Source organism: Oncorhynchus mykiss, chromosome 16, assembly GCF_057628025.1.
Source record: "Oncorhynchus mykiss isolate SJ-2025 chromosome 16, ASM5762802v1, whole genome shotgun sequence".
Classification (NCBI taxonomy): domain Eukaryota; kingdom Metazoa; phylum Chordata; class Actinopteri; order Salmoniformes; family Salmonidae; genus Oncorhynchus; species Oncorhynchus mykiss.
In genome coordinates, this window is record NC_143037.1 from 44623369 (window position 1) to 44748143 (window position 124775).

The 124775-nt window shown below is 42.8% G+C and overlaps 5 protein-coding genes and 1 non-coding gene across 11 annotated transcripts; 3 read left to right on the top strand and 3 right to left on the bottom strand.

The window, feature by feature from the left end:
• The first annotated feature begins 8964 nt into the window (after positions 1-8964).
• LOC110492017 (natural resistance-associated macrophage protein 2) lies at positions 8965-19726 on the top strand. Of its 2 annotated transcripts, none has more exons than XM_090202855.1 (15): positions 8965-9106; positions 11428-11511; positions 13527-13672; positions 13891-14013; positions 14591-14710; positions 14912-15018; positions 15111-15249; positions 15445-15600; positions 15839-15997; positions 16132-16218; positions 17178-17297; positions 17591-17740; positions 18103-18176; positions 18344-18497; positions 19220-19726. In XM_090202855.1, the coding sequence occupies exons 1-15, from the start codon at positions 8971-8973 to the stop codon at positions 19325-19327; spliced, it is 1863 nt and encodes a 620-aa protein (XP_090058981.1). In that variant the 5' UTR covers positions 8965-8970; the 3' UTR covers positions 19328-19726. The 2 variants fall into 2 exon arrangements, with proteins under 2 accessions (XP_090058981.1, XP_021421646.1); XM_021565971.3 differs by lacking the exon at positions 8965-9106 and adding an exon at positions 10643-10929.
• A 3127-nt stretch (positions 19727-22853) lies between these two features.
• LOC110492020 (carboxy-terminal domain RNA polymerase II polypeptide A small phosphatase 2) lies at positions 22854-39765 on the top strand. The gene is made up of 7 exons (XM_021565974.3): positions 22854-23543; positions 27621-27775; positions 29377-29481; positions 31273-31329; positions 32116-32208; positions 33095-33280; positions 37698-39765. The coding sequence occupies exons 1-7, from the start codon at positions 23483-23485 to the stop codon at positions 37821-37823; spliced, it is 783 nt and encodes a 260-aa protein (XP_021421649.1). The 5' UTR covers positions 22854-23482; the 3' UTR covers positions 37824-39765.
• Positions 39766-39874: 109 nt separating this feature from the next.
• On the top strand, positions 39875-48685 carry LOC110492021 (putative Bax inhibitor 1). Of its 3 annotated transcripts, none has more exons than XM_021565975.3 (10): positions 39875-41596; positions 44484-44571; positions 44662-44770; positions 44904-45024; positions 45169-45217; positions 45314-45411; positions 47189-47268; positions 47410-47510; positions 47640-47715; positions 47833-48685. In XM_021565975.3, the coding sequence occupies exons 2-10, from the start codon at positions 44516-44518 to the stop codon at positions 47854-47856; spliced, it is 714 nt and encodes a 237-aa protein (XP_021421650.1). In that variant the 5' UTR covers positions 39875-41596; positions 44484-44515; the 3' UTR covers positions 47857-48685. The 3 variants fall into 3 exon arrangements, with proteins under 3 accessions (XP_021421650.1, XP_090058984.1, XP_090058983.1); XM_090202858.1 differs by having other exon boundaries at positions 39956-40237; XM_090202857.1 differs by having other exon boundaries at positions 40704-41918.
• A 64-nt stretch (positions 48686-48749) lies between these two features.
• On the bottom strand, positions 48750-98522 carry LOC110492019 (nck-associated protein 5-like). 3 transcript variants are annotated; one of them, XM_021565973.3, is made up of 13 exons: positions 98323-98522; positions 80797-80888; positions 69190-69315; positions 68541-68648; positions 68300-68419; positions 67394-67492; positions 64330-67014; positions 63729-64141; positions 63428-63566; positions 53346-53421; positions 50834-51127; positions 50438-50586; positions 48750-50207 (listed from the first exon to the last, which is right to left on the bottom strand). In XM_021565973.3, the coding sequence occupies exons 3-13, from the start codon at positions 69313-69315 to the stop codon at positions 49944-49946; spliced, it is 4473 nt and encodes a 1490-aa protein (XP_021421648.3). In that variant the 5' UTR covers positions 80797-80888; positions 98323-98522; the 3' UTR covers positions 48750-49943. The 3 variants fall into 3 exon arrangements, with proteins under 3 accessions (XP_021421648.3, XP_021421647.3, XP_090058982.1); XM_021565972.3 differs by lacking the exon at positions 98323-98522 and adding an exon at positions 86688-86907; XM_090202856.1 differs by lacking the exons at positions 80797-80888; positions 98323-98522 and having other exon boundaries at positions 69190-69336.
• Positions 98523-98888: 366 nt separating this feature from the next.
• On the bottom strand, positions 98889-102329 carry LOC100301771 (poly (ADP-ribose) polymerase family, member 3; the record flags this gene model as incomplete). Its single annotated transcript, NM_001160600.2, is given in 2 exon segments — positions 98889-99356; positions 102133-102329. Coding segments are annotated over 2 exon segments (284 nt in total), but the record flags the coding sequence as incomplete, so codon positions are not given.
• Positions 102330-104719: 2390 nt separating this feature from the next.
• On the bottom strand, positions 104720-104855 carry LOC118939612 (small nucleolar RNA SNORA2/SNORA34 family). Its single transcript, XR_005036645.1, has one exon. It is a non-coding gene; the product is annotated as a small nucleolar RNA SNORA2/SNORA34 family (small nucleolar RNA).
• Between the last annotated feature and the right edge of the window lie 19920 nt (positions 104856-124775).

Consider the following 124775-nt stretch of genomic DNA (forward strand, 5'->3'; position numbering starts at 1 on the left):
CCCCTCTCACCTCCAATGGCTCAAACACGAGGAGCCTAGATACTGTATATTGCAATAAGGTGCAACTGCAAACCTACATTACAGCTTAGTCCATTCAATTCAGAGATGGACGAACGGCTCTATTTGAACGGATCTTTTTGGTGAACTTCGGGAATTTGGCTCCCTTATTTGCATACTGCTACCAAATATGGTTTAGAAACTCTGCTGCTACTACTACTACTACTACTACTGCTTTTCGAGCTCCAGACAACGATTATCTGTAGATATGGTAGAAAACGTTATCTGAAGATGGTAATTCCTCACTGCAGGAACAATTGGTCGTGAGGAGAGACTCATTCTGTACGCTACAGTTCCCCAGTGTGTACAAAAATATAAATAATTACAGGCGATCTAATTTCGTCAGGTAAAATGTGTTTGAACTCACATTTCACTGTCTGACATAACGGTAGGCATACTTTTAGGCTGTACATTAGAAATGTGTTCTTTTTCGTGGTCTTTATTTGACTGTTCTCAAGGTAATTTACTCAAATTCGTATATGCAGATTTTAATCATGGACCATCTATACCCGGGTTGCATCCAGTTAATCAGACCAACATCACATGCGCACTAGCACTCAGTGTGCACAGGAAGCAGCTATGAAGATGTCATCCAAAAACATGGTAGACATTGGATGAATATAGAATGTTAATATCTTCCACTGTGAGTGATGGGGAAAAACTCGGCCTCATTCAATGGATGTTTTGTGCACAAACGTGATGACTAATGTGTCTTATTAGGAATGTTCAAATCTGACTTCTCTATGTCGCCGTCTATAGAAATGTTATTTCTGGGCCGCAGTACCAATGCAAAACTGTAGGAGCAGTCGAAACCGTGCTTCAACACCGGAACCCTGGCCCCTTGATTTTGCCCAGTGCTAACCTGCACACCTGACCGAGATTATATTCGGTTACAATTTTGTATCAGACAATTAAAATCGTTGAAATAGTTGATTTGACAGAGGCTTTAACATAAATCCAACGGCACGTTTTGACAATCAAAACAACTTGTTCAAGTGTGTTTGACTGACTGTCTGTGTAGAGTGCCAACTCCACGTAAATGACGCAGATCGTGGCAAGGGTTCGAATGTCACATTCACACCCCCCACCCCTTTGAAATGTTGAATTATATTTGTGTTAGTGTGTTGAGAAGTGCAGCCAACATGTTGTAAATTAAGATTACGAATACATTTAATGAGGTGCTTTTTGTTGGGAGTCCCTCATGCAAACCGACACATAGGTTACTGGCACTGCTACATAAATCATCGTTGTTACTATAGGCGACGTTACATAAATGTGTAAGCTACACTTACATGTACAACCTTTTATCTGTATTATTATAATCATCCACTTCGTCGCATATGCGTTGCTTCAATCGAGCGTCGTGTCCCTGCAGTGAACAGTGTTATCCTTAACAAAAAAATCTTGACGCAATGGTGGCTCGAACCCAAAGTTAATGTGCACAGTTTTTTTTAGATGTACGATCAATTTAAATGTTGAATAGACCTCCTTTATCTTTTTTTTTTTCTTCGTAAAAGCACACAGCATCCGCCTTTGTCGGCCTTCCGCATATGCTTTGAAAGGTGGCCTTGCTTACAGCGGTGTTTGTCAAACTATGAAATAACACGTGGAATCCTGTAGTAACCAAAAAAAGTGTAGGTGATATCAGAGATCAGCATGTGGGAGAGGTCAGAGATGACAGACCAGTTTCCTACTAGTAGTTACGAGTTGGAAGGGCATTCAAGTGGATTTTTCCTAGTCATATGGTATGTGGTAAATAGCACATTCCCACTTGGTTAGGAACACAGCATAATGTTTACAAGTGTAACCAATGCGAAATGGCTATCTAGTTAGCGGTGGTGTGCGCTAATAGCGCTTCAATCGGTGACGTCACTTGCTCTGAGACCTTGAAGTAGTGGTTCCCCGCTGTAACGATGCTTCGTGGGTGACTGTTGTTGATGTGTGCAGAGTGTCCCTGGTTCGCGCCCGGGTATGGGTGAGGGGACAGACGTAAAGTTATGCTGTTACATTGGTGCCGTGACCCGGATCACCGGTTGCTGCGGAAAAGGAGGAGGTCAATAGGGGGGTGAGTGTAACCGATGCAAAACTGCACCAATGTAACAGTATAACTTTACTCCGTCCCCTCGCCCATATCCGGGCTCGAACCAGGGACCCTCTGCACACATCAATAACTGACACCCACGAAGCATCGTTACCGATCACTCCACAAAAGCCACGGCCCTTGCAGAGCAAGGGGAACCACTACTTCAAGGTCTCAAAGCGAGTGATGTCACCGATTGAAACGCTATTAGCGCGCACCACCGCTAACTAGATAGCCATTTCACATCGGTTACACAAGTATGGCCCTGGAATGCCCAATAATACTTCATGCCGTATTCACTTCATGTCGGGAACCCGTAAATACCACCTTCCTACTTGGAAAAATGCATGAGAACACCCCTCCAACTCATTATTATGACTAAGAAACTCTGGTATGACTTCTGGACCCAGATCGTTACCACATGCAAACAATACAATATACTGCAAGAAGCCCCTGGAGTGACGCCATGCCTGCTATGATTAGTTGAGATTTCACAACGCAGTGGACCGCTCACATCCCTTGACCCCCCCCCCCCCCCCCCCCCCAACCCATGTCACTAAGTCAGTCTGCAGCAATGCACAGAACAATGTGGATATTCGGAACTTCTTCCGAAAGTGGCAAAGCAAACGGAGCAGGTTTAGCAGATTGAGGCAGCATTGAATGAGGTGGAGAGGGCAGAACAGCCAGAAAGTCAAAGTGCAGCAAAAGAGTTAGCTACCACTAACCCTGCACAAACCTGTGGCTAACTAGTTAGTCTCCCTCAGCATAAGGGTTGGCCAATACTAATAGACCCAAGAATAACAAAGCACCCTTTACTTGCTCAAACAGCTGACCAATCAGCCTGTTACCAATCCAAAATTGTGTTTGACCAGATGCAATGCTATTTCACAGTAATCAAATTACTTAAAACATTTTTTTGCTTTGGTACTATTTTCGCAAGTTTGTGTTAAAATTTCACAACTCTTAGTACAAAATTCAAAACAGATCACCAAAAAGGCTTTTTTTTCTTCAAAACTTTAAGCACCTTTTGAATTGTCTAAGTACAACACACAATCAAACAGTAACTTTTTCACCAAACCTATTCAGTGTTTCATCTAAAAATACATTTCTTATTAAGTCATTGCCTGTCACAATGCAATGCTCACAATTCTGTTCACATGATTCTCTTCTCATTTGTTTAAATACATTTGACCATCACTTAATCCAACCACTTAATGGTTAATAACTTAACCTTTTGGTAAACCTACAGATGTTAAACTGATCGGTCTACTATATATGGATTTTGAGAACTACAGAAATAAAACGTGTGTTTGTAAAGTTGAAACATGTATGATACATGTTAACCATACATAATGACATTATTGCTAATTGATTTCACATAGTGGTAACCACAATTAGTCACTATAAAATGGTGTGTGTGTGAACACTTGCAATTTCTTTCAACATTGAGCAGGATAGACGGCGAGTGAGAGGAAGAAATCAAAGACCTTGTGGACAAGGGCCCTGTCAGAGAGGTGGGCATGGGCCCCGTCAGAGAAATGGGCCCCATCAGAGGTCAAAGAGGTGGGCATGGGCCCCATCAAAGAGATCAAAGAGGTGGGCATGGGCCCCATCAAAGAGGTGGACATCAGAGAGAGGGACGCAGACTGCAGGGAACTGTTGTGTCTAAGGAAGTCTGGGCCATCGTCGTTGACCATGTGGTAAACTGAGGCCTTACCATGGCAGAGGCTGCCAGATTACTTCACCACAATCTGAAACGATCAACTGTCAATTCGATCATGAGAACATTTCGGCAAGAAAACTGGTAATTATGAGGATTCTGTGTTATGCACTATAGCACGTTACCATATATGTGATTGAATATTATCTGCTGTTGGCTTGTGTGGATGTATGTAGGTGTTATGCAACATAGCTGACTTGAAACATTGTTAACAGTTTCAGGGCCATGGGCCTTTCTCATGATGGAAAAATACAGAATAACATAAAAACAGACACATACAGAACGTAGTGTAGCAAACCACATACTGTTTTTGTTAGAACTCAAACTTAACAATAACAGAAACCAGATATGTGATAACGGTATCTAGGGAATGAGCGCATAGATACTCGACACAGCAAGTTACATCTATCAACTGGAGTGCCCGGGGGCTGGTACCAGCTCGTACCAGCTCAACAATAGGCTGGGTGAGTTTAAACCACGCCCAGTCTCTACTCTGACAGGCCGGCTCGGAAGCAGGAACTACTACTGTCATCAGGGTATATTATAATATCTTTGTCAGGAACAAGTCAGTTCTCTGTTTGCCCTGCGAGGTGGGACAGAGAGCCCGTATATACGAAAATTGCATTTACCACTTATTGCTTAGCTAATAAAAAATACATAGTATACAATCGGTGACTCATTGTCATATTTATCCTGATACCAGATTCGAATTGACGCAAATCTAACATAAGTCTGCAGGATATGCACTATGCTTTACCATTACATTTACAGTAAATTACATATGGTAATGCATGTAAATTCACAACACATTTTACAATATTCATACATTATGATCTATTGAAAGTATACTCTGTTCTACACTCAGAATTGATAGAAGACCCCATGGTGGTGGCCATGTGCCGACCGACCAGCAGTGGTGGAAATGGTGAGGGCCAGGAATAACATTTGTCTGTCCGAAATAAAGCAGGCCATTGAGGAGAACGATGACACCTTTGCCAATGTGGCATCCACCAGCCTACCAACAATCACCTGCCTTTTGAAGAGGCACCAGGTATCTATGAAACACATTTACTTGGTGGGGGAAACATCTCCATGTGCACCGCTATTTCTGAAGACGGTGTGGTAGGACGTAGGGCATTACTTGGATCCTGCAACGCTGCACACCTCATTGTGTTTCTCAATGAAATTGAGCAAGCCTGTCAAAGGTGACGGGGTCACCTATGTCATCGTGTGGTCCCATCCCCGATTCGTGACCCTATACCTGCTCCGATACTCTCCTTTCAGCATGGAGATGGAAGGTGTACGATCGCCATCCTCATGAGTGTGCCACCTTCCTTATGGCCATGGATGAGGCATGCGATGACTTCAATGAAGATTAGATTTGCCATGCCAAAAGGTTTGATTTCATCACTACTTGTATTTGTGAGAAGTATTGACATGTTGAATGCACCGAGCTGTCTGTTTAAACTACTAAGACACAGCTCAGATTTTAATTTAGATTTTTTTTATTTCACCTTTATTTAACCAGGTAGGCCAGTTGAAAACAAGTTCTAATTTACAACTGCGACCTGGCCAAGATAAAGCAAAGCAGTGCGACAAAAACAACACAGTTACACATAAACAAATGTACAGTCAATAACACAATAGAAATAAATAGAAAAATCTATGTACAGTGTGTGCAAATGTAGAAGAGTAGGGAATAAGGCAATAAATAGGCAAAATAATTACAATTTAGTATTAACACTGGAGTGATAGATGTGCAGATGATGATGTGCAAGTAGATACTGGGCTGCAAAAGAGCAAGAGGGTAAGTAATAATATGGGGATGAGGTAGTCGGGTGTACTATTTACAGATCGGGTGTACTATTTACAGATTGGCTGTGTACAGGTACAGTGATCTGTAATCTTCTCTGACAGCTGATGCTTAAAGTTAGAGAGGGAGATATAAGACTCCAGCTTGAGTGATTTTTGCAATTCGCTCCAGTCATTGGCAGCAGAGAACTGTAAGGAAAGGCGTACCCATGATACTAATGCATACCCCACAAGACATGCCCCCAGAGATCTCTTCATAGTCCCGAAGTCCAGAACAGATTATGGGAGGCGCACAGTACTACATAGAGCTAGGACTACATGGAACTCTATTCCATATCAAGTAACTCATGCAAGCAGAGAAATCAGATTTTAAAAAACAGATACAAATACACATTATGGAACAGCAGGGACTGTGAAGAGACAGGCACAGACACACACACGATAACATACGCACTATACACACACGTATACATAGATTTTTTGTTGTAGATATGTGGTAGTAGAGTAGTGGCCTGAGGGTACACACTTAATGCGTTGTAAAATCTTTTTTGTTGTATTGTGTATAACTGCCTTAATTTTTCTAGACCCAAGGAAGAGTAATGGGGATTCATAATAAATACAAAATAGGCTAGCGTAAGCGCTCAGCATCCTTACGCTATTGGGTGTCAGTCAGAGTTATTTAACAGTACTTTTAGTAAATGGGCAAGCTAAGGATGTTGATTTAAATCATAATATTAGGAAAAGTGTTTATTTCCAGCGAGTGTATTTGATGGGTTTCGTTTCTGTAAATAGATGGTTGGCTAGCCAGCTGAGACCGAAAAGTTGAGAGAATGTTTTTCTGACTGAAGCACATATCTTCTGACAGTGACACAGTGCCCCCCTGTGGACTGAAGCTGAACTTTACTACATTATATTAAACCCTGTTTAAATTAGCAATGTTGAGGTGGTAGAACTGACTGATATTCTATGTAACTATTTGTAAAAAACTGCCCATTCTGAAATTGGAGAAACAATTTAATTGTAGCTATGTAGATTTTTATCTGTCATGTTTGGAGTTGTGTTGCGCTGTTATGCGGACACTTGCATTTTTCTTTACAGTTGAGTTGCCATGGTCGTGTCCGTATACAGTAACTTTAAAGAGCAACTGCCCTTAAAAACCAACTTCTCATTTAGAAAACAGCCTATGTGGGATCAATATGAGTCAGAAACATTTATTCTACTGTCAAAATTGACTACAAAGTTTTGATTGGATAATTTTGGTTGTAAAGTCAGTCTCCTCCAAAACTGAGTTTTGTGACTTATTGTCATGGCTGCATCACAACATAAATTAAGGTTGGGTTTGTTTCAATCTTGCCCACATGCTCACAGCTGGCAACACACAAGTAATCATCAATATGGAGTGCAGGTGCACATGACCCGATTGTAATGCCTGTGGTGGTTAGGGGCTAGTTAGGGACCATGGATAAATTACACAATGCACATGGGACAATATGTTAAAATTCCAATACCTATTAGATGCGAAAAGCAATGAGCAAAGTGATGATGCTGTTTGTATGTGGCTGTTATGAAATCCAACTGTGTGTGCAGGTTATCAGGGGTGTATTCATTCTGCCGATTCTGTTGAAAAACATTCCTTAAAACCCCCTAGAGTCTTTTGACACACCGGTGGGGTAATATAAGTAACATAATAAGAAAATCCCCATCAAAATCCATCAGTTTAAGCTAGAGATATGTTTTTTTTTGTGTGGGCTGCGTCTCAATCCACCCTACTGGACCCTATTGGACTCATCTGAAGTCGGTACCGTCGATGTGTCAACTTCTATTTGTAGCGTCCAAACCGTTTGGGCTAATGTGACCCCACTGTGGAAAGGGGAGATTCTCTGTTTTGCTCTACGACCCCCACAAGTGTCACAGGACTCGTCTGAAGGTAACCGGTACCATTTAAAAAATAATATGGCAATATGGAGGTAGTTTTATGCTTAAAAATTAAATATATAAATTGTATATACAGTACCAGTCAAAGGTTTGGACACACCTACTAATTTTTCTTTATTTTTACTATTTTCTACATTGTAGAATAATTGTGAAGACATCAAAACTATGAAGTAACACATATGGTATCATGTAGTAACCAAAAACAAGTGTTAAACAAACCTAAATATATTTTTGATTTTTGATTTTTTAAAGTAGCCACCTTTTGCCTTGATGACAGTTTTGCACACTCTTGGCATTCTCTCAACCAGGTTCACCTGGAATGCTTTTCCAACAGTCTTGAGGTGTGTTTTGGGTTATTGTCCTGTTGAAAAACAAATTATAGTCCCACTAAGCACAAACCAGATGGAATGGCATGTCACTGCAGAATGCTGTGCTAGTTAAGTGTGCCTTGAATTCTAAATAAATCACAGACACTGTCACCAGCAAAGCAGCATAACATTACCACCTCCATGCTTCACGGTGGGAAATACACATGCGGAGATCATCCATTCACCTACTCTACGTCTCACAAAGACACTGCGGTTGGAACCAAAAATCTCAGATTTGGACCAAAGGACAGATTTCCACCGGTCTAATGTCCATTGCTCGTGTTTCTTGGCCCAAGCAAGTCTCTTCTTATTGGTGTCCTTTAGTAGTGCAGTAATTATACCATGAAGGCCTGATTCTCCTCTGAACAGTTGATGTTGAGATGTGTCTGTTACTTGAACTCTGTGAAGCATTTATTTGGGTTGCAATTTCTTTGGCTGGTAACTCTAATGAACTTATCCTCTGCAGCAGAGGTAATTCTGGGTCTACCTTTCCTGTGGCGGTCCTTATGAGAGCCAGTTTCATCATAGCGCTGGATGGTTTTTGCAACTGCACCTGAATAAACTTTAAAAGTTCTTGACTGACCTTCATGTCTTAAAGTAATGATGGACTGTCGTTTCTCTTTGCTTATTTGAGCTGTTCTTGCCATAATATGGACTTGGTATTTTACCAAATGTGGCTATCTTCTGTATACCACCCCTACCTTGTCACAACACAAAGGATAGGCTCAAACACATTAAGGAAAGAAATTCCACAAATTAACATTTAACAAGGCACACCTGTTAATTGAAATGCATTCCAGGTGACTACCCCATGAAGCTGATTGAGAGAATGCCAAGAGTGTGCAAAGCTGTCATCAAGGCAAAGGGTGACTGCTTTGAATCATCTCAAATATAAAATATATTTTGGTTTGTTTAAGGGCTATTTGACAAAGGAGAGTGATGGAGTGCTGCATCAGATGACTTGGCCTCCACAGTCACCTGACCTCAACCCAATTGAGATGGTTTGGGATGAGTTGGACCGCAGAGTGAAGGAAAAGCAGCCAACAAGTGCTCAGCATATGTGGGAACTCCTTCAAAAAGCATTCCTCATGAAACTGGTTGAGAGAATGCGAAGTGTGCAAAGCTGTCATCAAGGTAAAGGGTGGTGTACGGAGTTTCCTCCTGGTGCAGCTGGCTTCCAAGGTTAAGCAGCCGTTGTGTCAAGAAGCAGTGCGGCTTGGCTGGGTTGTGTTTCAGTAGCGATGGGACAAGATTGTAAGTACAGTCGTGGCCAAAAGTTTTGAGAATGACACATATTAATTTCCACAAAGTTTGCTGCTTCAGTGACTTTAGATATTTTTGTTACTATGGAATACTGAAGTATAATTACAAGCATTACATAAGTGTCAAAGGCTTTTATTGACAATTACATGAAGTTGATGCGAAGAGTCAATATTTGCAGTGTTGACCCTTCTTTTTCCAGACCTCTGCAATCCTCCCTGGCATGCTGTCAATAAACTTCTGGGCCACATCCTGACTGATGCCCATTCTTGCATAATCAATGCTTGGAGTTTGTCCAAATTTGTGGGTTTTTGTTTGTCCACCCGCCTCTTGAGGATCGACCACAAGTTCTCAATAGGATTAAGGTCTGGGGAGTTTCTTGGCTATGGACCGAAAATATCGATGTAGCGCTGATGGTAGCGCTCACCTTGTCTTCTCCGGACAAGCTTTTTTCTGGATGCCCCAAACAATCGGAAAGAGGATTCATCAGAGAAAATGACTTTACCCCAGTCCTCAGCAGTCCAATCGCTGTACCTTTTGCAGAATATCAGTCTGTCCCTGATGTTTTTCCTGGAGAGAAGTGGCTTCTTTGCTGCCCTTCTTGACACCAGGCCATCCTCCAAAAGTCCTCGCCTCACTGTGCGTGCAGATGCACTCACACCTGCCTGCTGCTATTCCTGAGCAAGCTCTGTACTGGTGGTGCCCAGATCCCACAGCTGAATCAACTTTAGGAGACAGTCCTGACGCTTGTTGGACTTTCTTGGGCGCCCTGAAGCCTTCTTCACAACAATTGAACCGCTCTCCTTGTGTTCATCGGATCTTGATGATCCGATGAATGGTTGATTTAGGTGCAATCTTACTGGCAGCAATATCCTTGCCTGTGAAGCCCTTTTTGTGCAAAGCAATGACCTGTGTTAATGAGAGAATCACTGACATGATGTCAGCTGGTCCTTTTGTGGCAGGGCTGAAATGCGTTGGAAATGTTTTTGGGGGATTCAGTTCATTTGCATGGCAAAGAGGGACTTTGCAATTAATTGCAATTCAGCTGATCACTCTTCATAACATTCAGGAGTATATGCAAATTGCCATCATACAAACTGAGGCAGCGGATTTTGTGAAAATGAATATTTGTGTCATTCTCAAAACTTTTGGCCATGACTGTACCAATTGGATACCACGAAATTGGGGAGAAAAAGGGCTAAAAATATATAAATAAAAAAAAAATTATATTATAAAATAAAATAAAATGGTTATTGTGTTCCTACCGAGCTCTTAGCACTTGTCGTGAACACTCCATGGGAGAACCTCAATTGCATACTCTTTGGGTCCTCTCGCCTCGTTCTCAAAACCCATTGGAGGAGAAGGTTTGAGAACTAGGCGAGAAGAGAGAGACGACGCGAGGAAAATGCCATTGAGATCCTTCCCATTTCGTTCCTCCGAGGTAGATAAGTTTTGTTCCCTCCGATCACTCCGGGTCCGACATGATATGAACGCAGCATCAACTGCCACACAAGTAGGCTATTCCAAAACAGGAAGTCATATTATTTATCTGAATACCTGACTGCACCTGCATGCTCATACCAATGTCGTCCACGGGGACCTATTAATTAATGGACAGGTAGCCTACCTTTTGACTTTGAAGAAGACAAGGATGAAGCGCTTCAGTTCATCAAAATTTGTATCTTTTCTGACGACAGGTAAGGTGACAGTAGAGCTGAAATATCTCAGCGCTAGGGAGAAGAAATAAATGAATTCAGCTGCGAGGGTGACATGTGTCAGACCTTAGCGGCACTATTTGATATGTTACATAGATGGACTTTAAAAAAATATGTGAAGCGTACTGTACAGAAAATGTGCTTATGGTTATGTTCAATGCATGCTTCTGTTGCTCTTTCCTTGTTCAGTGCATGAAGTATAAAAACATATTTCCATTGTTATCATAATTTTATGAATTGTTGATCAAGTAAAAAAAGTAAATGGTTTTTATTTGACTCAGTCAGTCCAATTGTTTTGTGGGTGGCATTTTTCAGCTAAACCCTGTAATTTACAGTAGGCCTATGTGGGAAGTCCCAGTTCTCTTTGCATGGGGTGGATTAGTTTTGTGTACATTAGGCTAGTATACTTTTTGTGAAAATGGTATGCCTACCACACCATAATCTACCCTAAATTATAACTCTGTGTGTTACTGTTTTCAGACAGAACCCCCCATCCAGAGAACATCCACATCTCTTCACTACCTCCCAGTATTCCTACAGACCAGGAGCCAACGCATGGAGAAGGTAATGGAGCCATAGAATTCGAACAGTATAAAGTGTATTCTATGGTAGGAGCAGCAGAGAAGAAACCGCTTCATTTCTGTGACATTGACTTGTTGTGTCAATGGCAGTCCATTTGAAGTCAGGTTGCACAGAGGTTGGTTTGTCATGCACACACATCTCAGAAACCATACTGTGTAAGTAGGCTACATGTTACAGAAAATAAACTTGCTTTGCTTGCTTACAGTCTGGTTTTTGAGATATACAGTACCAGTCAAAAGGTTGGACACACCTACTCATTCAAGGGTTTTTACTTTATTTTTTACTATTTTCTACGTTGTAGAATAATAGTGAAGACATCAAAACTATGAAATAACACATGTCTTAACCAAAAAAGTGTTAAACAAATCCAAATATATTTTAAATTTGAGATTCTTCAAAGTAGCCACCCTTTGCCTTGATGAAAGCTCTGTACATTTTTGGCATTCTTCCAACAAGCATCATGAGGTAGTTATCTGGAATACATTTCAATTAACAGTTGTGCCTTGTTAAATGTTAATTTGTGTAATTTCTTTCCTTCTTAATGCGTTTGAGTCAATTGGTTGTGTTGTGACAAGGTAGGGATGATATACAGAATATAGCCATATTTGGTAAAAGACCAAGTCCATATTATGGCAAGAACAGCTAAAATAAGCAAAGAGAAACGACAGTCCATCATTACTTTAAGACATGAAGGTCTGTAAAATTTCAAGAACTTTGAACGTTTCTTCAAGTGCAGTTGCAAAAACCATCAAGGGCTGTGATGAAACTGGATCTCATGAGGACCACCACAGGAAAGGAAGACCCAGAGTTACCTCTGCTGCAGAGCGTAAGTTCATTAGAGTTAATTGCACCTCAGATTGCAGCACAAATAAATGCTTCACAGAGTTCAAGTAACAGACACATGAGTCAGGCCTTCATGGTCGAATTGCTGCAAAGAGACCACTACTAAAGGACACCAATAAGAAGAGACTTGCTTGGGCCAAGAAGGAGGAGGTGTGGGGGTGCTTTGCTGGTGCCAATGTCTGTGATTTATTTTGAATTCAAGGCACACTTAACCAGTATGGCTACCACAGCATTCTGCAGCGATACGCATTCCATCTGGTTTGCACTTAGTGGGACTACCATTTGTTTTTCAACAGGACAATGACTCAAAACATATCAAGGCTGTGTAAGGGCTATTTGACCAAGGAGAGTGTGGAGTGCTGCATCAGATGACCTGGCCTCCACAGTCACCCAACCTCAACATAATTGAGATAGTTTGGGATAAGTTTGTCCGCAGAGTGAAAGAAAAGCAACCAACAAGTGCTCAGCATATGTGGGAACTCCTTCAAGACTGTTGGAAAAGCATTCCTTATGAAGCTGGTTGAGAGAATGCAAAGGGTGGCTACTTTTGAAGAATCTAAAATATATTTTGGTTGGTTTTAACACTTATTTGGTTACTACATGATTCCATATGTGTTATTTCATAGTTTTGATGTCTTCACTCTTATTCTACAATGTAAAAAATAAAGAAAAACCCATGAATGAGTAGGTGTGTCCAAACCTTTGACTGGTACTGTATATCACACAGCAAGCAAACGTTTGAGTTGTGTCCTTTGGACTGCCACTGAAACAGCCAGTCAAAGTTGAGTGTTGTTATAAAAGTACTTTCTTGCTGCTGGCTCAAGTAACTTTCAGATCGGCTTGTGCTTTTCAATGTTGCACGGTGTTTGTTCTTGCAATCAAATCTATATGACTGGATTATATTTATTGCAATCAGCATGGTTGGATTTCAGCCATGATACAGTTTTACTATAGGCACCACTGAGTTCATACTTGCCTGCTCAGCTGTACTGACAGGAAGGGACCAAATGTAATACTTCCTTGATGATATTACTGCGCTGTAAAAGTTGCAGTTGTAAAACAAAATTGTGCACGTTCTTGTGACCTGATGTAATAGCCTGAACTGGTTGGACTGAGTTGTTCAGCTATGTTAATGAGGGTGTCTCTTATTTCAGGAGACATGGCACAAGGGAAAGCAGTTGAGACCACACAGACACAGCGAGGAGCCCCCTCTGTCTTTCCAGAGGGCCAGAATGGGGGAACTGATGTATCTAGTACCTATTTTCACCATAAGGTCCCCATTCCAGATGATGACAGTCAGGTATGAGAGAGAAAGGTCTCAGACTGCCTCTCTCAGAATCCCAATCGTACTATGATTTGCTGGTCTGTTCACAGTGAATAGACTTGGCTTACTTGATTTTGATGTATTACTTTTAGCTCATAGTGGAGCAAAGGGCATCAGAATATATACTTTACATTTTGAAAATGTTGTTTTGGAGCAATAAATGTTTAAACCCTTATTCCTCCCTCCTGGTTTAGATGTGGTTCAGTTTCCGTAAGCTATGGGCCTTCACAGGACCTGGGTTCCTGATGAGCATCGCCTACCTAGACCCAGGAAATATAGAGTCAGACCTGCAGTCAGGTGCTAAAGCAGGATTCAAGGTACATGAAGGTTCAACGTTCTATTCAAACCCAAAAGGCTAGTTTCCCAGACCAGATTAAGCATTATTCCTGGACTAAAAAGCAAGCTCAATGGAAAATCTCTCTTCAAAAAGTGCAATTTACACTAGGCAAATTTAAATTAATTTAATAAAGCCTTTATTTTATTTTTTATTTTATTTAACCTTTTATTTAACTAGGCAAGTAAGTTAAGAACAAATTCTTAGTTATAATGACAGCCTACCAAAAGGCCTACTGCGGGGATGGGGGCCTGGGATAAAAAAAAAAATATATATATATATATAAATATAGGACAAAACACACATCACAACAACAGAGACAAAACTACATAAAGAGAGACATTTTGTTTTTTTTGGGGGGGGGGTTCAGGTCAAGATTATAGCTGACGTATTTGACTAGCTGTTCTGCATAATTTTTGGACAGAGGAGTAGACTTAATCTAGGTCAGGGAAATCTGCCTTTTTAAAGAACAAATTCGGAAAAATGTTGCGTTATGATTAGAAACGTTTGCGTGTGTATCATAGATGGATGACATCTCTGTTCTCCTCCAATGTATCCAGCTGTTGTGGGTTCTTCTGGGAGCCACCATCATTGGTCTGCTGTTGCAGAGGCTGGCAGCCAGACTGGGTGTGGTCACTGGGATGCACCTGGCAGAAGTCTGCAACCGCCAGTACCCCACCGTGAGTCTCCATTTTGTCGCTCACACTCTCTGAGAAACCCAACCAATATTGAATGAACTAAATCAAATTCTGCCACAGCCTTTAATACAGTTGCTCATCATAAATTACTTTTTTTTTTGTACTAGTCTACAACTGTTGCTTTGTATTGGACGTCAAATGTTTCAAAATGTTGTTCAATTCATGTATTTCTCTTCTGCCTAGGTGCCACGCATTGTCCTGTGGTTGATGGTGGAGCTGGCCATCATAGGTTCAGACATGCAGGAGGTCATAGGTTGTGCCATTGCATTCAACCTCCTCTCCTCTGGCAGGTAGATGACAGTACTGGACTATAGCCTATTACAGAATAGGGAGTATAGTGATATTGGTACCCTAAATGATTTGTTACGTTCTGTGTCTACAGGATACCTTTGTGGGGGGGTGTTCTCATCACCATCATTGACACATTTGTGTTCCTCTTCCTGGACAAGTATGGTCTGAGGAAACTTGAGGCCTTTTTTGGGGTCCTTATTACAATCATGGCCATCACCTTTGGATATGAGGTACACAAGGCTTGACTGTCATTTTGATTCTTTTGTGGAGGAATAGGGATTGTGGATGTACCCTGTACATGTACGCTGCCTGCCTTGTAGCAGTGATACCTGTACTCTCTGAGTGGACGAGCATTGTCCCTCTCAGTATGTGATGGTCTAATGTAGATGAAGGTTGTGGTGACCTCTGATCTCTTTTCCTCCCAGTATGTGACTGTGCGTCCGGACCAGGGGGAGCTGCTCAAGGGGATGTTTATGCCGTACTGTGAAGGCTGTGGTCCTGTGCAGCTGGAGCAGGCTGTGGGCATCGTAGGGGCTGTCATAATGCCCCACAACATCTACCTGCACTCTGCCCTCGTCAAGGTAGCCATGGAAGACCACAGTGGCTCTATTTTAGAATCATATTCAATATTTTTCCATTCAATCACAATTACACTATCACTGTTGTATAGTCTTGCAATGTTTTATTCTGTAATAATGATTTTGTGGAGATATTGACAATCAAGAAACTGTTGTAGTGTGTCTGTTGATGATCGTAGAATGGTAGTGATTGTGGAATTCCTTTCTGTCTATAAGTGTGATTCTGTTGGACAATGCTCAGTCTCGACAGATTGATCGTTCCAGCAAGAAGGAGCTCAAGGAGGCCAACAAATACTTCTTCATTGAGTCGACCATTGCACTCTTCCTCTCTTTTCTCATCAACGTATTTGTGGTGGCTGTCTTCGCCGAGGCTGTCTATGGACGAACAAACATTGAAGTGGTGCGTATGTAGCTACTCTGTATGGTACTAAGGAACTAATCGTTGGATTGTACAATACATGAACAATGAGTTGCTGCTAAGCCACTGTTGTTTTTATCATTCTTAACAGCATGTCTCATTGCTCTTCATTTCAGCATGACATCTGTAATGCAACTGGTATTCTTCACCTAGATCTGTTCCCCTTGAACAATGAGACACTGCAGGTGGACATCTACAAAGGCGTAAGGCTGCACTTTCATCCTCAGGCTGAATGCCACCATTTTGTTTTTTCCCCTGTTATTCTAGCTTGGTCCCAGATCTGTTGTGCTGGGTGACAGTATTTGGTAAAACAATTATCATAGCAAATTATACTGAACAAAAATATAAACGCAGCTTGTAAAGTGTTGGTCCCATGTTTTATCAGCTGAAATAAAAGATCCTAGAAATGTTCCATATGCACAAAAAGCTTATTTCTCTCACATTTTGTGCACAAATTTGTTTACATCCCTGGTAGTGAGCATTTCTCCTTTGCCAAGATAATCCAGCCACCTGACCGGTGTGGCATATCATGAAACTGATTAAAGAGCATGATCATTACACAGGTGTACCTTGTGCTGGGGACAATGAAAGGCCACTCTAAAATGTGCAGTTTTGTCACACAACACAATGCCACAGATGTATCAAGTTTTGAGGGAGTGTGCAATTGGCATGCTGACCTCAGGAATGTCCAATGTCATTTTAGAGAATTTGGCAGTATGTCCAACCGGTTTCACAACCGCAGACTAAGTGTAACAACGCCAGCCCAGGACCTCCACATCTGGCTTCTTCACCTGCGGAATTGTTTGAGGAGGTGGGGTGCTGCTGATGAGTATTTATGTCTGTAATAAAGCCCTTTTGTCGGGAAAACTCATTCTGATTGGTTAGGCCTGGCTCCCCAGTGGGTGGACCTGACTCCCAAATGGGTGGGCCTATGCCCAGTCATGTGAAATCCTTATATTAGGGTCTAATAAATGTATTTGAATTGAATGATTTCCTTATATTAACTGTAACTCTGTAAAAATCTTTTGAAGATGTTGCGTTTTATATTTTTGTTCAGTATACCTAGTCTTTTATTACCATACTCCCAGGTCTTGTTTATGACTCTGCTGTTGGGCTAGGTGTTTTCCTGACACAACACCGAATGTTACCCCTATCATTACAGGGAGTGGTTCTGGGCTGTATTTTCGGGCCTGCAGCACTATATATCTGGGCTGTGGGCATCCTGGCAGCAGGTCAGAGTTCAACCATGACCGGGACCTACTCAGGACAGTTTGTCATGGAGGTGTGTGCAAGAACTCATTCATTCATTCAAGGTCAATTGAATTGAGAGATAAGATCGACTTTGAGTCAACCCCTGGATCAATTTGATTTTTAAAAATGTGCTAATTGCTTTAGCTGTCTCTAACTAAAGGACTAAAGGATATCAGTCAGATAGGCTGTGGTGTGTTTGTGATGGTAAGAAGTTAAAACGACAGTGGCCCAGCTCTGTCATCACAAACACACACCAGACAGCATATAAAACCCTACATTAGCTCAATAAAAGTCACAGATCTTGAACCCATTCCGTCCCTACAGGGCTTTTTGAACCTGCGCTGGTCCCGTTTCTCCCGGGTGCTGCTGACCCGCTCCATCGCCATCACGCCCACCCTGCTGGTGGCCATCTTCCAGGACGTCACCCACCTGACGGGCATGAACGACTTCCTGAACGTGCTGCAGAGCATGCAGGTTATTTATTTGTTTCACCTTTTTTAACTGAGTGAGTCAGGTCAGACGGCAGTGCATGCAAATCCGCTAACCTTAACCCTAGTTTAATGTCCACATTCCGGTTCAACCCTAACACACAACCCTAACCATAACCCTAACCCTAGCTTCACATTGACATCCCGGTTCAACCCTAAACCTATCCTCCACCACAACCCTAACCCTAAATCTAATCCTAACTTCATGTCCACACCCCAGGTTGACCCTAACCCCAACCCCAGGCATTTTAACAGAGTAGTTGGCTGGTAATTGAAACATCTATTGGGGATTGTCAACTTCAAGTGGGACCCCTTCTCATGGCTGCTTTCTTTCTCTCCCTATCACAGCTGCCGTTTGCTTTGATTCCCATCCTCACTTTCACCAGTTTATCCTCCCTCATGAGTGAATTTGCCAATGGATTGTAAGTATACCACAATTATAGTGAAAACTATAACATTTGAGCTGCATTACATTTTACGTAACATACGATATGTATGTATATATATATGAGAAGATTACAAGTTTTTTTTTTTATGCTGACTTTTATACTGACTAACTGACTTCTGTTACTATCCATTCTCCTTTCAGATTTTGGAAGATTGGGGGAGGAGTTGTGATCTTGTTGGTGTGTTGTATCAACATGTACTTTGTAGTCATCTATGTGACCTCTCTGAACAGTGTGTGGCTGTACGTGTTGGCTGCTTTTCTCTGCATAGCATATTTGGGATTTGTGGGTTACCTGGTAAGTATTTTTTACATTTGAAATAAATGCTGTTTTCTTTATTTAGCTTTTTGTGTGGTCATGTTTCCATGTCTTTGCGAAGCATACCAAACCAAAAGTGTTATTTAGAGGACCACTTTAATCTTCAACCACTGAGTCAGTTATTAAAGGTCCAATGCAGCTGTTTTTATCTCAACTTCAAATTATTTCTGGGTGCCAAGTAAGTACCTTACCGTGATTGTTTTCAATTGAAATTGTCAAAACTAAGCAAAAATAGCTTCTTAGCAATTTCTCGAGCAAGGATTTTGCCATGACTGTCTGGGAGATGTCTGAGTGGGGAGGGGGAAATGGAAAACTAGCTGTTATTGGGAGAGAGGTTTGGATTTCTTTCTTATTGGTCTATTAACTATTTACCGCCTCGTGAGGTCACCAGGCAGGCCAAAACTCCATCCAACTACAACAGGCTGAAATTTCAGGCATTCTTTTCATACAGCACTTCCCTTTGTAAGTGTAAGAATCATAATTTTCACAGTATTATTCCAACCTTATAGTGTGAAAATATACATCAAACATAGGCAAATCACTTTTTTTTGACTCCACTGGGCCTTTAAACTTTTAACAAACTTTGTGTGAGGACAGTTGTATGTGTAGGAATGCAGTCCTGGCAGTAGAATGATTATACGTTGTACTGGTTCTCTCACACCACTCTCCCCATCTCTCTCTCTCTTCCTCTCTCCCTCTAGACGTGGTTATGTCTGATAGCGCTGGGTGTGTCCTGTCTGGATGTCACCTGCAGGGTCAGGGACGACACCACGGTTCTGATAGAGCAGCAGCCGGAGTTTGACTCTTGAGCATGGTTCCTTCCTGCATGTGTGTTTGTGTGTGAGGCTATGGGAGGAGCCTTGGGATATTTGAAGGTGCTACTGTACAGATTGTAAGCTTTGTTTACAATTTTGAAATGACTAATGTTCTGTAATGATATTTGCCTTTATGACAATTGTTATTTAAGGAATATGCATGAACTAAATAACGTTTATTATGGTACATTTCATTAATTATTTCACTTTTGTATGTATGGAATTTTAAGATAATTGCCATATTAATGATCATACTAGGACTTTGATTTGTGAGGAATTTAGAAAAGGATTGTGAAATGGTACTGTACACTGTAAATGTTGATATATATTTACTCTGAATTAATTACACCCTGAAATTGTTAAAAAACGCAAATAAATGCTCCCATTTTTTTATGTTGTGGTCAATGAGATCTACCATGGAAAAAATGGTTTCATAATGTATGTGTCTAGCATTCCTCAACTCCGCCACAGGGAGACACTGTGGATTCAAACCGAGGGTAATGTTTGAAAAGTACCAGTACTGAAGTCTACAACAACAAACATGGAATGCCATGAACGTTAACATATTGTAAAAATGTATCACTATAGTGTTTTTATCTGTAGGTCCACCATGATGATTTTATTTAACCTCATGTCTTTTATTGCTTCCATATGCAAAATTCTACCCTTCTGTATGCATCAAGTTCCCATTCACAGCTAATGTTGTTGATTTTTGGAATTCTTATGCTGGTATGAACAATTGTGTCATTACATTTCCTGTAGCAATCACTGGTATAAAAGTTAAGCATATTCCAGACTGGAAGGTCTGTGACCTTTTAAGAAAGCGGGCCAGAGCAGACAGACAGGTTTTCTTGACATTGTGGCGGCGGGAACTTTTTCCTGTCATGGCGCCAGCAGCCTTCTGTAAGGAGGGAGAGTCTTCCCACCTCCCCTCTGTGTTTTTGTTTTTCTCAATGAGCCGATCTCTCCCTGTGTAGGGCTCTCTCACAGCCTGTCCAGCAGGCCCCTTTCCTGGAAACATAGCCCAGCAGAGGCCACTAAGGGGCAGAGGAGGGAGGCCAGGGCGGCTTCTTCCAGGAAATCACATGATCCTGGACCTAAAGTCCCAGTCCTACATAAAACCTAAGAAGTGACCAATCTCCATGGTATCAGGATGCTATTGACAATGTTGCACAGTTCTGTAAGTAAGTATTGAGGCAAACATGGGACATGTATGCTATATTTCCTGAGTGATTGGAGATATGTAATATCGTTAATTGCAGTTTTGTAGGAATAGAAACTACAACGTCCACAGTGTTTTATTTATTTTTTATTCTGAACAATGTATTCTCATATCAATATTGTTATATAATTTAATTATTTTTTAAAAGAATTTATTAAGATGAAGTTCAATGGTGAATAGATAATTATCTGCTAATTTTTGTCGTTTTGTACAAAGACTGATGTTTGATGTCATGTGAAACAGGTGAAGGATGGACTGGTAGAAGCTATATTTGCCCCAGGATGCTTTAACCCTATCCTCTGCTGTTGACTAAGATTGGAACTAAATTAAATATTTGAAAATTACTCTGTCATTGATTAAGTCTAATTAAACATTGTAAAACACTTTGCTTGAAACGTATTTATATTTATAACATAATTATAGCAAACAATTTTCCTCAATTATCGTTCAATGATTATTCCGGAAAAATCTTTTCTGTTATGAACCATCATGTAGGCTGTGTGTACATTAGTTGCAGTGCAGTTGCAACACCATCATTTCATTTGTAATCTACTTCATTTGAGTTAATACTACTAATAAAAACTTTACATAATTTAAGGCAATGTTGCAGGATGATTTATGACCCATTCCTTAATCCTACACTTCAGTTCTTTTGCTTTTTGTTTGTGAATTTTAGTTTTTGTTGTCCACTTGTGTGCCACTTTGAAAGTCAGAATCAACACAGGGCCTCAGCACCAGCTGCCCAACTCCTCTCTCTTTCTCTGTCTTTATATTTCTCTCTTTCTCAGTCTCTCTCTCTCTCTCTCTCGTCTCTTTCCTTCCCATCTCGCTCTCGCTGTCTGTATGTCTCTCTTAGCTTTGAGGAATGCAAAGACAACATGACCAGGAGTTTGAAAGTTTCATTCGTGTAATCGGGTATCCAGTTCAACTTCGAACCTCATGACATTTTCCAGGTCATCCAGTTCATGCAAATGTTACATTAATTCACATTGCATCTGTGTTGCTGTCTAAAAACAGTCAATGCAGGAATGTAAACAGCTGTGCCATTCTTGTTCACGACTTGGATGGACTTGGTTATGTGGTTCGGGTTCTGTTCCCGGATTCACGATTCTGGCAGTAGAGCCACCAATTTTTTATTTCTCTGCTTTAGTGTTGTTGTTTCTTTATGACTAACCTGACTAGCATATTTTGTCTTTTGCTTCCTGTCCTCACTTTTGCCTCCTTACCTCAGTGCTCCTGTTAGGACACACAGGTTTGCTTCCAAAACATTCCACAACCACAAGAGATGCAGAATTCCCTGATTTATTTCCCTCTGTGTGCATGTCCATAAACATTTTCATCTGGGGAGATCTTCTTTCCATTCATTCACAGGCACAGCATACACCTACCTCACATCCCATAGAGACATTCAAAGCTCAATGCGCTCAGGACTGCACTAAAGGAGAGTGTTCTGAAATTCACTCACTGGTGCTGTTGAAGATGTTATTGTATAGTATATGGCCATTATTAGATGCTTTCATCCAAAGCAGTCATACAGTCATCCATGCATATATTTTACGTATGGGTGGTCCTGGGAATCAAACCCAAATTCTGGTGTTGCAAGCGCCATACTCTACCAGCTGATCTACAGAGGACCACACTGAGCTACAACACACACCGGTGGATGCTCAGCATCTCATAGCGTCAAAAGCAATTAAAAATGCATCAAGAAATACATTCATTCATACATTTCAGTGGGTTGTGTAGTGCTGGTGTAATGTATTTTTTTTGTCAACAATCAAAAATAGAAACAACAGTGAAACTCATGAAGTATGTGATGCACTGCAATTCACAATAAAAAAAATGCTTGGCTACCTGTTCAATGATCTGCATATTAGGAAGTGTTGTCAGGTTGTAGTGCTGGCAAATTACAACAAATCAACAAAACAGATTATCATAGTTATGATGCACATAAATATATTTAGCAAAAAAAGGAAACAATCATATACTGTGCATAAATTTGAATTATTCTTATGACCAGTTAGAAGTCATGTTTTTTTCTTTGTCATTACTGCAATTACTGAAGTACTGTGTATTTCAATGAATTAAAGATTGATAATATCAATGACAATATAAAATAAAACTATTTTAATATTATTATTATTATTCATGTTATAATTAATTATATGTTGATATTTTTTGCCTAATTGAATAATGCAATTGATTTCAATCATATTATATCGACTTGTGACAAAACCAGCGCTGGAATGTTTTTGGTGTGGAGCGTGCAGAATAGCGAAGAATGCCTTTGCAACTCCCATTTTTCAAAGATCCAATCCGAAGCTAGCAACGGTTTCAAGGCACCCTTGAAGTCCCGCCGAAGAAAAACAAAGCACTGGGGAAAAAAACAAGTCTCACATTTAAAATAGAATTCTATTCATAACCATTTTTAATTTTCAGAAATATTACCGACGGTGTAATCTGTTTTATTCTCCTCCTCTCAGTAATCATTCAATTTTGACGGTGTTGTTTATCTATTGTGAGGGGAACTTGAAACCGCCCCCTTGCCCCATTTCCTCGGTTGTTTTTCTTCTTTCGCCTGTATTCTCCATGTTGTTGGAGTGAAAATTGAGGACTTCGCAGAGACAGGAAGGGGCCGTTCGGGAAATATACTAGTGATAAAGTAAACCGAGAGGCGCAGCAGAGGGAATCGCAACGACGAAAACATATCCAAGCGCCCTGCCCCTCCCATGTGTGGACAACAGAAGAAGCGAGGAATAAAGAAACATTGTTGCCTGTGAAATGTAGCCTCTTACAAATCCAACACAGACACACACGCATGACAGTTATCAAGGCAATCCTTTAGTAACTTGTCAACATAACCTAATGAAGGCTGCTTATCTCTGTTTGGGGAACGGATTGGATTTTGAGGGCTCTGTGCTTGTCAGATGGAAAGTTCTATCATCACGCAAGTGCAGAAAGAAGACATTCAATTGTCGCCGAAAACAGGTAGGATATGCTCCCGTTTCTATTGTTTGTTCTGATTAAACATGGGTTGATTTGATATGGAGAAGGTTCGTTAAGTTATGAAATATAAGGTTGATGTAAACATGTTTCCAGCACGTTCATTTGACAGTTCCAACGTCGCGGACACTGCGCGCGACATTCTAGAGCGCACTGCTCTTGACGGTCGGCTATGCAGCCTACTACACATTTGATTAATCTTGCATACACATAGGCTATATTAAATGTCTATATTATATTTCATGGTGTTTCAAACCCACACATGCAACTGATGCTGAACTTGGATTGATTTTCAGTTATTATGGAACACCTGTATAATTGGAAAGTGTTTACCCTCTGGTTCAAACACATTTTTGACAATGCGAGAGTAAAGGCTGTTTGAAAAACTGCATTACATTTGGTATGTAATCACGAACTCAAACCTGCAAAGGATATTAAAACAGTGTTTGTTAGCCAAATCAATATTTCTTACCTATTTACGCACATTATTGGACTTTCAAGACAATCAAATGATTCCGTTTTGTTGATGTTATGGTATTTATATGGATCAAAACAAGGTTATCTAATGCCATCTTACTAGACATTTAGGGATATGTCTATAGCTAATAATAATAATTTAATAAATTGACAGACTTATCTTTTCGCGCGTAAAATGGTAAACCAAACCAACCCAGCATTTAGCCTGCCCTGTGTTTATGATTTATGCTTTATGCTCTTATTTTCTAGTTGTTGTATGGCACCTTTCCATATTACTGTCACATCTGTCTAGAGCCATACACACAGCACAGCCATGTCTTGTTTTTGTTCGCAGGCTCAGCCTGGAGACAAATACATCAAGGCAGATCAATGCGCGCCAGTGTGGTACACTATCCGAATCTCATTCGAAAAATACCGCATATATCAAAGGCCTGTACGATACAATGTACGATATAAAGATTGGCAGGTGTATGTGTTTTTTTCCTTTGGCTGTTGGAAATTAAACCTAAAACGGTTGCTGATGAAAGATGACAAGCATAACCGTAGAAATGCCAGGTACCGCAGTCGGTGTTGACAGTGGTATGCACAAACACATGCCCTTCTCCCTCCTCCGCCCATTGTAAAGCGCGGTTTCAAAGATTCGTTGTTTTTATGCTTCTGGCACTTTGGTTTGAATTAAAGGATAGGCCTGATACTCTAATGGCACTGGGCCCTATAGTTTTGGGGGCCCCCAACCCCCCCCCAAAATGCAGATAGTTTATAAACACGTCATAAACCATGGCAAAAAAAATCGAATTATAGGAAATTAGCAGTAAAACTGGCTAAATGTGTAGAATAGCGTGAGATTAGCTATAAAACTGCACATTTTTTCTCTCGAGACCTTTGGCAATATGTGTAGAATTCCAGGAAATTCGTTTTAAAAATGCTAAATTCTCTCGTCCTCATTGCAAAATGTGGAGAATAGTATGAGATTAGCTATAAAACTGCAAATAAAAATCTGCTCAGACCTTGCGGGCCTGCGAAACTGTGGTACGCCACTGTGTACTGACTGCTCTTTGATAGTGGTACAATACCAGATTATGTGTGATAGGATAAACCCTTCTGCTCCTATGTTTGCTCAGCAGAGAAAAATATTATAGATTATTATATATTGTTTTTTTTCCTTCTCTTTTATTAGAATATTGTTTTCATATATTCAGCTATAGGCTTTTCTACCCTTTAAAATGGCTTTGGACCCCTATGCTCAGAGGTTCTTTCCCCCCTTTTGGCACTAGCATGTTATGTTTATGTTGATGAAGGATATCCACATCATCAATCATTTTTACTATTACATGTACCCTGATTGGCAATATGCCTATACAGGTCAGTTCTAAACAATTTCGGTAACACTTTATTTGAACAGTACCTAAAATCCTTATAAGGACTTCATAACACACTCATAACTCCAAACATAACACATTCATAAGCAGTACATGGGCATTTCATAAATGCTTAGCTATGCTAACAACTACACAAATACTGCAAATTTCCCCTTGTAGTTGTTTGACAATTACATTTTAGAAATGCTAAAGCACTTCCATTATGAATCTGTCCTTATGTAGGTGTCCTTCAAATATTGTTACAACAAATATTTTATTTTATAGAGAAAATGTTGAAAATAGCACTGGGCCCTAGTGCTCCAGATGATAGCCTTATTTGGTAAAAGACCAAGTCCATATTATGGCAAGAACAGCTCAAATAAGCAAAGAGGAATTACTGTCCATCATTACTTTAAGACATGAAGGTCAGTCAATCCGGAAGACCCAGAGTTACCTCTGCTGCAGAGGATAAGTTCATTGGAGTTACCAGCCTCCGAAATTGCAGCCCAAATAAATGCTTCACAGACTTCAAGTAACAGACACATCTCAACATCAACTGTTCAGAGGAGACTGCGTGAATCAGGCCTTCATGGTTGAATTGCGGCAAAGAAACCACTACTAAAGGACACCAATAATAAGAAGAGACCTGCTTGGGCCAAGAAACAAGAGCAATGGACATTAGACCAGTGGAATTTTGTCCTTTGGTCTGATGAGTCCAAATTTGAGATTTTTATTTCCAACAGCCATGTCTTTGTGAGATGCAGAGCAGGTGAACGGATGATCTCTGCATGTGTGGTTCACACCGTGAAGCATGGAGGAGGAGGTGTAATGGTGTGGGGGTGCTTTGCTGGTGACACTGTCTGTGATTTATTTAGAATTCAAGGCACACTTAACCAGCATGGCTACCCCAGCATTCTGCAGCAATACGCCATCCCATCTGGTCTGTGCTTAGTGGTACTAGCATTTGTTTTTCAACAAGACAATGACCCAACACACCTCAACGCTGTGTAACGGCTATTTGACCAAGAAGGAGAGTGATGGAGTGTTGCATCGATGACCTGGCCTCCACAAACACCCGACCTCAACCCAATTGAGATGGTTTGGGATGAGTTGGACCATAGAGTGAAGGAAAAGCAGCCAGCATATGTGGCAACACCTTCACAACTGTTGGAAAAGCGTTCCAGGTGACTATCTCATGAATCTGGTTGAGAGAATGCCAAGAGTGTGCAAAGCTGTCATCAAGGCAAAGGGTGGCTACTTTTGAAAAATCTAAAATATATTTTGATTTGTTTAACACTTTTTTTGGTTACTACATGATTCTATATGTGTTATTTCACAGTTTTGATGTCTTCACTATTATTCTACAATGTAGAAAATAGTAAAAAATTAAGAAAAACCCCTTGAACGAGTCGGTGTTTCCAAACTTTTGACTGGTACTGTATATTAACATAGGTGCTATGCATATCCAAATCCAACCAAATAATAGATGCTAATTTCCCCCAGTAGTGGAACCTCTGTGAACTAGGACACATTTTTACAGTGACTGATCAAAGGGGGCTTGGAGCATTGAGGTGTGACTGACTTCGGCTTGCTCCGCTCCAGCCAGAGGTCTTGTTCCAGGAGAGTCAGTGAAATGGTTGGAATGTTTTCTGTCTGTGTTTTCTACAGCAGAAAGTACTGCCTGTGTCCCAAATGGCACCCTACTCCCTATGCACAACTTCTGACCAGTGCCACAGGGTCCTGGATACAAGTAATGCACTCAATAGGGAATAGGCTGCCATTTGAGAAGCAGTCACTGCCTAGTGAAGAGTGTGGGTTTTCCCGCCCTCTCTGTGATTATATAACATGTACCAGCCCCTTCCAGCAGCAGCAACCTCATTAAACCCAGAGTGTGTGTGTGCGTGTATGTGTGTGTGTATGCGTGTGTGTCCTTGCTCCCTTTCGTAAAGGGAGCAAGGAGTTCATTCTACGTTATGTACAGCAACGATGTCTCTCAAAATGGGGGAAATCCTTCTTACTTCTTCATGGGAAAAGAAATGTACAACATCCATTTCCCTCACTCCATCCATCTACTTGGCTTATAAGAACCTTCATTGCCATGTGAGAATGAGCATAATGTGTTTGTGAATATAATTTTCATATCACTCAGTTTGAATCAAAAGCTTGGTTATGTCACAGCTAATTTTCACACACATTAAAAGCATTCTTATTTTTGCCCTCATGACAGGCCAGGTGAGCAGGTCTTCTCCGAAGAAGCCTAGGAGTTGTAACCTCTTCAAAGCACTTTTCTGTTGCCTCAGAGGAGCACAGGCTGCCCCCAAACCACTGCCACCTTCCCAGGATGCATTGCTGGAGCCACAGGACAATGGGGACGTTGTCAAGGTAACATAATTTATTCCTCTCGGCATCACGGCAGCATTGTTGTTGTAATTATCCATATCAGAAATAGTGTATGGACTGTTGTTTGCCCTATTTCAACCAAGTATGGGACTTTTATGTAGCCTAAAAAGTGTCATTTTGCATTTTGTTTTGTTTGCAAAGCTTGTTTGGACACTTTAAGCAGAGTCTAAATTTTAACAAAATTGCCACAAAGTTTCACACATTTGTCTAGTTCGTTGTATGGAGGAGACCAAGGCGCAGCGTGATATGCATACATTCTTCTTTTAATGAAGAAAGAACACTGAACAAAATAACCGTGCCACTATACAAAACAAGTGCTGACAGGCAACTACACATAGACAAGAACCCACAAAACCAAAAGGAAAAATGGCAACCTAAATAGGATCCCCAATCAGAGACAACGATAAACAGCTGCCTCTGATTGGGAACCAATTCAGGCCATCATAGACATACAATTACCTAGACTTACAAAACCCATAGATATACAAAAAACCTAGACAAGACCAAACAAGCATACCCTCCCTCGTCACACCCTGACCTAACCAAAATAATAACGAAAACAGAGATAACTAAGGTCAGGGCGTGACAACATTATAATTTGCCATGTTAGCCTTTATTATAGGATATGATACTCTTGTGTGTACAACTAAGTGTTTTTTTGTCAAACCTTTTTATTTTACCACTGTCAAGTGCCTCATCACATGTTCTAACTACTCCAGCGTAATTGCAGGAAAGGCATAAAATAACTACTTCGGAAATTGATAGCTTTCCTCTGTTGAGCAATACCTATTGTCCCCTGAGAATGTGTGGGATTATTGCCCGTGGATGTTATAACAGCATGTTGCAATATGGAGTAGCTGCTGCACCTGTTGTGAACATCTTGAACACCACCATGACGGTTGGCGGCTACAGAGTTTTTAGGTCTGTTCACATAGATCTCCTACGATAAGACAGCTGAGTGAATTGCAATCCACTAAGGCAAAACAGAGGTGCAGAGGGCCTACAAAGAGTGGATCATGTGATGTGCATGTCAGTTCATGTGGGAGACATAAGATATGTTAGAGATGTACAGTATTTAGTACCCGGTGTGTCGTAACCGATGTGTACAGAAGCATGAAAAGGTGTTGTTGCCCACTGGCCACTTGTGAGGCTGTCAGGTGTAGATGGGCGTTAGCGCCATGTAACCAGGGGCTAATGAGCTTCATGTTTGTTCACATTATCTAGTGTCCTCCAGGCAGCACAGAAGCAGTGAGGCAGCAGTATCTGTTGTGAGGCCTGGGTATTGTTTGCGTCTCTGAATTGAATCTGATGTAACATGTATATGTACAGTATAGACCCTATAGCCTATCAAGTCCATCTTGCCCACAGGTGTTACACTGCGACACTGTTATTATAGTGCAGTTGCATTGGTTGGTGGAAATCTATAAATGTCATTTGATTTTTAATGGTAGTAGAGTGAGGAAGTGTTGATGAAGCATAAAGCCAGCCTAATAAAACGGGCAAGATGTGTTGTTGTCCCCAATGAGTGCTCTGTACAGATACAGTAGTGACCTTGGTCTGTACTCTTGTCTCCTCCACCACAGCTCTCATCTGGACCCAGCCTGCTGCCGGAGATGATACCTCAGGACCAGGGGAAGATATGTGTGGTCATAGACCTGGATGAAACACTGGTGCATAGCTCATTCAAGGTAGCTACTGACCTTTATTTAACTCTCACTGTAACTACTGCTGTTGTCAACTCACTGTTAAAGGGTTTTGTATGGGTATTTGTTTCAACAGTCGTTAAGAGGAAATATCATAAAGTTAATCATGTTTTTCTTTGTTGTATGTACACTACCGTTAAAACGTTTGGGGTCATTTAGAAATATCCTTGTTTTTGAAAGAAAAGCAATTTTTTTTTTGTCCATTAAAATAACATCAAATTGATCACAAATACAGTGTAGACATTGTTAATGTTGTAAATGACTTTTGTAGCTGGAAACGGCAGATTTTTTTAAATGGAATATCTACATGGGGTACATTATCAGAAACCATCACTTCTGTGTTCCAATGGCACGTTGTGTTAGCTAATCCAAGTTTATCATTTTAAAAGACTAATTGATCATTAGAAAACCCTTTTGCAATTATGTTGGCACTGCTGAAAACTGTTGTTCTGATTAAAGAAGCAATAAAACTGGCCTTCTTTAGACTAGTTGAGTATCTAGAGCATCAGCATTTGTGGGTTCGATTACAGGCTCAAAATGGCCAGAAACAAAGAACTTTCTTATGAAACTTGTTCGGAGAAATTAAGGTTATTCCATGCGAGAACTTTCCAAGAAACTGAAGATCTGGTACAACGCTGTGTACTACTCCCTTCACAGAACAGCGCAAACTGGCTCTAACCAGAATAGAAAGAGGAGTGTGAGGCCCCTGTGCACAACTGAGCAAGAGGACAAGTATATTAGAGTGTCTAGTTTGAGAAACAGACGACTCACAAGTCCTCAACTGGCAGCTTCATTAAAAAGTACCCACAAAACACCAGTCTCAACGTCAACAGTGAAGAGGCGACTCTGGGATGCTGAGTTACAAAGAAAAATACATATCTCAGACTGGCCAATAAAAAGAAAATATTAAGATGGGCAAGAGAACACAGACACTGGACAGAGGAACTGTGCCCAGAAGGCCAGCATCCCGGAGTCGCCTCTTCACTGTTGACGTTGAGACTGGTGTTTTGCGGGTACTTTTTAATGAAGCTGTTCGTTGAGGACTTGTGAGTCTTCTGTTTCTCAAACTAGACACTAATGTACTTGTCCTCTTGCTCAGTTGTGCACAGGGGCCTCACACTCCTCTTTCTATTCTGGTTAGAGCCAGTTTGCACTGTTCTGTGAACAGAGTAGTACACAGCGTTGCACCAGATCTTCAGTTTCTTGGCAATTTCTCTCATGGAATAGCCTTCATTTCTCCGAACAAGAATAGACTGACGAGTTTCAGAAGAAAGTTCTTTGTTTCTAGCCATTTTGAGCCTGTAAATCGAACCCACAAATACTGATGCTCTAGATACTCAACTAGTCTAAAGAAGGCCAGTTTTGTTGCTTCTTTAATCAGAACAACAGTTTTCAGATGTGCTAACATAATTGCAAAAGGGTTTTCTAATGATAAATATCCTTTTAAAATTATAAACTTAGATTAGCTAACACAACATGCCATTGGAACACAGGAGTGACGGTTGCTGATAATGGGCCTCTGTACGCCTATGTAAATATTTCATAAAAACATCAGCCGTTTCCACCTACAATAGTCATTTACAACATTAACAATGTCTACACTGTATTCCTGATCAATTTGATGTTATTTGAACATGGACATTTCTAAGTGACTCCAAATTTTTGAACAATTGTGTATATTATATTTATGTGGTTATTATAGTCCAGGTCTTAGTGATTTTATCTTATGTAATTGCATTAGAATGTTCAACGGCTCCCTCTGTGTTCTTTCCTTAGCCTATTAGCAATGCAGACTTCATAGTGCCTGTGGAGATTGAGGGGACCACACACCAGGTAAAATATATGAACTAAATGCAGTATGTGTGCGCTTGTCGAGTCGGGTAGCTTGGCGTTCATGTACTGTATGTTGATGTGTTCAGAGTTCAGTGTTTGCTGAGCTTAAAATAGGATGTGTTTTTAGGACAGATGAGGTTTGTTACGGGCGCTATGAGCCCTCTAGTGGACAGATGTGAGGTTGACTGGGAAAAAAAAAAAGAAGAAGGAAGTTATTTCAGCATAGTTAGTTCACTTTTCATAAATAAGAGCACACAATTTTAGAGCACACTTTTAGAGAAAATGTGGAACAGAATTCACTCATCAATGCACTGCCCCGGGGATAATAATTCAACACTGTGTTGTGTCCTTTGCATGCAGAACTTCATGCAAAAAATGCATATGCAAAAAATGCATATGCACAACTGCGCATGTGAGTACTGTCGTTTGGTTCGGGATTCTTCACCATGGGCCTCTGCCTGGTTCAAGTAATCCAGGATAGGCTGGTTAACACATGCACGGCCTGTTCTTGATTACTTGTTTCAGGAACTGTCCACCAGCAACTGGTAATGGACACAATGACAACAAGAATTTCATGTAATGTGGAACAAATATAAGTATGACTACAGAGGAAGAGTGAATATTATAATAATAATATAATACTCGGTTACTATGTCATTTCAAAGCAATTAGTAAAGTAATAAAGAATGTTGTTACTGTAGTAATTATAGTGTTGTTACATAGCTAGGTATAAGGGCAACACAATGCAAAGTGTTACAAAACATTAATGCCAGGTGTTTGTTTCAGGTATACGTGCTGAAGAGGCCGTATGTGGATGAGTTCCTACAGCGAATGGGAGAGCTGTTTGAGTGTATTCTGTTTACTGCCAGTCTTGCCAAGGTAAGCTAAAAAAAATAAAAAAAAACATTTTGATGTTATGACATTTCCCTATGATTCTTCTTGAGAAGATTACTCTTCATTTTGAAAACTAGTTTAGGAAGTCTTACACGTTTTTTCTCTTTCCCAACCCTCTGTAGCCTTTTCCCCGTGTGTTAGATGACCTTTGTAGTGCCAAAACCTGCTTTGTGAATTTACATATAAAGGAGCTAGCATACATTTTCAATGTAACGTGTAGTTACTTTTGTGGTCAACTATATTGGCACCCTTGCACAATTCTATTTTTTTTTTTTTTAAATAAGTTTGAAATAGAAAAAAAATTGGTGTTCACACTTCAAAGTAAAAACAAAATGGCCTGGACTTAAATATAAATAATTTATTTGGTTGGAGGCAATTTATTCTCATTTATTGTGTTATTTATCTCACCTGTGGGAAGTTACATATTTTTAATTTCTTTAACCTTTATTCAACTAGGCAAGCCAATTAAGAACAAATTCTTGTTTACAATGATGGCCTACCCCGGCCAAACTCTAACCCAGATGACGCTGGGCCAATTGTGCGCCGCCCTATGGGACTCCCAATCACGGCCGGTTGTGATACAGCCTGGAATCAAACCACGGTCTGTAGTGACTCCTCAAGCACTGAGATGCAGTGCCTTAGACTGCTGCGCCACTCGGGAGCCCAAAAGTTAAAGGTGCATACAGGGTAAAAATAGCCATTCAACCAGTTTTGAAAAGAGAAAATGGAACATTCAGCTCCATTTTAAAGTGCAAGGGTGCCCGAATATTTGACCGCAATTGTACATTATTAGTAGCTTGGGTAAACTTTGGTGACACCTTACCCCCTACTCTCCATTCCCCTCTCCCCCCATTTCCTTGCCCTCCCCTAGTATGCAGACCCAGTGACTGACCTGTTGGATCAGTGTGGGGTGTTCCGGGCGCGGCTGTTCCGGGAGTCCTGTGTGTTCCATCAGGGTTTCTATGTCAAAGACCTCAGCCTACTGGGCAGAGAGCTCCATAAGACCCTCATCTTGGACAACTCTCCTGCTTCATACATCTTCCACCCTGAGAATGCTGTGAGTTTGGGTTTCATTCAACTTCTTTCAACTCAACTGTGACCGCTTTATGGATTCAAACTGATAATTAACATGATTTTATTTCACATTTTACTGCATTCTATTCTATTCACTTTTTAAAGGTTTAACCTTATATTCCACTTAAAATAACTGTCCAGTGTTCCCAGATTTCCATGGAATATGACCTCTTATTAATTACAATATGAGTGAAAGTTTTTCTTAAAAATAATTGTAATAAAGTAGGTTAAAAAGCAGCTTTTCTGTGGAATGGTGTGGGCGTATAACCGTCATAAAAAATATTCAGGCGAGTAGGATGACATCATCCTCTATGAGGAAATGGCAAGCATTTTTTAAACGGTCTGTTTTGAGATGTTAGTGTTTTCACTTCCATTTATCCTTTGGCCACATACAGAGCATTCGGAAAGTATTCAGACCCCTTCCCTTTTCCACATTTTGTTACGTTACAGCCTTATTCTCAAATGGATTACATTTATTTTTTTGGTCATCAATCTACACACAATACCTATAATTACAAAGCGAAAACAGGTTTTTCAAAATGTTTGCAAATTTATTACAAATTTTAAAAAAGATTACAAATAAAAAAACATAAATACTTTATTTACATAAGTATTCAGACCCTTTGCTATGAGACTCGAAATTGAGCTCAGGTGCATCCTGTTTCCATTTATCGTCCTTGAGATGTTTCTACAACTTGATTGGAATGCACCGGTGGTAAATTCAATTGATTGGACATGACTTGGAAAGGCAAACACCTGTCTATATAAGGTCCCACAGTTATAAGGTCCCAAGCCATGAGATCAAAGGAATTTTCTATAGAGCTTCGAGACAGGACTGTGTCGAGGCACAGATCTGGGGAAGGGTACTAAAACATTTCTGCAGCGTTGGAGGTCCCCAAGAACACAGTGACCTCCGTCATTCTTAAATGGAAAAAGTTTGGAACCACGAAGACTCTTCCTAGGGGTGGCCGCCCGGCCAAACTACGCAATCGGGCGTAGTTTGAAAGGCCTTGGTCAGGTGATGAAGAACCTGATGGTCGCTCTGACAGAGCTTCAGAAGTCCTCTGTGGAGATGGGAGAACCTTCCAAAAGGACAACCATCTCTGCAGCGCTCTACCAATCAGGCCTTTATGGTAGAGTGGCCAGACGGCAGCCACTCCTCAGTAAAAGGCACATGACAGCCCACATAGAGTTTGGCCTGAATGCTAAGCTCCACTTCTGGAGGAAACCTGGAACCATCCCTATAGTGAAGCATGGTGGTGGCAACATCATGCTGTGGGGATGTTTTTCAGCACCAGGGACTGGGAGACTAGTCAGATTTGAGGAAATATGATGAGTATGATGAGTATAATGAGGAAACATTTGAGGAAAAAGTACAGAAAGATCCTTGATGAAACCCTGCTCTACAGCGCTCAGACTGGGGTGAAGGTTCACCTTCCAACAGGACAACAACCCTAAGCACACAGCCAAGACAACACAGGAGTGGCTTCGGGACAAGTCTCTGAATGTCCTTGAGTGGCCCAGCCAGATCCCGGACTTGAACATCTCTGGAGAGACCTGAAAATAGCTGTGCAGCGACACTCCCCATCCAACCTGACAGAGCTTGAGAGGATCTGCAGAGAAGAATGGGAGAATGTCGCCAAATACAGGTGTGCCAAGCTTGTAGCGTCATACCCAAGAAGACTTGAGGCTGTAATTACTGCCAAAGGTGCTTCAACAAAGTACTGAGTAAAGGGTCTGAATTGAATTTAGCGCAGGTGTTTTTTTTTAAATACATTTGCAAAAAAACAAAACTGTTTTTGCTTTGTCATTATGGGGTATTGTGTGTAGATTAATGAGGGGGGAAAACAATGTAATACATTTTTGAAAAAGGCTGTAACGTAACAAAATGTGGAAAAAGTCAAGGGGTCTGAATACTTTCCGAATGCGCTGCATGAGTACAGGATGGAGTCAACAACATTATTATTTGGGTTTGAGTTAACAGAATATGAACTTAAGATTTAGCACAGATATATACATTCTGATATATACAACAAGAATATACAATTTGTCTGTCACGTTCTGACCTTTATTTCTGTTTTGTATTTATGTAGTATGGTCAGGGCGTGAGTTGGGTGGGCAGTCTATGTTTGTTTTTCTATGTTTTGGGGCATTTCTATGTTCGGCCTGATATGGTTCTCAATCAGAGGCAGGTGTTCGTCATTGTCTCTGATTGGGAACCATATTTAGGTAGCCTGGGTTTCACTGTTTGTTTGTGGGTGATTGTTCCTGTCTTTGTGTAGTGTTCACCAGATAGGCTGTATTAGGTTTCACGTTCCGTTTGTTGTTTTCATATTCATTTAGTTATTTCATGTATCGTCTATTATTGATTAAAGAACATGAGTAATCACCACGCTGCATTTCGGTCCTCTCTCTCTACAAACGAAGAACGCCGTTACAGAATCACCCACCTCACCCGGACCGAGCAGCGTGTTAACAGGCAGCAGCGAAGGGAGGACGTTATGGACAGCAATGGCATGGAGTATACTAGTTGGGAGGACGAATTAGACGGTAAAGGACCTTGGGCTCAGCCAGGAGAATATCGCCGCCCCAAGGAAGAACGGGAGGCGGCGAAAGCGGAGAGGCGCTGGTATGAGGAGGCAGCGCGGCGTCGTGGATGGAAGCCCGGGAGTCAGCCCCAAAAATTTCTTGGGGGGGGGCTAACAGGGAGTATGGCTACGCCAGGTAGGAGACCTGCGCAAACTCCCTGTGGTTACCGGGGGGCTAGAGAGACCGGGCAGGCACCGTGTTATGCTGTGGAGCGCACGGTGTCCCCAGTGCGGGTGCACAGCCCGGTGCGGTACATTCCAGCTCCGCGTATCGGCCGGGCTAGAGTGGGCATCGAGCCAAGTGCCATGAAGCCGGCTCTACGCATCTGGTCTCCAGTGCGTCTCCTTGGGCCGGCTTACATGGCACCAGCCTTGCGCACGGTGTCCCCGGTTCGCCTGCATAGCCCAGTGCGGGCTATTCCACCTCGCCGCACTGGCAGGGCGACCGGGACCATTCAACCGGGTAAGGTTGGGCAGGCTCGGTGCTCAAGAGCTCCAGTGCGCCTGCACGGCCCGGTCTATCCGTCACCACCTCCACACCCCAGCCCTCCGGTGGCAGCTCCCCGTACCAGGCTGTCTCTCCGGCCCATCCGTCCAGAGCCTTCCTCTTGTCCGGCGCCTCTGCCGGAGCCTCCCGCCTGTCCGGCGCCTCTGCCGGAGCCTCCCGCCTGTCCGGCGCCTCTGCCGGAGCCTCCCGCCTGTCCGGCGCCTCTGCCGGAGCCTCCCGCCTGTCCGGCGCCTCTGCCGGAGCCTCCCGCCTGTCCGGCGCCTCTGCCGGAGCCTCCCGCCTGTCCGGCGCCTCTGCCGGAGCCTCCCGCCTGTCCGGCGCCGCTGCCGGAGCCTCCCGCCTGTCCGGCGCCGCTGCCGGAGTCTCCCGCCTGTCCGGCGCCGCTGCCGGAGCCTCCCGCCTGTCCGGCGCCTCTGCCGGAGCCTCCCGCCTGTCCGGCGCCTCTGCCGGAGCCTCCCGCCTGTCCGGCGCCTCTGCCGGAGCCTCCCGCCTGTCCGGCGCCTCTGCCGGAGCCTCCCGCCTGTCCGGCGCCGCTGCCGGAGCCCCTCTGCCCAGAGCAGCTGTCTCTCTGTCCCGAGCAGCTGTCTCTCTGTCCCGAGCAGCTGTCTCTCTGTCCCGAGCAGCTGTCTCTCTGTCCCGAGCAGCTGCCCCTCTGTCCAGTGGGGTCATTGAGAGGGGTGGTCATGCTGAGAAAGCCACGGAGGCGGACAATAAGGCGGACTAAGACAATAATGAGGTGGGGTCCGCGTCCCGCGCCAGAGCCGCCACCGCGGACAGACGCCCACCCAGACCCTCCCCTATAGGTCAAGGTTTTGCGGCCGGAGTCCGCACCTTTGGGGGGGGGTACTGTCACGTTCTGACCTTTATTTCTGTTTTGTATTTATGTAGTATGGTCAGGGCGTGAGTTGGGTGGGCAGTCTATGTTTGTTTTTCTATGTTTTGGGGCATTTCTATGTTCGGCCTGATATGGTTCTCAATCAGAGGCAGGTGTTCGTCATTGTCTCTGATTGGGAACCATATTTAGGTAGCCTGGGTTTCACTGTTTGTTTGTGGGTGATTGTTCCTGTCTTTGTGTAGTGTTCACCAGATAGGCTGTATTAGGTTTCACGTTCCGTTTGTTGTTTTCATATTCATTTAGTTATTTCATGTATCGTCTATTATTGATTAAAGAACATGAGTAATCACCACGCTGCATTTCGGTCCTCTCTCTCTACAAACGAAGAACGCCGTTACATTGTCAATACCCTAACACTGCAAACAAAGCATTAGTAAGTGAGTGAATGGTTTCTCTGTTGCCCCCTCAGGTTCCTGTGGTGTCCTGGTTTGATGATGTGGAGGATTCGGAGCTGCTCCACCTGCTGCCGGTGTTTGAAGACCTGAGTCAGGCTGAAGACATCTACATCAGACTGGGGGAGCTAAGAGTGCCATGATGGAGACGGGAGAGGACCCTGCTCTCACTGCCAGACTAGCCAGCACCTGGCCCAGAACATACGCACCAACATAGAAATAGAAAAATAACATTCTATTCATATAACATTGTATTTGTATGCTCACCAGCCAGAGACACATGCAGTGTATTTGTTTCAGACGAGCACTTCATGACATTCTAAGGCCTTTACTCTGAGCATCTGTCTGTCTGTCAATCACTGTCTGACAACTCTGAGCCAAAATACCGTAGAGTACTGCAATCACTCCAAATGAATATGAATAAAGTGTTGTTGTTTTTTTGCCAAACCAGAGGCCTGAATGGCCTGATCTAACTCAGGACACTTGTATCATTGTGCCTTATTTCTTCTTCTTAACAAACACAAAAACCAAGCAGCTCAAACTGTTTTAATGATTTGTTTTCTTCTTCCAATCTCAACATGCAATCCTCTTCTGTAAATCATGATGGACTACAGTGCTACTTGTTATACGGGTGGGTCACAATCATATCCAGAATGCCAACAGAATGTATTCTTTACATTTTCCTGGATATATGACCAGTCAGCATATGCTCATGTACTATACGGTTAATGGATGTTTAAGTATGTAAATATTTGTATTATTTACTGTAAAATGGCCAACAAAGAAAAATGCCTCTCCAATAAGTACTGAATACATTTGTAAGTAAATAATTTTGAAGAGCTTCAAATATTAGCAACATTATATATATTTTTTTATGATTAACATACAACGATGTTATAAAGTTTTATAAAGCTCTTTGAGTTTGTCATTTGGGACAAACTTCTTTAATCTGGTCACTTGAATGCCAACACACTGGATGGCATGGTTGTAGGCTGCTCAGCAGAAGTACAGAATAGTGTCGCTCTTGGTCCAGTCTTTTAACACATTTATTTTTCTGTTTTTCTTGTAATACTAAATGACAGAAGTTGCACTATTTGTTTTGATAAGTAAGACTGCTTCAAGAAGTGACAACTGCATTTCCAATTCAGTCAGATATATGCACCCTTATGCCATGCTGAATGTGGTCAAATACTGTATTAACAAAACTATATGGAATTGTGGTACTCCCAATGCTGAATTAGTATTTTATTTTTTACAATTTGTGTTCATTTTCCGTCATTATTTGCCCACTGCAAATGAGGTTATCAAAACAACAATATTCAAAACCTCTGCCAAATTAGAATTTTTGGCTAGTATTTTTGGATTGTGTGAAGTTAATCACATATTTTCCTCCAAACTGTGCCTTTCAAACATTACTCCTCGAATCATCGTAGATGATACCAACGACATTGTGTTATCAAAAAACAATAATCAAAATTCAGGGGGTTTGTGTTAAATGTTAAATAGGTAAATGTTAAAACAAGTAAATGTTTGTTACTGTAGTATATTGCCATTCCACAAATAATGATGGAAACCAGGATTATTTTATGTGGGTACAATCAAGTTGTTTATATAATGTTTTATGTCCGTTTTTATTGTGTACATTGATCACTTAAGATATTTGAATGAATGTTTACCAATCCTAATGATTAACCAAAGATATCTGGTTGTTGATATTGTGTAGATTTAGTTGTTCTCATTGACATTGTTGGTAATTAAACAAAATAAAGCTACATGTAAATTGTAAATCATGAACACACATTTAGGCCTATACATTGTTGTTCAGTGTAAGATGGGTCATACTTTCCAATAGGGCGCCAGGTAGTCTAGCGGCGAAGAGCGTTGGGCTCGTAACCGAAAGGAATCACTGAGCCGACTAGGTGAAAAATCTGTCGATGTGCCCTTGAGCAAGGCACTTAACCCGGAATTGCTCCTGTAAATCACTCTGGATAAAAACAAATGTTAGGCCTACACTATAGCTTTTGGCAAGAAATAAGTGTATATTGGACGCAAACTGGGCAAAAGTTGCCAAAATAAAGTTGGATTGTATTTCCTTGTCTATTTGTGTTTTTTTTTGTAGAGATTGTGAAATGTTTTGTATTACAAATTTAAAACATATGTCCATCCCATTGGATTTGAGGCATATAATATACAGAAATGTACATATTTTTTTGCTACGAAATAAGCAAAGTCTTTGGGTGACAGCGAGAGAAAACAAGCATGTACGCTTGCTATTGCTATAGCTCCGGACGCCGAGGGAAAGAGAGAGAGCGGACAGCTTCAAGGCTGGTGTCGAGATGAGTGTGGGCCGCAAGCAATGTTGGGATGAGTGGAATATTGGGACGGACACAGAAAGGTCGATTTCTTAGGAGGAATGGGAGGGGGGAAATGAGGAAGAAGATGAAGAAGAGGTCGGAGCTGAATTTGAGGAAGATGGCGTCAAAAATGGAGATGGAGTGTTGAAGAAGATTGGTGTCAAGTTCAAACAGCGAAACGTGCGCCAGACCGAGTTCTGGAGGTGAAATGGAAGTGAATGAGGGCGAGTTAAGTGAAGTGGAAGGTGTGATGAAGAGCTCGGAGCCCGAGCACGATAAAGAAGTATCGGGTCCAGTAGGAAGGATTTTTCTTTGCGATAGTGGATCCTTGCCTTTTGGCGTATCCATTTTTGGTGGGAAATTAGTTGGGTGCAGTTGAATCAGTGAAGGCAACCTGTAGTAGACTTGTGATATTTGTTTGTGTTTCTTCTGACCAGAGGGAGTGGGCTCTCCGTGTCACGCAACTTGGGTCAATATATGTTATCTCGCTTTGCTCTTAGGAACATGGCACCATTGAAATTAGTGTTTTCTGGGGTAGCGTTAAGTGTGGAGGTGGAGCAATTGAAGTCGAAGATTTCCTGGTGTTTGTGACGACCGCCGTATTTGGTGCGACGCAGTTCCGGTGGTGAAACAGGAGTCGCTGTCAGTCCTTTTGAGTTTTGAGTCTTTACTCGACAAAGTCATCTTAGGATATCAGTTATCCTGTTAGGGCTTTTGTGTTAAATCCACTGCGCTGTTTCAGGTGCACCATTTAAAGTCGTAACAGCAGTATGTAGGAGGACATTTTCAAGATGTGGGAATTGTGCAGAAGTACACGGGACAGAGGATTGTGTAGTTTCGTTGGATAAAGTTGTGTGTCAACTGTAGGGGTGGGGAAGTGTCCGTCTGGTGCGAGAGAGACAGGTGGAGGTGGCCAGAGTCAGAGTAGTGCAGGTGCGGTATGCTGAGGCAGTGAAGAAAGTAGAGGAGGATGGTTCAAGGGTCCTGAGAGGATGCCTGTGATTAGTGGATCTGTGCCAGCATAGAGGGATAGGTCAACGAGTGATATGTGCTTCAGTAAGGTTGGCTTTTTAGCTATGGTTATCAACTGTACCGCATAAATTGAATGTAAATCAGAGAAAATAGATGTTGTGGTGCAGAGAAGCATTTGGGTATACGATATTTGACTTCAGAAGTGTTACAGGGTGTGTTGAGTTGTGATGTCCTGTCCTCTCAGGCCGGTGTCGTGGTCAAAGTAGTGGAATGGGGTAGTTTTTTTTTTACGAGTGTAGCCTTAGTAGAAGGAACCATGAGCTATGGCAATCAGGGGACAAATAACAACAACGGATTAGCGACGTTTTCGTCTTTTGTATGATGAGGATGATTATTATATTATTATTTTAGTTTTTTATTCGGTTCATTACCAGTACAGTTGGTGGCGGCGTGCACTATTGAAGAATTGTTGCTACGTGATGATGTTGCTACGTTGAGACTCAAATCGATTGACACGTAGCTACAATTAGTAAACAAGGAAGAAAATTAAAAGTAGAGACAAATAAAATACAAGAAATAAAGCTATCTAGGTATGTATTTTCTTCGTTATAACGTTTAATTATGTATTAGTTAGTATTTGAGTTTAAATTCAAGCTAGCTAGAATAACATTAAATTAACGACGTAGCTGGACAATTCCATGGTAACGTTAACGGACTTAGATTTTTAACTTAAAAAATTACTAATAAAAACCATTGGTTTCAAAGTTTAACAAACCATACAACTTTATGCACGAAGACTACTTTTAACAATTTCCTCCGAACATTTGACAAAAACACATTTACAAGAAGAACTGTGCAGATACAAAGTTTGGTTACATAATCAAACTGGCAGAGATTGGCAACATAATTACGGTACATTTTTTTCCTGTAAATATTTGTATTGTTATTATTTATTCAGGGCTGCTAACTTTTGAAGAAAGCTTGTGTTGAGATTTGCTATATGAATTGAATTTCCCATGGCACAACTCCTAGATTGGGAGTCTGGGGGTTCTCCCCCAGGAAAATTGAATTTTTTTAAAGCTAATTTCCTGCAATTATATTTATTTTGACATGACTTAGGCCTATGACCAGAGTGGCTATTAAAAACCACAGGTCAGGTGTATTCAGGATGCTTTGAACATTTGACAACTTTGTTACTTTGAGATTTTGGGGGGATGAAATTGAAAGTCTAATTTAAAAATAATAATTTTGAAGTGGTTTGACACTATTAAGACAGTAATATCATTTGATGGAGAGACTGGCAAATGGGAGAAACAGTGGGAAGCTTGGAAGCAGGGATTGATTCCTGTTGTGGAAAGTTGTATGGGGCACATGCTGGGGAGTTTTACCACTACTCAAAGGCTCTGCTCAGGAAATACTAATATTAATGCTTGATGGCAGTGGGTAACCAAATCATATATTTCAGTTTCCTTCTCCATATATTGTTTTCAAGGTAAGGACACAAACATTTTGTAATCTGGGTAAACCCTGCATGCAATTCAGGAGTGTTGGCCACCCTTGATCTATGTTTCCCAAGCTGAGTGTTTGAAAATGTTCTTGTTCTAACAATTCATTTCTCAATCACCCAACCTTCAAGGATAATCTAATGAATATTCAGGTAGTTTTTTTAAATCGTATTTTTTAATTTTTTTATTATATAAAAAAAAAAAAAAAAATGTACCCCCATTTCTCCCCAATTTTGTGGTATCCAATTGTTGTTAGTAATTACTATCTTGTCTCATCGCTACAACTCCCGTACGGGCTCGGGAGAGACGAAGGTCCGAAAGCCATGCGTCCTCCGAAACACAACCCAACCAAGCCGCACTGCTCCTTAACCCAGCGCGCCTCCAACCTGGAAGCCAGCCGCACCAATGTGTCGGAGGAAACACCGTGTACCTGGCGACCTTGGTTAGCGCGCACTGCGCCCGGCCCGCCACAGGAGTCGCTGGTGCGCGATGAGACAAGGAAATCCATACCGGCCAAACCCTCCCTAACCCAGACGACGCTAGGCCAATTGTGCGTCGCCCCACGGACCTCCCGGTCGCGGCCGGCTGCGACAGAGCCTGGGCGTGAACCCAGAGTCTCTGGTGGCACAGCTAGTGCTGCGATGCAGTGATATTCAGGTAGTTTATGCAAACTAGTTGAAGATCCTTGCCATCATCTTACTCTACATAGACAAAATATGATGTGAATCCCCCTACCATCTCTGCCTAGCATGTGCACAAATACTAAAATGTTCAACATTTATATTTTAGGCCTGGAGCATTCAAAAATGTCCATAAAGGGCTGCAAAAATACATAGCCTGATATAATTAATTTTCAAAGACAATTAGGCATATCAGATTTCAAATATGTGATTACACTGGAAAAATAATGAAGAAGTGGAATGATAAAACCCGTGTGTGGAATAACAGTAGTGTTTTGCTAACAAGCACACTAATTACCCTATATTTTAGCCCATTGTTAAGCAGAAGAATTGTACCACTGATCAGACTAAATAAAGTAAATAGATAATAAAAACTAATGAAAACAAGATTACATAAATCTGCCCTTAACACCTAACCAAATTATTTTTCTATTTATTGTCCCCCTTCTAGAATCAAATTTACACTTTTGGGTTCACAATCTGTTTGACTAAATTATTTTCATAGTTCAGATCCCTCTACCAAACTTCCCTGCTAAAACATACTGTAGGTCTGTCTGCTGCCTTTTCGTTGTCACAGCCTAAAAGAAAATGCAAGTGTGGATTAAATCGATTTTAGTACATGCTGTCAAAAGGCTGCATTCTGCAATATGGACGGGAGTAACAGCAACCTAATTGTGTTGACAACATAAAACAGCGCTACTGTGCTGCTCTATTTCCAGTTTTATAAAGTCACCCGATACCGTTCTCTCTCTCTCTCCATTCAGCGTCACTCTACTAATGTTGAGGGACGTTTCTTTAAAACGCGCACCCAATCCCCCTGATCCCTTACATAACTAGACCAATCATATGCTTCATTGTGCAACGGTTAACAGTGCTGTGGTAAACCAGGACAATGGTAACACCGCTCACAATGTTAAATTGCAGGCGCAGATGCTACGATTTCAAAACGATTTGGAGCACAGTTGAAACGTATTCAATGGACTAATTAAGAAAATAAATGCAGTACTTTTCAATGCGTGAGATATGAGGTGTGGCGTGATGTGGGAGAGTTGGCTGCTCTGTTTACTGTGCAAATTGTTCAATGTAGTCATTGTGCATATGGTTTGGTAAACTTTTTGAAATCAATTGTGTTTGTTTGGCATTAAAAAAAATCGGAGTTTCAGTGTAATTCCCTTACTATGCAATTGCCCGGCTAAGGCACGGATAGCTACAGTCAAGAATCATTGGTAACGTCAGCTACATCAATCTATGTCATTTCCACCATCAACACAATAACTTTGACTTGTTTTTAGATCTGTCTCAGATCTCAGAATCCTGCCTCAATATGAACATATTTCACCACAGCATCAGATTTCATGCTCTCTTCAAGTTCTCCCAAATGTAAGCAGACCTAAATCAAGTTTCCAATGCAAATAATACTGCTCTGTTTGTAAGTTACTGACATGGTTAACTCAATGTTGTTTCCCCCAGTTCCCACTCTACCCAGTTACACCTGAAGAATGTCTACTCCAGCTTGGCAGTGTGCATGTTCGTGGCTGCAGCAGGCTCCTATGTCCATGTTGTCACACGGCTCTTTCAGGTAAACAGTAAGCACACCACCCCATAATAATAGACAAACATTGGCTAACAGAGAGTAACTAACAGATAGATGTTAGTCAATGGTGAAGCGATATCTAATCAAAAATACTACTGGCTTTATCATATTCCTTTAGGGTGGTTTGCTGTCACTTCTGTGTTCCCTGGGCATGATGGTTTGGTTGTCCATGACGCCACACAACTCGGAGACAGAGAAGAATAGACTGGCTATCCTTGCAGGGTTTGCTTTCTTCACAGGTAAACTCAGGGCTCTAGACAGCAATCTTTGACTATTCTTGACTGTAATATCTCAGTATAATTAGAACAAAAACTCAATATTGATTGAAGAACACTATGGCCAATATGCCTAGTCAGTCAAATTGACTTTTTCTTTCTCACCAGGTGTTGGTCTTGGACCGGCAATGGATTTTGTCATTAACATTAACCCAAGGTGCTATTGAATATTGTTGGAAATAATTTCTTAAGTCTGTTTGTTTTTCAATTGAAGAGTCAAGAGAACGTGTCTTTGCCTATCTGGTCTCTCTAGCGTCATTGTGACAGCCTTCCTCGGAACCTCCATCATCTTCATCTGCTTCACTCTCAGTGCTCTGTACGCCAAGCGTAGGAGCTACCTCTACCTGGGAGGTACAAAGATGTTCTACACTATTCAGTAGCCTAGTTAACTCACTTAACATAAACCCTTTTGCTCTTCAGGAGCATAAGTCATTCACCTATTTCACAGAATTTATGTCAATTTAGTCAAGATATATACAGTTCATTCGGGAAAGTATTCAGACACCTTTTTCCACATTTTGTTACGTTAGTGTTATTCTAAAATTGATTGAATTTTTTCCCTCAGTAATCTACACACAATAATGACAAAAGAAAACAGGTTTTTAGAAATGTTGAAAAAAACAAACAAAAAACAGAAACACCTTATTTACATAACTATTCAGACCCTTTGCTATGAGACTCAAAATTGAGCTCTGGTTCATCCTGTTTCCATTGATCATCCTTGATGTTTCTACAACTTGATTGGAGTCCACCTGTGGTAAATTAAATTGATTGGACATGATTTGGAAAGGCACACACACCTGTCTAAGGTCCATTTGACAGTGCTTGTGAGAGAAAAAAAACAAGCCATGAGGTCGAAGGAATTGTCCGTAGAGCTCCGAGACAGGATAATGTCAAAGCACAGATCTGGGGAAGGGTACCAAAAAATGTCTGCAGCATTGAAGGTCCCCAAGAACACAGTGGCCGCCATCATTCTTAAATGGAAGAAGTTTGGAACCACCAAGACTCTTCCTAGAGCTAGCCGCCCAGCCAAACTTAGCAATTGGGGGAGAAGGAACTTGGTCAGGGAGGTAACCAAGAACCTGATGGTCACTCTGACAGAGCTTCAGAGTTCCTCTGTGGAGATGGGAGAACCTTCCAGAAGGACAACCATCTCTGCAGCACTCCAGCAATCAGGCCTTAATGGTAGAGTGGCCAGACGGAAGCCACTCCTCAGTGAAAGGTACATGACAGCCCACTTGGAGTTTGCCAAAAGGCACCTAAAGGACTCTCAGACCATGATACACAAGATTCTCAGGTCTGACGAAACCAAGATTGAACTCTTTGGCCTGAATGCCAAGTGTCACGTCTGAAGGAAACCTGGCACCATCCTTATGGTATAAGTATGGTGGTGACAGCATCATGCTGTGGGGATGTTTTTCAGCGGCACGGACTGGGAGACTAGTCAGGATTAAGGTAAAGATAAACGAAGCAAAGTGCAGAGAGGTCCTTGATGAAAACCTGCTCCAGAGCACTCAGGATGTCAGACTGGGGCAAAGGTTTACCTTCCAACAGGACGACCCTAAGCACACAGCCAAAATAAGGCAGGTATGGCTTCGGGACAAGTCTCTGAATGTGCTTGAGTGGCCCAGCCAGAGCCCGGACTTGAACCTGATCGAAAATCTCTGGAGAGACCTGAAAATAGCTATGCTGCGAGGCTCCCCATCCAACGTGATAGAGCTTGAGGAGAAATGGGATAAACTCCCCAAATACAGGGGTTCTAAGCTTGTTGTATCATACCAAAGAAGACTTGAGGCTGTAATTGGTGCCAAAGGTGCTGCAACAAAGTATTGAGTAAAGGGTCTTAATACTTATGTAAATGTGATATTTAAGTTTTTAAAATAAATTTGCTAAAATGTTTAAACCTGTTTTTGCTTTGAAATTATGGGGTATTTTGTGTCGTTTGATGAGGGGGGAAAAAACAATTTAATACATTTTAGAATAAGGCTGTAACGTAACAAAATGTGTAAACATTCAAGGGGTCTGAATACTTTCAGAATGCACTGTACATACACTGTATATACATATTTTTTTACCATGCGATTTACTACTTTGATTTGATGTGATGTGTTCTTTGTTGTCTTCTCAGGGACTCTGATGTCTGGATTGTCCATCTTGTTCCTTGTGTCTGTGTTGAACATGTTCTTTGGATCAGCAATACTCTTCAAGGTAGCCTAAATATTTATAGATCTATCTCTCTCGGGACTTGGATGTGAAGTGATTCCACTCATACATTGGAAGTGTGTAGTATAATTGTGAGGTCTCAGCAAGGTGACCCAGGTGTAACATAGCTCTTCTCTTCACTAACAGGCTCACATGTACATGGGGCTGGTCATTATGTGTGGCTTTGTTCTGTTCGACACTCAGCTCATCATTGAGAAAGCCGAGAACGGAGACAAGGACTACGTCTGGTGAGTCTTTTCAACATTTCACCAAATAATCAGTCGTAGTAAAGCTTTTTACTTTGCTGATGTATTAGAATGGGAAAATAATATATAAAGTAATTGCAATGAAGTAAATGTTTTTCTGTCTTTTGAAAGGCATTGCGTGGACCTGTTCCTCGACTTTGTGGCCATTTTCAGAAAACTCATGATTCTTCTTGCCATGAATGAGAAGGTAATTTTTGTATTTTTTTTTTTTTTACAGACAAAATATGAATCTATCATATAATTGACTTTTCCCTCATGTAAGCACATTTCACAATATGCAAATGGTGATATTTTATATTTTCAGGACAAGAAGAAAGAAAAGAAGTAGATGGAAGAAATCCAATTGAAGTTTCAAATAAAAAATGATCTGTGAGAAGGAACAGAACCAGCAACAAAGCCTCTGGTCTGCAATGCTATTGGTGTTTTTACTATTTGTCGTTCTTTGTTAACTTATGGTATATTGTTTATTTGCTTTGTTTTGAGCTTGCAAAAGGAGGTTACGATAAAAGGCTGTATTTTAAGCTACTGCTGCAGTGATGATGCTTGTCCTGTAGGGAGAGTGGTTGTTCTATGAAGGCCTCCGTTCGTTCGCAGAACTGTGAATTCTTTTGGCCAAGATTTTTCAGTGGACTGTTTTGAGCTTTTGGAGATTAATCATTGTTGTATTTTAAGTCTAATCATTGTTGTATTTTAAGTCATAATATTTTGGTTCGTTGTCAGTGCTATTCCCCGCATTCGTTTTTGTTTTAATTTATAGAAAGTTATGTGACTGACATGACCTGTGATAGTCTTGAGCACCACTCCTTAAGACCTATCTCTATTATTGTCTCCTGCTCCACGTATGTATGCTACCTTGAAGAATAACCTTATAAACAATCTCTTGGTACCGTTTTGGTAATTCAGATGACCTTTTCATGAAGATTTAGTGCACTTTATGGTCAGACTGGTGAGCTTTTGCGGCACAAAAAGGACTGGTCAAGGCTGTAGAATAGATAAACCAACTGCCGATGCATTCTCTCGCAAGATTTGTGCCAAATTGTATTTTCTTTCACGTTTTGATTATCTGTATACTGTGAAAAACACATTTCATAAGTGTAATTATGATAATCTAATTTGATACATTTTATTTAAATACATTTAAAAATACTTAACTAAATGCCTGTTTTTCATTGCAGTACATGCACGCAAACATGCTGATACACATTTCAATTGCAAGGTATATGGTGCAATTTTCTTGTATTTATTTGTGCTTCAGTGAGAACACAAGAAATAATCATAAAAACATTTTTTAAAGTATGTTGACATCTTGGCTGTTCAAGATTGACATCCAGCGTTAAAACAAGAATCTATTTTAGCCAGGTGACTGCATTTACACAATATTACAAAAAAATGGACAATTACCCAAATTATGTGGAGTTGATTTAACATGAAAATAAATAATACAAATACATATTAATTGGACAATAATGTAGCCACATCTCTTTTTCACAATATTATTGCTGGCGTCTATTACCTTCAAAGAATGGTGAGCTAAACTAAAAACATATTCTGACAAGCTTTCTTGGCAGTTACAGAGACATAATCTGAACAACACCATCAACAAATCATTTTATACTTCAAAATTGTAATGTATTTATTCAATAGCGAAAAATCACAAACATTAACATTAATTTTTTTTAAGAGCTCAAGATAACGGAATCAGTACATTGTCTGAACTGATAAAGAAAAGAGAAGGACATATTGGTAAGTACTTGCATGGTCAGGGTGTTCAGCGCTCTGTAGTCTATAATAAATATAGTAAGATCTTTTGGTGAGGGTCAGCGTAAGATTGAACAAGGCATATTCAATTTCAACAAAGACTGAGAATGTTTGATATTGTCATCTTGTCCGGATATTTCATAATCCTAAAATGATTTAAGTAACTATTTTGGTTAGCGGAGTGTGTTCTTTCCAATTACCTCCCGTCATAAAACAGTGATATTCTGAATAGTCTATATCCTTTGGGTTGTAGTTATCCTGAGGAGAGGTTTTTCTTTCCAGTTAACCTTGCAACATAGCTGGTGAGAAAGCATACATGTAAGTCCTAAGGGGACCATCTTATCACAGTCCTTATCCATATTCTTCTAAAGGTGGCCAGTGCCACTTGTACCCTTTTCACAATACTGAGCCAAACCAAGCTGGGTCGAACCAAGTTGTATCCGGCTGGCTTGGTTACGCATCCACCATAGAAGCTGAAACCATTCTGGAAAGGACAATGTGAAAAGGAAATAGTCGAGCCAGTCCAATGTGATTCGGGTTGACACGATAGTGTGAAAAGGGTATATCTTAGCACAGTCCATATCCCATGTTCTATTAAGGTGCGTCAGTCAGCACCCAGTAAGATCTGCAAAGCACCTGTCTCTCTGCCTCCCCCTGTCATCCCTGGCTACCACAGGAAGAGAGGCTGTCGTAGAGCGAGTCACTGAGTGACTCAGGGGTCTCTAGGACCTGGGGTCGGCTGGGGGAGAGGGCTTCCTCAGGCCTCTCCCTCACCAGCTCTAGGCCTGTCTCCCGGCCAAGGCCCATCTCTGGGGCACTGGGCGTACTGCGGATCTTCCCACGTCGGCTCAACCCTGTCTGGGCCGGCACCGGCAGACTGCTGGGGTCCATGTTACGAGAGACAGAGGGACCACAGGCCTTCTATAAGGAGGAGGCGGAAGAGGAGTGGAGAGAGGAGAGAGAGAGGGGGGAGAGAAGGAGGGAGGGAAGAGAGAGATAGTCATTTGTAAAAAGTTCACAAATGTCACAAATCCACAATTCATTTTTAATAATCCTATTCTAAATTATTCATGAGCACATCATTGTAAAGAATTCACATATTTCAAATTGAAAATAGTTAGTCTGACATTATTGTCATGTTTTCAACTCACCCCTCTGAATGGGGATACATAGGGGGCAGTCTCCACCTCTTCCTCCATGGCCAGGTACACCTCAGTGGGCCCTGCAGCGGACTTCAGGTTGGGGAATGTCCAGGTCTTTGAGTGGGGGGACAGCATGTGAGCTCCATAGGCTTCTTTGTCTGCAAAGGTTACAAAATACATTTGAGTCTTAAATGAAACAGGGCATACATAAAGCACATGGTTATTGTATAAAACTCATTAACATTTTTCCTATACCAAATCATCAGATTGCTATACCCTTATGATGATATGTTTGTTTTTGAGTATTGAATATTTAATATAGTGTATTGTGATATATTTCATATTACATACAGTGATAATGTATTTGATATTATGAATTGTGATGTATATTTCTCACTACTGTACCTTCATGAATGACCCCAGCTGTCTGTCTGTTCATGCCTTTCCCCTCCAGTACAGACCCGTACAGTACCGGGGTGGTCATCTCTCTGTGAGGTTGATAGCACTGCTCCAGGGATGAGGGTTCTCTGTCCAGGGTCCTAGCCCTCCTTCCTACCCTCCCTGGGGAACCAGAGGAGCCATGCTCAGCTCCAGCCCCCCTCATCTTAGACAGGCTTCTTCCTGCTGCCCCACTACTGTAGTCAGGCAGAGGGAACGTTCCAATGCCACTGTCTAGTGTGTAAGTGGAGGCTCCAGAAGCTAGTAGGAGAGGGGAGAAGGTAGAGAGAGAGAGGAGAGGAATTGTACTTGTTACATTTTGATAAATGTCCATGTTGTCATTTTCAGTTAATAGCTCCTACAGTTGAAGTCGGTAGTTTACATACACCTTAGCCAAATACATTTAAACTCAATTTTCCACAACTCCTGACATTTAATTATAGTAAAAAATTCCCTGTCTTAGGATCACCACTTTATTTTAAGAATGTTAAATGTCAGAATAATAGTAGAGAGAATGATTTATTTCAGCTTTTAATTCTTTCATCACATTCCCAGTGGGTCAGAAGTTTACATACACTCAATTAGTATTTGGTAGCATTGCCTTTAAATTGTTTAACTTGGGTCAAACGTTTCAGGTAGCCTTCCACAAGCTTTCCACAATAAGTTGGGTGTATTTTGGCCCATTCCTCCTGACAAAGCTGATGTAACAGTCAGGTTTGTAGGCCTCCCTGCTCGCACACACCTTTTCAGTTCTGCCCACACATTTTCTATGGGATTGAGGTCAGGGTTTTGTGATGGCCACTCCAATACCTTGACTTTGTTGTCCTTAAGCCATTTTGACACAACTTTGGAAGTATGCTTGGGGTCATTGTCCATTTGGAAGACCCATTTGCGACTAAGCTTTAACTTCCTGACTGATGTCTTGAGATGTTGCTTCAATATATCAACAATTTTCCTACCTCATGATGCCATCTAGTTTGTGAAGTGCACCAGTCCCTCCTGCAGCAAAGCACCCCCACAACATGATGCTGCCACCCCCGTGCTTCACGGTTGGGGTGGTGTTCTTCGGCTTGCAAGCCTCCCCCTTTATCCTCCAAACATAACGATGGACATTATGGCCAAACAGAGCTATTTTTGTTTCATCAGACCAGAGGACATTTCTACACAAAGTACGATCTTTGTCCCCATGTGCAGTTGCAAACCGTAGTCTGGCTTTTTTATGGCGGTTTTGGAGCAGTGGCTTCTTCCTTGCTGAGCGGCCTTTCAGGTTATGTCGATATAGGACTTGTTTTACTGTGGATATAGATACTTTTGCACCTGTTTCCTCCAGCATCTTCACAAGGTCCTTTGCTGATGTTCTGGGATTGATTTGCACTTTTCGCACTAAAGTATGTTCATCTCTAGGAGACAGAACGTGTCTCCTTCCTGAGCGGTATGACGGCTGCGTGGTCCCATGGTGTTAATACTTGCGTACTATTGTTTGTACAGATGAACGTGGTACCTTCAGGAGTTTGGAAATTGGAGGCCTACAATTTTTTTTCTAAGCTCTTGGTTGATTTCTTTTGATTTTCCTTTGAGGTCAAGCAAAGAGGCATTGAGTTTGAAGGTAGGCCTTGAAATACATCCACAGGTACACCTCCAATTTACTCAAATGATGTCAATTAGCCTATCAGAAGCTTCTAAAGCCATGTCATCATTTTCTGGAATTTTCCAAGCTGTTTAAAGGCACAGTCAACTTAGTGTATGTAAACTTCTGAACCACTTCTGAACCACTAGAATTGTCTGTAAACAATTGTTGGAAAAATGACTTGTGTCATGCACAAAGTAAATGTCCTAACCGATTTGCCAAAACTATAGTTTGTTAACAAGAAATTTGTGGAGTGGTTTGAAAAACTTTTAATTTTTTTTTTACATTTAACTCCTTTTTCTCCCCAATTTCTTGTCTCATCGCTACAACTCCCGTACGGGCTCGGGAGAGACGAAGGTTGAAAGTCATGCGTCCTCCGATACACAACCCAACCAAGCCGCAATGCTTCTTAACACAGCGCCATCCAACACGGAAGACAGCCGCACCTGGCACTGCGCCCGGTCCGCCACAGGAGTCGCTGGTGCGCGATGAGACAAGGATTTCCCTACCGGCCAAACCCTCCCTAACCCGGACGACGCTAGGCCAATTGTGCATCGCCCCACGGACCTTCCTGTCGCGGCCGGTTACGACAGAGCCAGGGTCTCTAGTGGCACAGCTGGCGCTGCAGTACAGCGCCCTTAACCACTGCGCCACCCGGGAGGCCCGAAAAATTAGTTTTAATGACCCCAACCAAAGTGTATGTAAACTTCCGACTTCAACTGTATGTACCAAAGGCAATTATGAAATGTAAAATATTCTCTGTTTTGATTATGTAAAGTGTAAGGATGAACTAAATACAAGCAAGACTGGATCCCTCCATCAACAAGGATTGTGAGCAGACCATTTTCCTACCTGCAAAGGGCGGGTAGTGAACTAGGTCCGCTAAATTCTCATCTGAGGGGACGTTGCTTATCAGATGTTCTGAACCCTGAGTAAAGAAAAAACAGAAACAGAGTTAATTAAGTGAAATAACAGCCAAAAAAACATACATAGTACACACAACAATAATCACATAATAACATAAGCCACACATAATAAAGTAACAAATACAACCTTGAGCAACAATGAATGGGGTTCACAGGACCAAGATCAGTTTTTTGAGCATTAGCGTGACCTATGCAAGAATGAGTTGTTAATAGTTTCCTTGTTGTTGGAGACATCAATACCAAATTCAGTGTGGTTCATCTTAGGGACGACCATGATAGAGATGCCAAGTTTCGAGTTGATAGGCAACTGTGGAGTGGATTAACAGTGGTTTAAATGGACATGTAAAGTCAGATCTTTGATTGGTCAACTTTTGACTAATCCTTTTAGCTTTTCTCAAACTAAGTTCAAGTGGAACTGACAGCATTTTAGCAACATTAAATCAGATTAAAATCTGTTCATATACACCCCCAGGAAGAATGACACCTTTAAAAAAACATGTTTTGTAATTTTCACATTTTCATAAATTCATAGAATGTTTGGGAACGAGGTAGAGTAAGGTATTTGTGAAAATTCTGTAGAGTGGGAAAGTGGCCGTGTCGCTTGGACAATTAATAGACACTGCAGTAAATAAAACCGAATAAAAACATCTGTCGTCCTGGACAGGAGTCTATGCAGACCGGTGCGTTATAGCCAATCAGAGCTACAGTAAGCCTTTATGCAAATAAGCCATTTTCAACAGCGCAGCTTTAGATCATTAGAACACATTCTTCAAAAGCCAAAAAATACACCTGAATGGATTTCTGAAAATATGTACAGTAAATACCAAGATAGTCCTCTTACATTTGGGAATTTTACAGTCCTATTGATCAAACAACCATGAAAAGGTAGGCTCTCTCCCTCAGTTATGCACATCAACAACAACAATATCCACAACTAATGCTAGCCAGAGTGAGATGATCTTAAAATAAACAAGGGAATATTAGATAAACCCTCTCAAATGTTTTTCAGCTAGTTGGCCGTCAAAATTGCACTGATAAACGATGGAGAATAGTAGCCTACTCTTCCTTCTGCAGATTGCCTGCCAATGCATGCTTGTCCCAACTAATGATGTACACTGCTCAAAAAAATAAAGGGAACACTAAAATAACACATCCTAGATCTGAATGAATTAAATATTCTTATTAAATACTTTTTTCTTTACATAGTTGAATGTGCTGACAACAAAATCAAACAAAAATTATCAATGGAAATCAAATTTATCAACCGATGGAGGTCTGGATTTGGAGTCACACTCAAAATTAAAAGTGGAAAACCACACTACAGGCTGATCCAACTTTGATGTAATGTCCTTAAAACAACTCAAAATGAGGCTCAGTAGTGTGTGTGGCCTCCATGTGCCTGTATGACCTCCCTACAACGCCTGGGCATGATCCTGATGAGGTGGCGAATGGTCTCCTGAGGGATCTCCTCCCAAACCTGGACTAAAGCATCCGCCAACTCCTAGACAGTCTGTGGTGCAACGTGGCGTTGGTGGATGGAGTGAGACATGATGTCCCAGATGTGCTCAATTGGATTCAGGTCTGGGGAACGGGCAGGCCAGTCCATAGCATCAATGCCTTCCTCTTGCAGGAACTGCTGACACACTCCAGCCACATGAGGTCTAGCATTGTCTTGCATTAGGAGGATCCCAGGGCCAACCGCACCAGCATATGGTCTCACAAGGGGTCTGAGGATCTCATCTCGGTACCTAATGGCAGTCAGGCTACCTCTGGCGAGCACATGGAGGGCTGTGCGGCCCCCCAAAGAAATGCCACCCCACACCATGACTCACCCACCGCCAAACCGGTCATGCTAGAGGATGTTGCAGGCAGCAGAACGTTCTCCACGGCGTCTCCAGACTCGGTCACGTGCTCAGTGTGAACCTGCTTTCATCTGTGAAGAGCACAGGGCGCCAGTGGCGAATTTGCCAATCTTGGTGTTCTCTGGCAAATGCCAAACGTCCTGCACGGTGTTGGGATGTAAGCACAACCCCCACCTGTGGACATCGGGCCGTCATACCACCCTCATGGAGTCTGTTTCTGACCGTTTGAGCAGACACATGCACATTTGTGGCATGCTGGAGGTCATTTTGCAGGGCTCTGGCAGTGCTCCTCCTTGCACAAAGGCGGAGGTAGCGGTCCTGCTGCTGGGTTGTTGCCCTCCTACGGCCTCCTCCACGTCTCCTGATGTACTGGCCTGTCTCCTGGTAGCGCCTCCATGCTCTGGACACTACGCTGACAGACACAGTAAACCTTCTTGCCACAGCTCGCATTGATGTGCCATCCTGGATGAGCTGCACTACCTGAGCCACTTGTGTGGGTTGTAGACTCCGTCTCATGCTACCACTAGAGTGAAAGCACCGCCAGCATTCAAAAGTGACCAAAACATCAGTCAGGAAGCATAGGAACTGAGAAGTGGTCTGTGGTCCCCACCTGCAGAACCACTCCTTTATTGGGGGTGTCTTGCTAATTGCCTATAATTTCCACCTGTTGTCTATTCCATTTGCACAACAGCATGTGAAATTTATTGTCAATCAGTGTTGCTTCCTAAGTGGACAGTGTGATTGACTTGGAGTTACATTGTGTTGTTTAAGTGTTCCCTTTATTTTTTTGAGCAGTGTATATAAACCCTGGATTGCGAATGCTATGTATTGGCCATTGAGAGGCTTTGAAACTACCTGTCGGCCATATTGGCACTCTCCAGTAGGCACAGTCATCCATAGGAATTCAACAGTATTTAAATTACACTGAACAAAAATGTAAACACAACATGTAAGGTGCTGGTCCCATGTTTCATTAGCTGAAATAAATGAGGAGAATGTATGTCTTTCAGCCACCCATGGCTGAACCCCTGCCCAGTCATGTGAAATCCATAGATTAGGGCCTAATGATTTTATTTAAATTGACTGATTTCCTTATATGAACTGTAACTCAGCAAAATCTTTGAAATTGTTGCATGTTGCGTTTCTATTTTTGTTCAGTATGAATGTTCCAAGGACAAAATTACACGTATTTAAGTATTTTTGTTGTTGTAGTGGGGACAGTAAAATTAGTCATCTCAATGAATTATTACTTTAAGGATTTTAAAAAAATATATAAAAACATATGTTTGTATGTTTAGCTCACATAATAATTTAAAAGTATGCACTAAGGTGTCTGTAATAGAATACAGGTGGCAAAAACAAATGTAGACATTAATAAATGCATTTCTATATCTTCCAAAATACCTTTGAAGGAAAGGAGGCACAGTGGCTTTAACACAAAACCCCCTACTGGTCATCTAGTGTATGGTTCACTCATTAATCCAGTGTTGAATTGCTAAATTGTAATTATTTCGCCACTATGGCCTATTTATTGCCTTACCTCCCTAATCTTCTACATTTGCACACACTGTATATTGACTTTTCTATTGTGTTATTGACTGTACGTTTGTTTATTCCATGTGTAACTCTTGTTTGTGTCGCACTGCTTTTCTTTATCTTAGCCAGGTCACAGTTGTAAATGAGAACTTGTTCTCAACTAGCCTACCTGGTTAAATAAAGGCGAAATAAAATGTCAAAAATAATAAAAAATTAGAACCAATAATTTACATGAACCCTAGATTGCAGATGCTATTTATTGGCCATTGAGAGTCTTCGAAACCACCGGTCCGCCATATTGGCACTCCCTAGTAGGATCAGTCCTCCACGGGAATGAATGGAATTACACAATTTAATTTTTGTTGTTGTGGGGACAGTAACATTCATACTCTCTAAAAAAATGCTTTCAGGAAAATGTTTATTATTATTATTTATTTTTTATGTTTAGCTCACATAGTATAATTTAAAAGTATGCATTACGGTGTCTAATAGACTGAATGTGTCAAAAACGGATGTCGACATTAATAAATGCATTTCTATAGCTTCCAAAATATATTTTTTACATTTCAGGACTGCCAAGATTTCTATACAGCACCCCTGTCAGTCATCCAGGGTTTATACACATCATTGGTCCCAAACCACATTTTGACAACTGAATGGGAACTTGCCTGCCTGCCTGCCCATTTGATCGACAACTAAGGGTGCATTTGTAAATTGCCTCGTGTGTCAGAGTGCGCTCTGGGTTGTTCGTAAACTCAGAGCGTTGTCAGATTGTCTGTTCGTAAATTCAGAGAGTTTTGCTGGACACTGGACGCTCTGGCCAAGGAGTAGGGTTGATCCGAGCTTTCCTCACAACGGCAGTCAAGCACCCAAGCTAACTGGCTAAAGCTGGCTAGCTTGCTAGTTACTTCCAGAAACAAATTAGAGAACACTTCACTGACCATTTCACTCACCCTAGCAGAGTTGGTTAAGCTGTTCATGTTATCTGGAGGATTAGTGACTAACTGTGCTGCTGGCAACAATTAAATCACTTTTTTTTCTGATGTTTACTGACACCTATGGAAGCCAATTCCCACCACCATTTCTTAATGCCAATACTATCTAAAAATGCCAAAATACTAAGTCAAAATTTCGACATACTATCTCTAAATTTCGACATGCTAGGTCAGAATTTCAAGATACTAAGTCCAAATTTTGAGACACTAACTTGGATTTAGAAAATAGTAGAACATAGGATATGTTTCTTCATTTGTAGCATTACGTGGCAATTTCCATCTATCCACGTTGCAGAGATCAGTACAGCAGGGCCACCGGCTGTGGCGAGCTGGAATTTTCCAACACTTTTGATTCAGTTTAATAAAAAAATATTGACACAAAAGCGTTGAAAAGAGGGAAAAGTACTATTGTTTAGACTGATTTGCCTCATGACTTGTCAACTTGTGCACAATTAATCTGTGCTTCAGTCTGATCAACTGTATGTTACTGATAACAACCACAGTTGCAGGTAGCCTAGAGACGCCTATGCACGCTGATCCCCTCTGACCAAGGGAAAAGAAGAGGTAACGTCATTTACTTCTAGCCTAAGCTATGTAATGCATTTATAGTCTAAGCTATGTAATGTATTTATAGCCATTTGTGTTAAGAGAAAATGTGAATGTGATCAAATTTGGTTTGCATTCAAACTTCAGGTGGCTAGGCTACCTAGACCTTATCAATTCAAAATTATTGACTGGAATTAATCAACACAATAGTGATGACATTTTTATTTATTTTATTTAACCTTTATTTAACTAGGGAAGTCAGTTAAGAACAAATTCTCATTTACAATGACGACCTACCCAGATGACGCTGGGCCAACTGTGCGCCGCCCTATGGGACTCCCAATCACGGCCGGTTGTGATACAGCCTGGAATCGAACCAGGATCTGTAGTGACGCCTCTAACACTGAGATGCAGTGCCTTAGACCACTGTGCGAGTAACTTTTTAATTACAGATGCAAAGGCCTACACGATGCAACCCTGCAGAAAGCAAACTCAGCCCTCTTAGTTCTATTATCCAATCACAGCTGTTGTCGATAACTATTATTATTTTTTAATCTTGTCCCAGATAAAACCGTTTTACAGCTGATTTATTACTTTGTTATTCCCTCCAACTTGGGTCCGAAGTTTTACCTGGTTAGGTTAGGAGAGGTTTGAGGACCACTGGGCTAAGGGAACCCCAGAGGTTTCACAATTTTTTTTGTTGCCCAGAACTTGTTCACCTGATTCAGAGTGCGCTCTTCACAGACAAATCCCAATTTCAACTGTACCGGGCAGATGTCAGACAGCATGTATGGCGTTTTGTGGGCGAGCGGTGTGCTGATGTCAACGTTGTGAACAGAGTGCCCCATGGTGGCGGTGGCGTTATATGGGCAGGCATAAGCTACGGACCACAAACACAATTCCATTTTATCGATGGCAATTTGAATGCCCTGAGATACCGTGACGAGATCCTAAGGCCCATTCAGCACGATAATAATGGCGCAAGGATCTGTACACAATTCCTGGAAGCTGAAAATGCCACAGACATGTCACCACCCATTGAGCTAGAGCTGAGCGATATATCAAATTAATTCAAATGTATGTTTTTTTTTGCGCAATATTCCAATTGCCTGTATCGCAAGAATGTAGGTTTTGTGTCCGCTTTTTCTCATGTTGTATTTTTGGTCTTGTCTCCTTCGCTCCTCTTTGTGCACCTTCCTATTTACACCAGAGATGTCGATATAATGACGAGATTCACGTCTCCGCTCTAACAATGGGAGTCATTGTCCCAAATGCGGGAAGGCTGTGACAAGCTGTCTCACCCTGATCTTTTTCACCTGTCTTGTGCTTGTCTCCACCTCCCACCAGGTGTCTCCAATTTTCCCCATTATCCTCTGTGCATTTATACCTGCGTGTTCTGTTTGTCTGTTGCCAGTTCATCTTGTCTTGCCAAGTTTTACCAGCGCTTTTTGCAGTTTTCCAGTCTTTGAAGTTTCTGTTTTCTAGTCCTCCCCGTTCTGATTATTCTGCCTGCCCTGACCCTGAGCCTGCCGTCCTGTACCTGTCGGACTCTGATCTGTTTGCAAACCTCTTTTTGTCCTTGACCTGCCCTTTGCCTGCTCCCCGTGTTATAATAAATTATCTGAGAACTGAATCATCTACCTCCTGTGTCTGTATCTGGGTCATATCCTGAGTCGTGAGAGTACGAACTGGCCATGACTTACCCAGCAGAATCCTACCAGCCCCGCAACGCTGTCTGTCTACAAGGAGCCACCATTGGAAGACACGGAATGCCATGACCAGGGTTTCAACTCAGTGCTGGAGCAATTCCGCGGGTTATCTACTAAGCAGCAAGCCACTACAGTAACCCCCCGCTACCAGTGGTGCTACTCCCCAATCTAGCCCGGCTTCCAGAGAACCCTGCTTACCTCCTCCGCAGCGCTACGTTGGAGATCCAGGATCCTGCCTGGCGTTTCTCTCCCAGTGTTCTCTCATCTTTGAGCTGGAGCCCTCTTCGTTTCCCTCAGATCGCTCGAGAATAGCATACTTGATGACGCTGATGTCTGGGAGGGCTCTCGCCTGGGCTACGGCAGTGTGGGAGCAACAATCCACCATTTGCCTCAGTCTGGAGGAGTTTGTGGCAGAGGTTAGAAAGGTGTTCGATTCTCTGTTGTCCGGGAGAGAGGCTGCTCGTAAGCATCTGCGCCAAGACTCCCATAGTGTGGCAGACTATGCAGTAGGTTTTCGCACTTTGGCCGTTGAGAATGCCTGGAACCCGTAAGCTCTTTTCGACACGTTCCTGAATGGATTATCAGAGGTAGTCAAAGACGAGCTCGCAGCCCGGGAGCTTCCCATGGACCCTTGACTCTCTCATAGCCTTGACTGCAATAGTCTGCTCCCTGTCACACTCGCCCGTCCAAGGTGCACCTCCGAGGAATCCCGGAAGTACCCGGGAGAATCCGATGTCACCCGAGTTCCCACGGGAATCACCGAGGGCTATCGACTCGCTTCCTCCGGAGCCCATGCAACTTGGCAGGGCCAGATTTTCTCCTGCTGAACACTTACGCAGACTGAGCACCGAGAGCTGTCTGTATTGTGGAACTGCAGGACATTACATATCTACCTGTCCATTAAAAGACCAGGGTCATCAAGCAGGTATGAGTATGCTGGTTAGCCGTAGAGGAAGTTTCCCTTCTTCCATTACTCGCACCCCTCTCCATGCTATTCTGTTGTGGGGTGACCAGTCCAAATGTCTCCGGGTGCTCATTGACTCTGGGGCCGACGAGAGCTTTTTGTTAAATCAGAAAAATGTGAATTCCATCTCCTTCCTAGGGTACGTCATTGCTGCTGGAAATATTCAGCTGGACTCTGACAAGGTGAGAGAGGTGATGGATTGGCCTCAACTCACATCCAGAGTACAACTGCAACATTTCCTGTGGTTTGTTCATTTCTACCGCCGCTTCATCCGGGGTTACAGCACCCTGGCTTCCCCCCTCTCAGCACTCACCTCTCCCAAAGTTCCATTCACGTGGTCTCCAGCAGCTGACTGGGCGTTCTCGGACCTCAAGCATTGGTTTATTACAGCTCCCATTTTAACCCATCCGGACCCGTCCCATCAGCTTGCCTCAGACTTTAGAGTGTTCTGTCCCAGCGTTTTGCCAATGACCAAAAGTTGCATCCCTGCGTTTTCCTTTCCCATCGTCTTAACCCTGAAGAGAGGAACTACGATGTGGGAAATCGAGAACTACTCGCGGCCAAGATGGTGTTGGAGGAGTGGAGGCACTGGTTAGAGGGGGCGGAACATCCATTCGTAGTGTACACTGATCACAAGAACCTGGAATATCTCCACACCGCCTCAACTCTAGGCAAGCTTGATGTGCCCTGCTTTTCACTCTGTTCAATTCACGATTTCCTACCACCCGGGGTCCAAGAATGTCTCATGCTTCTATAGACCAGCTGCTACACCGTCGGACCCCGAGACCATCCTCCCTACCTCTTGTCTCATATATCCCTGGACTTCGTCACTGGTCTCCCTCCATCAGATGGCAACACCACAATCCTTACAGTGGTGGATAGGTTTTCCAAAGTTTCCCATTTCATTCCCCTTCCCAAGTTACCCTCAGCCAAGGAGACGGCCCAGCTCATGGTGCAGCACATCTTCCGGATCCATGGACTTCCGGTGGACATTGTCTGCGATCGTGGTCCTCAGTTTCTGGAAGGCGATCTGCACCCTCATTGGGTCGTCGGCCAGCCTGCCCTCTGGTTTTCACCCCGTCTAACGGCCAGTCGGAGCGAGGACCTGGAGACGGCTCTTCGTTGCCTCGTCTCTGCCCACCCCACCCCCTGGAATCAGCAACTAGTGTGGGTGGAATACGCCCGCAACACCTTTCCCTGCTTGGCCACTGGTCTCTCGCCTTTCGAGTGTTCCCTGGGATATCAGCCCCCACTCTTCCCTGAGGAAGAGGTCAACATACCCTCAGCCCAGATGTTCGTCCGCCGTTGTCGCCGTACCTAGAAGAGAGCCCGGCCCACTCTTCTCAAGATCACCTCCAAGTATCGGTAACAGGCGGACTGCCACCGGACCCCTGCTACCCACTACCGTCTTGGGCTGCCCACTTGGGATCTACCCCTCCGGGTGGAGTCCCGTAAACTTCCCCCCCCGTTTTATTGGCCCTTTCCCCATCTCAAATATTCTTAGCCCCTCTGCTGTTTATCTTCTGTTGCCCCACACCCTTTGTATACATCCTACGTTTCATGTGTCTAGGATTAAACCTCTATCTCCTGTTTCTTGCCGTTCTGTCCCTGATTGACGCTGCCCTGTATTACTGACCCTCCAGCCTCTCACGCCAACAAAGATGATAGACCACATCTTCCTCTCTAACAATGCAGTTTCAACTCGCTATTTGTATTTAAGATTTGGTCCAACAGAATTGGTCATATGGACACAAACACATTGAGACATAATTTTACTGTAATAGAGGATATGTTCACTCTTCTAACAATACTCTTTTTATGTCTCAACTACTCAAATTGCACGCCGAGCAGACACTACTGAGAGTGTCAATGAACATTGATTCTGGAAAATGAATGCTCAGTTGGTCACACACAGCATTGGGGTACCACCTAATTCATTGTTATACTAGCTGTCTAGTCTGTGTTTGATAAATGTGCAACAAGCTTAAAACACAATTATATAAGGAACTGGCAATTAATTCTGAGAAATAAGGTAGCCCACTCTTATCACCAATCCCTTCGTTCTTCCTCAAACTAAGTTAAGAGCTGTACCATGGGCCTACACATCGTGTTATTATGGTTCATGGGAATGGGAATAGGTTTTTCAAAGGTTTTTCCCAATTTCCAGAATGATGGACCTGATAGGTCCTTGAAGCAAAGTTGTTCGGCATGAAGAAAGACGCCTACACACAAAGTGGGCTCCAGTTTCTGTGTATCAAATTATCTATATATATTTTTTTAAATGCTTGAGTTATTTGACCATGTCAAGGAAAAAATAAGAAAAAAAATTCAGACAATAACAATACCTTTGCTGTGAACCCCTAATGAATACTCATTGTAACTCAGCTGCAGCCTACCTTCTGCATGTCCTCTCTGTTGGCGGTGTGGCTGATGATGCTGTCAGTATTGTGGCTGCTGAACGGTCTGGAAGTCTTACAGTCAAAGGAGAGGCGTCTCTGAGCCACACTGATGCCACTGAAGTCCTTCCCATCCACCCTACAGTCACACCAGATAACGGAATCGGTTTATTAAAGGAAAGGCAACACAATACAACTGATATTTTCACTTAAGCACAAAATTCACTTTTCACAAAATCAGATCAAGCTTAACTGGCTTATACATAGAATCCAACAGTGCTTGCTTCTATCATTTCCTCACCTGTTCAGTAACTGCTGCATGAAATTGTCTGAGCGTGCTCCCCGGTACATAACAGCCAGCTGGCCCTGTGATTGGTCCATCACCACCTCACAGGAGTGACCCCTCCCAGAGCGGTCTATCCCAACCCCCTCGACCCCGTTCATGTAGGCTCTCTCCTCCTCCAGAGCTCTCCTCAGACCCTCTGCCTTCTCCATCAGCATAGAGATATTCAGGCTCTCCACCCCCACCCCATCTCCTTTAGACTTAGACCCCGCCATCTTGGAAGGGATGTTCAGCCTCCACTCTCCACCCTTCTTTTCGTCTTTGACTTTAGGGGGTATGTCTGGTTTGCGGCTCAGAGCTGGGAGTTTGCTCTTCTTCAGGCCGAACCAGCTTGCGATGCCATTGGAGCCTTTCTGTTTCACCTCGGTGACCTGTCCAAAGTGTTTATTTATCAAATTGATGACAGCAAACACTCTGAAATACTTGATAAAATATTTCGCTACACTCGCACTAACATCTGCTAACCATGTGTATGTGACAAATAAAATTTGATTTGATTTGATAATAACACCTTACGACTCAACACTACAACACAGTTAGAGAAAACAACAATCAATACCTGTCCTCTGTCTCGGTCCTGCTCTGCCAGTTTCAGCATGTTCTCCTCAATACCCTTCATCACCTTCTCTTCCATGGCTGACGTCGGGCCGGGGGTGGGGCCGGGAACAATGGGGACAAGGTGCCTCTCCTCCTCCTGCTGCGTGCCTGACGTTGGCCTTGGGGGAGGAAAGCTGTCTCCGTGCGCTGTGGTGTTTCTCTTCCTGTTTGCGTTGAGCTTGCTCCTGTCCTCGGACTTGGATGAGTAGCGTGGCGTCAGCGCCGGGGCATCCAGGGTGGGTTTCCCAGCTCCACCTCTACTGACAGCTGAGGGTGAGGGAGCCTGGCAGGGTTTAGACGGGGACTTAGGCAGGACTTTGTTGGGGCTGTTGCTGCTCTGAGGGATGCTGGGTGCAGGTTGTTTACCCTGGTAAGACAGGTTCAGAGAAGCTGGGCATTTCACGTTGTGTGGAACCACGGGAGAGTCCGTGTTTGGGGATGGGAGGCCCAGTTTACCTTTGGGGCTGTCTGTATTAGTCACACCCACTCTGGATGAGAGCGTCTCCAGCTCTGCCTTAGCGACTGAAGAGCCAGAGAGAAGAGACTTAGCTGCTGGATCATAGGACTGACAAGCACCAGGGAACATCAAAGCAACACTACCAAGAATACCTTTAGGCTTACCATCCAAAGAGTCTGTATATTTTGAGTGCCTCTGCTCCTCTAAATTATGATCCACAGGCCTCTCCGCTGTCTTACTCCTGTCATCGTTAAAAGTGACTATACTCTCATCACTATGAGGGTCTGGCTTGTCTACTGGCAGCAGCACATTGACTTGTAAATCCTCAGAGCTCCTCAGCTTGCCAAGTGCAGCCAACCTGTCTTTGAATGTGTGACTAGACTCGGCTGGCTGCCTCCCTGGCCCTGCTACCCGAGAAGGCCTCTTGGGAATGGATGAGGGATCATGTCTCTTGGCTGGGAGAGCTGGAGGCTGGGACTGGGAGAGATCAGAGTTCTGCATGGTGGTTTCTCTAGTGTCCTGGTCCTGCGATCCTCTGTCTTTCATGCTGGCGTAGTGAGCAGGGCTCCCCTGAAACTGCGCTGCTCTGAGGGCAGAGGGGTTGGGCAGACTGTGGTGGCCGTGCCAGACTGGGCTCTCTGTGTTCACATCCTGATCGGACGAGGATGAAGAAGATGAGGAAGATGAGGAGGAGGAGGAGTCCGAGGCAGGGGAGAAATGCTGCAGCTGGAGACTACGGACATTATCTTTCTGTAGTAGTGGATTCACTAGCTTCCTGTCACTATCTGTGTTGGTATGAGAGGAAAATGATGTGTTTACGTTCTCTGGGACCTTGGATTCTTCCAGCTGAGCCGAGGTGGAGAGTTCCAAAACATTCTCATAGTACGGGACCTTCTGAGGAGAGGCCCTGGGTGTCTGTGATGTGCCAGGGGCCAGTGGCTTGGGGACCACACAGCTTGCCTTGGGGACCGAGAGGCTGCTGTAGCAAAGTTCCTTGGCTGGAGGGGAGCAGGCATCCTCAGGCTGTGGCGGGGAGGTGGGGGCTGAGGCTGAGTGTGTGGTGGCTGGGTAGGACTCTGACCTGGCGGGTGGAGGAGGGTGCCTGGTCCTCTCTGTGGTGGTGGCTCTGCGTGAGGGGACGGGGGAGTGGTACACCTCATAGTTATTGGTACGGCAGGGGATCTTGGAGGTGCGGGTGAGCTGTGGACTCAGGCGGACAGGACTGGCCGCTGCCTGGGTCCTCTCTGCCATCGTGGGGATCTTTATAAACTTTAGGATCCTGGACGGGGAGTTGATCGCAGCAGCTTTGACGTCGATGAGGCAGGAGGAGGGGATGGGGCTGAAGGCCACATTGGCTCTCCCTGAGAGAGCTCCCTCCTCTGCTGGGCCACTGTCTTTCTCTGGAATAACTACATCACTCAAAACATTATCACTGTCATTGGAGGAGAGGAGAAACCCATTGGTTTCCAGCTCACAGTATGCAATCTGAGGGTTGTCCTTCACTCCAGGGACAGGCAGCTGGGAGGTAAACAAACTACCGCTGTCTTCAGATTTTCCTTTAAGACAGTCCTCTTCCTCTGTGCCCTGGACCTGCCCTGTCTTTATCGCTGCCTCTGGGCACCGATTGGCTGGACTAGTCTGATCTACACTTGTGACTGACAAGTAAGAGTTGGGACCCGCTGGTTGCTGGTGGTCATTCATTGTCTGGTGTTTCTCCACTGATGTGCTCTTGGTGTGGAACTCACTAAGAGCAGCTGTGGTGGGTGTGCCTTTGACGTGGTTCGGCGTTGGATTAGGCTTCGGAGTGCAAATATGGTTACATTTAACCGGACTGTCTGTGCTCCTCTTGCAGTGAGTAGGACATAACCGCCCTTCACCATCGACGCGCTGTTGGTGTTGCGTGCTGTCAGAGTCTGAGCAGGAGCAGCGGCAGCGTGCCTGGTGCTTCTGACACAGGTCTCCAGCAGCCAGCACAGCCTCCGTGGACATCAGAACCTGGCTGTAGTCACAGAAGGAAACGCTGCCTGCCGAGGGGTGGAACTTGAGGGGGTCGGTCTCCTCCATCTTGCGTAGGACCTCCAGGATGTGTGCTTTCTTCTTGAAGAATGGGGACAGGGCCTCCATGGATGCGGCTGGGCCTCGGGGGGGAGTTGCTGGGGCCTGTGGCAGTGTGCGGTGGAACCCATTTCCCTGTTGAGAGAAATATTGTCAGGTTGTTATTATAGGAGTGAACGTGTTCTCAATAACTAAATTGGTTAAAACAAAGGTTATAAACAAGATTCAAATCATTTCTTTCAATAGCACTTCCACCAGACTGCAGCCTTATACTGTGTATGAAATATCGACAGAACAAACCACTGTTGGCATAAGTGAAGGAAATCAGTTTAACAGAGAAAGTCCAGGTCTCTTGAATACAACAGTGAAATAGAACGGATATCCATTTCATATGAGAAACCATAGACCCAACAGTATACGTCATGACTGCTGCTGTAACCCAGACAGTGTTTATCCCCCTAGGAGTCTACAGCCATGTGTTTATCCCCCTAGGAGTCTACAGCCATGTCCTCACCTTGGCTTGTGCTCGACTCTGTGACTGTGACTCCACCTGTTTGTCAGAGACATTGTGCAGCAGCTGTGTATTGTACACTGGGAGGGGTCCTGGCTGCACCTGTAACAGTAAATTCAATGCAATTAGGATATCATGTACACCACTTTAAGCAAAAAAATTGTTATAGGACTCTCTCTATTCAATAGGCTCCATCACTACACAGCAGATTATGACAGATTATGACGTTGCCCTGAGACATGGCTGTATACTCCTATGGCGCACACAAGTGTTCTTCAGGCTGTCCAGATTAGAAAACCTATTTTTGGTTCAAGGTAGAACCCTTTCGGGTTCCATGTAAACCCTCTGTAGAAAGGGTTCACATGGAACCCAAAAGGGTTGTACCTGGAACCAGAAAGGGTTCTTTAAAGGGTTCTCCTATGGGGTTAGCCTGGAGAAACCTTTAAGGTTCTAGAGAACACCTTTTTTTTCTCTAAGAGTGTTTAACATGGCTCTAGACTCAGTTGGTGTCACGGCCGTCGTTGGAAGTAGACCAAAGTGCGGCGTGGTGAGTGTACATTTCTCTTTTTATTTAAAATGTCTCCAACAAAACAAGAACCGAAAACCAACCGTGAAGCTTACAGGGCTCTGGTGCCACTAACAAAGATAACTACCCACACTGAAAGGAGGGAAAAAGGGGCTACCTAAGTATGATTCCCAATCAGAGACAACGATAGACAGCTGTCCCTGATTGAGAACCATACCCGGCCAAAACATAGAAATAAAGAAACCTAGAAAACAAAAAATAGAATGCCCACCCCACATCACACCCTGACCTAACCAAATAGAGAAATAAAACGTCTCTCTAAGGTCAGGGCGTGACAGTTGGTGTAATGTTGCCGTGTCTCGGGGCAGATTGTTACTTTATACCTGGTCGTGAGGGCTTGAATGGTTGGGTAGTTTCTGTTGGAAGAGCTCACAGAGCACTCTGTTCTGTCTCTCCAGGTCAAACACATGCATCTTCAGCTTGATGCACTCCTCTCGCAGATCCTGCATATATGTATACACAAAAACTTATCATTAAAACCACAACCCATGTCTTACCGGTTGTGATTCAAAATGGGCTTTCAAAAAAAAATAATGGATTGTTGAGGATGACTTGTCAGTTTGCCTTTTGGTTGAGTAGAGCTTGGACCACATGGTTGGCCACCTCGTCCAGACATCTCTCATATGCCTCTCTTTGACTCTCATTTGCCAACACAAGAGCTGAATTCTCTGCCTGTTAAAAGAAGCCAATATATTATTCACAACTGTAAATGTTTAGTATGACAATAACTTTCATAAATTTGAAAATTGAAATGAAAGCAATGAATATGTGGTGAAACTATATTTAAAAAATGACATAATTTGAGATGCTTTATATTCAGTTCATTAAGATTGGGGTTGACGAGGGCCTCCCGGGTGGTGCAGTGGTTAAGGGCGCTGTACTGCAGCGCCAGCTGTGCCATCAGAGTCCCTGGGTTCGCGCCCAGGCTCTGTCGTAACCGGCCGCGACCGGGAGGTCCGTGGGGTGACGCACAATTGGCCTAGCGTCGCCCGGATTAGGGGAGGGCTTGGTCGGTGTGCGCTAACCAAGGTGGCCAGGTGCACGGTGTTTCCTCCGACACATGGCTTCCGGGTTGGATGCGCGCTGTGTTAAGAAGCAGTGCGGCTTGGTTGGGTTGTGTATCGGAGGACGCATGACTTTCAACCTTCAACTTTCACATACCATGAAAAAGGGGTAAAATTCAAAAGAAAAAAAAGGATTGGGGTTGACTCACCTCCAGCTCTCTGAGTCGGTCCATGAGTTCTCCGCTGTTCTCTTCTTCCTCCAGGTAGTCCTCAACGTCTGACTCCAGGTCTTCATCACACATCCTCGGTTCTGTATCATCAGACATCGTTCTCATCTGGAACACAAGGAGGTTCATAATGTTACAATCGTCTCACTTTTACACCCAAAACATCAATGTACTATGTAATCACCAACATAGAGTAAGTCATCCCCCTTGCGTTGAGACATGGCCCTAGGACCATGCCTCAGGACAACCTGGCTTGATGACTCCTTGCTGTCCCCAGTCCACCTGGCCATGCTGCTGCCCCAGTTTCAACCGTTCTGCCTGCGGCTATGGAACCCTGACCTGTTCACCGGACGTGCTACCTGTCCCAGACTGGCTGTTTTCAACTCTTTAGAGACAGCAGGAACAGTAGAGATACTCTGAATGATTGGCTATGAAAAGCCAACTGACATTTACTCCTGAGGTGCTGACCAGTTGCACCCTCGACAACCACCGTGATTACTATTATTTGACCCTGCTGGTCATCTATGAACATTTGAACATCTTGGCCATGTTCTGTTATAATCTCCACCCGGCACAGCCAGAAGAGGACTGGCCACCCCTCATAGCCTGGTTCCTCTCTAGGTTTCTTCCTAGGTTCTGGCCTTTCTAGGGAGTTTTTCCTAGCCACCGTAGAGATATCAAAGTATATCTGACCAAATTAGGAAAGACAAACATTGTAATTTTGAATTCCGTAAAGTGAGTGTGGAAGAGGTAAAAAAAAAAGATCATTGTCTATCAACAATGACAAGCCACCGGGGTGTGACAACATGGATGGAAAATTACTGAGGATAATAGCTGATGATATTTCCACTCCTATTTGCCATATTTTCAATTTAAGCCTACTAGAAAGTGTGTGCCCCCAGGCCTGGAGGGAAGCAAAAGTCATTCCACTATCCCCTTTACTGGCTCAAATAGCCAACCAATCAGCCTGTTACCAACCCTTCGTAAACTTTTTTTAAATGGAGTTTGACCAGATACAATGCTATTTTACAGTAAACAAATTGACAACCGTGGCATGGCACGAAGCCTCCAGCGATGATCCCCAGTCCGGAGCCTCCAGCGACGATACCCAGTCCGGAGCCTCAAGCGACGATACCCAGTCCGGAGCCTCCGGCGGCGGTCTCCAGTCCGGAGCCTCCGGCGAGGGTCCCCAGTCCGGGGCACGTGGCGAGGGTCCCCGCACCAGAGGCGGCACCAAAGTGGGGTGAGCTAGAGGTGGAGCGGGGTCTACGTCCCGTACCAGAGCCGCCACCACGGATAGATGCCCACCCGGACCCTCCCCTATAGGTTCAGGTTTTGCGGCCGAAGTCCGCACCTTTGGGGGGGGGTGGGGGGGGGTGTGTACTGTCACGCCCTGACCTTAGATAGCCTTTTTATGTCTCTATGATGATAGGCTGAGAGAAATGTACGATAAAAAGATTGTGGGGGCTGTTTTGTTAGACTTCAGTGCTGTTTTTGACATTATCGATCATAGTCTGCTGATGGAAAAACTTATGTGTTATAGCTTTACACCCCCTGCTATACTGTGGATAAAGACTTACCTGTCTAACAGAACACAGAGGGTATTCTTTAATTGAAGCCTCTCCAACATAATCCAGGTAGAATCAGGAATTCCCCAGGGCAATCTTTACTAATGACTTGCCACTGGCTTTGAGTAAAGCAAGTGTGTCTATGTATGTGGATGACTCAACACTATACACGTCAGCTACCACAGCGGCTGAAATGACTGCAACACTTAACAAAGAGCTGCAGTTAGTTTCAGAGTGGGTGGCAAGGAATAAATGAATCCTAAATATTTCTAAAACTAAAAGCATTGTATTTAACTAAATCTTGTAATAAATCATGTGGAAATTGAGCAAGTTGAGGCGACTTAACTGCTTGGAGTTGCCATGGATTGTAAACTGTCATGGTCAAAACATATTGATACAACAGAAGCTAAGATGGGGAGCAGTCTGTCCATAATAAAGCGCTGCTCTGCCTTCTTAACAAGCATTTCGCTACACTCGCATTAACATCTGCTAACCATGTGTATGTGACAAATAAAATTTGATTTGATTTGATTTGATTTAACAGCACTGTCAACAAGGCAGGTCCTACAGGCCCTAGTTTTGTCGCACCTGGACTACTGTTCAGTCGTGTGTTCAGGTGCCACAAAAAGGAACTTAAGAAAATTGTAATAGGCTCAGAACAGGGCAGGACAGCTGGTCCTTGGATGTACACAGAGAGCTAACATTAATGATATGCATGTCAATCTCTTCTGGCTCAAAGTGGTGGAGAGATTGACTTCACCACTACTTGTATTTATGAGAGGTATTGACATGTTGAATGCACCGAGCTGTCTGTTTGAACTACTGGCGCACAGCTTGGACACCCATGCCTACCTCACAGTCCCCGAGTCCAGAACAGACTATGGGAGGCGCACAGTACTACATAGAGCCATGACTACATGGAACTCTATTCCACATCAAGTAACTGATATACAAGCAGTCAAATTTGATTTAACAAATAAAAATGATGGAACAGCGGGGACGGTGAAGCAACGCAAACACAGACACATGCATACAGACACACACACACACACGCACGATAACATACGCACTATACACACACGTACACGTGGATTTTCTTTTGTAGATATGTGGTAGTGGTGGAGTAGGGGCCTGAAGGCACACAGTGTGTTGTGAAATCTGGGAATGTATTGTAAAAAAATTTTTTAAAATGGTATAACTGCCTTAATTGTACTGGACCCCAGGAAGAGTAGAGTGTCCATAATAAATACAAATACAAATCTCAAGACGTTCTCTGGTGAGAACGGAACCGTAACAATCCCTCTAGTGTCAGGTTCTTGGCGATGGAGAGATGTAACGCTACTCTGCCATGTTAAGACTGGGTGTGTTTGGTCGGATGAATGCATAACTGATGTATCAGCCTGTTGGTTGGCTTTAGCTAGATTACTGAGTAATCTATAGTAACGTAGAGCATACTGAAGCGTTTTTTGTTGTTGGACAAAGCCCATAGGAGCAGAACATAATGGTGGGAGTGCTGGTGGTAGGGTTCTGTGACAGCTGTGAGTGGAGGGGAAGGTCTGGAGATATATCCCTGGGTTTCTCAGGAGCATTAAACAGTGTCGGGGATAAGACTGATCTAACACCAGTACTGAAATCCTGCCAAGTCATCCCCTTCACCCCGGAGCTAAACAGACAGGTCATGTACAGTACAGTAAACCCCCTGTTCTCAAACACAAACCGACCGTGGGGATGAGCGCATTGTAAGTCTAAGAGGCGAGTGCTGCGAAGTGCAAAGCGCGCATACGTTTACGGGAAACCTCGACAACCCCAGAGGACGCATTTGAACAGGTCTAATATTACTGGCCCATCCTCGCCCTCGCTGCCAGTCTGAGAACTCAGCAGCACCATCTAAACTGACGTATTGAGCTGTATTCAACTGAGCAAAGGCCAATTGGGCCTGTAATGGAGGGCTGATCAACGTGTCTCCTATAGAGGCATAAGGAAGACGATATTAGCTGCGTGTTTAACCTGCCAGAGCGTTAAGGAGGAGTTATAAATATCAGCTATTCTTCACTTAATGCACATTACAGCTCCAGGCAAGCTACAGTACAACATACACCTGGTTTGTTTATTCATAACAAATGAACAGAACAAAACAACAAAACTCCTCTTCCGCATAACTGCATCTGCGTGTTCTCGGGAACGTTCACAACGTCCAACTGGGCAAAAAACTTGTTGGATCAACATTGTTTCAGCGTCATTTAAATCCTGTTTAGGGATGTGATGACATTGAATCAACATGGAAAACTGTTTGGATTTTTCAACAAAAAAAAGTCGTCAACATCAGGGCATTTGTCTAAATCCAATGACATGTTGGTAATTCTGTTTTTGAGCTCGCTGTGTGGACAACTCAACCAAACGTAAAGTAAAACGCTGGGTTGAAATGACGTCCGTGCCCAGTGGGATGGAACTCCATGTGAACTCCACGTTGAAATGACGTCCGTGCCCAGTGGGATGGAACTCCATGTGAACTCCACGTTGAAATGACGTCCGTGCCCAGTGGGATGGAACTCCATGTGAACTCCACGTTGAAATGACGTCCGTGCCCAGTGGGATGGAACTCCATGTGAACTCCTCGTTGAAATGACGTCCGTGCCCAGTGGGATGGAACTCCATGTGAACTCCTCGTTGAAATGACGTCCGTGCCCAGTGGGATGGAACTCCATGTGAACTCCTCGTTGAAATGACGTCCGTGCCCAGTGGGATGGAACTCCATGTGAACTCCTCGTTGAAATGACGTCCGTGCCCAGTGGGATGGAACTCCATGTGAACTCCTCGTTGAAATGACGTCCGTGCCCAGTGGGATGGAACTCCATGTGAACTCCTCGTTGAAATGACGTCCGTGCCCAGTGGGATGGAACTCCATGTGAACTCCACGTTGAAATGACGTCCGTGCCCAGTGGGATGGAACTCCATGTGAACTCCACGTTGAAATGACGTCCGTGCCCAGTGGGATGGAACTCCATGTGAACTCCACGTTGAAATGACGTCCGTGCCCAGTGGGATGGAACTCCATGTGAACTCCACGTTGAAATGACGTCCGTGCCCAGTGGGATGGAACTCCATGTGAACTCCACGTTGAAATGACGTCCGTGCCCAGTGGGATGGAACTCCATGTGAACTCCACGTTGAAATGACGTCCGTGCCCAGTGGGATGGAACTCCATGTGAACTCCACGTTGAAATGACGTCCGTGCCCAGTGGGATGGAACTCCATGTGAACTCCACGTTGAAATGACGTCCGTGCCCAGTGGGATGGAACTCCATGTGAACTCCACGTTGAAATGACGTCCGTGCCCAGTGGGATGGAACTCCATGTGAACTCCACGTTAACCAAAACATAAAAGTGAGACTAAATATAACATGGTAGATGCTGCTGTTGCTAGGTACTGTACTCTGTGGGGCAGAACCTTGAATCGCGACCAAAACAAAGAGATAAAGGAGAATGCCTCTTTTCTGAATTTAATCCAGACAATTCCAAAGTGACACAATTTATTGATTGCAGCTTGATCAAATCTGATTCACCCACCCTCATGCTCTCTCCCCCATCCTTAACCTCATCCTCTTTCCCCACCATCAGACCAATTCAACTGATATTGACTATACAACAGATCCTACATCCGATCACGGCAGATACAATGAAATTCTAGGCAGGGGTCACAGAGAACTGTAGGGGTCAACTGTAGTGTGGTGAAGGACAGCATTGTCGTTGTGGGGGTGGTGCTTCGGCCACTGACTAGCTTCAGCGTGCCCAAACAGATAACCATTCACAGGGAGAGGAGATCAGTGTGTCTGCCCAGAGACTGCTGTGCCAGGCAGGGAGCAAGGGGTGGGGAGGGAGAGAGCGTGGGAGGGGGGAAGGGAGAGAGTGAGAGAGCGGGAGAAGAGAGAGGGCTCGTGAAGAGAGAGAGAGCGAGGGAGAGAAAAGAGAGAGAGCGAAGCCCTGCTACAGAAATGTGCTGATATGAGACTGAGACCCATGGAGAAGCACTGCATGCAAAAAGGAGTTTGTGTACAAGGAGGGCGGCCATATTGCTTGCTACCTTATTTTCCCATTCTAGAATTATAAACAGGGGAGACTCCCAAACAATTTATGATATACCCGGATAAAAACAAGACGTGCTTTATTACAATCTGCAGTCCGTGATAAGAAGTATGAAATATATACGGTACATACTTCCATCATCTCCTTCTTCTCTTCTGCATTGTGTGATAAAGAGAACACTGACTGTAATTCAAATGTTTACTATCTACTGTAGATAAGGACTGTCTGTCCGTGAGATACATAGAACAGAGGCTTCACCCTCATCCCTTGAGTGCCTGATCATTACTAATATCCCAGATATTTCCTCTGTTGACTGACACACAGGAGGATCTAAAAAGAGGAACCTCTAAAAAAGCAAATACGATTTTTCACCACCACCAATGACATATCTAACCACAGTGACAGAGAAGCTGCCCCTGTTTCCTGTTCAAATGCCACAAAAGGACACTGACACTGGGACATGCACTAAAAAGGACATGAAGAGAAAACAGAGAGTGAAGTACAGAGATAACAAAGGACGTGAAGAGAAAACAGAGAGTGGAGTACAGAGATAACAAAGGACGTGAAGAGAAAACAGAGAGTGAAGTAAAGAGATAACAAAGGATATGAAGAGAAAACAGAGAGTGAAGTACAGAGATAACAAAGGACATGAAGAGAAAACAGAGAGTGAAGTACAGAGATAACAAAGGATATTAAGAGAAAACAGAGAGTGAAGTACAGAGATAACAAAGGACATGAAGAGAAAACAGAGAGTGAAGTACAGAGATAACAAAGGGGAACCCTGAACACCATGAAGTACGCGTTGCTTTTTGAGCAGCACTGCTCTTTTTAACGATGCTTCCACCTCCACTGCTCTTTTTCAATGATGCGTCCACCCCCACTGCTCTTTTTCAATGATGCTTCCACCCCCACTGCTCTTTTTCAATTATGCTTCCACCTCCACTGCTCTTTTTCAATGATGCTTCTACCTCCACAGCTCTTTTTCAATGATGCTTCCACCCCCACTGATTTTTTTCAATGATGCTTCCACCCCCACTGCTCTTTTTAAATTATGCTTCCACCTCCACTGCTCATTTTCAATGATGCTTCCACCCCCACTGCTCTTTTTAATGATGCTTCCACCTCCACTGCTCTTTTTCAATGATGCTTCCACCTCCACTGCTCTTTTTCAATGATGCTTCCACCTCCACTGCTCTTTTTCTACTCTTTTTCGAAGATGCTTCCACCCCCACTGCTATTTTTCAATGATGCTTCCACCCCCACTGCTCTTTTTCAATGATGCTTCCACCCCCACTGCTATTTTTCAATGATGCTTCCACCTCCACTGCTCTTTTTCAATGATGCTTCCACCCCACTGCTCTTTTTCAATGATGCTTCCACCTCCACTGCTCTTTTTCAATGATGCTTCCACCTCCACTGTTCTTTTTCAATGATGCTTCCACCCCCACTGCTCTTTTTCAATGATGCTTCCACCTCCACTGCTCTTTTTCAATGATGCTTCCACCCCCACTGCTATTTTTCAATGATGCTTCCACCTCCACTGCTCTTTTTCAATGATGCTTCCACCCCCACTGCTATTTTTCAATGATGCTTCCACCCCCACTGCTCTTTTTCAATTATGCTTCCACCTCCACTGCTCTTTTTCAATGATGCTTCCACCCCCACTGCTCTTTTTCAATTATGCTTCCACCTCCACTGCTCTATTTCAATGATGCTTCCACCTCCACTGCTCTTTTTCTACTCTTTTTCAATGATGCTTCCACCCCCACTGCTGTTTTTCAATTATGCTTCCACCTCCACTGCTCTTTTTCAATGATGCTTCCACCCCCACTGCTCTTTTTCAATTATGCTTCCACCTCCACTGCTCTTTTTCAATGATGCTTCCACCTCCACTGCTCTTTTTCTACTCTTTTTCAATGATGGTTCCACCCCCACTGCTATTTTTCTACTCTTTTTCAATGATGCTTCCACCCCATTGCTATTTTTCAATGATGCTTCCACCCCCACTGCTCTTTTTCAATGATGCTTCCACCTCCACTGCTCTTTTTCAAGGATGCTTCCACCCCCACTGTTCTTTTTCAATGATGCTTCCACCCCACTGCTGTTTTTCAATTATGCTTCCACCTCCACTGCTCTTTTTCAATGATGCTTCCACCCCCACTGCTCTTTTTCAATTATGCTTCCACCTCCACTGCTCTTTTTCAATGATGCTTCCACCTCCACTGCTCTTTTTCTACTCTTTTTCAATGATGCTTCCACCTCCACTGCTCTTTTTCAAGGATGCTTCCACCCCCACTGCTATTTTTCAATGATGCTTCCACCCCCACTGTTCTTTTTCAATGATGCTTCCACCCCACTGCTGTTTTTCAATTATGCTTCCACCCCCACTGTTCTTTTTCAATGATGCATCCACCATACTGCTGTTTGTCAATTATGCTTCCACCTCCACTGCTCTTTTTCAATGATGCTTCCACCCCCACTGTTCTTTTTCAATGATGCTTCCACCCCACTGCTGTTTTTCAATTATGCTTCCACCCCCACTGTTCGTTTTCAATGATGCTTCCACCCCACTGCTGTTTTACAATTATGATTCCACCTCCACTGCTCTTTTTCAATGATGCTTCCACCTCCACTGCTCTTTTTCAATGATGCTTCCACCTCCACTGCTCTTTTTCTACTCTTTTTCAATGATGCTTCCACCCCCACTGCTATTTTTCAATGATGCTTCCACCCCCACTGCTCTTTTTCAATGATGCTTCCACCTCCACTGCTCTTTTTCAAGGATGCTTCCACCCCCACTGCTATTTTTCAATGATGCTTCCACCCCCACTGTTCTTTTTCAATGATGCTTCCACCCCACTGCTGTTTTTCAATTATGCTTCCACCTCCACTGCTCTTTTTCAATGATGCTTCCACCCCCACTGCTCTTTTTCAATTATGCTTCCACCTCCACTGCTCTTTTTCAATGATGCTTCCACCTCCACTGCTCTTTTTCTACTCTTTTTCAATGATGCTTCCACCCCCACTGCTATCTTTCAATGATGCTTCCACCCCCACTGCTCTTTTTCAATGATGCTTCCACCTCCACTGCTCTTTTTCAAGGATGCTTCCACCCCCACTGCTATTTTTCAATGATGCTTCCACCCCCACTGTTCTTTTTCAATGATGCTTCCACCCCACTGCTGTTTTTCAATTATGCTTCCACCTCCACTGCCTTTTTCAATGATGCTTCCACCCCCACTGCTCTTTTTCAATGATGCTTCCACCTCCACTGTTCTTTTTCAATGATGCTTCCACCCCCACTGCTCTTTTTCAATGATGCTTCCACCTCCACTGCTCTTTTTCAATGATGCTTCCACCCCCACTGCTATTTTTCAATGATGCTTCCACCCCCACTGCTCTTTTTCAATTATGCTTCCACCTCCACTGCTCTTTTTCAATGATGCTTCCACCCCCACTGCTCTTTTTCAATTATGCTTCCACCTCCACTGCTCTTTTTCAATGATGCTTCCACCTCCACTGCTCTTTTTCTACTCTTTTTCAATGATGCTTCCACCCCCACTGCTCTTTTTCAATGATGCTTCCACCCCCACTGCTCTTTTTCAATGATGCGTCCACCCCCACTGCTCTTTTTCAATGATGCTTCCACCCCAACTGCTCTTTTTCAATGATGCTTCCACCCCCACTGCTCTTTTTCAATGGTGCTTCCACCCCCACTGCTCTTTTTCAATGATGCCTCCACCCCCACAGCTTTTTTTCAATGATGCTTCCACCCCCACTGCTCTTTTTCAATGATGCTTCCACCCCCACTGCTCTTTTTCAATGATGCGTCCACCCCCACTGCTCTTTTTCAATGATGCTTCCACCTCCACTGCTATTTTTCAATGATGCTTCCACTCCCACTGCTCTTTTTCAATTATGCTTCCACCTCCACTGCTCTTTTTCAATGATGCTTCCACCTCCACTGCTCTTTTTCTACTCTTTTTCAATGATGCTTCCACCCCCACTGCTATTTTTCAATGATGCTTCCACCTCCACTGCTCTTTTTCAATGATGCTTCCACCCCCACTGCTCTTTTTCAATGATGCTTCCACCTCCACTGCTCTTTTTCAAGGATGCTTCCACCCCCACTGCTATTTTTCAATGATGCTTCCACCCCCCACTGTTCTTTTTCAATGATGCTTCCACCCCACTGCTGTTTTTCAATTATGCTTCCACCTCCACTGCTCTTTTTCAATGATGCTTCCACCCCCACTGCTCTTTTTCAATGATGCTTCCACCTCCACTGTTCTTTTTCAATGATGCTTCCACCCCCACTGCTCTTTTTCAATGATGCTTCCACCTCCACTGCTCTTTTTCAATGATGCTTCCACCCCCACTGCTATTTTTCAATGATGCTTCCACCCCCACTGCTCTTTTTCAATTATGCTTCCACCTCCACTGCTCTTTTTCAATGATGCTTCCACCTCCACTGCTCTTTTTCTACTCTTTTTCAATGATGCTTCCACCCCCACTGCTCGTTTTCAATGATGCTTCCACCCCCACTGCTCTTTTTCAATGATGCGTCCACCCCCACTGCTCTTTTTCAATGGTGCTTCCACCCCCACTGCTCTTTTTCAATGGTGCTTCCACCCCCACTGCTCTTTTTCAATGATGCTTCCACCCCCACTGCTCTTTTTCAATGATGCCTCCACCCCCACAGCTTTTTTTCAATGATGCTTCCACCCCCACTGCTCTTTTTCAATGATGCGTCCACCCCCACTGCTCTTTTTCAATGATGCTTCCACCTCCACTGCTATTTTTCAATGATGCTTCCACCCCCACTGCTCTTTTTCAATTATGCTTCCACCTCCACTGCTCTTTTTCAAGGATGCTTCCACCCCCACTGCTCTTTTTCAATTATGCTTCCACCTCCACTGCTCTTTTTCAATGATGCTTCCACCTCCACTGCTCTTTTTCTACTCTTTTTCAATGATGCTTCCACCCCCACTGCTATTTTTCAATGATGCTTCCACCCCCACTGCTCTTTTTCAATGATGCTTCCACCTCCACTGCTCTTTTTCAATGATGCTTCCACCTCCACTGCTCTTTTTCAATGATGCTTCCACCCCCACTGCTCTTTTTCAATGATGCGTCCACCCCCACTGCTCTTTTTCAATTATGCTTCCACCCCCACTGCTCTTTTTCAATGATGCTTCCACCCCCACTGCTCTTTTTCAATGGTGCTTCCACCCCCACTGCTCTTTTTCAATGATGCCTCCACCCCCACAGCTTTTTTTCAATGATGCTTCCACCCCCACTGCTCTTTTTCAATGATGCTTCCACCCCCACTGCTCTTTTTCAATGATGCGTCCACCCCCACTGCTCTTTTTCAATGATGCTTCCACCTCCACTGCTCTTTTTCAATGATGCTTCCACCCCCACTGCTCTTTTTCAATGATGTTTCCACCTCCACTGCTCTTTTTCAATGATGCTTCCACCCCCACTGCTCTTTTTCAATGATGCTTCCACCCCCACTGCTCTATCGTCAAATAGATCCACAAAATGCAGACTAAACCAGGTGAAACGACGCACAATTTTCAGTTTAAAGGGAACAGCAAGAGAACAAAACAAGATACATCATATGTCATCACTGAGCTGGAATGCATAACACTTTTCCCCCCTATAAAATGAATGTAAAATGGATATCTGCTATAAAAAAAGTAATCATGAGGACATTTTAGGAGCTTTTATAAGGAGAAGAAAATGTGTAACACTATAGGCCTGCAAAACAAATGTGTCACGCGCCAGAAATAAATAGCCAAGCATGCTGTCTCCTGAAGGTATAATACCCAGAACATATTGCTAGGAAGGTCCATATTCATAGTTGGAAACATACAGAAAGCCAAAGAACATACAACAGTAGAGTAGAATAGAGTCTTCCAGAACAGACACTCACCTGTGATGCCAGCTCTCCTTAGAGCAGAGTACTCAGTTTACTCCTGTGCGTGTAAGCCACTTCTCTACTCTCCCCACGTCAGAGCCAAGGAGCTGGGGAAAAAAACGAAATGACACATCTTGTTATTATCATCCTCTCAACTCTTCCTCTCCCCCCTCCCTTTTCCAGTCAGAGCATTTTTCAGTCAGGGGATTTAGTGCGGTTTGCAGACATCAAGCGTTATTTTTATACAAATCAAATCAAATTTTATTGGTCACATACACATGGTTAGCAGATGTTAATTCGAGTGTAGCGAAATGCTTGTGCTTTTAGTTCCGACCGTGCAGTAGTATCTAACAAGTAATCTAACAATTTCACAACAACTACCTTATACATACAAGTGTAAAGGAATGAATAAGAATATGTACAATAAATATATTGATGTGCGATGGCCATGCGGCATAGGCAAGATGCAGTAGATGGTATAGAGTACAGTATATACATATGAGATGAGTAATGTAGGGTATGTAAACATTATATAAAGTGGCATTGTTTAAAGTGACTAGTGATACATTTATTACATCCAATTTTTTATTATTAAAGTGGCTTGAGATTTGAGATTTGAGTCAGTATCAAGCAGCCTTGAGACAGAAGCTGTTTTTTAGTCTCTTGGTCCCAGCTTTGATGCACCTGTACTGACCTCGCCTTCTGGATGATAGCGTGGTGAACAGGCAGTGGCTCAGGTGGTTGTTGTCCTTGATGATCTTTTTGGCCTTCCTGTGATATCAGGTGCTGTAGGTGTCCTGGAGGGCAGGTAGTTTGCCCCCGTTGATGCGTTGTGCAGACCTCACTAGCCTCTGGTGAGCCTTATGGTTGTGGGCGTAGCAGTTGCCATACCAGGCGGTGATACAGCCCGACAGGATGCTCTCGGTTGTGCACCTGTAAAAGTTTGTGAGTGTTTTCAGTGACAAGCCAAATTTCTTCAGCCTCCTGAGGTTGAAGAGGCAGTGTTGCACCTTCTTCTCCACGCTGTCTGTGTGGGTGGACCATTTCAGTTTGTCTGTGATGTGTACGCCGAGGAACTTAAAACTTTCCACCTTCTCCACTACTGTCAAGTCGATGTGGATGGGGGGTGCTCCCTCTGCTGTTTCCTGAAGTCCACGATAATCTCCTTTGTTTGTTGACGTTGAGTGTGAGGTTATTTTCCAGACACCACACTCCGAGGGCCCTCACCTCCTCCCTGTAGGCCATCTCGTCATTGTTGGTAATCAAGCCTACCACTGTAGTGTCGTCTGCAAACTTGATGATTGAGTTGGAGGCGTGCATGGCCACGCAGTCATGGGTGAACAGGGAGTACAGGAGAGTGCTAAGAACGCACCATTGTGGGGCCCCAGTGTTGAAGATCAGCGGGGTGGAGATGTTGTTTCCTACCCTCACCACCTGGGGGGGGGGGGGGGCGTCAGAAAGTCCAGGACCCAGTTGCACAGGGCGGGGTCGAGACCCAGGGTCCTGAGCTTAATGACGAGTTTGGAGGGTACTATGGTGTTAAATGCTGCGCTGTAATCGACGAACAGCATTCTTACATAGGTATTCCTCTTGTCCAGATGGGTTAGGGCAGTGTGCAGTGTGATTGTGTTGTCTGTGGACCTATTGGGGCGGTAAGCAAACTGGAGTGGGTCTAGGGTGTCAGGTAGGGTGGAGGCAATACGATCCTTGACTAGTCTCTCAAAGCACTTCATGATGACGGAAGTGAGTGCCACGGGGTGATAGACATATATCTCAGTTACCTTCGCTTTCTTGGGAACAGGAACAATGGTGGCCCTCTTGAAGCATGTGGGAACAGCAGACTGGGATAGGTATTGATTGAATATGTCCGTAAACACACCAGCCAGCTGGTCTGCACATGCTCAGGAGACGTGGCTGGGGATGCGTCTGGGCCGGGAAACCCTGCGAGGGTTAACAAGTTTAAATGTTTTACTCACGTTGGCTGTGATGAAGGAGAGCCAGCAGGTTTTGGTAGCGGGACGTGTCAGTGCACTGTATTGTTCTCAAAGCGAGCAAAGAAGTTGTTTAGTTTGTCTGGGAGCAATAGGTGGGTGTCCACGACGGGGCTGGTTTTCTTTTTGTAATTCGTGATTGACTGTAGACCCTGCCAGATACGTCTCGTGTCTGAGCCATTGAATTGCGACTCTACTTTGCTTGTTTGATTGCCTTGCGGAGGGAATAGCTGCACTGTTTGTATTCGGTCATGTTTCCGGTCGCCTTGCCATGATTAAAATCAGTGGTTCGTGCTTTCAGTTTTGCGCAAATGCTGCCATCAATCCACGGCTTCTGGTTGGGGAAGGTTTTAAAAGTCACCGTGGGTACAACATCACCGATGCACTTGCTAATAAACTCGCTCACCGAATCAGCATATACATCAATGTTGTTGTCTGAGGCTATCCAGAACATATCCCAGTCCACGTGATCGAAGCGATCTTGAAGCGTGGAATCAGATTGGTCGGACCAGCGTTGAACAGACCTGAGCACGGGCATTTCCTGTTCAGGTTTCTGTCTATAGGCTGGGAGCAATAAAATTGAGTCGTGGTCAGATTTGCCGAAAGGAGGGCGAGGGAGGGCTTTGAATGTGTCGCGGAAGTTAGAGTAGCAATGCTGCCAGCCCGGGTCACGCATTCTATATGCTGATAAAATTTAGGAAGCCTTGTTTTCAGATAAGCTTTGTTAAAATCCCCAGCTACAATAAATGCAGCCTCAGGATATGTGGTTTCCAGTTTACATAGAGTCCAACAAAGTTCTTTCAGGGCCGTCGAGGTGTCTGCTTGGGGGGGATATACACGGCTGTGATTATAATCGAAGAGAATTCTCTTGGCAGATAATGCAGTCGGCATTTGATTGTAAGGAATTCTAGGTCAGGTGAGCAAAAGGACTTGAGTTCCTGTATGTTGTTATGATCACACCACGTCTCGTTAATCATAAGGCATACACCCCCGCCATTCTTCTTACCAGAGAGATGTTTGTTTCTGTTGGCGCGATGCGCGAAGAAACCGGGTGGCTGTACCGACTCTCCAAACAGAGGATCCGCTTCTGGAAAGTCGTATTCCTGGTCGTACTGTTGGTAAGTTGACGTTGCTCTTGTTTCCAATAGTTCTTCCTGGCTGTATGTAATAAGACTTAAGATTTCCTGGGGTAACAGTGTAACCGTCGCGCCATGTTTATGACATCAAGGCCATATTTCTCTTGCTCCATTTTGATTTCCCCAGATGGACACTCAAACATCACATCCCTGTCATCTCCAGAGAGGAGAGCAGCTTCATACTGTTTTTTTTTGTTGTGTTGACCAAACGCAATGAATGTGACTGTCACCATCAGAATAGGCAGCCAGTCCGAATTCTGCAACTCTCCCTCCTCATTGGCCCTAACCCTTTGATGATTGAATATCTGAAGGGTCTGGAGCTTCCACCATATTTTCTCCACTTTACAGATCTGCACACATCGAAGGGTTAGGGCTAAGAGGAAGTGGTAGTAAGCAAATTGGGACAGGCTATGGAACTGGAATGGTCTTCCTGTCCTGTCAGACAGACCAGGAATTTGAGAGGAATCTCCATGCCCTGCAGGGGACAATGTCTGCAGATGGCAGCCCGCCAAAACCACAACCCCCCCCTCCCTCTCATCTTCCCTTCTTTTCATCTCGAGTCATTGTAAAGTGTAATGAAAGAAAGATGGATGAATAATTCAGCAGAGAGACCCAGTAGTGTTTAGAAGTCCCCTTTCATCTTCCAGTGATAACACTATGGCATGCAGGCTACAGACACCCGGTATTACAATCACTGTATTGAACCTATATGTCGTCTAGTCGGTAATCTGGGATTTCCCATTACTGTACTCTCATTGGTAATTATGTTTCGTTTCCACAAGTCTTGCCCTCATTGATAAATGGGAGCACGGTCAGATGCTCGCTGCCAAAGGTTAACTCCCAAATGGCACCCTATTCCCTATGTAGTGCACTACTAGGCACTACATAGGGAATAGGGTGTCATTTAGGATGCAGTCCTCTCCTCATACTGTAACTTGCTAAATGGGAGCATGTTCAGTCACTGCCATTGGCTTCAGATTCAGTCTAGTCTGGCCGCGTTCCTTCAGACGAGATGAGTTTAGACTGAGCTACAGCGTTAACTCTTCACTCCCAAGCAGCCCACATGGGAACCACGGCTGATCCCTTTTAGATCTCATCAACTCCAAATGGGTTTAGCAGTATTTAGCATCTGCCTTTTCCACTCTGGGTTTCAGCTGCAGATTAACTAGAGCAGAGGAGTCTGCACGCCTGTCTCCGAGTCAGGAGAACACACCTGCTCCATGTGTGAAAATCCTGATCTGTGATCTTGGCTATCTGTTGTTGAGCGACACGAAACAAGTGTAATAGATGATTGTTATGATTCACTTGCCATAGCCATATTGTGTTATTAGCTGCTCACCTGATCACATCCAAGAGACCAGACAAAATGGCTGATCACATCCAAGAGACCAGACAAAATGGCACTTGAGAATGGGTTTTGCCATTGGCATATAATGTTACTGGGTGCACACACCTGATCACATCCAAGAGACCGCGAAAAAAATAGCACTTCTTCAGAATGATTTTCTTGAGAATGTGTTTTTGCCTGTGGCGGCTGGCAACATTGATATTGATATTATGCTGTGTTGTGTGAGGTCATCTGAATGGAGCTCAGAGTTCAAAGTGGCTAGTCTGGTGTGATGCACGCCACGAGGAATAAGCCAAGCGCAGACGTATACTCTATATTCATGGAATATAGTTACAGTACAAATCAAAGACAACTCAGCAGAACCAAAAACCTTCACGCTCCTTTAGTCATGTCAGGCACACACTTGGGGATTTGGCTGCTGCTGCCAAGCGGAGGCTGTCTCAGGTTATATCAAATACCACCCTTCCCTTTTGACAATTTGGGATGGCACAGATTGGAGTTCTCTCGGTGTGAACAAACAAGTGTGTAGGCAGGAGGGGTAAACAACATCACAGCACAGAAGACCCCTTCAGACAAATTAGGAACCACACCTCACAGGAACAACAATGCAACTATAACCATGATTTCTAAAATATGCCACTGTAGGCATACATCTAAGCATAGTGAGATGGTACATAGACTAGATTCATACTAATCAGATTCCTTTGTTACTATGGCTTCTGATGTTTAGCCAAAATAACAGTGGGCCTGATAATTCAATAACAACGTTTTGACTGAAGGTGGAGGGGAGAGATAGAGGGAATAACGGATTTGGGGAAGGGAGGGATGATTCCCAAAAGAATCCAGAGGTTGGACCCATGCCATGTCTGAGAGTAATCCAACAGAATGGCGCAGGCCTCTCTGTGATATTTCAAAATCTTTGCCAGGCAACCCCGAAAACCCCACCCTCCACCATCCGTCCTCCCCACTGGAACAGAATTACAAGGCTGCCAGTCCTGATACAGCGAGACAAGGGAGATTCTGTCCTAATTGGGCACACTGAACAACAAACAAGAATTCATGAACACATGTCCCTCCTCTTCTATGATCTTCTAATACTAATATGCTTATGGAAACTGTTTACTTTAGTGCTGCCCCAAAATGTAGGCTAGTCCACTGATCACTAATGACACAGAAAGTAAGGGACCTGGCGGTGGGCATCTGAGCTCTGCTTCCCATGTCCATCTGTCCTCTCAGACCACAGCTAATACATCATCTGTTATGGTTCTGTCACGCCGCCTGCCACAACCAGCCTTACAAGTCCAAATCTACGCAGACAATAGCATCAGAATACCACCCTAAAATCACCATAACAGCGCAAAATCAGTTTTAACAGTGATGTATTTGTCTGATTTTCAACGTGCGTGTCCTAAAATGACCACTCAGGCTCACCTCGCTCTGTTTCCTAGCATCCGCTTAAAACATCCGAAAGAGCCCTTCCGATTGAAGAAGGGTTTTATCCTCAAGGTGATGTCTTCCAGTTTATACTACTGATAGAAAAGGCCAGTCCTTGGGCATGTGCATTGTGTATCTCTCTCTGCTTGCCCTGTGCTGTCTGCCTGCAGTGGCTGCCATATCTCCCATTGTTCCAGGGCGAGTGGGAAGGCAGGCTTCCTGCCCCAATAGACCCTGCCTACTTACAACAGCTGTGGACTAGCCCCCACCTCTCCTCTCTCCTCCTCCTAAAACTACTGCCTCTGCTGCTGCTGCTAAACATTAACCCTGCAGCTGCTGGTCAGGCCATAAAGGAGATAGAGAGAAATGGGTTAGGTTTCAAAAGAAATCACACCACGTAACCGACAACGGTATGGAGCCGTGGACACAGAGAGGATATCCGACAGTCTGGCTGGCTGGCTAGTGGAGTAATGGAATTATTCATCCAGGGCTATTCAACTGCTTGTATAAAGAACATGGGTTCTGCGCTAAGAGGATTTTCATACCGATTCAGACAACTAATGAGGAGAGGATAGCCTCCCCTATGACCATGCAAAAGAGGGAAAGACGCTATTGAATGAATAACCTATACATAAACAACCAATACATGAGCTAATAATTCAAATATTCTGTTTGCTTTGTAATAGCATTTTTCATCTGTGATTTGACCAAGCACTATGCAGCTAATAATGCTTTTAAATAACACCTTTAATAAATGCCTTATACCAGTCGGCCGAATTGTTTCATATTTTCCAGTAAATTACCCTAATTGACATGGCAGAGAGGCCTGACCTGAATGTACTTGATTCCAGAGAAGACTTCCGGAACTCAAATAACAAAGCCCTGGGGTTATCTCAATGTCAGTGTTCTCAGCTTCTCTCTCTCTTGGAATCTAGATTTGACCGAAGCAGCTTGCCAATGGTGCCACATTCCTATAAAAGCTTGTAAACCTCTGCCAATTTAACACTGGAATTGGATAAATATCACTGTATTGCCCCATGTTGTATTGGGGAAAAAGGTGGCCATCCCTATGCCTAAAGTAGCACTAGGTTGAGGTGCATCCTCCTTCCTGCTGTCAAAGAAACAGAATCACTGTAGGGCAACCATAGAGGCAGAAATCTGTCTGTCCACCTAGTGGTTGGGAGAGAGAATACACTTCCACCTCCATCCAGTGTCATATAAATTGTGAATGAATCTGGCTGGATACCATTATTACATCCCAAATGGCACCCTAGTCCCTACATGGTGCACCACTTTTGACCAGGACCCATAGAGCTCTTGTAAAAGTAGTGCACTATATAGGGAACAGGGTGCCATTTGGGACTTTGTCAATGCCTCTGCTCTGTCGGACATTAATCCACACGGGCATCTAACTCTATGGGATGGATGTAGTGAACGGAACATTCACAGAAACAGTCTCCTCAAAGAGGGACAGATAAGCTGCACAGAGGCTGCCATGACCTGGATGATAGAGAGCAGGTCACATGGTACCCTGGAACTAACAGAGGGAATGAGAACATGTTTCACATAAAAGGCCTATTGTTACCCTTTTAAAGATCCCCTTTCACTTCTCTGAGGATCACAACTCACAAATAGAACAGTCAATATTAATTGAATGCTCAATATCGACGTTATGTTATAGCGCTATTTATAGGAGTTGGTGATTGTAGGCTAGACACGTAATTGGCTGATGATAGGTAAAAACAGGTAGAGTACCGGTAGCTAAGGGGCTCACATTTCATAACATAGATACTAGTAAGCACTGATAAAAAAATATATATATTTTTTAATGCAGCTACAGTATATCATCAGATTCAGTCACTAGTAGTGACATTCTGACATACCCGGCCACCACTGAGCACCGTTCCACCTGGACCCTTACAGATTTGCCAAGACACGGCAAGACATTTGACTAAAACACAATGCAAACCTATGAAAGCCAAGTTCGTTCCATAAGACTGGCGTCCTCTGTCAATGTCCATAAAAAAAACACCAAAAGCCTCCACGGTTCAACCTGCCATCCATGCACCAAAGAAACACAAGCACCAAACGTTCACAAGCACTAAATGAATACAGCACAGCAGCCTAGCAAAATAAAGAAATGCAACTATGCATTGACAGATGGTCCATCTATCTCAACCATTCTTCTTCCTCGTCGAGCGGTTGGTTAGTTGTTGTGCAAAGCCAACCTCACTACTGTGAAAGGGGGTTGTAAATAAGACTAATGGGGTAAAACCCTATTGAGAGGTGACAGTTTAATGGCCTGTAGTGTGTACAGCTCCATGTGAGATGGAGCTAATTCACCTAGTAGAAATGTGACACTGGCTGCCTCTGCTCTGCTGGGAGATGCACACACATACACACACACACACACCCACACATATGCACACCCACGCACTCTCTCTCTCTCTCTCTACTGGGCAATGGGAGATGGGCAGGGTGTGTCCACAGCTGGGTAGATAAAATGAGAATGGTAGCCTTTATGGTAGTTTGTATGGAACTGCTCAGTTATGCCTTAGCCCGGGGCTAATTACGAAGTCAAAATCGTACTATCCATTCCAGAGACATCACCAAGAAGTACTGTCGCTTTTGCATTGCTGATTTAAACTGTGCATCTTCATGGAGCGTACACAGACACTGACATTGTTTTGAATGCATAAAAGGATCAGGCCTAATCTCGGCAAACTGCAAATGGGTAGTTGACATTATGGCCAAACCAAAAGTGAAAAAATAATTTATTCTAAAATTCAAGTTTAAAAATATATAGATGCATTAAACTGTCTAAACATTTCAAAATGTTACGTGGCCACCTTTGATACATGTTTTAATCCAATTGTATTAACCATTTCATGCATTAGTTCCTTGAATTGAATTTGTCCTCTGGTGTGACATCATAATTAATGCTAATATAATGGTTTAATGAATAGACAATACAAATACTTTAAATCAGTAATCATATTCTGTAATTTCAGTTGAAAAAACACGTAATTTCCTTCTATATTGACGGTAACAAAGTGTCTCCCCATTACATTTTGAGTAAGATTCAGTAATTTTACTAAACCTAGATTACGTTTACATGTATAATTTAGTCATTTAGCAGATGCTCTTATCCAGAAAGACTTACATTAGTGCATTAGTGCTAAGATAGCTAGGTGAGACAACATTTCACAATCGCAGCAAGTAGATTTTCCCTCAACAAAGTAGTTATCAGCAAAGTCAGTGTAAGTAGGAAAAGAAAAGTGCTTTTCCACCATGGGGGTGCCAATTTGTCCAATTGTGTATTATGATGATGTTAACCTGCCTCTTGCTTAACAGTTATTTCTACATTTTCTTCAAGGCAACACCTTTTTTTCCTTTCATTTATTGGCGTCACCCCATTGGACATTATGTCACACCGATGGACAATTGACAACAGGCAGTCAAATTTCACTTAAAAATAACAATACATTTCTATAAAAACAAATTATTTACCTTTATTTTACTAGGCAAGTCAGTTCAGAACAAATTCTTATTTACAATGACGGCCTAGGAACAGTGGGGGCCTGTTCAGGAGCAGAACGACAGCTCGGGGGTTTGAACTTGCAACCTTCCGGCTACTAGTCCAACGCTCTAACCACTAGGCTACCCTGCCGCCCCACACCATTACTGACGTTTAGAAGTGTCTGAATCCTCATTTAAAAGATTTCAAGTGTACTCATTCCAATTGAAGGGCTTCGAAAGAGTCCTGTACTGTTATTTTTCCATCACTACCTCCCCGAGTCAGGAGTGGTTCATTTAGGCACCTGCTGCCTTCCTTGGATTTTGGCTGCCGTTTCTTGGGCTCCCTCACCAAAATCGAACCCTGACTCACTGTTACCCGTGGTCACCATGGTAGGCACAGAAAGTACGATCGAAAAGCGTTCGTGGTGCCCGAGACTATCCTGCATGGGTTTTGAGTCTGATTGAATGCACGCATCCCCAAAGGTCAGCACTTGTTGGTTTGATTTAGCTCTAGAATTGTTGTAGTCATCCAAGTAATGTTGGAGCAATCAAAGGAAATACAACTGATTTAATTATCCATTCGCAGTTTCACTGTACCGGCCGTGTGTCCCAATACTTGCATGGCTTCAGTTTTGAGACAAGAATAATGCTAATGGTAAAGGTCACTCAGGTAGGCCGCCAAAACATTGAGGTGTACCTGGCCTCAAGGCGACCCCCGAACCCGACCTACCCACAGCCACAGCGTGGACGACATCGGTCCCGACATAGGTCTCGTTATGTCTGGCAAAAACCAAACACTGCATTCCACACACAGTAAGAACCTCAAACCAGCGCTCCAGCATGGTGGTGATAGTGTGATGATTTGAGGATTCTTTGCTGCCTCAGGACCTACGAATTCTGCTCCGTATCAGATCATTCTAAAGGAGAATGTCAGGCCATCCATCCATGAGCTGAAGCACAGCTGGGTCATGCAGCATTACAATGATCCAAGACACACAAGCAGGTCTACATCAGAAAGGCTGATAAGCAACACATTTTGGAATGGTCTAGTCAAAGTCGAGACCTAAACTCGATTGAGATGCCGTGACGGGACCTGAAAGGAGCCGTTCATGCTCAAAACCCCACAAACGTTGCGGAGTTAAAGCAGTTCTGCATGAAACAGTGGGCCAAAGTTCCTTCACAGAGATGTGAGACTGATCAATCCGATGTCACTAGTTTGCGTTGCCTTATGTAAGGGAGCATGATGTTTTACTTCACACACACACCACACACATTGCTGCATGTACTCACACACACATCCACTGTTTGTTTGCTGTTGTATTTGTGCTGTTGCCAGTGTCTTCTCTCTGTGTTGTCCGTTTTGTATTACATTGTTTTTATGTTTAATACCAGCCCCTATCCCCACAGGAGGCCTTTTGCTTCTTGGCAGGCCGTCATCGTTAATAAGAATGGATTTGCCTGGTTTAAATAAAAGGTAAAATAAAATCAAATGTTCCATTTATATAATATTAGGTTTTTGTTGAAGGTCTGATAACGTTCAGTGTAAAAAAATATGCAAAAATAGAGAAAATCAGAAATGGGGGCAAATACTTTTTTTCACGGCACTGTACATTCCATTCTCAGCATCGACAAAACTCTCTCTGTCCTCTATCTTGTTAAGTGTGTTCAGGTGTGTTGGCCACACCCACTAATGAGCGCTTGTTCCCTTTGAAATGCGGGCTGTTTGAATAGACTAAAATGAACAGCTTTGCATGTGTAAAGAAAACATGGCATGCTACCTCCATCATGGTGACGCAGTGGACTAATTCCATGGATAAAGAACAGATGATTATAGGTTGAAATCTTACTGATGCCGTGTCACAATAAAACATAGATGTGTTTGCACGATTAATGCCTAAGGAAATTAATTTCCATGTATACTATCTGTGCTTGGAGTTCAAAAAAATTAACCCAGGGCCCAGCGGTCTAAGGAACTGCGTCCGTGTCCGATCCCAGGCTGTGTCGCAGCCGGCCGCGACCAGGAGACAGCACACAATTGTCCCAGCATCATCCGGGATAGGGGAGGGTCTGTCCCATCGTGCTCTTGCGACTCCCTGTAGTGGGATGGATGCATGCACACTGACTTCGGTCTCCTCCGACACATTGGTGCGGCTGGCTTCCGGGTTAAGCAAGCAGTGTGTCAAGAAGCACTGCGGCTCGGGCAGGGTTGGGTTTCGGAGGACGCATGGCTCTCGACCTTCGCCTCTCCCGAGCCCGTACTGGAGTTGCAGCGATGGGACAAGACTGTAACCACCAATTGCATATCACGAAATTGGGGAGAAAAAGGGGTAAAAAATAAATAAAATGGTAACCCAAAATAATTTTGCAGTGTTATTAAATGTCTAATTGAAACATTCAGTGAACATTTAAAGGAAGTTATTCAAAAACCTCCAAATGGTCTACAATTTCCATTCTCAGAGCATTAACTATTAACATTTTCAGAACCTCCCTGCAACCTAAAAACAAATGTCCCCAGAACAGGCAACATTTTCACTTCTGTTCTCAAAACATTTAAGAAACGTTCAAATCAAATCAAATGTTATTTGCCATATACACATGGTTAGCAGATGTTAATGCGAGTGTAGCGAAATGCTTGTGCTTCTAGTTCTGACAATGCAGTAATAACCAACGATTCCACAACTACTACCTTATACACACACACAAGTGTAAAGGCATAAAGAATATGTACATAAAGATATATGAATGAGTGATGGTACAGAACGGATTAGGCAAGTAGATGGTATCGAGTACAGTATATACATATGAGATGAGTAATGTAGGGTATGTAAACATAAAAGTGGCATAGTTTAAAGTGGCTAGTGATACAAGTATGACATAAATATGGCAAGATGCAGTAGATGATATGGAGTACAGTATATACATATACATTTGAGATGAGTAATGTAGGGTATGTAAACATTATATTAAGTTCAGTTTTAACTGTCAGGAAACATATGGCTTTGTTCCCACAACCAATGTGAAACCAAAAACATACGTTCCCACAACTTCCAAGGAACCAAATGTGGTAGCTGGGCTAACCATTTAATTTAACCACAACATATTTTAATAGCTTTTTCTATCGTTAAATTGTCAAAAGATTATACTTTTTTAAATTGTACTTTTAAAAGGCGTCACACCAAAGGACTAAGAAATGTACCCCTTTTTTGGCAATGGCAAAAAAGTACAATATTTTGATAAACATTTCTGATAAAGCTTACAATCTGTTCAGACCATGTGCTCCAGCTCTCTCGCCCCGAACAATGGTACACAAATGCTGGCTCACTGTTAAATCACACCATGTGGACATTGATTACATTTTGTCACCAAAACCATGAATTGACTTGGGGAAAGGAATTGTATCATTTTTTTTCATTCATTTACTTAAGTTAAAAGTTCAAAACCTTTACCTGTAACAGTCACAGCTTTGAACATTTATCCAAGGCCTGTCTGCTCATTGGGCAGCCGCCTATAGCGCCAGATTGACAAGGGCGCCATTTTCTGAGCTAAACTGACCAAGACGCACCTCCAACAACAACACATACAACCTCACATAATACTGCCCCCAAAAAATGACAATTTCTCTCAACCAGTGACATATGGGCTTTTTAGGTGAGCACTGATGGTGCCCTGTGATAAGCAGTGTCCATTTTGTCAAAGGCAGGGGCGCAAAATATTTAGCTTGTCCATTCCCAGCGCGCCTCTGGGTGCTGTTGGAGAGCCGCAATCACTGCAGTTCTCCACCAACGTTGTCAAAAAACAGACACTTTTTACATCATGCAGGTTTCTCCGATCAAATAGCCTAACCTAAATGGCGCTTAATCAAATAAAACAGGTCAAAGTAAAATGGACGCTAAGGAATGGACAATCACAACTGTTGTCCAGGAGTTTCACCCCATTGTCATGATCAGTGGTTTCAAGTTTGTATCCGTCAATTATTGACAAGCTGATCATGGAGAAAAAGAAAACACTTCTGCATTTCCCGCTGTGTAAACACATTGCAAATAGGCTCTCGATAACTGCTGATAAAGTTGGGTAGCTGATTTTCAGAGCTTGAATTGCCAAACTAAATCGGGACTAATAAAGCCAATGCAACAGCCTGTTTTACAAAAGGTAGGCCAACAACATAGATGGGCATTCAAAAAATTCCAGTGTGGGCGACAAGGTAGGCTACACCCCAGTAAGCACGAGCCGATGTCTTTTGGACGTCTTTTATTGGTCCTGTCCGGATCGGATGTCTTTTTTTTGGTGTTTTACAAACATTAGGCTTACCACAGTTAGGCATTTATGAAATTCACTATAGGATATACCTCAGTAAGCAGTAAGCACGGACCGATGCAGACACCTTTTGGACGTCTTTTTTTGGTGCAGCCCGGCCTTGATTTCCACATCCACGGACATTGGTGTTTGGTCCGGACCAAATCTGAGCCAATCATGTTTAGTTCACATTTGGTGCGGTTCAGACCGGCCTTGATTTCAATGGTCATTTATTTTTGGTCCGGTCCAAATCTTAACCAATCATAGACGTCGATGTTTGGTTCAGATTTTGTCTGGTAATGGACCAGCCTTGATTTGGCCCAAACATATACGTCTGGAAAATACTTATTTTCAACATCCAGATAATTAGTAGCTTATTTTCAACTAATTCAGAACTGAAAATGAACCTGATTTCAAAGCCCGAAAAATATGTATTTTTCAACGTCCAAAAAATATTTTTTCAACTTTCATTCAGAACCTACATTGAACCTAACTTCAACGTCTGGAAAATATGTATTTCTGACATCTTTTCAACAACATTTTGCTTACTGTGACTATTCTAGTTTCGCCCGGGTGGTATTTTTTGGTCTTGGCTAAGGCGGCAGAACCGCAAGGAATGGCCCTGCATTTATCACCATTGATTCAAAATGGTAAGAAAACTAATTATACAGTGCATGAATTTACTTATGATCCAAGTTTTAAAAAAACAAAGCTTTAATAAAATTACATTATATATTTGTTTGCCATTACGAACAAAAAGGGTTATAAAACCCACTATCTTTTATAACTGAACCCAGTAACCACACAACAACCATTATAAATACCTTTCAGGTCAAATTTTTGATGATCTTAATAAAAAGTTGATGAATTGTTCCTCTTTACATTCTACTAAACATTAAACTCTGTAAGGAAAAACATTTGTCTCGCCTGTTTACAGACAGGTTTTTACACAGCTGTTTTTACACAGACAGGTTTTTACACTTCAGTGATAACAGGAATCCCCTTGCCAACAACTGGAGTTCTCTTGCCAGCACTTGGACAGGCAATGAAGTCTGGGTCATGCTCAGTAGGGCAAAACATACCAATGAATATGAGCTTTTCTTATTGAACAAATTCAAGTAGTACCTCACTGTTTCGCCAGCTTCAAAAAGTGATCTACTGTGTAGTACCTATTGGACACAACCCTGGACCTCTGCAATGTTCCGCTACATTTTTCGACTGAATGTGGCCCTGACTACAGGCTGGTAATAGAACAGCAGTGTTGCACTCAAGGCCAGAGTGGAGCACGAAGCATTAACATACGGGCATGGACATAGCCAGCCAGCAGCAGCTAACATCTGGACGCCAGGCACCGTGGACGCATCTCAAATGACACTCTATTCTCTATAAAGTGCACTACTTTTGACCAGGGCCCATAGGGCTTTGGTCAAAAGTTGCGCACTATGTAGGAAATAGGGTGCCATTTGGGAGGTAGCCGTGTCAGTCAGTACAGACACCCACAGAACCATCTCAGCTGAGCCAAGCATGTTCTCACATCTCAACATCCACATCCTTTGTCCTCATGTCTGGCCAGACCCAGAAAGACTTATTCATAGAATAAAATATATATAATTGAAGTAAAGTTATGGAATGGTTACTATATGGTTGGAAAGTGGAAACAGAACTAAGTTTACCTTCGGTCTCTCCAAAATGACCAATAACAATCTGTCCTTTATCAAATAAATGTATCAAACCAGAGGATACTAGCTTTATAATGTTCATGGTTTTGTCCAAGTATCTCCATGTTTTTCAGACCATGTCAGCTAACGTTTTTTTTAGCGCATTGATTTTGTTGTCATGTTTCAGTCATATTAAATTAGCTTTAACGCTTATTTAAGTTTTGGGAACCCCTGCATTAGAGGAATGAATTGGGGTAGCCATAGGCCTATCTAAGCCAAAAAGGCTATTGTTATCATTCAATAACAAACAAATGATTTTATATAGTTTATATTAGGAGAGAAATAGAAGAGGAAGAGTTTAAACTGTTCTTATAATGACCCCTAAATTATGTTCTGCCTTTAGTCGACACACACACACACACACACAGTTATGTTCTATCCTCGTTGAGATCTAAAACACATTTCCATTCAAAATCCTATTTTCCCTAACCTCTACATTTCAAATATACTTTAGCCTCATGGGGACGTGGGAAATGTCCCCACAGGGGAGAACATCCCTTGTTTTACTATCCTAGAATAACAAACGGCTGCGGGACATGGGGGGCTTCCAAATATCTGCGGGGGGCAACATCGACATATCTGCAGTGTGTGGAAACGGTAGTGATGTTACCGGGAGATATTCGTGATTCCTCCTGCTTTGAGCTCTGCCATATCGTTCCAGCTCCACGTGGTAATTTATGAATATTTCTACATGCTAATGTGTGGTTCCAGAGACACACACACGCTGCTCCAGAAGCGTCTCTACTCGGCTGCATAACAATGGTAACTACCAGCATGCAGCAAAAAGGCGGGGTGCAGAGGGCGATAGAGTGAACATTTATTTATAACAGACGAGAGGGGGATAATGCAAATGCACAGAGAAGCAGTACGTTTAAGAAAGATACACCTCTTACAGCCCAATGACACTGACCTGTCTGCGAAAAGACATTCAATAACAGCATTGTCGAAGTGTGTTAATATAAGTCTCAATGCAGCTCTGTACAGACATGTTTCCATTGCTCTAATTCCTTATACTGGAGCAGTGAACAGTCATCACAACCAGGAACGTTGAAACAACTTCTCTAGGGAATGAATGACCTTGATTTTAGAGGTTATAATCTCAACAAAAGCACTAATTAGGCCTACTCTATGCATATGAGCACAAGGACTTGTCAAACACTACGTCTAGACGTCTCGTGTAGTGCTATGCCATCATGTTATGGCTGATGCATTAGAAGAAAAGTATTTCTTTGTCAGCATAATTCTGTCACAAAACAATACATCGAAGCATGCCAATATGATCAAATGGCAAATAAATATGTTTTGATCATATGTTCCATCGTATGACTGAAAATTATCTGCGTGTTTGAAACAATCTTGTAACAATTCACTTGGGAAAAATAATCCATGTTTCTCTCAATGGATCCAAACGCCATCATGTTTTAGGGTTTGTAAATAATTCTAAATCCACTGCAACATTTCCTTTTATAACATATCTTTCAACGGTCTCTAGGCAGACATGTGGGACACAAAAGGCCTGCAACACATCTGTATTTAAATAATGTTTTTGAACTAAATTATCCAGGGTGAGGGAATACTTTTACTGCCCATTATACTTGAATTAGTCACTGCTGTTTATGGTGTAAGTGAGCACACCAAATATACATTATAACCTACATTCCAAAAGTGCCCAGAAATTGTTAGGGGTTTTCCCATAAATCAAATCCATGTTTTGGATTCGTGTCCGCCAGACAACAGACCAACCTAGACAATGCTATTAGTAGCCTAGCCTACATTGCCATTATGTAGACTTTTGGAGGGCAACAGCATATATTCCTAGATGTATAATTTCCCGGTTTTATCTGGAGGGAGACCACATCGCTCACAGCAACCGGCATGTTATTTTGGTATGGTTGTTTTTAGAAACTAACCCTTAACCGATTGTTGACAGGTGTATAAATCGAGCACACAGCCATGCAATCTCCATAGACAAACATTGGCAGTAGAATGGCCTTACCGAAGAGACCTTTTAAAATCAGTTCGTCACATTTAGCTCTTATCCAGAGCAATTTACAGTAAGTAGCCTAGTGAGTGCAGACATTTATGCTTGCAATGAAACTCACCTCATTTGTTGATTAGGCTACCGCAGAAAAACGTACCATAAAACGTATAAATAGCTCCTTTATTAGATAGCTAGCCTACATTTAAATCATTGTATGAAAGAGATCCAGTCTTAGGACGATGTCTTCTCGGTTGCATTTAGCCTTGCAGGCAGCGTTGTGTCCGAGACTGGTTTAGAGAAGAGTGACGTCAAACAGCCCCACATTGCCAAGTATGACCAACCTCACCGAAGGAGATTTATTTATATATACACACAAATAATAAAACACCCACCATTGAACTCACCTGCAGCCTCGAAAGGTCCATGTTTAGCGGATGATACTTTGGAGAATAATACTCTCAGCGTTTGGCAAACCAAAATATTGGCATTCTCAGAAACAATTTAGTGGTGCTGCAGAAGTAAAATGGATCCAATGGACACACTTGGTTACATACTGGTGAAAATAGTCAGTAATTTGTTGTTTCAAGAATAGGCTATTATGTTCAAACTAAACTACTTGCAATAATTACGTTTCACCCATTTCGAGAACCCTATAAAGGAGGTGTAATAAGGTAAAAATCAATAAATGCATTTGTGGAGTGTTTATTGAACAGTAACAAACCAGAGTTACAAGTGGTGTTTCATCTCTTCACTACACCAACACTGACTTTGTATACAAGATATACATATGTTTGTAGTTTAAGGAGAAACCAGGATTTATTAAATTACACAGGTAAAGTTGAGAAAGGCAACGGTGCACAAGACCAGACAGACATTGAACCGACTCAGAGAGTATCAGCAAAAGTTAGTAATATGACAACTGATTAAACAATGACTTAACAGTAGTCATTTGGCAATGGTGTGCAAAGGCTTTGTTATGATCTACCACCTTGAAGATCCATCCTGGCTTTGAATTGGTCAACTCAACATTAGTCTCTGGAATTCAACACAAGTCTGGAGGCAAAGCTCTCATCTGGAGGTGTCTGCAGCAACATGGTCCAGTTCTGTAGATGAATTTTCCGTGGTGTCCCCTCCTCCTATTACCTCTGATACAATCTGGAGGGGAAGATGAGCAGTTTAGCTAAACCTAGATTCATTTATAGCACGCATTAGCCATCAACAATGTAGAGTGCCTTCAGAAAGTATTCATACCGTGTGTGTGTGTAACAGCCTGACTTGATTAAATAGATCTGTTTCTCCACATAATGACAAAGTGAAAACGTGTAGACATTTTTGTAAATTTATTGAAAATGAAATATCTAATTTACACAAGTATACACACTCCAAATAGAGCTCAGGTGCAGCCAACTTTCTTTGATTATCCTTGAGAGATCACTACAACTTGGAGTTCACCTTGTTGCCAATTAAATTGTTTGGACATGATTTAAACTACAGAGTTCCTTGGCTGAGATGGGAGAACCTGCTAGAAGGACAAAGGTCTCTACAGAACTTCACAAATCTGGGCTTTATGGGAGAGTGGCCAGACAGAGGTCACTCCTGAGAAAGAAGCATGACACCACGCCTGGAGTTTGCAAAAAGGCATGTGAAAGACTGAGTATAAGGCAAAAGATTCTGTGGTCTGATGAGACAAATTGAACTCTTTGGCCTGAATGCAAAGTGCCATTTCTGGAGAAAACCAGGCACAGCGCAACCTTGTAACGCCATCCCTACCGTGAAACATGGCGGTGACAGCATCACGCTATGGGGATGCTTTTCAGAAAGGCAGGGACTGGAGAAAGGGGGAATAATGAATGGAGCCAAATCTTTGATGAGAACATGCTTCAGAGTGCAAATGACCTTGGAACGCAAAATCTTTGCCCCAGTCTAACAGCACAACGACGCCAAGCGTACAATGTCACTAATGGCTTCAGAACAAGTACGTGAAAGTCCTTGAGCGGCCCAGCCAAACTCCAGGCATGAATTCCATTGAAAATCTGTGGAAAGTTTCACCGCCACTCCCCATCTAACTTAACAGATTGTGAGAAAATCCCCAAATAGATGTACACAGCTGATAGACATACCCTAGATGATGACTCAAAGCTGTAATCACCAAAGGTGCTTCTATGCGAATACCTACGTAAATTATAGATTTCTGCATTTTATTTTCAATTACATCTGCAAAAATTATACATTTTTCTCCCCACTTTGTCATTATGGGGTATTGTGTATAGATTCAATTCAGGCTGTAACAACTAAATGTGGAATAACTCAAGGGGTATGAATACTTTGAAGGCACTGTACATTTTCAATCTACTCAACTTTATAAGAATGTATTTTTCTGTTGGTTAGTCATTCCTTTCAGAACTGCTACAACTACTATGCTGAATAATAATAAATAATCACACACACATGTTGGAAAACTCTACATATTGCTGATACACAACCATGTTTATAGTCAGACATTGGGGAGCTGGGGTGCTAAACTGATATGTGGAATTGTTTGAAGACTGTCATACATTTGGTTTCCCATCTCTTCATTCAAAGACTCATTCACGGACACAATTACTGACAGTTGTGGCTGCTTCGTGTGATATATTGTTCTCTACTTTCTTGCCCTTTGTGATGTTGTCTGAGCCCAATAATTTTTCTACCATGTTTTGTGCTGCTGCCATGTGTTGCTACCATGCAATGTTGTCTTAGGCCTCTTTATGTAGTGTTGAGGTGTCTTGTCGTACTGTGTGTTTTGTCCTATATATTTTGCCTTCTGGTAGGCCGTCATTGTAAAGAAGAATTTGTTCTTAGCCGACCTGCCTAGTTAAATAAAAACTCATTTAGCCATTTGATTTGGAATTTTAGGACCATTCCAAAGTTGACACCTATTCATTCCAGGTTTTTTATTATGGACTGTCATTTCGCTTTGCTTATCAGAGCTGTTCTTGTCATAATATGGACTTAGCCCTTTTTGGTAACAGACCATCTTCTGTATACCACCCCTACCTTGTCACAACACAACTGATTGGCTCAAATGCATTAAGGAAAGAAATTCCACAAATTAACAAGGCACAACTGTTAATCGAAATGCATTCCAGGTGACTACCTCATGAAGCTGGTTGAGAGAATGCCAAGCGTGTTCAAAGCTGTCAAGGCACTTTGAATTATCTATATATTTTGATTTGTTTAACACTTTTGGTTACATGATTCCATAGTTTTAATGTCTTCTATTATTCTACAATGCAAAAAGAAAGTAGTAAAAATAAAGAAACCCTTGAATGAGGTCTCCAAACTTAACTGGTACTGTAGATTTGCCTTTACTACTAATGCCCAAAGAAATGCATTGAATAACACTCAAATCTCAAAAAAGACAGTAAAAACATTTAGAAGAAAGGTTTAAGTGTGTCCTGAATCTAGGAGATGAAAAATACATTTTTTTTTTACACATATTTAACTCTTGGGTAGGCACAAAACTACCGTCATACTTCAATTTGTTTATTTATTTTTTTTACGGGTACCGATTACCTTCATATGAATCCCGTGACACTTGTGGGTCCTAGACCAAAACGGAGAACACGCGAGTCTCCCCTTTCCATAATGGTAATAGTTTGTAGGCCAAACCGTTCGGACGCTACAGCTTTCCGGGATGTCTCATGGTCTGACAAACATTGCTCTAATTCAACCACCTGTCACCGCAGATGCAGAAGTGCGACACTGGCGGATGTGGTGGATCGAGACGCATCCAAAGGAAAAAAAAAAAAAAACAGGTCCCTAGCCTAAACTGATGGATTTCGACAGGGATTTTTTTTATTATGCAACTTATGTATTCATGTATGTATGCATCTTAGACCAGCGCTTCAATCGACTTTCGGGGGTTAAGAAATCAAGGGCGACAACTCACTTGGTCCTCTATAGACTGCAGAACTCTCTCAGAGAGCTCCATGTCAGCAGAGTCATCGTGTCCCGAAGCATCCAGCTCGACCCCAGTCAGGATGTCCATAGGACCCTCAGCGATGGCCCTGATAGTCTGGTCCTCCAGAGCCAGGGCCGTGTCAAACATCAGAGGGGACGGAGGACACCCCACTACATCCAGGTCCTACAGGAGATGAACAGGAGAGGGGCGGGGAAGACATTAGTGGGTAAGTGTTACAAGGTGTTTCTATTCCTCAGCCAAGTAGATTAATGCAGCTACATTACAGGGGAAGTAAAAGGCAGAGAGAGTTGTGACAGATAAACACTAATGCTATGGTTGAGCACATACAGCAAGCCAGTGAAATCCAACCCTTTTCAATGGGGACCCCATTTTTTGCACCAGAATTTCTGCCTACCCTATCCCACCAAATCTAATGAAACTTTAAAATCTATAAAATGGATTTATTACAATCTCTTAAAATGAATAAACCAATAAATACATTTTTCAAAACATTTGTATATTGCCCCATACAATAAATCAGTAAAAAAAAAAGAACACAAAATTGTTTTTAAATGGGCCTGTCGACTTTGAATAATACTGCTGTGAGCCTTGTTAAAAGGGATTACGTCAGGAATGTGGAAATGAAGCCCATAATCTACTTCCCTAGAATCAGATGAACTCGTGGATACCATTTGTCTACATGCAGTTTGAAAGAAGTTGCAAAGGATTACCTCAATTGCTAACTAGCATTTGTGGTAGTGAGCATTGGCTCACCAAACTACCTCTAACTTCCTTCATACTGCACACAGAGACAATTGTATCCACGAGTTCATAGACTCGAGAAGAAACACCCAAAATCACGACATATCACGTTAAGGCCATTCTAGAAGGTATGACATCAAAGTATTTTAGACGCTATTTTGGTATCAAAGACTCATGAAACCAACACTTTAAATGTTTATATTTTAGTTCAGTATACATGCAACATGTTTAGACATTCTGGGGGGTGAAAAAAAGAAAATCAGTTTTGGAGGAATAAACGTGTTTGTTGCTTCCAACTGAATTGACTATCCCCTTTGTTAATATGGGGGAAACCAACAGACCATGGGAAGATGTTAATGTTGGCCCTGTTAGGATCTGGACAGCTACAAGCTGTCAGACTTGATTAGGGCACCTTTAGCAATAATGGTAGCAGAAAGAGTGAAAGTAAATCTTGGGGGGGGGGGTGAAGAAATTAAAAACAACACAAATCAGTGAGATACACACCTCTGACTCCCAGCAAGTTTCCTGTTCTTATGATATACTCATAGTCTGAAATCCAGACACGTTGTGTGGTAACATTCCACCCCTTGTACGGTGTCATATGCCAGAGTACAAGCAGTGGAATGTTAGCACAAAACATCTGTTCTCAACTATCCTACCTGGTTAAATAAAGGTGAAAAAAAAAAAAATAAGAGCAGGAAACTTGGTGGTCAGACTTCACGTACGTCACTGAACTCTAGCGGCAGGCTCTCCGTGGGCTGTAGCTCTGCAGCACTCAGGTACATGTCTTTGGGCAGTACTGCATCCAGCTGCTCTGGGGTCAGGGCCGTCTCCTGTTCAGGCTGGTACATGGGGGGAGGCAGGGAGAGGTGCAGGGGGCAGCGAGGCTCCTCTGACTGGCCCATGTGAACGGGCCGGTCACAGGGAACATCCTTCAGCCCCGGACACATCTTGAACAGTACCTGGTTACTGTCCTGGTAGATGTCTGGATGTCTTATGGTAAAGAATAATAACTGACATCCACAATGGCAATTACATCAGTTATAGTCTCCCATTAAGATACTTCAGAGTATTGTGTATTACTCTGCTATAGGAACCAATGTGAGGAAGCCTAGAAATCAAGGCTAGATCAGCTCATCTTCCTTCGGTGTTGGGCATCTATAGGAATCATGGGCATGCAACAGAACGTCAGAAACAAAAAAAAAAAACACCAGTTAGACCAGGGGTGTCAAACTCGTTCCATGGAAGGCCTAGTGGGTCGCTGGATTTCCTTTCAATTAAGACCTAGACAACCAAGTGAGGCGAGTTCCTTACTAATTAGTGACCTTAATTCAGCAATCAAGTACAAGAGAGGGAAAACCCGCAGACACTCTGCCCTCCATGGGCTAAGTTGGATACATATGCGTTAAGCAAACAATTAGCACCGTCATTACAATTACCACACAAATAAGCAGTCTACAACAACAGCATTAAAACGACGTAGGTAGTTTTTACTAGCTTTACATCACAAGTTCACTACAATAACAGTATTTGGGTATTTGTTGTGTGAGACGCTGCAAGGTACAAATAAATGGCTTAAAAAGGCTTGGTTGGTTTTGTACAGCAAAATTTTGCAACAGGTTGACAAACGCTTTGCTCGGAATTAACCAGGTTTTATTGATTCTTGGAATAACATTTTAAGCAGAATTACTTGCTATGTCAACCACTTGATTACTAGCAGACCAACAGCGTAATGAAACTGGCGTACACACGTTTCTGTTCGAAAAAAAACATGAAGTAAAAAATGTTAAAATAACGGACTTGTAAAGGAGGCGTTTGTTCCTTCCAACTGAATTGACTATTCCCTTTGTTAATATAGAGAAAACCAACAGACCATGGGAAGATGTTAATGTTGGCCCTGTTAGGATCTGCACAGCTACCACAAACTGTCAGACTTGATTTGGGCCCTTTTAGCAATTGTGTGTAGTAAAGGGAGAGTGAAATTAGTCCATGAATATTCTGCAGGTCAAGCACATAAGAAGTTAGGGTTCGAATGGGAAATACGTTATTCTGCAGACTGGTTATCAAGCTTGGACCGCCTTACTAACTAATGCTCCAGTTAACTAATGCCCCCAGCTTTCGGCACAACAAGCATTAGTATGCTAGGGTAACACAAAAGTCCACGAAAAAGATTAATGCAAATTTGAAAACGAACTTTAGATAAACACATGACTGATCATAGAGGACACCAGAAGAACCGTATGAAGGATACGAGAGACGCAATGTCGTGTCATTGGGAGACACTGGTTAGAACAGCGGGTCCCTTCCACATAGGAGATACACCTCTGGCTGGACCGCATCGTATGCGCCTGTAGAGAGAACACACACAACGACAGGAATAAGGTTAAGATCCTCAAATTCCTCAACCAAAGTTTGGTTGAGGTTAACGCATACGGTGACCAGTTAATGCAACGTCTTAGTCCGGATACACCAAATCCGGCATACTGCCTGCGTTCCCACAAAACACAGTTTTCCCTCTGCTGACACTATTGTACTGAGACGATATATCAAATTGATGTTTTAGCACAATGTTCCAAATATCTGTATCGCAAGGATCATATTTATTTCTGAGCGTGCTGCCTTTTTGGTCTGGTCTCCGTTATGCCTTCTGTGCACCTTCCCACTCAGACACCAAGCCCCTGTCACTCACAACGAAATAAATTGCTGTTTGTCAGAGGAAGTTAAAACTCGCTATTTGCATTAGAGGTTAAGTCCAACAGAACTGATTATATGGACACCGAAACGCTTCGATACTTTATTGGAATAGACATTTCTAACGATACCCTTATGTCTCAAATCCCAAAAGGTAGAACAGACCCAACTAAAACGAAAGTATCAATGAACATGATTGATCATCACATACCAGCAGCATTCTATCCACAGACTCATGTGCTAGCTGTCTGTTTTATACATGTGCAATGAGCATAAAAATACTAATTTATAAAATCAGAAAATTGGCAAATTGTTCTCGTTCTGAGAAATAAGCATCTTCTTACGCAGGTAGGACACTTGATTTCAATATTTTAACATGAACAGGCTGTTTAAACCATTTGAGGCAGATAAGAGGGTGTATTCATAACAGTTAAACTGTTCTACCTTGTTAGCAAGCAAATAGAGCCAAGTTGGCTTGAAATAAAGATTAGATGGCTACTCGCTAGCATGTGGCTTTGTGCTTGAGAGATTGTTTATGAGACCAGTGTTAATTTTCACCTGCTACAAGAAGTTTGTAATTAGAGAATGTGCATGGTTCTGGTTAAATTTATAACAAAATAGCATTTTCAAAACAGACTTGAACGCCAGATCAGTGATTATAGCAAAAAAAATGCTTGTTAAAATAATAATTTCAATTATTAGTGTCGTATGTTTGTGGAAGAATTATAGTTAGCCACGGTATAACTTCACATTGACTTTTCTCAAGATGACGGTGCCACGTTGAAAGTCACTGAGCTCTTCAGTAAGGCCATGCATTCTACTGCCAATGTTTGCTATAGAGATTGCATTGTTTGATTTTATACACCCGTCAGCAACAGGTGTGGATGAAATAGCTGAACCCACTCATTTGAAGGAGAGTCCAAATACTCTTGCATATCGTGACTCTAGATATGATTTTTAGGCCATATCACCCAGCCCCTCTGGGCTGCTAGGCATTTCCACATTCAAGCTGAGACTCACAAACAACCTGGAACATAACTATTTACTTCTGCCAGGCCACGGACAGTTGCTGGAGTCCCCGGGATTTAGAGTCCATCCCTACAAAACAGTTAAGCCACAGACCTGAAGAGGAGCTCCTTCAGTGACGGCCTGTCTCCTCTCTCGGAGCTGACGGTGAAGCAGAGCCTCCACACCGTACCGGCGGCGGTACCGACGCAGAGCCTTCAGCTTTCTCAGGTTCTCCCTCTCCTTCATGGAGAGACCCTCCGGGCCAGTCAGCAAACTACTCCCTTTTAGACAGAAAACACAAGGGGTCAGAGACTGTATTCAAAAAGCATGTCAAAGTAGGTGTGCTGATCTAGGGTCAGGTTCCCTGTCACAAACACACCTATTACGCAGGAGGTCAGACAGCTACTGGAATAACCATAATGATCTCACCAGAAAAACCCACGACCACATCTGGACAAGTACTATATGAAGCTGTCCAATTGGAGAAATTATTTTTATTTTCCGTTGCAAAATGTTGCACTACAGTGAAACCTATTGGTCGCAAACCTGACTAACTACAGGACAGAACATGCTGGGTTAGTGCAGCACCATGGCTTTACCTAGGGTCTCATGCTCCACCTTGCGGCTGTGCAGGTATCGGCGCTTCTTCTCCTTGAGGAGGTGCTGCAGGCGTTTGAACTGGTCGATGTAGAGCGACTGGAGTCTGATGAGCTTCTCCCGTGTGATCAGAGCAACCTCCTCTGCCGTGTACACCCCTGCATGTCTGTAGGTCAAACAATCCATGCAAACAGTTACAACAGTCCACAGCAAATGTGTCATATCTAGGGCTGTTACTCTGACCGTATAAACGCCACAATTCAAATTCCACGTGACTTAAGTCACGGTAATTAGGCTTTTCCAAGTTGATGCTGTAATTAGGCTTTTCCAAGTTGATCACTGACATCAATGCAAATGTATTCAAAAAACAAATCAAAACAGAGCCCATGAGCTCATGTTGCACAACATCTCCACAGGCTATGCAATTGCATGAGAAAACCACTGTGTGGGCCTCTTATTTAGGCCTACTATATTTACCTTAACTTTCCTAATATTAAGCACAATGCTTTTCTTTACAACAGGAGTATAGCCTACCTGGCTGGCATGAAAATGAACCACGTGAAAAGCTTTATCTATTTATGTATATGTAAAGACAAGATTAAATCAATAAGTGTGATGGTGACAATTAGCTTATCACTTGTTTATATATTAACTTGTGAATGACGCCCAGCTTAAGGCAAACAGAGCATTTTTTTGCAACTTCTTCAAATCATAGTTGCATGCTTCATGTAGCCTAGCCCATACCTTAAAATAAAGCACATTCATCAACTTTACAACAGGTGTAGAGCCTAACTGGCATAGATACACAGCACGTGAGTTTCAAGCTTGTGGAAGATCATTTTCACCATAAAAATGCACCTTTATTATAAAAGCAATACATGCATAATCACATTTGTGGACACTTGAGAACGGTGTTTCCCTGCTAACGGAACATTCGTGCTTATAACCTACTGTCATGTACGCTTTGCTGGGCTTACGTGGAGAAATAGCCTAATAGTTAAACATTAAGCTAAAAATGTTAAATCGGATGCGTCAGGCTCATTGCTTAAAACAGGTTTAATGCTAGCGGTTGCATTAATCTATCACATCCCACAACTGTCCCAGACTGTTAGAAATATTTCTCGGACAGAAGGACCAGTTGTCCAATATACTAGGTCAACTTTTAGACAATGGGGGATATTAGATTCAGTGTGTCAGAGTGAGCAATGAGCTGTCGCCCACTCATAGCTATGATGTGGGCGTGCCCCAAGGGTCAATACTGGGGCCCCTCCTGTTCAGCCTGTACATTAATGATCTGCCTTCTGTCTGTACTGGGTCTGAAGTTCAAATGTATGCAGATGATACAGTGATATATGTGCATGCAAAGAGCAAACAAGCTGCACAAGAACTCACTACTGTAATGGTCCAGGTTACAAAGTGGCTCAGTGACTCGTGTTTGCATCTCAATGTGAAAAAAACTGTTTGCATGTTCTTCACAAAGAGGGCAACAGATGCTACTGAGCCAGATGTCTATGTGTCAGGGGAGAAGCTCCAGGTGGTATCCGATTTTAAGTACCTTGGCATCATACTTGATTCCAACCTCTCTTTTAAAAAGCATGTGAAAAGGGTAATTCAAATAACCAAATTCAACCTAGCTAATTTCCGATTTATACGAAATTGTTTGACTACAGAGGTAGCAAAACTGTACTTCAAATCTATGATACTCCCCCACTTAACATACTGCTTGACTAGTTGGGCCCAAGCTTGCTGTACAACATTAAAACCTATTCAGTCTGCCTACAAACAGGCTCTCAAAGTGCTTGATAGGAAGCCCAATAGCCATCATCATTGTCACATCCTTAGAAAGCATGAGCTCTTGAGTTGGGAAAATCTTGTGCAATACACCGACGCATGTCTTGTATTCAAGATCCTTAATGGCCTGGCTCCCCCTCCACTCAATATTTTTGTTAAACAGAAAACCCAGACATATGGCAGCAGATCCACAAGGTCTGCCATGAGAGGTGACTGTATAGTTCCCCTAAGGAAAAGCACCTTTAGTAAATCTGCATTCTCTGTGAGAGCTTCCCATGTCTGGAATACACTGCCATCAGACACACAACTGCACCACATATCACACTTTCACAAAATGCTTGAAGACATGGCTAAAGGTCAATCAGATTTGTGAACATGGTCCCTAGCTGTGTGTTGCCGCTTTCCATGTTGTCTGTAGCTTGTGAGGTGTGGAAACACTTTGTTGCTTTTATGAATTTTGTCTTGCTGCTTTTTGTTTTATGTTGCTCTGTCTGGGTTTATGTTAATTACAGTGAGACTGGCAGTTATTTGCTTGACAATCACCGGCTGACAATTTCATGACCGCCACAATATGATCGTGCTTTCATATTTTATTTTTTTTACAAGTTGAGCTAAATATGATATCAACACCTTGAAGTTAAAGCATTTTTACAGAGTACATAAAACACTGAAAATATCACAATTAATCTCATGGACATTACAAGACCCATGTAATGTGAGCACAAGCAAGCACACAACACCAAAAGGTGTCTTACTTGAGAGGATCCTCATGGTCACTGTCGACACTGTCAGCTTCACTGTCTGGATCTCCTCTCCATGTCTGGTCCAGCACCAGTGGTCCCTGCTCCTCCTCACTCCAGCTGTCCACATCTGACAGACAAGCACCAATCAATTCCTCTGCTCTATTGCATGGCTCAATGCAAACAAGTATTGACACTAGCTAGAAAGTATACAATGCATTCGGAAAGTATTAAGACCCCTTGACTTTTTCCACATTGTTACAGCCTTATTCTAAAATGGATGAAATAGTTCTACACGCAAATAACCTACATACAATACGCCATAATGAAAAATGGTTCAGAAATTGTTGCAATATTTCCTTTTTTTTTATAAATATTTTTGCATTTACATAAGTATTCAGACCCTTTACTCAGTACTTTGTTAAAGTACCTTTAGCAGCGTTTACAGCTGAGTCTTCGTGGGTATGAAGTGACAAGCTTGGCACACCTGTATTTGGAGAGTTTTCCCATTCTTCTCTGCAGATCCTCTCAACATAGACAGGGCTCTAACTCCTCTAGCTCCACAATTAAATAGGGTGCAGGTCAGGTAGCAGGCTGTTAGCCAGCCTGCCAGCATAGTGGAGTCTGCCACTAGCACAGTCAGTGTAGTCAGCTCAGCTATCCCCATTGAGACCGTTGTCTGTGCCTCGACCTAGGTTGGGCAAAACTAAACATGGCGGTGTTCGCCCTTGCAATCTCACTAGGATAAAGACCTCCTCCATTCCTGTCATTATTGAAAGAGATCATGATACCTCACATCTCAAAATAGGGCTACATAATGTTAGATCCCTTACTTCAAAAGCAATTATAGTCAATTAACTAATCACTGATCATAATCTTGATGTGATTAGCCTGACTGAAACATGGCTTAAGCCTGATGAATTTACTGTGTTAAATGAGGCCTCACCTCCTGGCTACACTAGTGACCATATCCCCCGTGCATCCCGCAAAGGCGGAGGTGTTGCTAACATTTACGATAGCAAATTTCAATTTACAAAAAAAAAAAGAAAATAAAAACTTTTGTCTTTTGAGCTTCTAGTCATGAAATCTATGCAGCCTACTCAATCACTTTTTATAGCTACTGTTTACAAGTCTCCTGGGCCATATACAGCGTTCCTCATTGGGTTCCCTGAATTCCTATCGGACCTTGTAGTCATAGCAGATAATATTCTAATCTTTGGTGACTTTAATATTCACATGGAAAAGTCCACAGACCCACTTCAAAAGGCTTTCGGAGCCATCATCGACTCAGTGGGTTTTGTCCAACATGTCTCTGGACCTAGTTTTGTCCCATGGAATAAATGTTGTGGATCTTAATGTTTTTCCACATAATCCTGGACTATAGGACCACCATTTTATTACGTTTGCAATTGCAACAAATAATCTGCTCAGACCTCAACCAAGGAACATCAAAAGTCGTGCTATAAATTCAGATTCAAAGATTCCTTGATGTCCTTCCAGATTCCCTCTGTCTACCCAAGGACGCCAGAGGACAAAAATCAGTGAACCACCTAACTGAGGAACTCAATTTAACCTTGCGCAGTACCCTAGATGCAGTTGCAGCCCTAAAAACATCTCATTACAAACTAGCTCCCTGGTACACAGAAAATACCCGAGCTCTGAAGCAAGCTTCCAGAAAATTGGAACGGAAATGGCGCCACACCAAACTGGAAGTCTTCCAGTGGAAGACAGTACCGAAGAGCCCTTACTGCTGCTCGATCATCAAATTTTTCTAACATAATTGAGGAAAATAAGAACAATCCGAAATTCCTTTTTGATACTGTCGCAAAGTTAACTAAAAAGCAGCATTCCCCAAGAGAGGATGGCTTTCACTTCAGCAGTGATAAATTCATGAACTTCTTTGAGGAAAAGATCATGATTGTTAGAAAGCAAATTACGGACTCCTCTTTAAATCTGCGTATTCCTTCAAAGATTAGTTGTCCTGAGTCTGCACAACTCTGCCAGGACCTAGGATCAAGAGAGACGCTCAAGTGTTTTAGTACTATATCTCTTGACACAATTATGAAAATAATCATGGCCTCTAAACCGTCAAGTTGCATACTGGACCCTATTCCAACTAAACTACTGAAAGAGCTGCTTCCTGTGCTTGGCCCTCCTATGTTGAACCTGGCCTGGTTTAGATCTTATCTGTCGGAAAGATATCAGTTTGTCTCTGAATGGTTTGTCCTGACAAACCAACTGTAAATGTAGGTGTTCAAGGTTCCGTTTTAGGAGAGATAGAGATATCCTCTTGGGGATGTCATTTGAAAACAATGTTAACTTTCACTGCTATGCGGATGACACACAGCTGTACATTTCAATGAAACATGGTGAAGCCCCAAAATTGCCCTCGCTAGAAGCATGTTTCAGACATAAGGAAGTGGAAGGCAGCAAACTTTCTACTTTTAAACTCGGACAAAACAGAGATGCTTGTTCTAGGTCCCAAGAAACAAAGAGATCTTCTGTTGAATCTGACAATTAATCTTAATGGTTGTACAGTCATCTCAAATAAAACTGAAGGACCTCGGCGTTACTCTGGACCCTGCTCTCTCTTTTGAAGAACATATCAAGACCATTTCAAGGACAGCTTTTTTCCATCTACGCAACATTGTAAAAGTCAGAAACGTTGTCCAAAAATTATGCAGAAAAATTAATACATGCTTTTGTCACTTCTAGGTTAGACTACTGCAATGCTCTACTTTCCGGCTACCCGGATAAAGCACTACAGTGCCTTGCGAAAGTATTCGGCCCCCTTGAACTTTTAGACCTTTTGCCACATTTCAGGCTTCAAACATAAAGATATAAAACTGTATTTTTTTGTGAAGAATCAACAACAAGTGGGACACAATCATGAAGTGGAACGACATTTATTGGATATTTCAAACTTCTTTAACAAATCAAAAACTGAAAAATTGGGCGTGCAAAATTATTCAGCCCCCTTAAGTTAATACTTTGTAGCGCCACCTTTTGCTGCGATTACAGCTGTAAGTCGCTTGGGGTATGTCTCTATCAGTTTTGCACATCGAGAGACTGAATTTTTCTCCCATTCCTCCTTGCAAAACAGCTCGAGCTCAGTGAGGTTGTATGGAGAGCATTTGTGAACAGCAGTTTTCAGTTCTTTCCCCCCCCCTCTTGGGTTGTGCCGTGGCGGAGATCTTTGTGGGCTATACTCGGCCTTGTCTCAGGATGGTAAGTTGGTGGTTGAAGATATCCCTCGAGTGGTGTGGGGGCTGTGCTTTGGCAAAGTGGGTGGGGTTATATCCTTCCTGTTTGGCCCTGTCCAGGGGTGTCCTCGGATGGGGCCAGTGTCTCCTGACCCCTCCTGCCTCAGCCTCCAGTATTTATGCTGCAGTAGTTTGTCGGGGGGGCTAGGGTCAGTTTGTTATATCTGGAGTACTTCTCCTGTCCTATTCGGTGTCCTCTCTCCAATTCTCTCGGAGGACCGGAGCCCTAGGACCATGCCTCAGGACTACCTGACATGATGACTCCTTGCTGTCCCCAGTCCACCTGGCCGTGCTGCTGCTCCAGTTTCAACAGTTCTGTTATAATCTCCACCCGGCACAGCCAGAAGAGGACTGGCCACCCCACATAGCCTGGTTCCTCTAGGTTTCTTCCTAGGTTTTGGCCTTTCTAGGGAGTTTTTCCTAGCCACCGTGCTTCTACACCTGCATTGCTTGCTGTTTGGGGTTTTAGGCTGGGTTTCTGTACAGCACTTTGAGATATCAGCTGATGTACGAAGGGCTATATAAATACATTTGATTTGATTTTGATTCCAGCTCTGTCAGGTTGGATGGGGAGCGTCGCTGCACAGCTATTTTCAGGTGTCTCCAGAGATGTTTGATTGGGTTAAAGTTCGGCCTATGGCTGGGCCACTAAAGGACATCGAGACTTGTTCCGAAGCCACTCTTGCGTAGGGTTGCAAACTTTCCAGGAAATTTACCTGAAACTTTTCATGGGAAGTTAAGCCCGGGAATTTGGGGAATTTTGCTTAAATTCATCAAAAGTTAGCTTATAACAGTGAACCTTTGTGGGATTCACAAGGCAATTCTAGGTATTGTGGCATATTTTGGTTAAACTATCCAATTCAATTGAATGTACATGTACAGCTGATTCAAGATCTTGCACACTAATGAGATGCTATTGAGCCCACACTACTACACTGTCTGACCCAAGGACCACATGCTTTCTGGTAAGTTGATTACAATACTGGGTGGGGTGAATATATTTTATAACATACATGAGTTTTTGTTAACTAGTAAATAGTAGCCGACAGCAAAGTGTTTAAATAATTTCTAACTTGTTAATTTCTGCTACCATGTGGGTTTTAGCTTGCTTGAGCCTGCTATCTGAGTGTTAATTCACCTGTTTCCTCACAGTTAACTTTAAACAACTCTTTCGTAAGAAATGTTCTGTACATTGTATTTGTTTTTACTCATTTTTTCCTAATCTTTACAGGAAAATGCCATGGGCACTATCTGATGCATTGAGACATTTCACTGCAGCCAATGTAGAAGGAAAAGCGGTGTACATGTGCAAATACTGTGCCAAATCATGTGAGGAATGCAACAAAGATGCAGAATCATCTGGCCAAGTGCATAAAGTTCCCTCAGCACTAAACCTCTGACAAAAGTCCCTCTACTTCTAATCGAGGTGAAAATTATGAAGACACCTTCTGAAGGCAGTCAATGATCTTGGACCACAGAAGGTATTTGCACTGCTGACAGACAATGCTGTGAAGATGAAGGCTGATTGGTCTAAAGTGGAGGAGTCCTACCCTCCTATCACACCCATTGGCTGTGCTGCTCATGCATTGAATCTGCGCCTCAAGGACATCATGGCACTGAAAACAAAGGATACACTCTACAAGAGAGCCAAGGAAATTGTTGGGTATGTGAAGGGCCATCAAGTTATAGCAGCAATCTACCTCACCAAGCAAAGTGGAGAATAAGAGCACCACATTGAAGCTGCCCAGCAACACCCGTTGGGGTGGTGTTGTCATCATGTTTGACAGTCTCCTGGAGGGGAAGGAGTCTCTCCAAGAAATGTCCATATAACAGTCTGCCGATATGGACAGCCCCATCAAGAGGATCCTCCTGGATGAGGATCCTCCTGTATTTTGGGAGAGAGTGGTAAGCAGCCTGAAACCTATAACAGTAGCCATTGCACTGCCATCCTGCCTGATGTTCAGACTCTGCTTGCAGATGTAAGAGAAGAAACCCGTACTGCCCTGCCCACTTCACTGTTGCACCAAGCAGAGGAAACTGCAGTTTTGAAATGCATCAAAAAGCGTGAAGGCTTCTGCCTGAAGTCCATACACTTTCCGCAGTGTACATGTTGGACCCAAAGTATGCTGGCAACAGCATCCTGCCTGGTGCAGATATCAACAAGGCCTACGGTGTCATGACTACCTTGTCTCGCCACCTTGGCCTGGACTATGGCAAGGTTCTTTGCAGTCTGGTGAAGTACACTTCCAAGCTAAGGCTTTGGGATGGAGATGCAATATGGCAGTCGTGGCAACATCTCATCAGCCGCCTGGTAAAAAGGACTTTGTGGATCTGAGGCTCTTTCCTCTGTTGCCATCATCCTCCAAAACCCACCAACATCACCCGCCTCAGAGCACAACTGATCCTTGTTTGGGAACACACACACCAAAGCACAACAGGCTGACCAATATAAAAGGGTTGAAAAACTGGTGGCCATCCGGGCAAATTTGAGGTTGAAAAGTGACAGTGAAGACAAAGGTCTGTCTGATGTTCAAGATGTGGACATTGAGGGGGTCCAGGGAGAACACATGGAGCTGTGGACATCGAGGGGGTCCAGGGAGAACACATGGAGGCCTGAGGGGGAAGACAACTATCATTACAGATGTTGAATTAAAGTTAAATTCATAACTAAATATTTTATTTATATTTTAAGGATTTAATAATTCACAAATGTCTACTTATGATAAGGTAAAAGGTTTAGGTTTGTCTCCATATGATAAATATATCAAAAGCAAAAAACATCCACATTTAAATAGTATTAATTTGCATTAATTTCCATGGAAAGTTTCCACCTCTGAATATTCCCCAAAATGTGCAACACCACTCTTGCGTTGTCTTGTCTGTGTGCTTAGTGTCGTTGTCCTGTTGGAAGGTGAAACTTCACCCCAGTCTGAGGTCTTCTTCCATTTAAGAATGATGAGGCCACTGTTCTTAAGAGACCTTCAATGTGCAGAATTTTTTGGGTACCCTTCCCCAGATCTGTGCCAACACAATCCTGTCTCAGAGCTCTAAGAACAATTCCTTCGACCTCATGGCTTGGTTTTTGCTCTGACATGCACTGTCAACTGTGGGACCTTATATAGACAGGTGTTTGCCTTTCCAAATCATGTCCAATCAATTGAATTTACCACTAGTAAACTCCAAGTTGTAGAAACATCTCAACGATAATCTATAGTACCAGGATGCACCGGAGATCAATTTCAAGTCTCATTGTAAAGAGTCTGAGAATACTTAAATTAAGAAATCTAAACACCAGTCTTCACTTTGTCATTAAGGGGTATTGTGTGTAGATTGAGGATTTTTATTTAATACATTTTAGAATAAGGCAGTAACGTAACAAAATGTGGATCTTACTCGATTACGAGCAGACTAACAGCAACAAAACTGGTGTATGTATATGGAGCAATTTGAATTCAATATTTTGAAATTGCATTTAAATAGATTTTACATTTTGATATAATGCACAAATTCAAATCATTGAAATCATAAATTGAAATTGTATTTCATGATTCAAAACTGAATTGAAAGAGGCGTGTGTGTGTATACATACCACTTTCAATATGGTAAATATGGCATTTGTCTGCATAGCAACTTAATAATTTAAAGCTTACCAAAGTTTCATGCTCAACTTCTCAGATGTATGCAGATTTAAAATGTTCAAATTCAGTTCTCTAAAATCAGAATCAAAACCGGACACAAGATTCTGCTACTTTACCAGCAAGGAACGGTAGAAGAGAACAGATATTGTCAAATGCTTTGTGTTAAACAGGGTTCTGATGCCAATGTGGCATGTTGAATTTATTTCCTTCTTATGAATTTGGCTCTAGCGTTTGGGCTGTAAGCAATTCTGGCCCCATTCCTGAAAGCCAAGACTCTCTGGAGCGTGGTTGGGTCTTCCGTTCCCCTCTATGGTGCTCATAGGACATGCAATACACATTAGAAGGGAGGGTGATAAAGAAAACTCGCAACCACCCTCCTGTAGCATTCTAACTCATCGCACTATTAAAAAAGGCCTTTAATTGCTCAGTTCAGGCTGATCACATCTGCTACACTAATACAAGTCTTGTATTTACAACTCATCAAGAGTGTGGTTTGGTGACGCATGCTTATGTGACAGACGTGAGAGTCTGGAGATGCCGTGGAGAACGTTCTGCTGCCTGCAACATCCTCCAGCATGACCGGTTTGGCGGTGGGTCAGTCATGGTGTGGCATTTCTTTGGGGGGGGCCGCCGCACAGCCGTCCATGTGCTCGCCAGAAGTAGCCTGACTGCCATTAGGTACCGAGATGAGATCCTCAGACCCCTTATGAGACCATATGCTGGTGCGGTTGGCCCTGGGTTCCTCCTAATGCAAGACAATGCTAGACCTCATGTGGCTGGAGTGTGTCAGCAGTTCCTGCAAGAGGAAGGCATTGACGCTATGGACTGGCCTGCCCGTTCCCCAGACCAGAATCCAATTGAGCACATCATGTCTAGCTCCATCCACCAACGCCACGTTGCACCACAGACTGTCCAGGAGTTGGCAGATGCTTTAATCCAGGTCTGGGAGGAGATCCCTCAGGAGACCATCCGCCACCTCATCAGGCGCATGCCCAGGCGTTGTAGGGAGGTCATACAGGCACGTGGAGGCCACACACACACTACTGAGCCTCATTTTGACTTGTTTTAAGGACATTACATCAAAGTTGGATGAGCCTGTAGTGTGGTTTTCCACTAATTTTGAGTGTGACTCTAAATCCAGACCTCCATGGGTTGATAAATTTGATTTCCATGGATTTGTGTGATTTTGTTGTCAGTACATTCAACTATGTAAAGAAAAAAGTATTTCATAAGAATATTTCATTCATTCAGATCTAGGATGTGTTATTTTAGTGTTCCTTTTATTTTTTTCAGCAGTGTATATCTTGTTTGTTTCCTCTAAATAAGTTTTGTATAAAAAAAAAACAAAAAAAAAGGTGTAACACTCCATTTCAGATAGTCAGCAAAAATCAAATGAACTCAGGGCATGTGAAATTATACCTAGGCTAAATATAAGCCTCCCATAAGACCCACTAATAATTGTATTTCATCAAAATAAGTTACCTGCTTTTTTGCAATAATCCCTGAAAATTGCCTTACTGTTCAATTTAACTAGAACCATGCATAATGGACATTCACCAATAACCTCAGGTTTCTATAATACCTGCTACACAACAGGTCTCAATCCCATGTGATAGCGAGTACCAAGCTAACCTTAATATTTCAAGTTGGGGAAAAAAATTAAAAAACTTGAATCTATTTGCTAGCTAACAAGGTAGAATAGTTGAATTGTTATGAGCACACCCTTCTATCCATCGCCAACTGTTTGAACAGCATGCTAGCCTGTTCACATTGTCATTTGGAAAGCAAGTGGCCTACCTTATTTATCAGAATGAGAACGAGTTGCCAATTCCTTATACAATGGAGTTATGCTTATTGCACATTTACAAAACAAACTATAACGGTCTGGTTAAAATGCTGTGCATGACAAATTTTAGGAGTTAATAAGTGTATCTTTAGAAACAGTGGGGAACCCGGCTTAAGGATTAATACAATACTTATACATCCATTTCATATTTTCAATAACTTATGATCTTCTGATTTTATTTATTCAGTTTGTGTTGGAAAAAGGGTTAATACTGAAGAGAAAATATAGCCAATCAGGATCTCTGGTGGTGTCTGGGTAGAAAAATCAAGCCTTGAAAAGCTGGACAGAAGGCCTCTGCATTAGAGCAGAATTTTGGAATGAACCAGTCACATTCACTTCTGGAAGGCCTAGACATCACTACTGACTGATAGCAAAGTAGCATAGTTTTCCCATGCTTGTTGTAGTAGTGGTGGCAGCTGTAGCAGATGTTAGAGGAAGTGTTTGATTTGTAAGTGTCGCTTTCAACGAGAAGTTAAAGGTTGTGCAGAGGTGGGGCCAACACCAGCATTACCAGGATTGGTGCAACGAGGAGAGCTATGAACAGCATTTTCATCTGTGGAAGCCCTGGGTGTGAGCAAACAAAGAAGCTGTACTGCTGGGATGGTCTACTCTTCAGCACCGACAAGACGTCAACCTTGGCCTGTACTGGTTGGTTTCAGACCTATCCAGCTTTACGAAGTTAGCTCTGCGACACCAAGACTCAACTTCACACCTAAGAGCTACGAGAGTTCAAAAACATTTGGACACAAGAGTAGCCCTCTTCAGCTTAACGAGCAGCAGGGCAGAGAGACTCACAACGATGAAATACTGCATTCTCAAGTTGAGGAAAGCCATGGGCCCAACTTAGATCTGCGCGGCTCATGTCTGACTGAGGGTAGGAGCCCAGCCGACCACCTCCGCTTTCTCTGGCAGAAGAGGCTGAATGATAGTATGTACTAACTGCATCAGTCTTGACCATTCCTGTGTCCACTGCCTCAGTTGAAAAGACATCTGCCCTGAAATGGATCAAGACTTACTCCAGGACCACCACCATACAGTCCCGACTGTCAGCCTTGCCTTTGATCTCAAGTCGAGAAAGTAGGCTACTTCTTGGATAGAAAATCTAACGACAAACTATATGAACCTGCCATTGCTCATTTCATAAAGGACTGGAGGACGGACTTGATTTTCAAATGATCTGGTGAGTGGCAGCTTCTTTTTTTTAATTGCAGTTCGCTTACTGTTGATATTAATTTGCTGGTGTGTGAAATGTTGCAACTTCAGATCACCGGTTATTTGTGTGCTGAACGTGATAAAAATGTTTGTAATGCGAAGTAATAGCTGGCTTGTAGAAGCCGCACTGCCATTTTCTTTTCTCTGATTCATAGTAACTGTCCCTGGTCCTGAATGAATAGTTAGTCCTAGGAATTATGTCTAATGGAACGGCTTTTTGGACTTAGTTGAAGTCGGAAATGTACATAGCCAAATACATTTAAACAATTACTGACATTTAATCCGAGTAAAAATTCCCTGTCTTAGGTCAGTTAGGATCACTTTATTTTCATCACATTCCCAGTGGATCAGAAGTCTACATACACTGAATTAGTATTTGGTAGCATTGCCTTTAAATTGTTTAACTTAGGTCAAAGGTTTCAGGTAGCCTTCCACAAGCTTCCTACAATAAGTTGGGTCAATTTTGTCCCATTCCTCCAGACAGAACTGGTGTAACTGAGTCAGGTTTGTCCAGTTGTACTCCTTGCTCGCACACGCCTTTTCAGTTCTGCTCACAAATGTATGGGATTGACGTCAGGGCTCTGTGATGGCCACTCCAATACCTTGTGTTGTCCTTTAAGCCATTTTGCCACAACTTTGGAAGTATAATTGGGGTCCTTGTCCATTTGCAAGCAAGCTTTAAATTCCTGGCTGATGTCTTGAGATGTTGCTTAACTATATCCACATCATTTTCCTCCCTCATGATGCCATCCATCTAGTTTGTGAAGTGCACCAGTCCCTACTGCAGCAAAGCACCCCCACAACATCATGGCAACCCCGTGCGTCATGGTTGGGACGCTGTTCTTCGGCTTTCAAGCATACCACTTTTTCTTCCAAACATAATGGTCATTATGGCAAAACAGTTCCATTTTTGTTTAATCAGACCAGAGGACATTTCTCCAAAAAAGTACAATCTTTGTCCCCATGTGCAGTTGCAAACCGTAGTCTGGCTTTTTTTTGAAAAGTAGCTTCTTCCTTGCTGAGTGGCCTTCCAGGCTATGTTGATATAGGACTTGTTTTACTGTGGATATAGACATTTTTGTACCCATTTCCTCCAGCATCTTCACAAGGTCCTTTGCTGATGTTCTGGGATTGATTTGCGCTTATCAGAATGCGTCTCCTTCCTGAGCGGGATGACGGCTGCGTGGTCCCATGGTGTTTATACTTGCGTACTATTGTTTGTACAGATGAATGTGGTACCTTAAGGCATTTGGCAATTGCTCCCAAGGATGAACCAGACTTGTGGAGGTCTACAGTTTTTTTTCCTGAGGTCTTGGCTGAATTATTTTGATATTCCCATGATGTCAAGCAAAGGGGCACTGAGTTTGAAGGTAGGCCTTGAAATACATCCACATGTACACCTCCAATTGACTCAAATTGTCAATTAGCCTATCATTTTCTGGAACTTTCCAAGCTGTTAAAGGCACAGTCAACTTAATGTATGTAAACTTCTGACCCACTGGAATTGTGATCGTGACTTAAGTGAAATAATCGGTGTGTAAACAATTGTTGGAAAAATGACTTGTGTCATGCAAAGTAGAAGTCCTAACAGACTTGCCAAAACGATAGTTTGTAAACAAGAAATTTGTGGAGTGGTTGAAAAATGACTTAAGGCCTCCAACATAAGTGTCTGTATACACACAAAAGTATTTGGACACCGCTTCAAATTAGTGTATTGGGCTATTTCAGCCACTGACAGGTATATTAATAATAATAAAAAATTATTATTATTATTTTTTTTAAAACACAGCCTCTATAGCCTCTATAGACATACATTGACAATAGAATGGCCTTACTGATGAGCACAGTGACTTTTTATGTAGAACCGTCATAAGATGGCACCATTTCAAGTCATTCCGTCAAATTTCAACCCTGCTTGAGCTGCCCCGGTCAAATGAAATTGCTGTTATTGTGAAGTGGAAACTTCTAGGAGTAACGGCTCAGTCGCAAAGTGGTAGGCCACAAGCTCACAGAACAGGACCGCCAAATGCTGAACAGTGCATGGTTGCAACACTCACTACAGAGTTCCAAACTGCCTCCGGAAGGAATGCTAGCACAAGAACTGTTCGTTGTGAGCTTCATGAAATGGCCGAGCAGCTGCACACAGGCCTAAGATCACCACGTGCAATGCCAAGCATCAGCTGGAGTGGTGTAAAGCTCGCTGCTAGTGGACTCTGGCGCAGCGGAACCATGTTCTCTGGAGTGATGAATCACGTGTCACCGTCTGGCAGTCCGACACACTAATCTGGGTTTGGCGGATGCCAGGAGAACACTACCTCCCCAAATGCATGGTGCCCACTGTAAAGTTTGGTGGAGGAGGAATAACAGCCTGGGCTGTTTTTCGTGGTTCGTGCTAACCCCAGTGAAGGGAAATCATGAACGCTGCAGCATACAAAGACAGTCTTGACGGTTATGCTTCAGACTGTGGCAACAGTTTGGGGAAGGCCCTTTCCTGTTTCAGCATGACAATGCCCCCATGCACTAAGCGAGATCCATACAGAAATGGTTTGTCAAGATCGGTGTGGAAGAACTTGAATGGACTGCTAAGAGCCCTGACCTCAACCCCATCGAACTATGGGTGATATGGCCTAAAAATAAATCCTTCCTCAAAATAATGAGTGAGTCACAATATACATCTAAATAAGCATTGTACAATTAAATAAGGTCAAATACACTGCATTTCAAACAGAGTGCAATTATTAATTGAGGGCTATTAGTTATACCTAGGTGAAATATAAGCCTTCCACAGTCATAAGACCCACTAATAAACAATTTGATTAAATTAACTTGCTTTTTTGCAATAATCACCAATCTGGCTTTCAAGTCTATGAAAATACCCTTGTTACAAATTTAAAACCATGTATAAAGCACATTCACTAATAATGACTAAAATTAAAGTGGGTCACATTAACAAACCCACATGCTGGTGATAAGCCAGTTCATCTTTACATTTCAAGTTTAGGCAACTTGGATCCATTTGCTAGCTAACAAGGTTGAACTGCTATGAACACAACCTTCTGCCGCCAACTGTTTGAAAAGCATGTTACCATGTCCACATTGTTCTGAATGAAAAGTTGCCAATTCCTTATAAAATAAGTTGGGTTTTATGCTTACTGCACATTTACACAGACTAGACTGCTAGTATAGTAGTCTTTGGCTAAAATGCTGCTAACCTAACAATTCCACGCACGACAAACCGTATTCATTTTCCAGAATCAACGTTCATTGATACTCTCGTGTAAGATTGTTGCAAGATCAAATCCCTGAGCTGACAAGGTAAAAATCTGTTGTTCTGCCCCTGAACAAGGTAGTTAACCCACTGTTCCTAGGCAGTCATTGAAAATAAGAATTTGCTCTTAACTGACTTGGCTAGTTAAATAAAAAGGTCAAATAAAAAAGTAGAGTCTTCTCTGCACACAATTTGAGTAGTTGAGAAATTGTTATGTTTGAAAAGTTTACTCTATTACAGTAAAATAATGCCTCAATGTATTATTACCAATTATTTTGAACCCAACCTCAAATAGCGAATTGAAACCGCTTGCCAGAGGAAATGTCATCTATCAACTTTGTTGGCGTGAGAGGCAGGGGCTAGGTGTGTAAACCATAGAGGAAGAGTAAAATCTGTCCAAAATAAGGCCAACGCGTTTCTATGGGCTTATTTTGGACCTAAGCTTGTTGCCTGCCTTCCCGCCTTTGGGACAACGACACCCAGCCTCGCTACTGTATATAGCCTCACTACTGTTATTATTCACTGTCTTCATTTCCTTTTTCACCTAATAGCTATTTTTTTTACTTAAAAATGTCACTGTTGGGTCTGTCAGTAAGCATTTCACTGTAAGGTCTACTACACCCGTTGTATTCGGCGCACGTGATAAATAAACTTTGATTTGAGACGTACATCTCGTCATAATGTACAGATCTCTGGTGTAAATGGTGAGGTACACAGGAGCGAAGAAAAATAAAGAATAAAACACGAGAACATGCGGACATAAACACTCAAACAACCTAAATTCTTACAAGCATATGTAATATCGCGCAAAAACAAATTCAATATCGTCGCCCAGCCTTATATCAAACACCTTTGGGATGAACTGGAACGCCAACTGCAAGCCAGGCCTAATTCCCCAATTACAGCGCCCGTCCTCACTCATGCTCTTGGCTGAATGGAAGAAAGTCCCTTCAGCAATGTTCCAACATCTAGTGGAAAGCCTTCCCAGAAGCGTAGAGGCTGTCATAGCAAAAGGGGGGGGGGGTTACATTACAGCCATATTCTAAAATGTATTAAATTTTTATAAAGTAATCTACAAACAATACCCCATAATGACAAAGCGAAAAGAGGTTTAGTAATTTTCGCAAATGTATTACAAACAAAAATGCCATATTTACATAAGTATTCAGAACCTTTGCTATGAGCTCAGGTGCATCCTGTTTCCATTGATAATTCTTGAGATGTTTCTACAACTTGGAGTCAATAGATTGGACATGATCTGGAAAGGCACACCTGTTTATAAGGTCCCGCAGTTCTCTGGTCTGATGAAACCAAGATAACACTAGGCATTCAAGCTAAAAAGTTGTCTTGAGGAAACATGGCACCAGCAAAACATTGCAGCAACAAAACATCCCAAAAGCAAATTTGCAAACATTTCTAGAAACCTGTTTTAGCTTTGTCATTATGGGGTATTGTTTGTATATGGATTAAATAGTTTCCCCCTCATCAATTTTAATAAGGCTGGACAAAGTTGAATTACTGTTTAATGAATGCCCCGCCTCACTTTCCTCCACAACGCAGGGGTTAGACTAAATAGACTAAACAATGTAATTTAACCAACTGACTGGCCAGCAATCAGGGAATTCATCAGTAAAGTCACAGTGCAAGCTGATAGTATTTTGGACAACCAAATTTAAGTCAAACTTATTGATGAAATTGAAGCGTGTCAGGTGATTTGCAATTCATAACTTACATTTCACCGGTACTACCAGTAGTAGTAGGCCAACCGATAACGCCACAACGGAATGCGTTTGAAGTGATGATGCGCCGAGAACA

What these genes read in the sequence shown, in the direction of transcription:
- LOC110492017 (XM_090202855.1), top strand. Translation starts at nt 8,971, where the DNA reads ATGGTTTGGGATGAGTTGGACCGCAGAGTGAAGGAAAAGCAGCCAACA. An exon ending in AACCTCCTCTCCTCTGGCAG is followed by an intron (nt 15,019 to 15,110) that starts GTAGATGACAGT and finishes CTGTGTCTACAG; the next exon opens with GATACCTTTGTGGGGGGGTG. An exon ending in TGGGATTTGTGGGTTACCTG is followed by an intron (nt 18,498 to 19,219) that starts GTAAGTATTTTT and finishes CTCTCCCTCTAG; the next exon opens with ACGTGGTTATGTCTGATAGC.
- LOC110492019 (XM_090202856.1), bottom strand. Translation starts at nt 69,336, where the DNA reads ATGAACCTCCTTGTGTTCCAGATGAGAACGATGTCTGATGATACAGAA. An exon ending in AAGCTCTACTCAACCAAAAG is followed by an intron (nt 68,420 to 68,540) that starts GCAAACTGACAA and finishes ACATATATGCAG; the next exon opens with GATCTGCGAGAGGAGTGCAT. An exon ending in AGCTGGGGTCATTCATGAAG is followed by an intron (nt 50,587 to 50,833) that starts GTACAGTAGTGA and finishes TAACCTTTGCAG; the next exon opens with ACAAAGAAGCCTATGGAGCT.
- LOC110492021 (XM_021565975.3), top strand. Translation starts at nt 44,516, where the DNA reads ATGAACATATTTCACCACAGCATCAGATTTCATGCTCTCTTCAAGTTC. An exon ending in GTCATTAACATTAACCCAAG is followed by an intron (nt 45,218 to 45,313) that starts GTGCTATTGAAT and finishes TGGTCTCTCTAG; the next exon opens with CGTCATTGTGACAGCCTTCC. An exon ending in GATCAGCAATACTCTTCAAG is followed by an intron (nt 47,269 to 47,409) that starts GTAGCCTAAATA and finishes CTTCACTAACAG; the next exon opens with GCTCACATGTACATGGGGCT.
- LOC110492020 (XM_021565974.3), top strand. Translation starts at nt 23,483, where the DNA reads ATGGAAAGTTCTATCATCACGCAAGTGCAGAAAGAAGACATTCAATTG. An exon ending in ACAATGGGGACGTTGTCAAG is followed by an intron (nt 27,776 to 29,376) that starts GTAACATAATTT and finishes CCTCCACCACAG; the next exon opens with CTCTCATCTGGACCCAGCCT. An exon ending in TTACTGCCAGTCTTGCCAAG is followed by an intron (nt 32,209 to 33,094) that starts GTAAGCTAAAAA and finishes GCCCTCCCCTAG; the next exon opens with TATGCAGACCCAGTGACTGA.